The sequence below is a fragment of the Vigna unguiculata genome, chromosome 10 (genome assembly GCF_037176805.1).
Source record: "Vigna unguiculata cultivar grain cowpea cultivar isolate G323 ecotype 2 chromosome 10, ASM3717680v1, whole genome shotgun sequence".
Classification (NCBI taxonomy): Eukaryota; Viridiplantae; Streptophyta; class Magnoliopsida; order Fabales; family Fabaceae; genus Vigna; species Vigna unguiculata.
In genome coordinates this window covers 38,912,548-39,056,726 of record NC_140801.1, presented here as the reverse complement: position 1 = coordinate 39,056,726, position 144,179 = coordinate 38,912,548, and the positions used below count along the sequence as shown (strand labels likewise).

Sequence of the window (144,179 nt, the reverse complement as noted above, 5' to 3'; positions counted from 1 at the left end):
TTCTCCCCGCCGCTGAATCTCGCTATTGCCGGAACCAGATCCGGCGCTCTCGCCGTTCGCTCCGCCTCCGGCGGCGCGGCGGCACCCGAGCGCTACGCCAGCAAGGATTGGATCAGCGGCGTTCGGTTTTACTCGTCTGTGTTCCAGGACCTCATCGCTGGTGGCTTCCTATCGCCGGCGGCGAAGTCGCTCTGCCTTGAGACGCCGACCGGGCGCGACGTCCTCGCGCTGCGCGAGATCGGCGTGACGGACGCCATCGGTATTTCGAAGAAGGCGTCGCCGCCGCTGGTAAAGGCCGGCGATGCTCGCCGGATTCCGTTCGCGAACGGCACGTTCGACTTCGTGTTCGCAGGTGACGGCGCGCTAGAGAGATCGCCGCGGCCGGCGGAGTTTGCGGCGGAAATTGCTCGGACGCTCAAACCCGAAGGGTTTGCCGCGTTCCATGTAAAGGCCAATGATACTTACAGTTTTAATTCATTCGTTGATTTGTTCAATTTTTGTTGCAATGTGGTGAAAATAAACGAGGTAATAGGGTTTGATTCATCGATGTCTCGGGTGAGAGAACTCGTCGTGAAGAAAGAGCGTTATGGAGTTGGTTCTGATTCCAATTCCAATTCCAATTCCAACTCCAATGGAAAATGCTCTGTTCCGGAGTACAAGAAAAAGTTGGTTAGAAACGCTGAGGCGTTAATTGAAGAGGAGCCACTAAAGCCATGGATCACTCTGAAGAGAAACGTGAAGAACATAAGGTACCTTTCTTCAATGGTCGATATAAGCTTTAAGGATAGGTACGCGTACGTTGATGTTGGAGCTAGAAGCTATGGTTCTAGTATTGGGAGTTGGTTTAGGAAACAGTACCCGAAACAGAACAAGACCTTTCATGTGTATGCCATTGAGGCTGACAAAACGTTTCATCAGGAGTATGGTTTGAAAAAGGGGGTTACTCTGTTGCCTTATGCTGCATGGGTTAGGAATGAAAGTTTGGTATTTGAGATTAACCGTGGCCCTGGGGAGAAGGATCAGGGTAAGGGTAGGGGCATGGGGAGGATTCAACCATCGCAGTCTTCGAGTGGTTTTGATGGTGGTGAGGTTGAGAGAATTCCTGGGTTTGATTTTGCTGACTGGTTAAAGAACACGTTTTCAAAGAACGATTTTGTTGTGATGAAGATGGATGTGGAGGGTACGGAGTTCGATTTGATTCCCAGGTTGTTTGAAACTGGGGCCATATGTTTAGTGGATGAGATTTTTCTTGAGTGTCATTACAATAGGTGGCAGAGGTGTTGCCCAGGACAGAGGAGTCCCAAGTATGAGAGAACTTATGATCAGTGCTTGCAGCTCTTCACTTCTCTCAGACAGAGTGGAGTTCTTGTTCATCAATGGTTTTAACTAGTAAAATAGCCCCAAACCCTATATATACGTTCTGTACCATTCTTGTTTTACTGTTAGCTTCTGCATGTTTCTTCTTCATAGTTTTCTTATTTCTTCCCCAGCCAATAGAGAGAGATAGACAAAGACACCGTACTTTAACTTTTAAATTTCATTACATGTAACAGTAGCAAATGAAAATGAAAACCATCCCATTACAACACTTGTATTTGTTACATCTGTCTCTTCTGTTATCTGTGTACATGTAGCACATAATACTTTAAAGTTTAACTATTATTTTATCCCAAAAGAATTTAATGATTATTATTGAACAATTGTTTCACGGGTAATAAAATCTTTGGGGATATTTGTCAAAAGGTTCTGTAAATGCTCTGGGGCTGGGTTTTCCGTGCTTCTAGCAGGAATACTGGACGTTAGAGTTTGAGACCAGTAATAAACATTGCCCCTGGTGATGACTTTTCTGAAATTGCTCGGGAAACACAATTACGAAGAACTGAATCAATTGACAATAAAACCAATCAGACTGAGCTAAAATCTTGCTTTATACTATTATTAATCAACGGGCAAATTTAACGAACTTTAGTTTGTTATTTGGGTTTTTTTTCCATTGTAGGCAATGGCTTTGGTTTATTACGGATATGGACAAGTTTTTTAAAAATTACAGAAGTAGGCAAAACGTGTTGGGGGTGCACGTTTTCATATGAAGAAATTGTGTAGCCCCCATACGTTTTTGTGGTCAAGGTGGTCAGAGAGCGAAATTGTGTGGGAGGTGAACGTTTTTGGTGCCGTAATCGATTACCGTATGTTGTAATCGATTACTGCATGCTGTAATCGTGCAGGGGGTTAACGTTTTTGAAGCAGTAATCGATTACCGTAGTGTGTAATCGATTACGAAATGTGTTGCAGTTTTCTGGGTATTGTGTAATCGATTACGCACGAAGTGTAATCGATTACATGCGTAATTTTTTGAAAAAAAACGTTAACAAACATTTCACTGGATAGGAAAACAATGATGTATAATATAGTTGAATATGAGAGTAAAAAACAGTGATATTAGTGAAAAAAAAGATTACAATCAATTAAAGTACTAACATAATAATATCAATGTCAAAGTGCATTAAAGAAATACAAAGTTTTTGAATGAAAATAAACATTGAAATGCATCTAAGATGGAGGAAATTGGCGCCGCACATAAGCCATGTCTTCCTCAAGTTGTCCAACCCGAGCATCTATACTATCAAATCTTGAACCAACAAAAGCCCGGAGATCGCGGATTTCATGGATAATATCATTAAGCATAGCAGCAGATGCATCCTGGGTAGGCTGAGGCGGTGGAGATGGTGTGCGGTCATCATGAATAGGTGCATCCTGCATATCACGTTTATGAATCCATTCACCATTTTGGTTTTTTACAAAACCAAAGGAATGAATCACTTCAACACCAATTGGACCTGTTCTCCAATTAATCTCCTCAAATGGTTCATCATCTAGAGGAACATTAAACTTAATAAAAATGTCAGTAATATGATTAGCATATGGTAAAGGGGCATGGTCTCTTAATGCCTTTTTCATCCGATATCTAATCAAATGACCCCAGTTAAGCTGCCTTCCGGTCAGCATTGCCCACATTAAGATAATGTCTTCTTCAGTAGCTTGGGCAAGGTTAGTTGATCGGGGCACCAGGCATCGACATAAGATGTAGTGCAGGATACGTGTTTCCACTCTCATTTGCCCTGCCAGTATTCTTCCTCCAATATTTACATTGTCACGACAAATCATCATTTTTGCATTGTGACTTGAATAATCATCTCTCCATTTCTGAACTATGTTTCCCTCAAAACAGACCCCTTGAGTGCCCAATTGAGTGATACGATAAAACATATCTATATCCATCCTAATTTTCACATGCTTAACTTCACTAAGAATAACCCTTTCCTCAGTAATTTGTTAGTTGGAGTAAAATACCCTAACTAATTCCGGATAATAACGTTGACGATTAGTCAAAAAAGGTAATAATCCCAAGTTGTGGAGTATATCATAGCACTCAAAATTTTGCTCAGCAATAAAATCATCAGGATATCTGGGTTCAAGAATATCTCTGGCAGAAAATTTGGAAGTATACCTCTCGTATTGTGCTACGGAAGAGAACAGTCTATGTGGTTGTGAAGGTGCGATTATTTCTTCAGGTTCGTTGACAGCGGGACCACGGCGGCGGCGAGCACCGACTTGAGTCTTGCGTTTCCTTGACGATTCTGCCATTTTAGGGTGTTTTTGGAGATTTGAATCGGTGGGTTTTGTAGAGAATTGAAAATGAGAAAGATTGCAACAAACGGGAGGTGATTTAGTGAAGATATGAAGGCAGAATGATGAAATCACGAAGGAGAGAATGGAGGCGCGGGTGGGGTTTTTGGGATGCAGCGGCGGAGAGAGAAAATGTTGTTTTCATAGTGGAAGACGAGTCGTAATCGATTACAGGGTTTGTGTAATCGATTACGACGTTAAAAATAACATTCCAGGGGCTCCTGAAAGTTGTGTAATCGATTGCAGGGTTTCGGTAATCGATTACGAAGGAAAATAATAAGTTCAGTGGGTCGTGGTAGACTTGTAATCGATTACAGAGTTTATGTAATCGATTACTAATCTAGAAATTTTTTTTGGCAAATTCTCCTGTTAATCGATTACGTGGGGGGTCGTAATCGATTACGAAGGTATTATTTGTGTTCCAGGTTGTCGTGTTACTTGAGTAATCAATTACAGGCTTTGGTAATCGATTACATTGGTATCAGATGTCCAAATATTGGTAATGGTAATCGATTACACTTTCATGGTAATCGATTACCACACACTTTCATGATAACAATTTTTTTTTTAGCCTTTGTAGTCCATTGATAAGAAACTTTAACATATTCCATTAATTAAAGAAAAATAAAATGACAAATAACTTGCACATAACTTCAAATGGAAAGCAAAATTAAAAATAAAAAAACCATTTACGGCAACCATCTGTATCTTCTTCTTCCCCGGTGATCCACAAACCATCCAGAATTGATATCTTGGTATTCTTCGGAAGGTGTTGGTGGTCTGATGTCTCTAGTTTGGACGAAAAGCTCGATATAGGAAGAGATGCGCAGTTTTTTGACAGATTGGTCTACACTTTGTACGTGTGTCCAACGACTGATCATTTGTGAAACATCAAAGTCACATTTGATTTCCGCGGTGTCATGATATAGTCGCCTGTTGCGTATTGTTGAAGGGCGACGATAGTCAATTTGTTTGACAACTCTACGGTCACCACACTCCACTAATTGAGTTACGGTTTGTAATAATTCATTGTAGGTGCAATCATGTATGATGGAGAAGGTTTTTGTGGAATCGGAACGAAACTCAAGACCAAAACCTAATCGACTCTCTATGATACCAGCACCCCTTAAAGGTCCACCAAAATAAATAATAGTTGGTGAAGTTGGGAGAGAGTTTGAGGATGATGATGGGGTGTTTGTAGTTAAAAGAGAAAGGATTTCTTTAGGTGATCTTGTGAAGGTCACGTACAATTCAATCATGGTGTTCAAAGGGAAAGAAGACTTACATTCCAACATTTGAAAAACATGTTCATTTGTCTTTATTTCAAATGCGTCATAGACAATATTTCCTTCAGAAGTCATTACCACACTCCACTAATTGAGTTACGGTTTGTAATAATTCATTATAGGTGCAATCATGTCTGATGGAGAAGGTTTTTGTGGAATCGGAACGAAACTCAAGACCAAAACCTAATCGACTCTCTATGATACCAGCACCCCTTAAAGGTCCACCAAAATAAATAATAGTTGGTGAAGTTGGGAGAGAGTTTGAGGATGATGATGGGGTGTTTGTAGTTAAAAGAGAAAGGATTTCTTTAGGTGATCTTGTGAAGGTCACGTACAATTCAATCATGGTGTTCAAAGGGAAAGAAGACTTACATTCCAACATTTGAAAAACATGTTCATTTGTCTTTATTTCAAATGCGTCATAGACAATATTTCCTTCATAAGTCATTGTGGGTCGTCTGAAGTATAGGTTGTTAATGGTTGTGTGTGACTGGCTTGGAATGGCTGCACAAACTTTTTGCTTCAGCATGTTGTATGTGCAGTTGTATGGAATGCGAACAATCTCCGGAGTCTGACATATGAACTTCACCCCATCCTCACAGAGTTTGATTTCACCGTTTGTGTATAAGGCAGCTATGTAAGAATTGGAGAAATCCTGCGACTTTGTTATGCCAAACATTTCAGGGGAAAATTGTTCCATCTTTGGGTTTTCAATTAAGAAAGAAAAAGAGGAAGGAGATGTCAAGCAATTGATGTGTTGAAAAGTTGAAAGTTTGCATTTGATGTAGTGTGGGGATGTGGTTTTTATAAGCATAGTAGTGGCACAATTATTGAGTGAATGAAGAAAGACAAAATGATAAAGGTTGAATTCATTACATACATAAGCAAATGTGATATTAAAATAATACACATACAAAGTACAATATTGTCCCATAATGTGATAACTTTATTTCACAACAACATTATTCAACGGTGGCTGCCTGTGCCGCATGGTGGCCTTCGTGTCCTTCGTGTCGGTCGTCTCTCAGGTTGTGGGGGAGGAGGGGGTGACTCACTTTCGTCATCAGTATCTTCCACTTCCACAGATTCAGAACCTCCTTCTGACACATTAAATGGAATTTCAGGTCTGTAGTATGGTTGTGAAGATGAGGCACCTCGGTATGCAGATGGTGGAGTTAGTGCTAATGTCCCAAACATTTGTGATGGAACACCCCCGTAGCTGGAAATATGTGGGCCTGCTGAACCACCACAATATTGCGCTGGACCTGATCCAAAGTTTGAAGGTGCTGGAAAAAAACCATATGAACTGGGAACCTGTTGAGATGACGATGGAGGATGCATTTTGTGATCCCAATTCGCAAATCCAGCAGATACATTTTGTGACTGAAGGAGGCCGGAAAAGGGTGTATTCGGACGAAACTGCTGATGTGAAGGCGGATTTTGATATTGCTCCGGCATGTCATACTAAATAAAAAATTAAATTTTATTATTTAAAATCAATTATAATCAAAACTTTAATTAACATGCAGGGAATGAAAAAATGATTCTCACTTCATCATCGGATGATTGCGCATTAGCCGTGATATACCGGATGGTATGATTTATGTACCATTGCATGTAGGGCGAGTTATCACGCAGATGGCCACTTTTGGTGAAAGGTTCGCCCTGAACAGTGGAATTATGGCGATTATTCCATAGCATGATAAAGCGATGGTGATATTGCCTCCAATTAATTTCCCCCCTTCCTCGGAGATCAATTCGGTGAACCTCTCCAGGTTCATTGGGTCGGATGGGATGTTTTGTCGCCAACCAAACTGTCTAACTACCCGGTCAACTTGGTGAAATTCAACCGTCGCAAAACATATAAGAGGAACCAATGCCCGACTAATTGGAGAAACATTTATTATTATCATGCGACTAACATGTGGTTGTCGATATGGCGTCCATAAAAATTGGAAAAATTAGTGTTAATAATTTGAAAAGAAAAAACTAAGGGAATTTCAAGGAACAAAATAGTAGAGCGTGGATTGATAATGAACCTGCTTTGGTTGAATTTGATCAAATTTTTTCCGGAAGCCCACCACAGTTGTTTGGTCATGGAACACAGAACTTGTTTGCAGACACCATCTCACACTTAAGGGGAACGCAAGCCCAGCCACAATCTCGTCCTCCGTGACTGGTTGTATTTCTAGAGAGATGCACGTAAATCTCTCCCACGCCCAACACTGAAGCAATAACATGCATCCACCAATGTTGTCTTGATAGAATTTTGTGCTGTGATCCAGTGCACGATAGAGGCATGCCAATACTGCGGAACCCCAACTAAAATTTGAAATATGCTCCAAATCTGTTAACAATGGCAAAAACATAAAATGCACGAGACTGGCTGATGTATCAGGCATCAACATGCTGCCAATCAAGATGAGGATGTGTGCTCGTGCATACTGTCCAACTGTAGCCAGTGTTGCGTTATCCGGTAATTCTCGGAATCTGCTATTTAGCCATGATAGCTTTATTCGGTTCCCTGTAAGCATATTTTCGGGAGGAATATCCCCCAATAAATCTTGACACAATTGTAGCAGGTTTCCAGAACTTCCACCCGTGACGGGTTCACCATCAATTGGCATCCCCAATTGTGGTGAAACATCTTCCAGGGTAACAGTTGTTTCTCCGAGTGGCATGTGGAAGGTGTGAGTTTCAGTCCTCCACCTTTCACATAATGCTGTTACCATTAGGTGGTTAATCTCCATATTACTCACTTTCAGAACGTGACCAAAACCAGCTGCATCAATTACCATTCTGACCCTAGGGTCAATAAGATCTGTATGTTTTAGTATCCAGATAGAATGGCGTCGTGGTCGGAGGACCCTCTCGTTTCCTTCCCAAATGTGGTTGGTGATGTGATCGTCTTGATGACGCAACACGGACAAGTTTGCTGGGAGGTTGTTGTTCTGAGCCATAATAAACTACGTAAAAGTATATGAAAATATTAACAAAATATCATTTGAACTTAATCACTAACAAAACAAACAAAAAACAAATTATCATAAAATTTTCCGAACCTATTAGGTTGACGGAGGACAAATAAATTTTTGTACGCTGCAGATCCAACTACTACGGGAAGGCAATGAAGTATTCAGTGATGTGAATGTTGCACCTCATATGGATACTTAAACTACCTCACCACACTATTCACTCACATGCCTTACTTCTCATTTTTCTCTCTCTCACGTACTCCACCACTTGTCTAAAAAATAGGACCCTATTTTCCTATACCTTCATGCACACCACCACATGGCTCCCTCTGTTTGCCACTCAAACCTTCTCTTCAATAATAATCACTTTTTCAGAGAATCTCATACTATTTCTCACATTTGCAGGTGGCAGAAACATTTCCAATCAAACCATTATTGTGAATACTATCATGAACAACAAAAAAGGATGCATTATTTTCAATAGTAATGTGTAGAAGCGTGATTTAATTTGAGTGCAGAAGCGTGAATTTGCAATAGTATCATGGCAGGTGCAGCAGTCCAGGAATCACGCCGAATCGGAGAATCAAAAAAGTGTAAGAAGAAAACGTGCTGGTGGGGCACGTTTTCTGAATAGAAAACGTTTGGGGGGGGGGGGGTACGTTTTCTTAAGAGAAAAAGTGTGGGGGGGGGGGGAACGTTTTTAAACTAGAAAACGTGTGGGGGTGCACGTTTTCTAATTTTTTTTTTCTTTTCGCACCCCTACCCCCTCCTTTTGCACACCAACCCACTCCATTTCATTGTAGGCACTAAAACGCTTATATATTCTACCACACTACCATTGTTTCTCTTATCAAAAGTTCTCTGCATACCAAGCTTGACATCTGAAATTTTCTGATCTATTTTTCGATCTAAAAAATTCGGGTGTAAACTTCCATACCAACCTGTTCATAATGAGTTCGTGGAATTATGGAGGATCTTCTTCGTCTAATCCAATCGATGACGAACCTATCATTTCAGACATTGTCGAAGAGTTTACTTCCGATGATTTTGAGGAAGACAATGCAGACAATCAAGAAATTGTCCCGATTCCTCCTATGGATTACAATCCATATGGGGAAGTCCAACTAGAAGAACGCATGCAATTCGATTAAGAGGCAACTGTGTCTGTTATCAAACATTATCACGTCACTAATGGATACAGCTTCAATGTGGTAGAATCAAAACCGTATCTTTATGTTGCACGATGCATCCATTACAACAATGGATGTCAATGGCGTCTGAGGGCTAGTTATAGTAAAATCTGACATCATTGGGAAATCAAGTCCATTGATGGTACACATACGTGTTTCTCTACATTAATGTCACAAGATCACTGCAATCTAGATTCGACCCAAATTGCTTCCATTGTTTTTCATTTGGTCCGCACAAATCCAAGCATTCGCATCAAAAGCTTGGTCGCTGACATCAAAAGTCGTTACGGATACACAGTCACATATAGAAGAGCATGGATTGCGAAGGAGAAAACAATAACAATGGAGTATGGTGATTGGGACCAATCTTATAATGAAGTTCCCAGATGGTTACTAGCTGCCCAACAAACCAATCCTGGGACAATTTTTCAACTTTCCGGTCCTCTAGTTAATATTGATGCTGAGGATGGAACTTCCACATATATTATGGAACGTTGCTTCTAGGCATTTGGACCTTGCATTGAAGGTTTTAAGTATTGTAAACCTGTTGTTCAAGTGGATGGAACCTTTTTAATAGGCAGATATCATGCCACCTTGCTAACTGCAATTGCTCAGGATGGAAATAGAAACATATTTCCTTTGGCATTTGCAATAGTAGAAGGTGAGACAAAGGAGGCATTGATTTGGTTTTTTCAACTACTACGAGAGCATGTAACTCCTCAGCCAAATCTCTGCCTAATTACTAATAGAGGCAAGGAAATTTTGTCAGCCCTACGATCAGAAGAAGTTGACTGGGAATCAGACAATCTTCACTCTGTCTACTGCATACGTCATCTGGGTTCCAACTTCAACAACCGCTTTAAAAATGCCGATCTCAAGAAACAATTCATTAACTTGGGTATGAAGTTTTCCTAACTTTAAATTCCAGTGCACAAAATATTTCCTATACATAATACTTTTTCATTTCATTTTATATTTCTTTTTCACAGCTTATGAAGTCAAACAACCTACCGTGCAAGCAAAACTTTCAGCTATGAGGTCCCAATTCCCACAAGCAGTAGCTTGGATTGATAAAATCCCCTTACATAAGTGGTCTCAGGCTTATGATGGGGGGCGCAGGTACACGCACATGACAACAAACTTGGCGGAGTGCATGAACTCTGTGCTTAAGGGGGCTCGCTCATTACCTATCTGTGCACTTTTGAAAATTACATTTCAAAACATAAATGCTTGGTTTGTTGAACGCGGCTTAAAGGCAGACTCTATGTTAAGAGTTGGACATCAATATCCAGAAGATGTCACAACCTTGCTCCAACAAAATCAACAGAAATCTGCATATTGTCATGTTCAACGCTACGATCGAGATAATTCTGAATTCGAGGTGCAAGAGATATCGAGCCCCCATTACTATCGGCCAAAACTAATCTCATTCACTGTCAGATTAAACGATTGGTGGTGTGATTGTGGTCACTTCCAAGCTAGTCGATTACCCTGTCAACACGTCATAGCTGTTTGTTCTTTTGGTCACATGCCACTTTCAAATTTTATCGATCCAGTTTACACCCTTGATAACATAAATAAGGCTTATCAAGTCCAATTCCACCCCCTGCGAAATGAGGACTATTGGTCAACATATACAGGTCCTAATTTCACTCCAGACCCCCAAACTAGGCGTAAGGCTTCGGGACGACCTACAACGACTAGGATCCATAACGAAATGGATCAACCCCTTACGGATAAGCCAAAAAAATGCTCATATTGTCGCACTGAGGGTCATCATAGGGGACAATGTCCATTTCGCCAATAATTTGTACATTTTTTATTTCAATTAATTTAATTTTCTATGTTTTTTCTTCTTTCTACAATGTCAAAACTAAGACAATTTTCTATGAACATTAATATTTCTTATGCCTTCATCAACTACAAGTTCAAATACTTAATTCTTTTATGGACAAAAAAACTTTATCAAATGAGAACAAATTATTATGCTCGCCTCTGTATCCAATTCTAATTTAACAACTTTGTTTTTTAAAATTTGTACTGTAATCGATTACAATTCACTCGAACAAAATGCATTAACCATGTAATCGATTACAATTCGTCTGTAATTGATTACATTACACCCAGAAAACTGCAACACATGCAGTAATCGATTACAGCCTACGGTAATCGATTACTCAATGAAAAATGTATTGCCCCCCACGATTTCATCTAAAAACGTGCACCCCTCCAACGATTTCCTTTCAATGTCGTTCCCCCCCTTTCAATGTCGTTTCCCCCCCACACGATTTCCTTTGAATAACAAAATTTGACCTGAAAACGTACGGGGGCTACACGATTTCTTCATAACGAAAACGTTCACCCCCAAAACGTTTTGCCTAGTTCTGTAATTTTTAAAAAACTTGCCTATATCCGTAATAAACCAAACTGATTTGCCTAGAAGGGAAAAAAAACCTTGTTATTTGCCAACAGACAGTGGTATATGGTCATTGTTTATTCTGGAGTGATAAGTTGCAGTTTATCAGCTTAGGTAATTCTTTGGCCACAATAGGTGTTTGTACTTAATATTAAGAGGATAATTGTTCTAGTGATGCTACATGGTTTCTTATGTATCAGATATAAGCTGTGTATGGACTGTGTTGTCTAAAACTATGCTTGTTAATGATTAGTAAAGCGAATGCAGGTTATCATTATTAGTGCAGCCATGTGATTATGTTGTACAAGCACGTCATTTAGGTAGAATTTCCAGCGATGTGGTCGTTAAAATGTAGTTTTCTTTAAGTTAGTTCTCTGCATCTATAGAATATGAGTAATGAGCTTGTACATGCAAGGCCACATGCAAAACAGTTTGATATTGATACTTGATTTATAAACGAGTAATGAGCTTGATATTGTTACTTTATTTTTGAACTGTCATTTGTCTGGACACAACTTTCTAAAAAGTGCATGCTTCTATCAATAGTAAGAGACTCCTTGCAAAACAGTACATATTCAGGATCCGAGCTCAAACAATTGACAATAGCAACCGATAGTGTTATTGGAGGTTCCAATGATCCAACAGTTACCGATAATAAAATTACCAATCCTGTTAAAAGATTCAATGCCCCACTTAACAGTAGCAAATGCAGAATATCCAATGCCACTTTTTCTGGATCACTTTTCCTCGTTCAGACAGGTTCTCTCAAGTGTTTTTAACTGTATCATGTGGTGGGGTTCTTGGTTGTTGAGTAAAAAGACTAACTTCGTACTCGAGAAAAGGATCGCATATTGGAGTGGGACATTTTGGCTAATTATTACTGACAACGAAATGGGGACAATAATTCTTTTGATTGTTTGCACCTTTGTTGATTGGCGTCAATATTCCACATGGATACGAACGGCTGCTTTTGTTTTACATAGAGGCAATTTTTTACAGCCATTAATTAGCACCATGAAAATACTATAAATAAAGGATAACATAGGCTTGGCTGAAGTTCTTTAATATGGGTTAGAAGTAGATATAAATATAGAAGTAGATATAAATTATAATGTGGATAAATTGTTCTATAATCCAGAAGATATTCTGTATATTTGGAAGGAAATTATTTGTTTTAAACAGTATTAAAAAAAATAAAAAACTATTATGGTGGACGAAGAAAATGCCTCTCTGATCTCTTTGGTCCTCAGATAAAGTTCCATTTTCCTTGTTTTTCTGCAAAATTTTGAGGCCCAATTTATATCTTGAAAAGACTTTTTCTTCTTGTACCCTCTATTTCTTGGCATATTATACAATTTTAATATGACCATTTTACCTTTTAAAATCTTCGAGAAATTTTCAAGAACAAACTCTTTAGAATTTCGTGAACATGATTTCTAGAATGGGATTTTCGGAGTGAGATTTCTAGAATAGAATTTTCGGAATGAGATTCCCAGAATGTTTTTTTTAAATGCATTACGGAATAAGTTTTGTATTTAAATTTTCAGAACAAGTTTCTGGCATATATCAAATGTTTTTGGGAAAAAGTTCTCTACACATTAAATGTATTTTGAAAAAAACTTTTTGAAATAAACCTTTCGGAGTACATAAAATGTACTTCAGTAAGAACCAAAAGAATTATTTTTCAGCAACTTGTTCTATCTCTATTCTTCTTCTTTTGTACCGTTTTTACTCTCTTTTTCCTCTGTAGGACGATAGTACAGTGACGACAACAATTGTGATGACAGTCGCGGTGTGGTGCAAAGAGGATATTTAGTACTTTCTGTTAGTACAGGGGTGTAGTTAGTAATAATGGAATGTTGGAAACAGTAGCCCTTGAAAATTGATGTTGGTCATAGAAGACATGGAACGCTGTTGAAGTGTTATGTTTCATGTTTGCAGGTATGGTGCACAACGCGACGTGGAATGTGAATGCAACTATCACGATTATACTGTAATCAACTTATAAGTCCTGTAATTAGAAGGTAAGCTTAGTCCTGTAATTTGCCATTCATGATTCCTTAACCAAACATTCAATTAATTTATTTAATTAGAATTTGTGCTGGCCTATGTCAGATTTAGTTCTTTAGTCAACTGTGACCACATTTATTACATCATTAACCATTCTTGCAACACGCTCAATTACAATATGACTCGGTTTCTATAATTATTTTTCCTATATACTTATACGAAAGAAAATAAGAAAAACAGTAGGTAAAATCAATTTAATTTAACGTGTCTTGATTCTCAACACTTGAATTGTTAATTAATATATCTAGGATGAATTTTAAAAGGCATCGGACTATGAACCTTGTCTTTGAAAACGACAAACCAGTAGACTTTTCAACTAAGGATCTCGGATCTCAACCATTAAATTTTTAAATACATATCCAACGGTTTATTTTGATGGCAGGTAAGAAAAGAGAGTTAAGTGAAGTGATCTACTAGCATCAGCTGAACTCATACAGAACAGAACCAACCCAGTTTGTTGCAGCTAAGTTCATTCCTTTGTGTTTAGTTTGCTACTCTGATCATCACTTGTTTGCTGCTGAGATAATGGCATTAGCTGTGGTAGGTGGTGCGCTCCTTTCTGCTTTCATTGACGTTCTTTTTGAAAGGCTAGCTTCTCCTGAGCTTGTTAATTTGATCCGTGGGAAGAAGCCTGACAAGTTGCTTCAAAAGGTGGAGAACCAGCTGATAGTTGTTAGAGTTGTGCTTGCTGATGCTGAGAATCGACAAATCACAGACCCCAATGTCAAAAAGTGGCTAGATGTTCTCAAAGATCTTGTCTACGAGGTTGATGACTTACTTGATGAAGTTTCTACTAAAGCTGCTGCTCAAAAGGAGGTACGCAATTCCTTTTCCCGCCTTTTCAACAAGAAGAAGATTGTTAGTATTAGTAAGTTAGAAGACATTGTTGAAAGATTAGATGATATTTTAAAACAAAAAGAGAGTCTTGATTTGAAGGAGATTCCAGTGGAGAGCAACCAACCATGGAAAGCTCAGCCAACATCTCTGGAAGATGGATATGGTATGTACGGTAGAGATAAAGATAAGGATGCCATAATGAAGATGGTGTTAGAGGATGGCACTGATGGTGAACAAGTTTCTGTGATCCCTATTGTAGGCATGGGTGGGGTTGGGAAAACCACTCTGGCAAGATCTGTGTTCAACGATGACAAATTGAAGCAGCAGATATTTGATTTAAAGGCATGGGTTTGTGTTTCTGATATATTTGATATGGTGAAGGTCACAAAAACTATGATAGAGGAAATTACCAAAAAGCCTTGTAAATTGAGTGATCTAAATGCCCTCCAACTTGAGTTGACCGACAGAATGAAGGGTAAAAGATTCTTGATTGTGTTGGATGATGTTTGGATTGAGGATTGTGATAACTGGTGTAGTCTTACGAAACCATTTCTAAGTGGGATTTCGGGAAGTAAAGTTCTTGTGACGACCCGCAATGAAAATGTAGCGGCTATAGTCCCTTTGCGTACTGTTAAAGTATATCATCTAGACAAATTGTCAAATGAAGATTGTTGGTTGGTGTTTGCAAACCATGCATTTCCTCTCCCAGAAGCCAGTGAGAAAAGAGGAACCCTAGAAAAGATTGGAAAAGAGATTGTTAAAAAGTGTAATGGGTTGCCTTTAGCTGCACAGTCGCTTGGAGGAATGTTGAGAAGAAAGGAGGCTATTAGGGATTGGAATAATGTACTTGAAAGTGACATTTGGGAACTTCCTGAGAGTCAGTGTAAAATTATTCCAGCACTCAGAATTAGTTATCATTATCTCCCTCCACAATTAAAACGGTGTTTCGTTTATTGCTCACTCTACCCCAAAGATTGTCAATTTAAAAAAGATGAACTAATTCAGCTGTGGATGGCTGAAGATCTTGTAAAAGCGGCGAAGAAAGGAAAGACTTTAGAAGAAGTTGGTCAAGAGTATTTTGATGATTTGGTTTCGAGATGCTTTTTCCAATCTACAAGTCGGAGTTGCGGTGATTATTTTGTAATGCACGACCTCATTCATGATCTAGCAACATTCCTTGGTGGGGAATTCTATTTCAGAGCAAATGAACTTGGGAAAGAAACCAAAATCGATAGAAAGACTCGTCATTTGTCATTTACAAGATTCAGTGATCCAGTCTCGGATATTGAAGTTTTTGACACACTAAAATTTCCAAGAACTTTCTTGTTGATCAATTATAAAGACTCTCCATTCAACAATGAAAAGGCACCACGTATTGTAGTCTCGATGCTGAAATACTTGAGAGTTTTATCTTTCTGTGACTTCCGAAGTCTGTTTGCTCTGCCCGACACAATTGGTGAATTGATCCATTTGCGTTATCTAAATCTCTCTAATACCGGTATAATAACTCTGCCAGAGTCATTGTGTAATTTGTGCAATTTACAAACTTTGAAGTTGTTCAGTTGCTTTAATCTGACTAAGTTGCCTAGCGCCATGCAAAATCTTGTAAACTTGCGTCATCTTGAAATTCTTGATACCTCCATAGAAGAGATGCCTAAAAGAATGGGGAAACTAAGTCAATTACAGAAGTTGGATTTCTATATTGCGGGCAAGCATATAGAGAATAGCATCAAAGAATTGGGAGGACTTCCAAATCTCCACGGTTCGTTTTCTATTGAGGAATTGGAGAATGTTACCAAAGGCGAAGAAGCGTTAGAGGCCAGGATAATGGATAAGAAGCATATTACCCATCTATCCTTAGAATGGTCTACAGGTAATGACAATAGCATCTACTCCCAAATTGAATTAGATGTACTCAGCAACTTACAACCTCATCAAGACCTGGAATCGCTTTCAATAAAGGGTTACAAAGGAACCAAATTTCCGAAATGGGTGGGAAATTTGTCCTACCGCTACATGACAAGTATAAGTTTATATAATTGTAAGAACTGTTGCATGCTTCCTTCAATGGGGCAACTACCATCTCTCAAGTTCCTTCGTATTTCAGACATGAATTCGGTGAAGACTATTGATGCAGGATTTTATAAGACGGAAGATTGTTCATCCGTGATACCCTTCCCCTCCCTTGAGTGTCTAGAAATTTTTCGCATGCCTAGTTGGGAGGTGTGGAGTGCCTTTGGTTCAGATGCTTTTCCTGTGCTTCGGGATCTTTATATATTTGATTGCATCAAATTAAAGGGAGATTTACCAAATCATCTTCCTGCTCTGCAAAATCTTCGGATTATAAATTGCGAGCTTCTTGTCTCTTCTGTCCCAAGGGCTCCCACCCTTCGAACATTGAAGATTCGTAACAGCAACAAAGTAACGTTTCATGAGTTTCCTCTTTTGGTGGAGAGTATAGACGTAGAAGGAGGTCCAATGGTGGAGTCCATGATGGAGGCCATCACCAACGTCCAACCTACTTGCCTCCAATCTTTAACATTACAGAATTGTTCCTCAGCCATATCATTTCCAGGTGATCGTCTTCCTGCATCGTTGAAAGCTCTGCTTATGAGTGGTTTAAAGAAACTGAAATTCCCGATACAACACAAACACGAATTATTGGAATCACTATCAATAATGAATAGTTGTGATTCGCTCATGTCTCTTCCATTGGCTACCTTTCCAAATCTCAGTAGTCTTAAAATCAAAGACTGTGAAAATATGAAATCACTTTTGTTGTCAGGGTCAGATTCGTTGAAGAGTCTGAGCTATTTTCAGATTAGCAACTGCCCCAACTTTGTATCATTTCCCGAAGAAGGATTGTCTGCGCCCAATTTGACTCTTTTCCGTGTTTATGGTTGTGAGAAGTTGAAGTCCTTGCCTGAACAGATGAGAACTCTTCTCCCAAAGATGGAATATCTTAACATATCCAACTGCCAACAAATAGAGTCATTCCCTGTAGGGGGTATGCCACCTAACTTGAAAACAGTTGAGATCAGCAATTGTGAGAAACTACTGAGCGGTAAAGCATGGGTATGCACGGACATGGTTACCTCTCTCATTGTGTGGGGTCCATGTGATGGCATCAACTCCTTCCCAAAGGAGGATCTGCTCCCTCCCTCCCTTGTGTCTCTGCATCTATGTGATTTGTCAAGTTTGGAGACGTTGGAGTGCAAGGGCCTTCTCCATCTAACGTCGCTACAAGAATTGCGTATTCAAAATTGTGAAAAGCTGCAGAATATCGCTGGAGAAAGATTGCCTGTCTCTCTAATAAAATTAATCATAGTGGGAAGTCCACTACTGCAAACACGATGCCACAGTAAGGACCGTGAAATTTGGTCTAAGATCTGCCATGTCCGTGGGATAAAGATTGACGGTAGATGGATTTAACTAGCAAGGATGATGAACAGGTAATTCTCCTTCTTTCACTTACTTCATCAACATCTAACCATCAAAAACTATTTTGCCAAAGATACCTTTCATTTCTTCTCTTTCTTCTTTCAAATCTAACTTAATTATTGCATTCAGCTAGTCCCAAATCAGTTAATTGTTCAGTTTCATACTTCACTGGAATTGCAAGTGTAAAGGAAACCTAGCTTTTTTATATATTTTATTTACAGTGCGCATTCATGTCGTTTTAATCTAAAGTAGTCACTGTAGAAATGAATAATGGTCCTTTTTTTTTTTCTAAACAGTTAGTCTGTGTGGTCAATGCCAATATTCTGCTTAGCATTGTGGTGAAATTGAACATGGTTGAAAGGAGTGGCATTTGAAATGCTGAAAATAGACTGTACATGTTGAAAGGACTGAACCTACTGTACGCTAACTCAAATGCACTGAATGAGAAAGAAAGGAAATCTTCCATTCAGGGCTTTTGATGCAAAAGATCAGAGTAGAAGTTATGGTTTCATCAGTCATACATGATTCTACTAAGGGAAGCTTCAGCGCCTATGGATTGAGTTCTGGCATGTAAATTCTATCTTTATCGCCAATTCAAATGACATATTTATTGAAGGTCAAATAAATTTTGGGATGAAACTTCGCTACAATAGTTCATGCTCAGTTTAATCATGGCCATGAATTTCTTTTCTTTTCATACTTTGGAAATGTCATAAATACATAATATTCTGATAATTCTTTTCTTTACTTTTAGCAGGATACAAAATGTAACCAGCAAAATAGTTCAACCTTGTACAATTTTTTGATGGCAGAATAGTAAGCATCAATACGAGTGCTGATTTATAATTTGCCAAAATCCATAATTTGCCCCTTTATTTTCAGGGTTAACAATTAGTATGTATTTGCAGCATTTAGACTAAATCTCACACAAATACTCTTTCTCCTATTTCAATAATGTAAAAAAATACTAACGCGTTTTTATTATTAATTTAAAACTACATTTTATATAAATTTGGATTAAGAAATGTAATTCAGAATTATATAGTTTGAAGTATATTCTAAATTTCACAATTTAAAAAAAATTTAAATGATATGATTTAAAATTCAAAATTTGGATTCAGATTATTTTAGTAATTTGTTCCAAATTACCAAAATAGAACAAATTACCAAAATAGTTCAAATTACCAAAGTAGTAAGTATTATGAAAATAATACTTTCAATTTTATAAAAACAATACATTTATAATGTATTTTTGGATAAATTATGATATAATCCAGAAGATATTCTATATATTTGGAAAGAAACGAATTTTTTTATTTAAGCAACATCTTAAAAAACACTATGAGGGTGGAGGAAGAAAATGCCTCCATGATCTCTTTGGTCCTTAGAAGAAAGTTCCATATGCACCTCTCATTCTTTTTTATGCACAGTCATAAATTATAGGTTAAAATACTTCGTTGGTCCTCGTTTTTGTAGCAAAATCGCAATTTGGTTCTCATATTTTTATTAGTCTCAATTAGGTTCTCATTTTTGTAAATTAGTATCAATTAGGTCCTTTCCGTTAGTAGAGAATTAACACCGTTAAGTAGGTGCCACGTGTGAACTCCTCGTTTTTTTAGTTTTTTTTTAACTTTTTTTTTAATTTTTTAATTTTTTTTAGAACTATTTATGCCACGTGTCAGGTTTGTAGTGTGTCACGTGTCAATGTAATATGGTGACACGTGTCAAATTATTGTATGAATCTCAATTTGGTCCTCATATTTGTTAATTTGATTTGATTTCAGTCCAAGATTTCAGTCCAAGTTTTTTTTTAAAACATTTAATTTCATGTGCTCCAAATTTAGAACAAATTTAATTTTTTTATAAATGTAATGATGATACTTTTATTACAAGTGATTTTTTTTATTACATTAATTTATTTAAAATTTGGGACTTAAATAAAATTTGAGGACCAAATTGAGATTCATACAATAATTTGACACGTGTCACCATATTAGATTGACACGTGGCACATTACAGACGTGACACGTGGCATAAATATTTTTTTTAAAAAATTTAAAAAATTCAAAAAAAAATTCAAAAATTCAAAAAAAAAAATTCAAAAAAATTCAAAAAAATTCAAAAAAATTCAAAAAATTCAAAAAAAGAGGAGCTGACACATGGCACCTACTTAACGGTGTTAATTCTCTACTAACGAAAAGGACCTAATTGATACTAATTTACAAAAATGAGGAGCTAATTGAGACTAATAAAAATACGAGGACCAAATTGAGATTTTGCGACAAAAACGAGGACCAACGAAGTATTTTAACCTAAATTATAATATTCCATTTTATCTTTTACTAAAAAATAATAGGGATTTAGTCTTTTGGTTCCCATTTTTTGTTTAAAAGTGTCAAATTGGTCTTCTAGTTCTTTTAAGTTTCAATTTTGTCTCGATCTTTAAAAAATTGATGCAATTTAATCCTTTTTGTTAAATTTCTTAAAGCGAATCAATGATTTTTTTTTATCAAAATTGGCAATATGATCCTGTTAATTTCATCAATAAAGAAAATTATCATTATTAAAAACTTCAATTTTGATGAAAAGTCTTCTATCCATTTCAATAAATTTAATGAAAAAGACCACATTGCATCAATTTTTAAAAAATTGGGACCAAATTGAAACTTAAAAAAAAAAAAAAACTAAAGGATCAATTTGACACTTTTAGATAAAAATAGGACAAAAAAAATAATTAAACCAAAATAATAAAATCCTAAAATCCTAATTTAACATTGCCTTTCCTTTCCTATGCTGTGAAATGTCCTGCACCTCCCTCCCTCCTACTTCATTTTATCTTTTACACAATTGTTTTAGGAGTAATTGTAAAATTGTAGTTTGCATAACAAAATGACTTTTTCTACTTCTGCTTCTTAACCAACCTTGTTCTCTAGTTGCACATTGTCTTCTCATACTACAATTTCAAACTCCTCAATTTGAACCTCCCCATATCTTCCCGCCACTATATTTAAAAGGGATGACTCTCTTTACATTGCTTACAATGATTGTTGGAAGTCTCACATCGACTAGAGATAAGACAATTTCATAGTACATAAGTGAGGTGCAAACCTCACCTTAAAATCTAGTTCTGTTGGATTGAGTTAGGCTTAAAAACTCCACTTCTAACATAGTATCAGAGTCAGGTTAGAGCCTATCCTAGCGATCTTTCTTGGACATTCTGTTCCATCCCATATCGGGCCGCTAACAGACAACCCTTTAATTTCTAGTTCCACACACGAGATGTATATACTTTGGCGTGAAGGGGTGTGTTGGAAGTCCCACATCAGCTTAAAAACTCCATTTCTAACAATGATGTCAACATCGCTTGAGTGAGAATGACGGTAAGTGTATTGCTTAGGCGAGATGACTTTGGCTTGAGCGAGACTCTTTTGATTTGAGTGACCTGTTGCACAAATTCTTCCATTTCTTCTCTGTTTCTTGATTTCTCTTTTGTTCTTCTTTAGTTCTTTCCTCCTCTATTTTAATTTATTTAAAAAATACACAAAATAGGGATTAAATGATTTCTTTAAGTAAACACTTGGAAGCATGTGATTGAAGCTCATTTTTCCTATATTTAGGAAGAATCAACATGATATAAATACAAATTACAAACAGAAGTGCTAACATTTCATATGAAAATTTCTGATTTTTGGCACTTATCACCATTACAGGTATACTCTAATCAACGTTTGATTTTTGGCACTTATGCATTCTGCGTAAGTTTCTGCATAAGCTTAGTCCTGTAATTGCCATTCATAATTCCTTAAACCAAAGATCCAGTTAATTTATTTAATTAGAATTTGTTCTATTCCTACCTCGGTTCTCACAAATTGTTGTTAGGATTCCTCTTCAATAGCCATCTATCAGCATTACCAAGTGATGGAAAAACTCTGTTTAGCATTTATACTCATCTTTAACTTTATGCTTCAACAATCACTTTATCTCGGACATTTTATGAAAGTGGGTGAACATGACTTGGATTAATAATATATAGGGTTAAGTATGTTTTTAGTCCCTGAACTTTGGTCCAAAATTGGAATTCGTCCCTGGTCGAAACTTTGATAAATTTTGGTCCCTAAACTTTAAAAATGAATGAATATAGTCCTTTTAAACCAACTTTGTTAACTTTTTTTTAGGTTTCGAGCGTATTTCTCAATAAATATTGAGCTGACACCGGCTACCGCAAAGGGTTCAGTTGGTGGGTGTCCAATATTTACTGAGAAATACGCTCGAAACCTAAAAAAAAGTTAACAAAATTGGGTTAAAAGGACTATATTCATTCATTTTTAAAGTTTAGGGACCAAAATTTATCAAAGTTTCGACCAGGGACGAATTCCAATTTTGGACCAAAGTTCAGGGACTAAAAACATACTTAACCCTAATATATATATATATATATATATATATATATATATATATATATTATATTATATTACATTATATTATATTATATTATATTATATTATATTATATTATATTATATTATATTATATTATATTATATTATATTATATTATATTATATTATATTATATTATATCGATGGTCATTATCACAAAAAGTGCAAGTTTACACATATATGACGGTCTGCCATGAAAACTCAAACAAAAAAAAGTCTGAAAACACTTATGATACTAAGGTAAACAGTCACACAGTCCCTTTATATAAAACTGCAGTCCCTGACTTAACTTGACTTTAATATGTGTAACTTGACTTAACTTGACTTAAGTTAAGTCCCTTACTTAACTTGACTTTAATATCAGTACCAAAGATAATATGATCAAATACTACTGGAAGAGTTCAAAATATAAAATCTTGAAAGAAACTAACACAAGCTCCTTCAAAATAGTTACATAACTTCCTGCTCTTTCGTTTCACTTGAAGAAAATGTAACACTCACATTAAGTAACAAAATGATGAATAAAAAAGTTCCAGAAATCAATTGCTAGAAACATAAAGCATACATCTAATGCTTGATTTGGAAAAAGTTCCAGAAAGCATACAACTGATGCAAGTCATAATGTAGTTAAATAAATTTGTATTTATTAGAATTTATCTTTTGATAATTGATTATGTCTACAAGGACCGTGCTGAGCCAAGATGATATCCAAAAGAAAATGGGTACACTATTGATATCACTCAAGGATATCGTGGATGCTTGATTTGAACATGAATTGTGCAAGTTCTGCTTCGATCATATCAGATTTGGTTGCTGCCTTTCACATCTTTAGTCAAACTATGACCACATTTATTACATCATTACCGTTCTTGGAACAGGCTCAATTACAGTAGGACTCTGTTTCCATAATTATTTTTCCTATATACTTATAGGAAAGCAAATAAGAAAAAAGCTTGGTAAAATCAATTTATATACTTTACCCGAAGAAAATTTAGATTAGAAATACTTCTACAAAATGAAAAACTATTTCATTTAACTAGTCTTGATTCTCAACAGCTGAATTTTCAAGAAGCATCCGACCATGAACCTTATCTTTGAAAACTACAAACAAGTAGACTTTTCAACTGAGCATCTTCAATTTCAACCATCAAAACTTTATATACATATCCAACGGTTTATTTTGATGGAAGGTGCGGACGGAGCGTAGAAAGTTGAAATAGAAAGTTGAAATGAAGAGAGTTAAGTGAAGTCTCCTTCCATCGGTTCAACTCATACGGAACTTGCACCCAATTCCTTTCCTTTGCATTTCTTTTTGCTCCTCTGATCATCATTTGTTTTCTGTTGAGATCATGGCATTAGCTGTGGTAGGTGGTGCGCTCCTTTCTGCTTTCTTTGACGTTCTTTTTGACAGGCTGGCATCCCCTCAGGTTCTCAACTTCTTCCGAGGAAAGAAGCCTGACAAGTTGCTTCACAAGATGAAGAACCAGCTGATAGTTGTTAGAGTTGTGCTTGCTGATGCTGAGAAGACACAAATCACAGACTCCACTGTCAAAGAGTGGCTCGATCTTCTCAGAGATCTTGTCTACGAGGTTGATGACTTACTTGATGAAGTTTCTACTAAAGCTGCTATTCAAAAGAAGAAGGTAAGCAATTCTTTTTCTCGCATTTTCAAAAGGAAGAAGATGGTTAGTATTAGTAAGTTGGAAGACATAGTTGAAAGATTAGATGACATTTTAAAACAAAAGGAGAGTCTTGATTTGAAAGATATTCCAGTGGAGAGCTACCAGTCATGGAAAGCTCAGCCAACATCTCTGGAAGATGGATACAGTATGTACGGTAGACATAAAGATAAAGAGGCCATAATGAAGATGGTGTTACAGGATGTCACTGATGATAGTGAACAAGTGTCTGTGATCCCTATTGTAGGCATGGGTGGGGTTGGAAAAACCACTTTGGCAAGATCTGTGTTCAACGATTGCAAATTGAACCAGCAGATATTTAATTCGAAGGCATGGGTTTGTGTTTCTGATATATTTGATATTGTGAAGGTCACAAGAACCATGGTAGAGGAAATTACCCGAAAGCCTTGTAAATTGAGTGATCTAAATGTTCTTCAACTTGAATTGATGGACAAACTGAAAGGTAAAAGATTTTTTATTGTCTTGGATGATGTTTGGATCGAGGATTGTGACAATTGGACAACTCTTACAAAACCATTTGTAAGCGGGATTAGGGGCAGTAAAGTTCTGATTACAACCCGCAATGAAAATGTAGCGGCTGCAGTGCCTTTTCATACTGTTGAAATATATCATCTAAACAAATAGTCAAATGAAGATTGTTGGTTGGTGTTTGCAAACCATGCATTTCCTCTCCAAGAAGCCAGCGAGAGAAGAGGAACCCTAGAAAAGATTGGAAAAGAGATTGTTAAAAAGTGTGATGGGTTGCCTTTAGCTGCCCAGTCACTTGGAGGAATGTTGAGAAGAAAACACGCTGTCAGGGATTGGAATAATGTACTTGAAAGTGACATTTGGGAACTTCCTGGAGGTCAGTGTAAAATTATTCCAGCACTCACAATTAGTTATAATTATCTCCCTCCACATTTAAAATGGTGTTTTCTGTATTGCTCACTGTACCCGAAAGATTATGGATTTCAAGACAATGAACTGATCCAGTTGTGGATGGCTGAAGATCTTGTAAAAGCACCAAAGAAAGGAAAGACTTTAGAAGAAGTTGGTCACGAGTATTTTTATGATTTGGTTTCAAGATCTTTTTTTCAATGTGCAAGTCGATGGACTGGGGATGGGGATGATTGTTTCGTAATGCATGACCTCATGCATGATCTAGCAACATTCATTAGTGGGGAATTCTATCTCAGAGCAGATGAACTCGGAAAAGAAACCAAAATCGATAGAAAGACTCGTCATTTGTCATTTGCAACATTCAGTGATCCGGTCTCCGATATTGAAGTTTTTGACACGGTAAAATTTCCTAGAACTTTCTTGTTGATCAATTATAAAGATTCTCCATTCAACAATGAAAAGGCACCAAGTATTGTAGTTTCGATGCTTAAGTACTTGAGAGTTTTATCGTTTTGTGACTTCGAAGGTGTGTTTGCTCTGCCTGATTCAATTGGTGAATTGATCCATTTGCGTTATCTAAATCTCTCTGGTACAAGTATAGAAACTCTGCCAGAATCATTGTGTATTTTGTGCAATCTACAGACTTTGAACTTGTCTCGTTGCTGGAAGCTGACTAAATTGCCTAGTGACATGCAAAATCTTGTAAACTTGCGTCATCTTGAAATTTATGATACCTCCGTAAGAGAGATGCCTAAAAGAATGGGGAAACTAATTCAATTACAGAGGTTGGATTTCTATATTGTGGGCAAGCATACAGAGAATAGCATCAAAGAACTAGGAGGACTCCCAAATCTCCATTGGTTGCTTTCTATTAAAAGGTTAGAGAATGTTACTAAAGGTGAAGAAGCATTAGAGGCCAGGATAATAGATAAGAAGCACCTTAACAATCTATCGTTGGAATGGTCTTTAGGTATCGACAATAGCATCAACTTCCAAATTGAATTTGATGTACTCAACAAGTTAGAACCTCATCAAGACCTGGAATCGTTGTCAATTAGTTACTATAAAGGAACGAGATTTCCGGAATGGGTGGGGAATATTTGCTACCGCTACATGACAAGTATAAGTTTATATAATTGTAACAACTGTTGCATGCTTCCTTCAATGGGGCAACTACCATCTCTCAAGCGCCTCTGTATTTCAGACATGAATTCGGTGAAGATTATTGATGCAGGTTTTTGTATGAAGGAAGATTGTTCGTCTGTGATACCCTTTCCCTGCCTTAAGAGTCTAGACATTTCTCGCATGTCTCATTGGGAGGTGTGGAGTGCCTTTAGTTCAAAAGCTTTTCCTGTGCTTAAGGATCTTTCTCTATTTGATTGCCCCAAACTAAAGGGAGATTTGCCAAATCACCTTCCCGCTCTCCAAAGACTCAGGATTAGAAATTGTGAGCTTCTTGTCTCTTCTATCCATGGGCCTCCCACCCTTCGAACATTAGAGATACGTAACAGCAACAAAGTAGCGTTTCTTGAGTTTCCTCTTTCGGTGGAACATATATATGTAGAAGGAGGCCCAATGGTGGAGTCCATGATGGAGGCCATCACTAACATCCAACCTACTTGCCTCCGATCTTTAACATTAGAGAATTGTTGGTCAGCCCTATCGTTTCCAGGTGAACGTCTTCCTCCATCGCTGAAAACTCTTGATATGAGAGGTTTAAAGAAACTGAGGTTCCCGATGCAACACAAACATGAATTACTGGAATCACTATCAATAAATAGTTGTGATTCACTCATATCTCTTCCATTGACTACCTTTCCAAATCTCAATAGTCTTAAAATCAAAGACTGTGAAAATATGGAATCACTTCTGGTCTCAGAGTCAGAGTCGTTGCAGTGTCTGAACACTTTTGAGATTGTCCATTGTCCCAACTTTACCTCATTCCCAAGAAAAAGGATTCTCTGCACCCAATTTGACTTGGTTCAAAGTTCATTGTTGTGACAAGTTGAAGTCATTGCCCGATCAGATGGGTACCCTTCTCCCAAAGATGAAATTTCTTTGCATATCTGACTGCCAACAAATTGAGTCATTCCCTGGAGGGGTTATGCCACCTAACTTGAGAGTAGTTTGGAACATGAATTGTGAGAAACTTCTAAGCAGTAAAGCATGGGTATGCATGGACATGGTTACCACTATCAATGTGTCGGGTCCATGTGATGGCATCAACACCTTCCCGGAGGAGGGTTTGCTGCCTCCCTCCCTTAAGACTCTGTGTCTCCTTCACTTCTCAAGTCTGAAGATGTTGGAGTGCAAAGGCTTTCTCCATCTCACGTCCCTTCAAGAATTGTACATTGAAGATTGCGAAAAGTTGGAGAATATCACCGGAGAAAGGCTGCCTATTTCTCTAACAAAATTAAGAATCAACGGATGTTCCTTACTGCAAAAACGATGCCACAAAAAGGACCGCGAAATTTGGCCTAAAATCTGCCATGTCCGTGGGATACAGATTAACGATAGATGGATTTAACTTGCAAGGATGATGAGTAGGTAATTCTCCTTCTTTCACTTTCGTTATCAACCTTAATTATTGCCATGAAAATCTTCTTATCATGAAAATCTATTTTGCCAAAGATATCTTTCTCCTTTCAAATCTAACTTAATTATTGCCTTCACCTAGTCCTAAATTAGTTAATTCTTCAGCTTCATATTGGACTAGAATTGCAAGTGTAAAGGAAACCTGACACTTTTTGTATATATTTTAGTTAGAGTTAGCATTCATGTCATTTTAATTTAAATGTAAATGGTCTTCTATTTTTAACAGTTTGTCTGTGTGGTCGATGCCAAGATTCTGCTTAGTATTGAGGTGAATATGGGATTCAGATCATTTCCACTCAAATTTCATTTGGAGGGGTAAACTGAATTAATGTCATCCATTCATGTTTTTTAAGCACAAGTTTATAATATTTTTATATATAAAATAAATGAAACAAATTAAATTCATGACTAGAAAGGTGGTATTTGTTTTCAGACATGCTAGTTTGGCTTGGAGAAACTGCACCTGTCCATGGATTTAACTTCAACTTTGAATAAAATCTCAACAGCTTGAATTTTAGATGGAAGCCTTTTCATGAGGTACAATGTGGCGGATTAAAAGCTATACAATCCAACAAGAAGGATCTTGGTTTACCTCTGATTATTGTGTTTTTAGTCAGGCATATGTCTCCACGTATGTAAACTGGCCCTTTCAGTGCTTGACATGTCGAAAGTGTTGTTTTTCCTATTATTCATGTGTATTAAGACTGAGATTTGTGTTGAATGCATCTGAAAGCTGTATCCCAGTATGCGGAGGTTCAGTTTCTCATACTGCTTCTTATTCATTTGAAATGCTGAAAATAGACGGTACATGTTGAAAGGACTAAATCTACTGATTAACACTAATGCACTGAATGAGAAAGAAAGGAAATCTTCCATTCAGAGCTTTTGATGCAAGAGATCAAGTAGAACTTGTCGTTTCATCAGTAATATACATGCTTCCACTATTTCCTCATAGATCAAACTCGTATAAGAGAAGCTTCAGCACCTATGGATTGTTTCTGCCATGTAAATTCTATCTTTAACGCCAATTCAAATGACATATTTTTGGAAGTCAAATAAATTTTAGGATGAAACTTCACTACAATAGTTCAAGCACAGTTTAGTCATGGCCATGAATTTCTTTTCTTTTCATACTTTCGAAATGTCATAAATTCACAATATCTCATATTTCTTTATATTTTATTCTTCCTCCCATGTGTAACTTCAATTTTGTAACATATATGGAATTCCTGATTTCAATCTTTCCGTAGAATGCAGTTCATTTTCTATCCTGATTTAGGCAATTTGTCTTTATTCTTCCATATTGTTATTTCTTATCCTCCTTCGATATTCTCCGCTTCATTGTATCTTATTTTCCTTTACATTAGACTTTTGACGCTTAATATGAAAGTGGAGGGGCGGTTTCAACAGAGCTCATGAAGTTCACTCACAAACAAAAATTAAACTTCACTAAGAATCCTTATGTATATATCATATGGATTCTATTAAAGGAAGTCATTTTATTTTGAATGACTAAGTACAAAAGTAGACTTAAACTTCTCATATTCTTTTTTCCCCTCTCAACCCATTTTCTTGTTAGGGTAAACTTAAATTAGGAGTTATTGAGCAGATTTTATGAGTGGTTACATTTGTGATGTTTTAGGAGAGCAAAAGTCAAAAGTTTTATATGTTATGTTTTGGATGTTAATGGTGATTAGTGTTATGTTTTTGTAATAATTGGAGACATTATGGCTTGCAGATGAAAAGCCAAATGTAAGTCCTATAAATTGTAGTGTCTTGCTCATATGAAATACACAAGTGAAGTAAATCATATTTTTCAGAGGTAGAGTGCCTTTGCTAACAAATTGGTATCAAGAGCCAGTTAGCCTGAGTGTCTGAGAGTGAAAAGAAAAGTGTGAGTGATGGCCAACAATATGTCCTTATCTTGGGTGGAGAACGAAGAGGTAACCGAGTTCATATCTCGGGTGGAGACTATGGCAAACCAACTTGGCAAGAATGGGGAGCCGTTGCCTGCAAACCGAGTTGTGGAGAAAATTTTGAGGTCATTGACAATTGACTTCGACAACATTGTGTGTGCTATAGAGGAATCCAAAGACCTCTCAAAGCTCACGGTGGAGGAGCTTGCTAGGTATCTAGAAGCCTATGAACAAAGAAGAAGAAAGACGAAGGAGGACTACCTTGGCCAAGCTCTCCAAGCAAGGACAAATTTCAAGGAGAAAAAGGCGTTTGGAACTCAGAACACTCGGGCAGAGGAGGAAGAGATCACAGAGTCAAAATCGAGGTCCTGGAGGCAGAGGTCGAGGACGTAGTGGTAAAGGTCGAGATGATTACGAAGACGACGCTCCCAGCCTGCAAAATTGGCGAGGCCGAGTTCGAGGTGGAGGCCGAGGAGGTCGGTCAGGCAACAATGGTGAGTGCTACAAGTGCGGCAAGCCCAGTCACTATGCAAATAAGTGTAGATCGGTCAAGTGCTATAATTGTGGTAAGACCGGTCATTTTGCAAAGGATTGCCGGTCTCAAAATAGGAGAAATGAATCAACAAATCTTCTTACAGAAGAGGTTGAAGAACAAGCTGGAATATTGTTGATGGCCAGTAGCGAAGCGAGCTTGGCACATGATGTGAAGAGCTCAACACATGATATGAAGAATTTGGCAAGGGAGGAAACTGATGAGGATGAGATGTTGCTGACAAGGAGCTCAGATGTCGAGCTTGGTCCGCACTCTAGCACAAACACCGAGTTTGGTTTGCGAATCCAAAACAACTCGATCTGGTATCTAGACATTGGAGCTAGTAACCATATGTGTGGAGATGAAAGTATGTTTGACGAGCTCTCCAAAATTGAAGTTGGACATGTGTCATTTGGAGACGCTTCCAAGGTGATGGTAAAAGGACGAGGTATGATATGTTTTTCTCAAAAGAATGGACGAATTGGGACAATTCGGGATGTGTACTACGTACCCGACCTCAAAACCAACATATTGAGTATGGGGCAATTAATGGAAAATGGGTACTCTGTCATCATGAAAGATCGAGTGCTGGAGTTGAGGGATAAACTCGAACACCTTATTACCCGAGTAGAAATGAAACAAAACAGAATGTATAAACTAGAGCTGAGGTGTTTGAAAGTAGACGTCGAGGATGAAGCAATGAAGTGGCATTTTCGATTCGGCCATTTGCACTTTGGAGGGTTGACCGAGCTAGTACGGAAAAAATGGTGCGTGGATTGCCAAACATAGAATTTAAGAAGAATTTCTGTGAAGATTGTGTCCTTGGCAAGCACCAGAGAGCCTTGTTTCCAAAGACAACTGAGTATCAGGTGAAGGAACAACTCGGCCTGGTGCATACAAATGTTTGTGGACCAATTACTCCTGTATCTTTCAGTGGTAAGAGGTACTTTTTAACATTTATTGATGATTTCTCTCGGAAGACATGAGTTTATTTTTTGAAGGAGAAATTTGAAGTATTTGGAGTGTTTAAGAAATTTAAAGTAATGATTGAAAATGAAACGAGCACAAAAATTAAAGTTGTTCGGTCAGATAGAGGAGGTGAATACACATCAGCCGAGTTCATGAGGTATTGTGAGGAGCTTGGCATTAGAAGATTTTTGACAACCTCATACTCACCATAGCAGAATGGAGTTGCTGAAAGGAAGAATCAGACAATTCTCAACATGGTTCGATCAATGTTGAAAGGTAAGAATATGTCAAAAGAATTTTGGGCCAAAGCAGTGCAGTGTGCAGTATATGTGCAGAACAGGTGTCCTCATGCAAAGCTCAATGGACAGACACCACATGAAGCATGGAGTGGAAAGAAACCATGTGTATCTCACTTAAAGGTATTTGGTAGTGTAGCATATGCTCATGTTCCAGCACAACAAAGAACCAAGCTCGAGGACAGGAGTAAGAAACTTGTTTTTATTGGATATGATGAAAAAACAAAGGGCTATAAATTGTTTAATCCAGTAACAAACAAAGTTCTTATGAGTCGAGATGTTGTAATAGATGAGGAGAACGAATGAAACAACTCGGAAGTGACAGTTAAAAGCTTAGCAACCAATAGGAGCTCGAAAACTACCTTTGGAAGCCCGACAAGTGAAAGAAGAAATCTAGAAAATGTATTAGCAAGACAACAGGAGGTCTCTGACGAGGAAGAAGAACAATTGCTGCCCAGAACTCGGAGCCTACAAGACATATAATACAACTAACGAGGTACATGTTGTATGTCTTTTGGCAGAATCAGAAGATGTTAGTTTTGAAGAAGCCGTGGTGGATGAGAAATGGAAGAAGGCAATGGATGAGGAGATTGTTGCTATAGAACGTAACAACACGTGGGAACTATTTGAGTTACCACAAGGAGCTCGACCCATTGGAGTAAAGTGGGTTTTCAAGAAGAAAATGAACGCAGAAGGAGAGATAGAGCGATATAAAGCTCGATTGGTGGCAAAAGACTATAGACAGAGGGAATGAGTTGACTATGCCGAGGTGTTTGAACCTGTTACTAGGATGGAGACTGTTCGTCTACTAATTTTTGTAGCAGCTCAGAACAAATGGCCAATTTTCCAAATGGACGTAAAGTCGACTTTTCTAAATGGTGTGTTAAAGGAAGAGGTCTACATTGAGCAACCACTCGGCTACATGAGGAGAGATGAAGAAAAGAAGGTGTTGAGGCTGAAGAAGGCTCTTTATGGCCTGAAACAAGCTCCAAGGACGTGGAATGACTGAATCCACACTTATTTTGTGGAAAATAAATATGAACAATGTTCGGTTGAACACGCACTATATATAAAGAAGCATGGAGGTAGGATAATGTTTATAGCTCTTTATGTTGATGACCTTGTGTTCATGGGTAATGATGCAGAATTAATCAAGAAGTTCAAAAGAACCATGGAGAAAGAGTTTGAAATGACGGACTTGGGACACATGAGATACTTTCTCGGGCTGGAAGTCAAACAACTTGAGACAAGCATCTTTGTGTCTCAAGAAAGGTATGCCGAGGACATTCTGAGTAAATTCAAGATGGCAAGCTGCAGCGCAGTTTCAACCCCAATGGAACCTGGTACAAAACTTTCAAAGTTTGATGGAGGAGATCACGTAGATGCCAACAAATATAGAAGCTTGGTTGGAAGTCTTCGTTACTTAACAAGTACAAGGCCAGATTTGTTACTAAGCGTTGGAATAGTAAGTCGATACATGGAGGAGCCAAACTACACACATTGGAAAGCACTGAAAAGAATATTGAGGTATGTGCGGGGAACAACATCACTCGGATTATACTACACTAGGTCGGACGATTACTGATTAGTAAGGTACTCAGACAGTGATTGGTGTGGAGATGTAGATAACCGGAAAAGCACATTCGGGTATGTATTCTTCATGAGCAACACGGCGTTTACCTGGCTCTCAAAGAAGCAACCTATAGTGACCTTGTCTACATGCGAAGCTGAGTACGTTGTAGCATCATTGAATGTATGTCATGCAATATGGCTTAGAAATCTTCTAAGCAAACTGGAGATGAAACAAAAAGGAGGGACTACATTTCAAGTAGATAACAAGTCAGCTATTGAGTTGGCAAAAAATCTGATCAACCATGGAAGGAGTAAGCACATTGATGTGAAATTTCATTCCATCCGATAACAGGTGAAGGAAGGTAATGTAGAGATGGTGCACGTGGGAAGCAGAGATCAAATTTGCAAACTTATTTACAAAACCATTGCCAACTGTGTTGTTCAATAACTATAAAAATCTAATCGGAATGAAGGATGGAAGAAGTATTTAAGTTTACGGGGGAGTTTTGTTAGGGTAAACTTAAATTAGGAGTTATTGAGCAGATTTTATGAGTGGTTACATTTGTCATGTTTTAGGAGAGCAAAAGTCAAAAGTTTTATATGTTATGTTTCGGATGTTAATGGTGATTAGTGTTATGTTTTTGTAATAATTGGATACATTATGGCTTGCAGATGAAAAGCCAAATCTAAGTCCTATAAATTGTAGTGTCTTACTCATATGAAATACACAAGTGAAGTAAATCATATTTTTCAGAGATAGAGTGCCTTTGCTAACATTTTTGTCCCGAAGAAATATTTACAAATTTTATGTTTTCTTATTGAAACTGAATTCGATGTTATATATGAAATTTAAAAGTTGTCTTTGACTTCCTGTTTGAATTTTGTTCTTGAATTCTTAGAAGAATAAACACATTCATGATTTATATCTCTTACGAAATTTTCTTCTGCGTGACAGAGTGATTCTTGGAATTAGATTAGGTTGGCCATTTCCTTACGGAATTTCACTACTTCGAAGTTTAATAGACTTGTATGTACGGTATTCATATATTAACGGTTGGAATCATGTTTCATTTCAAGTTTTACATTGATTAGATATAATAAAAAGGAACAATAACAATAATAAAGACCTACAACCTCGTTGTCTTTTAATTAAAAATGGTGTTACAGTTTCGTATATAGACTTCTTCATCATTCGTATGTGCCGAGTCTTCTTATACTTCTTAAGATTTCAAATTAAAAATAGTATCACAGTTTCTTAAACAGATTGCTTTGTAGTCCCAAATCTTGTAATGTCTCTCAAAAAAAATTTCTTTCATTCATGCATTAAGGAATCTCTCAAACATATCCATTAAGATATTTGTAAATGCCATGGTTTGAAATACTGCACTCGATGTGTTGTACTTAAATCAGACCCTTTAAGAAATTTTTATTTGAAGTTTTTAACTCTTCCCAATATAAATCTAAAAGATTACTTGGACTCTCCCAGTTATGTCCTAAAAGAGAACACATTAATAGAGTACCATATGTCAGTGTGGTGGGCCTCATGTATACATGTTTCTTGTACATGTTTCTAATGCACTCAGTGTAGTTATTTGATATTTAAAGAACATTGTAAAGTGATAAATATTGTTCTTTAGTACCCAAGAAGAATAATTCCTCATTTACGAAGGTTCTGAATTAAATTTAAGAGGCTTTTAGGAATGCCAGTTTTGCATCAAATAAAGACAATATCAAGTTTATGTCAAGATATGTTTTCACCTTGAATAGTGCCACGGTAGTTGAAAAACTTCCAAAAACACAATGATAGACTCATCATCTAAAACAACAAAGTATATGACAGTTGATGAGACTATTGAGGAAGCAGTTGGGAGGAAAATTTTCATTTCTAATTTTGATGTAATTCCTTCATTTCAAAAAGCAATTTCATTGTTATATGATAATAATGGAGTTATTACTCAAGCAAAAGAACAAAGATCTTACCAAAGATCCCCACATATTTTTCAAAGATTCCATTTGATTAAGAGAGACGTTAAGTTTGTGTTCCTGCGGAGACAAATAAGAGACATTAGGGACACAAATAACACCTTACCTCAATCCTTGACCTGTCGAGCTAGTTCCTTCTCGGTTTGCACATGCCATCTGCTAGTGTACACGGCTTGGACCCTTAAGGGGTTACTTGCAGAGAAGGTTCTGATGATCAAGTCAGCAAAAGGGCTCTCGAAAAGTCAAATCTTGTATTAGGGAATTAATGAAAGCGTACCTTTTAATTGACGGGGTCCACCTGTATTTATAGAGTTTATTAATTATATCTGCCACCCTTATGGGCTGGGCTGATATTTTGGGCCCTGGATGGGCCTGGGATTTGGCCCAAGCCCTGTATTGGCATTTATTAGTATTTGGGACCTCGTCTGCAATATTCTAAGTTTAGTGTTATCAACCTATTACGTATTATTCTTTGAAGTAGGCGGCCTGGACCGCTATGTGTTTTTGCTTGACTGGTGGCCTGGGCCACTATATGGTTCTGCTTAACTGGTTATATACTTAGTAATTTTATTATGGAGCTATGTGTAGGCGGTCTTGGTCGTGTGGTTGCCTTGGTTCACCTATAGTGAGTTTGGAGTCTGTCTTGCATAAGAGTGCTTTGATGCCGACTTCGTGTGCAAGGGATAGTCCGGCGAGTATGGCTTCGTATTCGGCTTGATTATCGGAGGTCTTGAAGGTGAAGTGGAGAGATTTTTCAATGAGGATTTGGTTTGCGCCTTCTAGGAATATGTCGGCGCCTGCGCCCTTTGGATTAGAGAAATCGTCAACAAAAAGCGTCCATTGGTCCTCCTCATGGGTGTGTTGGAGGTCGTTAACAAATTCAAGCAGGCATTAGGCTTTGATGGGGCCGTGTGCTTCATAATGGATGTTGAATTCAGAGAGCTCCACGACCCAGGATGACATTCGGTCGACAAGGTCGGGCTTTTGAAGGATTTTCTGGATGGGGTAGTCAGTTTTAACAATAATGTTGTGGTTTTGGAAGTAAGGGCGTAGGCGTCTTGCTGCATGCACTAGGGAGAGTGCTAGTTTTTCTACCATCTGGTATCTGGTCTCTTGATCCTGTAGAGTTCGGGTGACGAAGTACACTGGGTGTTGGATGCCAGCAAATTCTTGGACCAAGGCGGCATTGATTGTGTGATCTGTTGCGGTGATGTATACTAATAGTGGTTGGTGTATATCCGGTTTGTGGAGGATAGGTGGGGATGTGAGGGTGGATTTAATATTTTGGAAAACTTTTTTGCAGTCATCGTCCCAAGAGACTTTTGCAGATTTTTTAAGTAGGCGGATAATGGGATGGGTTTGTTCGGCTAATTCCGGATAACAGGCACTAGACTTCTTTGACATTGTTGGGGCTTCGTATTTCAATGATGACAGTGCATTTTTTAGGGTTGGCTTCAATGTCACGCTGTGTGAGCATGAAACCTAAGAATTTGCCACAATTGACGCTGAATATGCACTTTTCAGGATTAAGTCTGAGGTTGTACTATCGTAGTACGGAAAATACGATAGACAAGTCTTGTGCATGCTGCAGGTGACTAGGTGATTTGACAACCATGTCATCAACGTATACTTCGACACACTTGCCAATCAAGTGGCTGAACACCTTGTCCATCAACCTTTGGTAGGTAGTGCCCACACTTTTGAGGCTAAAGGACATGATTTTGTAAACATAGTTGGCGTCGTCAGTGATGAAGGCGGTCTTGTTCATGCCGGTTGCGGCCATTGGAATTTGGTTGTATCTGAAATATGCGTCTAAAAAACTGAGTACTTTGTTATCGGCTGCACCGTCTACTAGCCGATCAATGTTTGGTAAGGGGTGAGCGTATCTAAGGCAAGCTTTGTTAAGGTCCATGTAATCAACGCACATGCGCCATTTCCCATTAGCTTTTTTGACTAAGACAACGTTAGAGAGCCAGGTAGTGTAATGTGCTTCCTCGATAAAGCTGGCGTCAAGTAACTTGTCGTCCTCTACTTTTGCTACGAGCTAGCGTTCTTCCTCCAACTTTCACTTTTTATGCGAGATGTATCTCGCTTCTTTGTAGATTGATAGTTTATGAACTGCTACTTGTGGGTCGACACCGGGTAAGTCTGCGGCTGACAAGGGGAAAAGGTCATCATTGGCGATAAGAGTGGGTGCCAAGATATCACATTGTTCTTGTTGGAGACCGGTACCCAATTTTAGAGTGCGACCATTAGAGAGTTCTAGACTTACAGTTTCTTCAACTGGCTCGATTCGTGCGTCACATCCTACTCTAGGATCCAGGTCGTTGCCAGATAGAACTATGCCAGAGCCGAATGGTCGTTCAATATGGTTGGTTTGTAGGATTGGTAGCTGAGGGTGCAGGGTTGCCATATAGCATTCTCGTACAAGCCGTTGGTCGTCATGGATGGTAATGATGTCGTCGGATGGGGAGGGGAATTTCATGGCTAGGTTTGGTGTTGAGATGACAACTCTTAGAATGTTGGGGGATGGGCGACCTAGAAGGACGTTATACGATGTGGGTGCGTCCACGACAAGGAAACAAATGAGGATGGTTTTGGTTTGAGATCCTTCCCGGAAAACAGTGTGAAGGTCGATGTATCCACAGGTTGAAACCTTTTCCCGGAGAACCTGTAGATGGGTTCGTCATAGGGAACCATGGCAATGGGTGGAAGTTGAAGTTTTTGGTAAGTGGAAGTTCTCGAGTTCAATGGTGACGAACATGGGGTCATCCTATTGGTGGTCGACGCCATGGAAATCGTCACGAGTGAAGGTGATAAGGGGCATTCGCCGTCTGTGGTGAGTGTAGGTGATGTGGTTGATGGATTGGATGTGACGAAGGTGTTTCTTCCTAACTGAGGAGGTGGAGCCACCACTAGCAAAGCCCCCTGATATGGTGTTGATTGTGCCACGTAGGGCGGGATCAACTTGGTTGACGTCAGTGCGGGCAAGTTGTGGGTTCGGGTGGTTGGGTGGATTTGGCCGATTTTTGTGATGAGTACTGCGAGGAGGGGTGACAGTTATCGAACAAGCGTGGATGGGGAGGTCCTTCTCTGCGGACAAAGCGGCAGAAATGGAGCGCTTTGCATTCATTGATGGTGTGGCCATTATTTCTGTGGTAACGACAGTACTTAGTAATGTCAGCATTGGGGGGTTTGAGGTTTTGCGTGGTGGTGGGATGAGATCGACACGGAGCGCTTTGCATTCGTCGGTGGTGTGGCCATTATTTCTGTGGTAACGATAGTACTTAGTCATGTCAGTATTGGGGGGTTTGAGGTTTTGCGTGATGGTGGGATGAGATCGACATGGAGCGCTTCGTCGAGAAGGCGCGACCTAGGGACGCTTAACGGAGCGTATATGGTGAATCATGGTTGTCTAGGCTCTCTAGGTCTAGCGTCAGGTTGTGGAAGTGCTTTGTCTAGGCCGGTGGTTGAGGGGGTGTAGTCAGTGCAGAACTTGGTGTGAAGGTTTTACATCTCTTCCATGCGGATGTAATCTGCAACACGGAGCTTGAGTTCATGCATAGAGGCCGGGAGGTGGAGATATACGTTATTAGCGAAGGGAACCGGTTTGAGGGTTAGAGCCATACATAGCAAGATAATTTCTTGCGTGAGGTTGGGTGTTCGGAGGGTGGCTTTACTGAAATGATCGATGAAGGTGCGCAACGTCTTGTCTCGTTGTCGTCTAACGTTGAAGAGGGATAGTGGTGTGACCTGATGTGGGTGGCTTTCGGCGAAATGTGTGGTAAACAGGTGGGAGAGTGTGTCCAAATAGTCAATGGAGTATAGGGGGACGATGGTGAACCATTCAAGGGCAGAGTCTTTGAGGGTGGTGGGAAAAGCTTTATAGAAAACGACATCGTCGGATGTATAGAGAGCCACATGGGTGATGTATATTTTGAGGTGTTCGTCGGGGTCGGTTTCTCCCGTATAGCGGTCCAGTGTGAAGGGTTACCACTGGGTGGGGAGATGATGAAGGATTATCTTGTTCCTTTTTAAGATTATTGAATATGGTGTGAGTTGATTAAGAAAGCTAAGTGAAATCCCCACTGGACATTAAGATAGCAAGCTATCTAGATGTGAAGGTTCCTTTCACAAAGCTCAAGAGAAGAAGATAATGGATTGATTCAAACAAAAAGGAAATGGAAAGCACATAAACAATAGAAAACCAAGAACAATTAAAGGAAGAAGAAAACATAAAATGGAAAGGAAAGAAATGGTAAAAATGTGAGAAGCACGCCACTACAAGGCTAGGCTAGAAGCCATGACAACCTTGAAGATGAGTGGATGTGTGCCGCCACTTGCTATGCAAGATAAGGCTTAAAAGTATTCACTCCCAAGGGAGGAAACTCTCACAAATGGTTGAGACACAAGAGTGTTTTTACTTCAAAATGTTCAACCCTTTTACATATCTAGGAGCACCCCTTATATAGAAGAGTTTAGAGGCCTCTAAGCAAATAAAAGATACCTAAGGATGTCTCTACAAAACCTAACCCTAGCTTCTAGAAACTAGGTCAAATAAGGTTACAAAAATGAGAGACAAAAGACCTAACTATGGTGTGTGCAAGGCTAATTTCGTTCTAGCACAAAAGGAGACAAAGAATGTGTCTCATATGTCTCCAAAAAGTGGCCAAAGTGTGCTAAAAACAAAGGAGACCAAAGGTACATAGGTACACTTGCTTCATGCCTTTTACTTTATGCTTTATGCCTTTGCTTTACTCTCTCCTCCACATCATTTATGCTCCCCAATCACCATGCGCCACCTAGCATTGCTTTCTTACTCCTAATTAACCTACAAAGTAAATAAACATAGATTAGCATGTTGGCATAAGTCAAGTCAACTGTAGTCAACAAGTCAAACCTAGTCAAAGGTCAACAAGTAAACTAAAGTTGATTCAACTAAGTCAACTTAGGGAATCAAAAATAACAAACACAAATGAAAGGGATGAAAGATTAGTGAACTTCCTTTCTAAACATGCTTAGGCTTCTTAAGCATGTGCCTCCATCCTTGGTTGGGGTCAATCCTTCATCATCAGAGGTGTGTTGGTGATGTTGTCAATGAAAAGGTGGCGGCGTCTGGGTGGTTGTGGTTGTAACGGGTGTGGGGGGGATGGGATGGCGGATGATGGTGGGAAAAGTAGTGGTGAAGTGATGAGGGGGGATATGGGTGGTGGGAAGGGTGGCAATAGGGTTGGTTGCTGCAGGGTGCCTGGGATGGCGGTTGGATGATGGATGTTTGTGCGGTGGGTAGAGATGATGGGTGTTTGTTGAGTGGTGGTGAAGGTGTGCGGGGTGTGGTTATATTCACTTTCTTCCTCGCTGGGTTGGTAGGTCGGGGACTTATGGGCTTTTGGCGATTCCTTGCTCTTCCCTTTCTGGGTAGGGTTAGCCTCAATTTTCCTCCTCAGCCTAGAGTTCTCCTGCCTAAGCGCTTCCATCTCATCAGCATTGCGCTTCTTCAAGTCGAAGAGTTCTTGTTGCATCTTGGCTTGGCCTTCAAGGATGGCGGCCAAGTCTGGGGTTGTGTTTGTAGGCATAGTAAGGCGTGCCTTAAGGTGCTTCACGATTCTAGCTCTACTACGGGTGGAAACTATTCTCGACAATGTTCGGATTGCTGGGTAAATTATTACTTTATGCCCCACGGTGGGTGCCAATTATTCTTGCGGAGACAAATAAGAGACATTAGGGACCCAAATAATGCCTTACCTCAATCCTTGACCTCTCGAGCTGGTTCCTTCTCGGTTTACACATGACATCTGCTAGTGTACACTGCTTGGACCCTTAAGGTGTTACTTGCGGAGAAGGCTCCGACGATCAAGTCAACAAAAGGGCTATCAAAAAGTCAAATCTTGTATTAGGGAATTAATGAAAGCGTACCTCTTAATTGCTAGGGTCCACCTATATTTATAGAGTTTATTAATTATATCTGCCACCCTTATGGATTGGGCTGATATTTGGGCCTTGGATGGCTTGGGATTTGGCCCAAGCCCTGTATTGACGTTTGTCAGTATTTGGGACCTTGTCTGGAATATTGTAAGTTTAGTGTTATCAACCTATTACGCATTATTCTTTGAAGTAGGTGGCTTGGGCCGCTATGTGTTTCTGCTTGACTGGTGGCCTAGGCCGCTATGTGGTTTTGCTTGACTGGTTATATACTTAGTAATTTTATTTGTGGAGCTATGTGTAGGCGGTCTTGGTCGTGTGGTTTTGCCTTGGTTCACCTAGATATAGTACAATTTGAAAAATTTGACCTTGTGTTTGGATAATGAATTTTTGAAATTTTAAGAAATTGTTCATATAAGGAACCAAATTGTTCGAGAAGGTCTTGATAACTCTTGTTTATGTATATGAGATGTCCTCTACTGGTGTATCAGAGATTTCCTCAGCACGTCCCTTGAGAGAGCAAAGGGGATACCTGCAAGTATTTCAATGTTCAAGTCAGTTAGAGCATAATATGCAGGGATAACGAGCATAAGAATGAGTTTTGATAGATCTTATATGTAGCTTGAACTACCTTTACATACTTGTCTGTTATTAATACTTGATTCTTCTATAAGTGCTAATGAATATCTCATTGTAGTTGTTGTAACGTCATGCGCTATCATGGTTATTATAGTTCTTACCTACATCAATTTGACATACCTCTCTTAGGCCAAGATGTACTTGCTTTATGTGATAAATGTTCTTGTTGTTGTACTATGAAGGTTGTCCTGACCAAGATGTGTTAGGACCATCTTGGACTAGATGTATGAGGACTATGTATTAGGACCATCTTAGACTAAATGTATTAGGATCATCTTGGACTAGATGTATCAGAACCCTCTTGGACTAGATGTATCGGGACTATGTATTAGGACCATCTTAGACTAAATGTATCAAGACCATCTTAGACTAAATATATAAGGACCATCTTAGACTAGATGTATCAAGAGCCTTACATAATACATTAGCCCCTTAGGCTCGCAGCAAACAAAGTGTAGCAAGAGTATATATCAGGTCTTACATAATATATCAAGGTTGTCCTAACCGAGATGTATCAGGACCTTTTTGACCTATGTGTATTAGGGACTTTACACAATACAAGATTAAAGTAATATTTTAATTATTTACAATTGAATTATCTTCATTTATTAAATATGTTTTTTAGATGAAGTAATTTAAATATCTTAGATTTCAATTTTCTTTCTAATAATTGACATTATCAATTTTTTTTTATCTTTTATTGTTATTTTACTATTATCCTTTTAAATATTTCAAGTTTTATTTAATAAATTCGAAAAAGAGAAGTACTTAATTTATATTTTGCAAATAAGTGAAAATCTATAAGATTTAAAAAGATTATCAACAAAATGAGTTATTCACAATAAGTTATTCAGAGTATGTTACTTCAATTACAAATAAAAAATATATATCAAAAATATGAAATCACCGAATCTCTTCCATGTAGTTATTATCATAAATTTAATTGCTTTATAGTATTTGGAATTATTTTATTAAAAATCAATATTTTTTATTATTTAAAGTTGTTAACCTTAATTAATAAATAATCATAGTTTCCTTTAACAAATGTGAGTCTTTTGAAAAAATAATATATGAACTTACCCACTTTATTATTTGTATCATTCGGTATACTTGTCAATATGATAACATTTCCCTTCCTTCCTTGTCATTAAATTTCTACACATCCCTCCCTCTTGCTTCATTTTCTTCTTTTACACAAAGTTGAGTAGGAGCAATTGTACTTTGCATAATAAGATGACTTCTTATACTTCCACTCCTTTACTTAACTTGCTCTCGAAATGCACAGTTCTTCACATACTAAACTTCCATTATTGGAAACCTCAAACTCCTCGTTTTGGACCTTCTCATATTGTCCCGACACTACATCCAAACGGGATGCCTCTTTACATTGCTTGAAACTTCCATTCGAGAATATATATATATATATATATATATATATATATATATATATATATATATATATATATATATATATATATATATATTATTTATTCCGAAATCATAGTTTCAAAAGGTATTTATGGATCTAGAATATAGTTTTTTTCGGAAGGAGTGTTCTGAAAAGTATTTTCGGACCCGTAAAGTATCTTCCATTGGATTTTTTTTTTTTTTTATATTGTAAGATGACTGCCCCAAAAGTTATTTTTGGATTCAGAAAAACTTCCAGAATATGAAAAAATTCTATAATAGGTGTTCAAGAAGGTATTTTCAGGATTCAGAAAGAAAACTCGTTCCATTTTTTTTGTTTAAATATTCCAGAATTACTGTTTCAAAAGATATTTTCGGTTTCAAAATATAAAGACTTTACCAAAATGACTGATATGGAAGAGATCTCCGAATACAAAAATACTTTTCAGAACATTCGTTTCAAAATGTATTTTTTTATATCTTTTTGGATTTGAAAATACCTTTCGGAATTCTTAATCCAGAAAATATTAAAAAAAGGTGTAGGAATTTTATTATAATTTTAATAAGGCTTAGATGGGGTGCAGGAAAAAATGCTTTTTCTTCACTTATTTTTGAGTATATTTGTGAGGCCCAATTTATATCTTGAAAATACTTTTTCTTCATGTACCCTCAATTTCTTGGTACATAACACAATTTTTAAATCATCATTTTACTTTTCTAAAAGTTCGATAAATTTTCTAGGACAAACTCTTTAGAATTTTCTTGAACATGATTCTCAGAAAGGGATTTTCGGAATAAGATTTCTGGAATAGAATTTCTGAGATGAGACTGTTAGAATATAACATCATTTTACCTTTTTTTTTTTATTACAATTTTCTGAATAAGCTTTGCAAATGTAGATTTTCAAAACAAGCTTTCTGGAATATATGAAATATGTTTTAGGAAGAAGCTTTTTGAAACATGTGAAATGGTTTGTGTGCATGGTTTATAATGCGTTGGATGATATTTTAAGCATGGAGTTTGCTTAAATATTCCTTGAGTTGTGGTTCAAAATGCCATTTCTTAAGTTGTGACTTAGAATAGAGGGTAAACACGTGGCGATTTCGGGTTGTGGCCTAGTGATACTAGTAACCAGTGTGCGTGAGCGAGTTGTGGCTCGTACGGATGGTCTCCACTTGATTAGGCAATCACAGGTTGTGGCAAATGATATTGCTAAGCTTGTGTCGAGAGTACGAATTGTGGTTCATATATATTGGAAACTCCACCTGACGTTACGGATAGTAGTTCGTAATAGTATAGTCCCGCACATGTATCAACAAGTTATGGCTTATATATTGTGGAACCACGAGTTGTGGCTTATGGCAACAAAGGATATCTTAAGGTCATCATCTAAGGTTGTAAAACATGGAGGAACATGGTGGTGTCCATGTTGTTAGGAATTGGAGAATGGTGGTTCTCCGACAAATGGGTGTGTGTATTCTTTAATTTTGTTATATGTTACACGAGAGCAGACGATGTTTCAGGTGGAGCTGGTAATACTTAAAGTCGAAGAGGGGCTAGCGGGGGAACTCCTTTATGAACTATTTTGGTTTATTCTTTTGTAAACAATATTTTATTATCAGTTTTGGAATTATGTAAACTTTGAGTTGAATTTATGATTTTGAATTTCGAGACATTTAATGAAGTTTGAATTTTCTCGTGTTCGGGAAAAAGTTTATAATAAATGCGGTATTATATTTCAATATTATTTTTATTTTATTTTAATTAGTAATATCCGGCCAAAATGTTATAATGACCCCTCACCACACACGCACAAATGTTAGAGAGTTTCCCAACAATAAAAATACATAGGACCCGATGCCCTAACAATTTCTAAACCAAGAAAAACGCAAAACAACAAAAACATATCCTACAACCGGGGAACGAACTCACTAGCATAGTAATAAACAAAAGATGGTTGTCGACATGGATAACATTGTGCCTTAATTTACATGGATAGCATTGTTTTTTTTTGTAGTTGGGAATTCGGTCATTCGGGAGCCGAATTCCAATCGTTAATGTTTTATTTTTTTTTTCAATTCCATGTCAGAATTTGGTCCCCAGGGATCTGAATTCTGAACTTGGTTTTTTTTTAAATAAATTAGAATTAATATTTTTAAATTTTTTTAATAAAATATATATAAGAGTTATTTTTTGTTTTCTTTTTGTAAAAAATGTTACATTAAAGGTTAAATATATATTTTTTTTAAATAGATGTAGTATTGTGTTTTTAGTTATTTTAGGTATTATTTGAAAGAAAAAATAATTATATTTTTTTCTTTTTGAATTTGTTGATTTAAAAATAGATTTTGTATTGTGTAGTAAGTTTTTTATGTGTAATTTGAAAATATAAACGTCAATTTAATTTATTTTTTTTAATAATTTGTGTAGTATTAATTTTTTTAATAGGAGTAATTGGGTGTTGTGTTTGGAATCTTTCCTTCGTGGACTTTCATTTTATTGGGGGTTCTGTATGTGGGGAGTAATGCTGGAATAAGTGGGGAGTTTTTCTTAATATTATGAACATCACTAACAGTTTTGTTAATATAAAATATGAAACTTGAGTGTTAAGACAAAATGTTCGTTGTCATTGTATCATAGAAAAAAAACTATTTTCATTACCACGAAATTGAAAAGTAGCTTTTTTGGATGGTGTAATGAAAAGATGTCCCTTAAAGTATGTATGAGGTATGTGAGGAGTCTTGTTGGATTAAGTTGAGTTATTCTTATTATTTAGAACATCAGTTGCAGTAATTCAATGGAAAGTATACAAATGGAAAATATAAAACTTGAGAGTCAAGAGAAAAATGGTCGTTATAATCATATGATAGCACAATAATATTTCTAAGACTACTAAACGTTAATTGGATGAGGATAATGGAAAAAGGTCTCATAACTAATGAATGAGGTAGGTAGGGACTAATGATGGATTAAGTGGGGAGTTACGATGGACATTTTGATCTTGAGTTATGAACAACAAAAGTAAATTATTTCCATGACGACCAAATTGAATAGTAGCTTATTTGGATGGTGAACATTACAAATTATCCCATAAGTAATGTAAATGGTATGTGGGGAGCCGTGTTGGATTAAATGGAGAGTTATTGTAAATTTTTTTATTATCGATTGCAGTTACTGAAAATATGAAATAAAAACTGGTACTAATGACCAAAATATCCAACATAACTTTCCACTTAATTGTTCTTCACTCCTTAATTTCGAAGATAGTGTGACTCGAAAATTCTAAAAAACCCCCATGGCCACATTACCCAAAATTTAATGTCATGGTCATGGAAATGAATTTGTACTATGTTAAGGTTAGTGTGAGGATATTATGTTCACAATGAAATTTGATTTTTATATAAAAATTGGGTAATGAAGACCAAAATAGTCATCACAACTCCCCACTTACTACCTCTGTACTCCCCACTTACAAACAATATCAGTATTAGCACAATTTCAAAAAGGTCCACCGTCCACATAACCCAGTAGTGAATGTTGTCATAGTGGCTAAATTTTTTAAGTACATAATGTACCATGTATGAATCATTCCATAAGTGGTGAGTATAAAGTAGAATAATGGAAAGTGGTGATGAATATTTTGGTCTAATGTGTAAATTTCAGCAGGGTGAGAGTAAATTTCTGAATTATGTATCTTTATGAAGTGGTAAAATTATGTATCTTTATTCGCACACTATCCCAATAGCGTTGACAAGTCTTGTCCAAATTGCAAGGTAAGAGTAAATTTCTGAATTAAATATCAACCTTGGCACCTCCCAATAAAGTTGGCAAGTGTTGTCATAATTAGAAGGTGCAAGTGAGACCATTTATTTCAAATATGCGCCAACTTTTACAATGGTGAAAGTAAATTTATGAATGAGCACGTTATCCCAATTGGAGTATCTTTCACCTTTTACAAGAGTGATATAATAAATCATTTTTGGCACCTCCCAATAAAGTTGACAAGTCTTGTCATAATTAAAAGGTGCAAGTGAGGCCAATTATTTGAAATATGCGTCAGCTTTTATAGTGGTCAAAGTAAATTTCTGAGTTGGCACGTTATCCCAATTGAAGTATCAATTACCTTTTAGAAGAGTAATATAATAAATCAGCTTTGGCACCTCCCAATAAAGTTGATAGGTCTTGTCATAATTAGAAGGTGCAACTGAGGCCCTTTATTTCAAAGATGCGCCAACTTTTATAGTGGTGAGAGTAAATATGTTTCTTGGCACGCTATCCAGGTGAAGATAGTCAGTTCTATTTAAGGTTGTGGTTCCTTAGTTTGAAAGTTGTGGAGTGCTCTGCTATAATAAGTAAAAATGGTTTTATTTGAGGAGTTGAATGCATATAATTCCTTTAATGCTGCTATTGATTTTGAAGATGGAAGGTTCTCCCTATGTAGACTTCCAAATGGGGTTACTCTTAACCATATGATAAGAAGTCATTTGATGGGACCATCTGAGCCCCCACTAAGCCATTTGTGGTACCATGTCCCTCCTGAATTTGTTGCGGAAGGCATTGATGAGTTCTTTTTTGTAAGGAATGACGAAGATCTTCAACATGTCATTCAGTGACACTCAATGATGGTCCCTACGGTGACAATATTTTTTTATGTCAACTTCATGAAAGTTGAGAAGTGTGACAACTTTGTACATATTTAGTTTTTTTTTTTGTATGTTGTAATATTGGTCTTTAAGATCATTGAACTTGTTGAGTTTATCTAAAGAAATTGTCGTTCGCTATTTAGCAATGAAGCATTTGCAATTATTAAGTTTTTCCATTGCTGATCTTCGAAATTGTGTTAAACACGGTAAACTCTTACAAACACATAAACACGACCTATTTCATATGTAATAAAATATTAAACTACATCTTTGTCCTTTTAATCACCATAGTGGTGTCCAGTTCCACACCGTGGTTGACGCCTGTTTCTAGTGGGGTTCCTCCTACGCAATTCAGGTCTAGGTTCTTCTACGTGTGAAGGTTGTGGTTCATGTTCCTCCTAAGGTTGATGATCATCATGCGCAACAGATGATGATGCTTCTGCATATGGATTGTGGACGTAGTAAACTGAGTCTTCTCGAGGTTGATCCAATCCTTCTAAGAAATTTGGACTTTGAGGATATGTACGCAACCACGATTGTGCAGAAGGTGGTGTTTCATCATAAGTTGCAAACATACTTCGTATGCCTAGTTCTGAATTTGAAGAAATTGAATTCTTGCTCCATCCATACTTGGTGGTGGAGGTGGAGTGTTGAAGTCATGCTTAGCTTGTCGTGGTGGAGGGACATTTGCCGATGTTGATGCACAATGCATTCTAGGATCATTTAACATTTGTGGAACTGACAAATACAAAAATGAGTTTGAAATGTACCATGACATGTATTCCATTGTGTGTTGAAGTGGCCCAAGCATCGATAATCCATTCAACGTTAGGTCACGCCGGTTATTCCAAACCTCTATCCATTGCGCATGTCTAGTAACCCAATTCTCATCTTGTCTCCCCCTCACACTACAAGAAATATGTTTATTATCTACGTCAATATTTCGTAGGTAATGTTCCTTTTTCGTAGGTAATTTCAATTTATCTACGAATTACCTACGAAGTAAATTTCGTAGGTATTTCGCTGTTAGGTAACTTTATCTACGAAAATGTACTTCGTAGGTAACTTACCTACGACCATTATCTACGAAATTTAAGCGTCCATAATTATCTACAAAAATATTCGTCGAAAAATGTGTCATCCGGTATTCAAATTACCTACGAAATATTTCGTAGGTAACTTACATACAAAATGCTTCGTAGGTAACTTACATACGAAATGTTTCGTAGGTAACTTACCTACAAAAAATTTCGTAGATAACTCAAATATAAACAAAATAAAAAAAAACATTCTAAAATCCCTTCATATATATATATATATATATATATATATATATATATATTGAGAGTGAATAATTTTATAAATACTTTAAGAAAATAAATTGATTTATTTACTTTCAACACTAAAAAAAAATTAAAGGTCACATATACATCATTTTATAAATATTTTCAACAGCAGAAGCACTCAATTCCCTCCACATCTAAAGAGGTTCATTACCACTACAAGAAATAGTTAAATAAGCTAAATGAAATAGGAAAAAATTACTTTGTTCCATTGAACATGTGCTTGGAAGGTGTGTGCCAATGACAATGAATCAATTTGTTGTAAGTTCCACTCATGTTAAGTTGTTTTGCATTCCGTTTTCATTGCACCCACCTGTCAAATCATTAAACACAAATATCAAGTTCAACATGCATACAAGAATGTACTTAGTGACATTTTTTGGTGTGGTGATGTGAATGTGAAAAGAACATGGTGGAGAAAAAGAATGTAGAGGATGATAGGAAATATTTAAAATATTTCCTCGTCAAATCATATAATATCTCCCTATTTATATATTACAAAACATCATGGTATACAAAGTGCTAGATGGATGAGTTCCGATAAGACAACATATTATAACTACAATCATATTGTGCCAAATTGGTGCACAAAGTGTCTAATCTATCTAAACAGAGAACTCACACTCTTAATAGTTTCTAAAAGATGAAAGAATGCTAAAAACTTGTCTTACTACTGCCAAAAACAAGGAATACAAAAATTCACTTATACAAACTTAAGAAATGCATGTTAAACTAAGTAAAAACTAGGAATTGCATTAAACAAAAAAAAAACTAGAAAGTAACAATCAAGACAAGTTCTAAATGCTAAAGGATTAACAAAAGTTGAACTAGCTACTAAGAATCACTAGAAAATTAAAAATTTGACAGCAAAAAAGTTTTGTAATAGAAAAGATTGAGAGAAAGAGATAGAAAGATCAAATTAGGATGGAGCATGTGGTTGTGATGGACTTTTGCTGTGAAAACTGAAACTTGTGCAACTTCACAGTAGTAGAGTTAAACTTCCTTGCACAACAGACGTGCAAATGCTAGAAAGATTTTACCATGTTGAAGTAAAGATTGCATGTTAAACACTCTAGAATTACTCAAAAAGGCTATAAATCTATAACTGCACTAAACTAGAGAATTAAATTATAATGCAACTATCTAGACATGTTTTAAATGTTAAAACATTATTGAAAACTATGTTGGTTACTAAATACAACAATGGAATCAAAATCTGCTTATGAAAACCATAAAAATGCACTAAAACTAGCAAAACTAAAATGGTAGTAGTGAATACCAGCCATCATTAACATAATAAAGGAGATCACATAAAGGCAAAACACACTTCCATTACACCAACCATACTACGTGTCTAATGATAATCTAATTGACAGAAGCTTCGGTGTATAACGAACACCACTAAGGAAACAACTTGGAATTCACTATGAGTTTTATGTTCCTCCACTTGTTGTTAGGCTAAGCAAATGAAATAACCGATAAACAAAAAAGTCATTTTCCAATCATAATGCATGGCATAAGTCACCATTATCTAAACTAAGATGCTAAGATTAAGATTGGAAAAGTGAAGGATTGAATAAAATTGTCCAAAAACATGCAAAGTATAAATCCCTAAACCAATGACTTTCCTGGAAAAAAAAAACCCCAATTTCTTCTTTTTGAAAAAAAAAAAACCCAATTTGCAAACCTCGTTCGCAAAGTCGTAAGTTGGTTCCATCTTTGCTTTCCTCACGATAAATGACGTTCGAACACTCGCGAGCTGGTTCGAGATAGAGAGCGTCGAAGACGAACCGCAATCAATGTTGGGTGAGCATGAGTGTCAGCCTGGGACAAACCTCAGTCGTGCTGCTTTCGTTCACATAGTCGCACAAAAAAGCCCTAAACTTGTGCTCGAACAATTGCACATTCGTTCCTCAGCCGAACCTCATCACAATGAATGTCGAAAGTCGTGAATGTCCGGGCATAGAGCCTTTGATGAACAATTTTTGGGTGGCCTCAGATGAATAGGTGTTGGGTGAGCTGTTAGGATGAACGTGAGTAGTGAATAGGGTTAACGAGCTTGAGTTAATTTTGAAAATAGTGAGGAATGAATGAGATTAAACATCATTTGTGTGAGAGGATGAGTGAGCGACCATGAATTGTTTCAGGACGTAACTTAATAATCTAAATACATTATATTTTTAATAAAAATATATAAATTATATAATATTACATACGAAATTATCTTGTAGATAACATTGTTTTAAATAATTTTTATTTTTTTTAATGATATTTATTTCCTATGCTAAATTTCGTACATAATATTTCGTATGAAAGGTTTATGTTATGGTTACCTACGAAAATGTTGTAGATAATGTATTTTATCGTTACCTAGGAAACTTTCGTAAATAATGTATTTTATTTTCGTAGATAAAATGAAATTATGTATGAATCATATTTCGTAGATAAATTTTCGTAGAGAATAACCATTTTTCTTGTAGTGTCATGTCTAATTTATGTACATGATCAAGGTTATTGGGTTGTTCAGGGATCTCTTGTGCCACTCAACAATGGTAAAACAAATTAAAGTTGTGCATGACGTCTATATTGCTTGGTCCCGATATGCTTCAACATCAATAATAGAGCCAAAACCCTCATAAGGAACCCAAATAAACTACAACAATAATTGAAAATGTTAGTCATTCATTTAGAACCATTTATAGATATAGAAATGGTAAATGTTACCTGATTTTGTTGCATGTGATCTATCCTTGCCCGATATTTGACTAAATCATTGTGGGGGACATTTCTGTAGTTCAGGACTCGATCGCCACTCCATTGGCAAACTAACGGAAAAGTTGGTGGAACTCTCGAAATGGGTGCAATAAAGGGTATCCGAAACCATGCCCATGATTGTAACAATGAAGCACATCCACCCATAGTCCTGGCATGTCCATCTATTGTTATGCACATCTCCCTATACAAGACAGCCAAACACGCTGAACCCCAACTATATCTCTTGCTTCTTCGAAGATTAGTCAAATAGTTCAAGTACATTAAATGTACTTTATTCCCAGTCTTATCGTGCATTAAAACCCCTTCAATAAGTCCTAATATATAAGCTCTAGCATGTGCATGAATGACCTCAATACTGGAATTGTCATCTATAGGCAACAAATTATCCCTTAACCATTTTAGTTTGATCATAGAACCGACAATCAATTCTCCCTTAACCGGTGTTATACCTAATAAGGTATCACACATCTCGTCCCAATCCAACATAGTTGGACCAATGATAGGGGGTCCATCGACAGGAAGCCCCAACTAAAGTGAGACATCTTGCAAGGTTATAGTGCATTCTCCAGTTGGAAAATGAAATGTGTGTGTTTCAGGCCTACACCTTTCTACCAAGGCAGTCATTAAACCATGGTCAACCTTTAAATGTCGCAATTTAGCCACACCGCCAAACCCTGCTTCTTGTATTATAGGCACAATAGTTGGATGAGGTTCAGGCATGGAGTGACAGTAAGACGACACAATGCTCCCTTCCGTATCCTAAACAAAGAAGTAAAAGATGTGATTACATAAAAAATTAGGTGTGTTAATAAGAAATGAAATTGACATACCCGTGAAGAAATGTATGCAGCCCTATGCTCTTATTGTCTCCATAGCAACATTTTTTCACTCTTTGTAGGTTTCTATTTATAGTAAGAATTGAGAACAATACCATTAAACATTTATAGACAATGCAAGACTTCATGAGGGAAAACTTAGCCGTTGGATTACTCAAAGGAATGACATCCCTTAGATTGAGGTTGGTGCATTGTCATGTCAATGGTCATTAATGTGAATCTAACAATCTGTCATGTGCAAAGACCTTTTTAGACTTAATCTTACATGTTATTTGCACAACATGATGGTGACTAAAGCTTGTATGAAGGTGACTACACGGTGCACACACCTTTTCAGAATTCGGGTTCAAAGATCAAAAAATTCGTGAATACCAATAAATTTTATTCATGTGAAGATAAATTAACCAGACAATAGTTACTCAGTTGTAAAAAAGGGTGGAGAATGAAGTAAAGTGAATGTCTTTGACAATTTTATTTGTGGTCTTAATGATGGGATAAATATTTTTGTCTGTTTAATTTTTTGGAATAGAGGACCCAAAATTTGAACATGCAAAAGTTTTATTTGGATGACATTGAACATGAAGGTTGAAAATTATGTGGGGAGTCATCCGTAAGTGGGGAGTCAACCATTAATATTTGGGGAGTGAAGTTGAAAATTATGTTCCAAGGTTGCAGCTTTTTAAAAAATTCAATAATCGAATTGTGATCACGCAATGCAGTCAATTACTCAAATTTTGTCTTCCAAATTCCATGACCAAAACACTGAATATTGACCATCGTGGGTCTTTGTGGCTATTTAAAATTATCAAAATTCGCAAGTCATTTGTAAATGGGGAGTGAACCATTAATATGTGGGGAGTGAAATTGGAAATTATGTTCTGAGGCTGCAAATTTTTAAAAATAAATAAAAATGGTATTACGATCACACAATTCAGTCAGTTACATAAATTTTCTATCCTACAATTTCCATTCACTAATAGAGGTTCTTGTCTTACTCAAAAATTGTCAAAATCTTCAACTAATCCATACATGGGGAGTCAAGCATTAATATGTGGGGAATAGTGTTATAGATTCTGGACTGCATCTTTTTAAAAATTTAAAATATCGTATTGTCATCACACAATGTAGTGTTTGACACACATTTTCCTTCATACAATTTCCATAACCTAAAAACTGAATATCTACCATCAAATGTGTTTCTAGTGCTTCAAAATTGTCAAAATCTTCAACTTATTCGTAAGTGGGGAGTAAATAATTAATATGTGGGAAGTACCATTGTAAATTCTGAACTGCACGTGCATATTTAAAAAAATTTAAATATGGTATTGTGATCACACAATTCTGTCTCTTAAACAAATTTTCCATCATACAATTTCTGTTATCTGTCGTGGGTGCTTGTCTTACTTAACAATTGTCAAAATCATCAAGTCATCCGTAGGTGGGGAGTACTATGTGGGGAGCAGTGTTCCATATTATGAATTGCACTTGTAGGTGGTTAAAAAATTAAAATATCGTTTTGTGATCACACAATGTAGTCACTGACACATATTTTCCTTCATACAATTTCCCTAACCTAAACACTAAATATCCACCATCAAACGTGCTTATGGTGCTTCAAATTTTTCAAAATCCTCAACTCATCCGTAAGTGGGGAATACAAAATTATTATGTGGGGAGTACTGTTGTAAATTGTAGATTGCACGTGCATATTTAAAAAAAAAAATAAGGTGAACTTTTGATGGTGACATTTAATTTTTTCTTTTTTTAAAGTACTGCAACCGATGACCAAAATATCCAACATAACTCCCCATTTCTACCATCACAACTCCCCACATAAGTCATAATTAACTTAGGAGACTTTTTTTCATGGACACCATGCAAAAAAGACGCTATTAAATTTAGTGGCAATGGAAATTGATTTTTCTTATATGATGTCCACACTAAACATTTGGTGATGACATTTAATTTTTTCTTTTCTTTTTAAGTACTGTAATTGATGACCATAATAATCAATATAACTCCCCACTTTTACCATCACAACTCCCCACATACGTCATAAGTAACTTAGGAGACTTCTTTTCATGGCCACCATCCAAAGAAGATGTTATTACTGCAATCGAAAATGATATTTATTAAATTTTGAATTAAAAATTACAGACCACATGGGCTCGGTGTAAAAAATGAGTCTATTTTTAATGTCTATATATCATTTTCGGTTATTTATGTGAACAAAAATTAACTAGACAATAGGTGCTTAGTAGTAAAAAAGGGTGGAGAATGAAGTAAAGCGAATGATTATGTCAATTTTATTTGTGGTGTTAATGATGGAATAAATATATTATTTAAACTCAATTCTATAGTGTTTTATTCAATTAAACCAATGACATAAATTTCAGATACGACAACAAATATTAATCCATACATAATGTCATCGAAAAACAGGTACTTAGAACTTAAAAAAGAGTTCAAGTAAACACAAATACTTTGTTACATTGCACACACTAAAGTCGTTAATGGAAATTAAGTACTAATCATAAAGATTACTAAACACACTATTCAGACTTCCCTAAACACATAAAGAACTAAGCTTTAGTCATCGACATTATTGCTTGCAGCTGAGTTTATTGCATCCATGTTGTCACTTTCAGGAGGATGTAAGGTCACTGAAAGTTTCATTAGGAGATCATGTGGGAGTGGAAGGAAGAAGGCAACCATGTCGCGAACATCATCATCCGTGAGGAGCTTAATTGTTTCATACTGGTCCCAGTGTCTTAACACGGGCTTGTGAAACCATACATCTTTGACTCTTCTTCCCTGACTGCAGCAACGATAGCTTGCAATTTCTTCTTTCAACATCTGTAAATTCATAGTAGTAGACACATAAAAAGCACAATTAATGCGACCTTCATAGTTAACAGCAACAAGAAAACTATTGTGAATGTTATTCTCGTGATGGATCACCATCCTTGTTTTGGTAATAAGCAGCTATGGTTATGAACTGAACGACCTAATAATTTATAAGCGGATTGGTTACTTCATAGTCAAAAAAAAAATCTTGACCCCTACATTAAAGTGGGTTCACGTGACAAAGTAAAGTGAGATAAAGCCTGATTGACATTCATCGTGCAGTGTGTATATTAACTATGCATGTGATGTTGGTATCACGTGATGACATTGACTAAAGCCTACCACTCATCAGGTCCAGTGCTTTTAATTTTAACCTGACATATCACATGCCAAATAATTAAAGCTGCAACACATAGGGAAAATCACTACATCACAAACCACTATGAAAAAAATCCAAGGTTGTTCTGCAAAGTGGATCTAAATCTTGTGCGTTCGATTAGTCTACTTTGAATCTAAACCATTAGCATAAACAAACAAAAATTGTCATTGTTGTAACCCACACTTAGCCATTCAGGCTATAAATAATGCCCTTCATCAATTCATTCATCAATCTAATCAAGTCAATGCGAACTCCTACCCCCCAATGACATCTACACCATTCACTGTGTTGGTGTACTTCAATGGCAACATCTATGTTGAAGATAACTATTCCGATAAATTCATTAGCTCCAATACTGCATGGGTGACCATAACAAATACCATACGCTGTCCCAACTTAAGCAGGCAATCCTCAAGGAATTCAATTGTGCAACATTGGACGACTATGAAGTAGACTTACGTTACAAGTTACCAATCTTCATATCGGGCGACATTACACACTACCGATCTTGTACGATGTGTGGAGATGACGATGTTGAGTCCATTTTTATCATGGGAATGACAAAAGCATGTCATCTTCCAGTTGAGATAATGGCATTTATTACAGCAAGGCAAAACAACGCAATCCCTGACGAAGTTTATTTTGATTTTTCTAATAACTTCAACATGTCTCTTAACTTAGATTGAGGTTTATATTTTCTTATTTGAAGTATGTATTTTTAATTATGATGTTCTTCTTCATCAAATGTTTATGCAGCTTTTAATTTCAATGAATTTGAACTTACAAAATGGGGGTAAGGAAATGCTAATCTCTTATAAAATGTAGTCAAGTCACATGCTAATATTAGAGGTCATGCCAGTCACATGGGTTCATAATAATTTGTGCCCCTCATATGGGTACATAAGAAGTCGTGTCAATCACATGAGTACATAAAAGTTCGTGCCACTTACATGATAACATTAACTATCGTGCAAGTCACATGTTCACATAATAGGAAGTGACATGATAACTTTAATTTTGGTATAAAAGACTACCCTCACTTTCTAAACTCACAATCTTAATCGTGCAATTTCTCTTCGCTCTGAAAAATCATCGAAAGTCAGATTCAACCACAACCTCGGATGGAAGGGTCAATCTTTGTCTGTGTATATGACAATGGAGAAATCGCTAGTGATGCTCAAACTGGTGTCTACTTTGCATCTGCAAAGATAATCATGATCCGCATCCATAGAGGTTTCGGCTTGTCCAAACTTATTCGCATAATAATGGACAAGGCAAATAGAGATCCAAGGGATGGAGTTCCACTTATTCACTTCAAATTTTCGACTAAAGTTTGTGGCCAACATGTGACATACACAACCACTCAGATCCAAGATGACGACGACTTAAACAACGCTTTCGACATGATACAGGCCACCCCAACTATTACATCTATTGAACTCTGCACCACCTACAACTCAAGTACGAAACCTTCTGAAAATATTTATTTAACACATTTTGATGCACATCATCCACATCCAAACACCGAACCGCAACAAGAACTATTTGACCTTAACACTACCTACCTAGGGGATTGGGGAAATGATATACAGTCATATACCGAACTACTAATCGGTCTGTCTACCTCAAATATTTTTCAAACTCCCGCACATCACAACACCCAAAGTTTCTCTCCTCCAACTATCGTAGAATTTGAAAACCTAGGTCTACCTACAGCATCCTTAGACGCGTTTAGCGAAGATGAGGACAATATACTTTTTGATCAACATGATGACCATGACCAAACCCTAGATGTCCACCTCATACAAGAACAACACCCTCACCCCCACCCTTAGACACATGTCTCTTATAACCCACCACAACACTTCCAATTATATGAAGAATACAACCAAACCCCATACCAGGAATTCCCAAACGCTTATGACCACCACACAATGTTGCATGACAACTTTGAGCACGATGTTGGTACACTGACCCAAGGAATGAGGTTTCGAACAAAGGAACAACTTCTAGATGCTTTAAATAGGTATCACATAACAAACCATTGCACCTACAAAACCACACACTCAAACACAACAAGGTTGAGGGTGCAATGTGTGCAACACGTGTCCTTGGAAATGTCAGGCAATATTACATACAAGGGACCAAGTGTGGGAAATTTGAAAGGTTGAAGGTGTGCACACATGTGCAACACAACTCATAACACAAGACCACAGGCACTTGGGCTCAAGAATAATATCTCAACATGTAAGACAAATGGTGGAGTCAGACCCATCCACACCAATTGCAACAATAATTTCTTCCATCCAGACCTCTATGGGATATAACACAACCTACAGAAAGGCATGGTTGGCGAAACAACAAGCAATTGAAGATGTGTACGGAAACTGGGAACAGTCTTACAACCGATTGTCGTGCCTACTACAAGCCATGCAAACTTATCTGTCTAGGTTTGTATACAAGTTGAAAACCAGTCCAATTACAAATGGGGAGGAGGTCCTAGAAAACCAACAACACTTTCGAAAAGTGTTCTGGACATTCAAACCATGAATTGATGGCTTCCCATTTTGCAAACCAATAATGCAAGTGGATGGAACCTTCCTTTACGGAAGGTATAGGGGCACCCTTCTAGTAGCTATTGCACAAGATGGGAGAAATAACATTTTCCCCATTGCATTTGCTATAGTAGAGGGTGAAACCACTGAAGCTTGGTTTTGTTTCCTTAAAAACCTAAGGACACAAGTTACGCCTCAACAAAATTTATGCTTAATGTTAGACCGCCACAATTCAATCAGTGCAACATTCAATAGACCCAGTAGTGGCTGGACTGAAGGGAACTGCGTGCAGGTGTTTTGTATTTGACACATTGCACAAAATTTTACAAAAAGATTCAAGAGTACAACTTTGAAAAAGGACCTCGTCAATATAGGTAGGTTATTACATGTAAATTTCTCTTTTTCATTTTTTTGGCTGTTAATTTTTCACACCCATTATTAGAAAATAAAATCTTCTTATAATTATATTTGTAGCATATGCATTGACGGAGCCACACTGTAACTACTACTACAACATCATTAGAGAAGACAACCCAGAAGCAGCAGCTTGGGTAGACCAAATTCCAAGAGAGCAGTGGTGTCTTGCATATGATCAAGAAAGAAGGTGGGGTCACGTAACAACGAATCTGACTGAAGCAATAAATTTTGTCCTGAAGAAGACAAGAAATTTGCCAATTTCATCCATAGTATTGGCCACGTACACCAAGTGCAACACATACTTCACAAAAAGAGGTAAGCAAATAACTGCAATGGTCAGTGTTGGTCATGTGTACTCTGAATATGCGACCAACTTCCTACAAGATGCGGACTCCAAGTCAAACACGCATCACGTCGTTGAATTTGATAGAAATACCACAAGATTTAAAGTGGAAGAGATGGTCAATCCTAGAGAAGTACGTCTTGCAAGAAAATTTGTAGTCAGATTAGATGAAAGGTGGTGCGATTGTGGAAAGTTTCAAAAAATACATCTACCATGTTCACATGTTATTGCAGCTTGCAAGCATGCACATCACGACTTCAGCATGTACATAAGTCCCCATTATAGGCTGGATGTCATCATGAAAGTATATAACAATTTATTTGGCGAGTTAAGACATGAAGAATATTGGCCACCATACCAAGGGCCACAGGTTTGGCCTCATCCTGCCACAAAAAGGAGCGAGAGGGGTCGTCTTAAATCAAGTAGAATTAGGACTGAGATGGACATTAAGGAAGGAAGACAATAAAAAAAGTGTTCCTATTGTAGAACTGAAGGATACACAAGAAATCATTGTCCTAATAACCCTGCACTTAGATGATCCACATCAAATCACTTAGTTTATGTTGTACTTTTAATTGTGTTCAATAAATTTGTACTTGATTCAATTCAATGGTACATCTTTTCTTATTATCTTTTATTGTTACTTATTTTACATAAACCAAAAACAAATAACAAAATTATTTAAAATACAATAATGAAATGCTTTTAAATTATTTTAGTTATCTCCATCATTTTTAAAATATTTTTTACAAATTTTCAAAGTTTATAATATACATTTTTTTTAAATTATTAAAAATTAAAAGATAACTGTAATTTCAATATTTATAAACATCTATTAAAAATAATTAATATTACAAAAATTATAAAAAAAATTAAATTGATTTTTATATTTTTAAATTGCACATAAAATAACTTACTACACAATATAAAATCTATATTTAAATCAACAAATTCAAAAATAAAATAATATTATTTATTATTTTTTTCTTTCAAATAATACCTAAAATAACTAAAAACATAATACTAGATCTATTTTAAAAAAAATATATTTAACCTCTAATGTAACATTTTTTACAAAAAGAAAATAAAAAATAATTTTTATATCTATTTTATTAAAAAATTTAAAAAACATTAATTCTAATTTATTTATAGAAAAACAAAAATAAAAATAAAAAACTAAGTTCAGAATTCAACTGGTAGAAAACCGAATTCTCAACTAAAAATGAAAACCGTGTTATCCACATAAATTTAAAGTACAATATGCTATTTAAGTAAAAAAAGTTGTGAACGGTACTTTTTGAACAAAAAAATCGCAAACCGCAAGCCCAACAATACTATTTGCTACAATCGCTTCTGTAGCATTGTCAACTACTCCCATACGATCAGTCACTCAAGCTTTTTGTGTGTGAAGAAGGAGCTTCTCTCTCTTCTATCTCTTTGCCAAAGTTTCATTCTTCACTCTCTCTGATGAAAAACTCTTCCTCCACCTTTAATAAACTCACACAAGTGCCACACTCCTTTCCATCTTAATAAAAATAATTTTTAAATAAAAAAAATTTTTAAATAAAAATAAAATGACACATAAGCCATGTTAAAATTGTATCATATTTGTATGTCGAAATATATTTTCGTAAAAATATAAAACAGATGTAGACATAAAAAGAATCCATTTTTATATATAAGTAAAATATATTACATTATTAAATTTTGTAAGCTTCAATTTGATTTGATTCTTTATTTTGTTTTCTATTAATATTATTTCTATTGATATTATTAACAATTAATAATATTAAGTATTAATTTTTTATTATGTAATCATTTAATCATATTATTTATAGTTTTTTTAATATTTGAGTTTGTATGAAAAAAATGAAGAGACAATTTTTTTTAATATTATATCTAACGGTTCATGTTGAGGGTAGTTTGCTCACGGAGCCTGCAATTTAAAGTGAAGAGAGTTGACTGAAATTCCTTATTCTTTTCTGATCACATCTGCCAAAAACCAACGCAGTTTCACCCAACCAATTGGTATCCGTTCCGTCAATTACTTGTTTGCTGTTGAAATCATGGCATTAGCCGTTGTAGGTGGTGCACTCCTTTCTGCTTTTATTGACGTTCTTTTTGACAAACTAGCTTCCCCTCAGTTTGTCAACTTCATCCGTGGAAAGAAGTCTGACAAGTTGCTTCAAAAGATGAAGAGCCAGCTGCTAGTGGTTAAAGTTGTGCTTGCTGATGCTGAAAAGAGACAAATCACAGATTCCAATGTCAAAGAGTGGCTCGATCTTCTCAATGATATTGTCTATGAGGTTGATGATTTACTTGATGAAGCTTCTACTAAAGCTGCTACTCAAAAGGAGGTAAGCAATTCTTTTTCTCTCATTTTCAAAAGGAAGAAGATTGTTAGTATTAGGAAATTGGAAGACATACTTGAACGATTAGATGAGATTTTAAAACAAAAGCAGAGTCTTGATTTGAGGGATATTCCGGTGGATAACAACCAGCCATGGAGATCTCAGCCATCATCTCTGGAAGATGGATATGCTTTGTACGGTAGAGATAAAGATAAGGAGGCCATAATGAAGATGGTGTTAGAGGATAGCAGTGATGGTGAACAAGTGTCTGTGATCCCTATTGTAGGCATGGGTGGGGTTGGGAAAACCACTTTGGCAAGATCTGTGTTCAACGATGGCAAATTGAAGCAGCAGATATTTGATTTAAAGGCATGGGTTTGTGTTTCTGATATATTCGATATAGTGAAGGCCACAAAAACTATGATAGAGGAAATTACCAAAAAACCTTGTAAATTGAGTGATCTAAATGCCCTCCAACTTGACCTGATGGACAAACTGAAAGGTAAAAGATTCTTGATTGTCTTGGATGATGTTTGGATTGAGGATTTTGATAATTGGAGTAGTCTTACGAAACCATTTCTAAGTGGGATTAGAGGAAGTAAAGTTCTCGTGACAACCCGCAATAAAAGTGTAGCGGTTGGAGTTCCTTTTAAAACTGTTAAAGTATATCATCTAAACCAATTATCAAATGAAGATTGTTGGTTGGTGTTTGCAAACCATGCATTTCCTCACCCAGAAGCCAGTGAGAAAAGAGGAACCCTAGAAAAGATTGGAAAAGAGATTGTTAAAAAGTGTAATGGGTTGCCTTTAGCTGCACAGTCGCTTGGAGGAATGTTGAGATTAAAGCAGTCTATTAGGGATTGGAATAATGTACTTGAAAGTGACATTTGGGAACTTCACGAAGGTCAGTGTAAAATTATTCCAGCACTTCAAATTAGTTACCATTATCTTCCTCCACAATTAAAACGGTGTTTTGTTTATTGCTCACTATATCCCAAGGATTATGAATTTAAAAAAGATGAGCTGATCCAGCTGTGGATGGCTGAAGATCTTGTAAAAGCACCAAAGAGAGGAAAAACTTTAGAAGAAGTTGGTGACGAGTATTTTGATGATTTGGTTTCCAGATCGTTTTTCCAATCTTTAAGACATTCGACTTGGGGTGACTGTTTTGTAATGCATGACCTCATGCATGATCTGGCAACATTTATTGGTGGCGAATTCTATTTCAGATCAGATGAACTTGGAAAAGAAACCAAAATAGATAGAAAAACTCGTCATTTGTCATTTACAAGATTCATTGATCCAGTCTCTGATATTGAAGGTTTTGACATGGTAAAATTCCCAAGAACTTTCTTGGTGATCAATTATAAAGATTCTCCATTCAACGATGAAAAGGCATCCCATATTGTAGTGTCGATGCTTAAGTACTTGAGAGTTCTATCGTTTTGTAGCTTCCAAAGTCTGTTTCTTCTGCCTGATTCAATTGGTGAATTGATCCATTTGCGTTATCTAAATCTCTCTTATACAAGTATAAAAACTCTGCCGGAGTCATTGTGTAATTTGTGCAATCTACAAACTTTGAAGTTGTCGAATTGCATTAAGCTGACTAAGTTGCCTAGTGGCATGCAAAATCTTGTAAACTTGCGTCATCTTGAAATTTTGCATACGCCCATAAAAGAGATGCCTAAAAGAATGGGGAAACTAAATCAATTACAGAGGTTGGATACGTATATTGTGGGCAAGCATATAGAGAATAGCATCAAAGAATTGGGAGGACTTCCAAATCTCCATGGTTCGTTTTCTATTGAGAAACTAGAGAATGTTACGAAAGGCGAAGAAGCATTAGAAGCCCGGGTAATGGAGAAGAAGCATATTAACCATCTATCCTTAGAATGGTCTACAGGTAACGACAATAGCATCAACTTCCAAATTGAATTAGATGTACTCAGCAAATTACAACCTCACCAAGACTTGGAATCTCTATTTATAAGGGGCTATAAAGGAACCAGATTTCCGGAATGGGTGGGGAATTTTTCCTACCAAAATCTAACGTATTTGTATTTCCATAATTGTAAAAACTGTTGCATGCTTCCTTCACTTGGGCAGCTCCCATCTCTCAAGTTTCTCCGTATTTCATACATGAAATCGGTGAAGACTATTGATGCAGGCTTTTATAAGAATGAAAATTATTCATCTGTGACGCCCTTTCCCTCCCTTGAATGGCTACACATTTTTGATATGCCTTGTTGGGAGGTGTGGAATTCCTCTGTTTTAGAGGCTTTTCCTGTGCTTAAGGATCTTCATATTCAGAACTGCCCCAACCTAAGGGGAGATTTGCCAAAACACCTTCCTTCTCTGCAAACACTCTTAGTTACAAATTGCGAGCTTCTTGTCTCTTCTGTGCCAAGAGCTCCAACCCTTCGAACATTAGAGATACGTGACAGCAACACAGTAGTGTTTCATGAGTTTCCTCTTTTGGTGGAAAGTATAGAAGTAGAAGGAGGGCCAATGGTGGAGTCTATGATGGAGGCCATCACTAACATCCAACCTACTTGCCTCCAATCTTTAACATTACAGAATTGTTTGTCGGCAATATCGTTTCCAAGTGATCGTCTTCCTGCATCGCTGAAAACTCTAGATATTTGTGGTTTAAAGAAACTTAAATTCCCAATGCAACACAAACACGAATTATTAGAATCACTGTCAATAAAGAATAGTTGTGATTCAGTCATGTCTCTTCCATTGGCTACCTTCCCAAATCTCAGTACTCTTGAAATCAAAGACTGTGAAAATATGAAATCACTTTTAGTCTCAGGGTCAGAGTCATTGAAGAGTCTGAATTATTTTCATATTAGCTACTGTCCCAACTTTGTGTCATTCCCCAGAGAAGGATTGTCTGCTCCCAATTTGACTATGTGACAAGTTGAAGTCGTTGCCCAATCAGATGGTAACTCTTCTTCCAAAGATGGAATATCTTAACATATCCAACTGTCATCAAATTGAGTCATTCCCTGGAGGTGGTATGCCACCTAACTTGGGAACGATTGAGATCAGTAATTGTGAGAAACTACTGAGCAGTAAAACATGGGTATGTATGGACATGGTTACCTCTCTCAAAGTGCAGGGTCCTTGTGATGGCATCAACACCTTCCCGGAGGAGGGTTTGCTGCCTCCCTACCTTACGTCTCTGTGTCTCTATAACTTGTCTAGTTTGGAGACGTTTGACTGTAAGGGCATTCTCCATCTCATGTCGCTACGAGCATTGTACATTGAAAGCTGTAAAAAGCTAGAAAATATTGCAGGAGAAACGATGCCTGTGTCTATAATAAAATTAAGCATAGAGGGATGTCCCTTACTGCAAAAACGATGCCACAAGAAGGACCGTGAAATTTGGCCTAAACTCTGCCATATCGATGGCATAAAGATTGCCGGTAGATGGATTTAATGAGCAAGGATAATGTGCAGGTAATTCTCCTTCTTTCACTTAAGCCATCAACCTCTATCCATGAAAAACTATTTTGCCACATATATCTTTCATTTCTTCTCTTTTTCCTTTCAATACTTGACCGGAATTGCAAGTTTAAACGAAAACTAACTTGTATATATTTTATTTAGAGTGAGCATTTGTGTCATTTTAATTTGAACTTAGTTACTGTATAAGTGACTACTGGTATTTTTCTTATTCTTAGCAGTTTGTCTGTGTAGTCTGTGCCAAAATTCTGCTTAGTATTGTGGTGAATATGGGAGACAGATATTTTCAACTGAAATTTCATTGGAGAGGGTAAATTGAATTAATGTAATACATTCTTGTTTTTTAAACTGAAGCTTCTTGAGATCAAGATTAAATTCATGACTCTAGAAAGCTGTTATTTGTTTTTCAGATAAGCCAGAGTAGCTAAGGGAAACCGCACCTGTCTATGGATTTAAATACAACTTTGAATAAGATCTCAACAGCTTTTGGAAGCCTTTTGATGGGGTACAATGTGGCGGATGAGCATCTTGTTTTATGACATTTTATTGATTTTTCAGTCAGGCTTGCCTCCAGGTTTCTAAACTGGCCCTTTAACTGCTAGCCATTTCAATTTCTCTGCTAGACATATCTGAAGTTTTGATTTTCCCATTACTCTGTGTTGAAGGAAATTGTAATATGCTTCCCTCTATTAGATCATCACATTTGTGTTTGATGGACTGATGGATTTGGGTTGAATGCATCTGAAAGCTATATCCCGGAGGTTGAATTTGTCATACTGCTTGTTATGCATTTGACATGCTGAAATAGACTGTACATGTTGAAAGGAGTGAATCCCATCTCATAACTACTGGTCTGCACTCACACCATTGCACTGAATGAGAAAGAACTTGGAAGAAAGGAAATCTTCCATTCAAAACTTTTGATGCAAAAGATCAGAGTAGAGCTTCAACACCTATGGATTGAGTTCTGAAAAGTAAATTCCATCTATACAATTTTAGTGGCAATTCAAATCACATATACTTATGGAAGTCAAATAAATTTCAGGGTACAATAGTTTAAGCTCAGTTTAATCATGGCCATTAATTATTTTTTTCTTTTCATACTTTTGAAGTGTCATAAATTCATAATATTCTCATATTTCTTTTCTTGTTAGGATCCAAACTTGTAACTATCTAAACATTTCAACTTTGTACATATTTATGACAGAAAAACAGTAAGCATCAAGTAATGTGCTGATTTAATATTTGCCAAAAACCATAATTGGCCAAAAGGGGTAATAATTAGTATATATTTTATTTGTATTTGCATCATGTAGACTAAATCTCACACATATGGAATGTGTTCATCCTACTTGAATTGAGAAATACGTGAGCTGCTTTGGTGTTTTAACCCATTCTTTTCATAGTTGAATACAATCTAGCTACTGCAATAAAACAGGTCAACTCTGCATATTATTGTGTTGTATGAAACTGTAATATAGTTCCCTTTAGGTTGGTCATCGCTTTTGTTTTTGATTGAAGGATGAATTTGTGACAGCTTTATACAGCATGTTGAGATCGAATTTCCCATACTTCCTTAATCTCTGCTACTGTATATTTGAAGTTTTACTTATTTGATGATTTTTGTGTTGTAGCAAACTGCATGTTGTGACCATTCCTAATGTGCATGGCGACTGAATACACTTTGTTATTTGGTAAAGCCTTGACATTAGTGTTCTAAAATTGATTAAATTGAAAGAAAGGCAAACACCAATATCTTATTAGAGGTGTCAAACTTTAACGAAGTTGACTGATAAACAAACATTAAACTTTCATACGACAAGCTTGGCTGTCGTACCTTTGCAGTTCTGGTTTCATTGGTGTAGAGCGAGTTATTCTGGAAAGTTATTTTGGATATAGACAAGAGTTAGGAAGGCTTCTAGGAATGCATTCTTGGGTGCTAAACTCGACGACAAAGACTCAGTCTTACAAAATTTTCCTTCAAGTGACTCTTTTAAGGAAGACACTAAACCAAGTATCTATCTATATATACTTGGTCATTTTCAGCAAGGACATTCCAGGCCGCAGCTTTTGTCATACGTTGATGGCAAGTATTACTGAAATGAGGAAATATTTACAAGTTTCTTTGTTGGATGAAGAAAACAACCTATGGTGAAAGTTAAGTCTGAAATCGTTATCTCTACTTTAAAATATTTGATGTTATATTTTACAGAAAAAAATGTGAATCTAAAGTAACTAGAATCAATACTTGCGCTGCCTAGATCTATTTATTTGTTTGCACCATCATTCCTATGGTATTTAATACTCGTGAAAAACTAATAAATTTGTTTTATCCTATATTTGAACTTAGGTCCTTTTGTTCGTGTTACTCAAATTTTGCCATTTTAAGGTCCAATTATTTATGCCCCAATGTTTAAGGGCATGTCTTAAATCAGTTGGGCCTAGGGTCGGCTCATGGGGTGTCCAAAACTCCTAGAGAAGCCTAACTCACTCATTCTTCTGTTTTCTAGAAACGAACCAGCTCCTCCTTCCTCTCCTTTCCCTCAACTGAGCTTTGCTAGGGTTTTGAATCCCATTTATCTTCAAGTCAGCTTAAACCCACTTTTTCGCTCACGTAAGTTATTTTTCAGCTCTTACTCTTTTTCCTCGGCTGGATTCTTCTTGTGGTTCCATTTAGGGTTCATCGTTGTAACCCGTCCTTGTTCTGATGTTAGTGCTTTCAACTTGAGAAGTTGTCCTTGGAGCTGTGGTGCCATTCTGCTAGCTTAAACCCCCTCACAATAGCTCTTGATAAGGTAAGAGAAGCTAGGGTTTACTATTTCTTGCAGTTTTTTGCTTGCTCTGGTTTTGTTTCGTGAGTTTGATTCTTGGTTGCTATTATAATTGCTTGGGAACTGTTAAAAATATTGTTTGGTTTCGAATGAATGCCTGTTGCACGCGTGAACAGTGGAGGAACCTAGTATTTTCGCCCACGCGAGCCAGTCTCGCCTAAGTAAGAGTACCAGAAGTTCCTCCCTGGAACTTGCGCAAGTTGTTGCTCAGGTAACGAGCTCCTGTTTTAAGCGAGAGTCCATCTCGCTCAGGCGAGGAGGTCTCACCTAAGCAAGAGAACATGAAGGCCATTGTTCCCACTTTTTGACCTCTCGCTTAGGCGAGAGGAGCTCGCCTGAGTGAGAGAACCCTTTCGCCTGAGTGAGACCTTTCAGCTTGAGCGAGAATTTGGCGAGAATGTGCCAAAGTCTTGTTTTCTTCCCTGTTCTTGGATGTTTGCCACATGTTTGGTTTGATTACTATGTTAAAACATGAAATAAGCGATTTTGCATGTATTGAATGGTTTATGGGTTGAAATTGATGAGTTTGGCATGATCTTTGCATGTAACATGAATGTGATGGTTGGTTATAAATGTTGATATGGAATTGGTATGTATAATGTCTTTATGTTGGTTGGAGAAACATGATTTTGGTGTGATCAGGACGTAATTCCATGAATCTCTAGGTGAGATCTCATGGTGGTACCTCATTGGTCAGGACGTAATTCCATGAGGGTTTCGTGGTGGTGCCTCATTGGTCAGGACGTAATTCCTGACACTTGTTAGTGGGAGTTCATGGTGGTGCCTCATGCTTAGGACGTAATTCCACGAAGTTCGTGGTGGTGCCTTATTATATAATTTAGTAAGGATTCAAGTAAGGATTGCATCCTGACACTCTAAAGAGTCAATGAGTCTCACGTAGAGCGTACTAACTCAAGTGGTGCGAGTAGCAGGAGGCCCTAATCTTTGGCAGGATAATGACCTTAGATGTTTGAAGGCTAACCTTGTGAGTGGTAGGGTGAAACCCATTGGCAATTGGCTCTTTAGAGTAGTAGAGGCCACCACAAGTGCAAGCATATGGTGAATCCGACTAATTATATGTTTCCGGATAATCGTGTCTTGAGTCGTAGTGTCTTGTTTGCGAGTCTTCACATGCTTGGTTGATGTATGTATCTTTTTCTATAAAATTGTATGAAATAGTACAATAAATCGTTTTTCTACCCTAACTCACCCTTTCTGCTTGTTTGTATGTGCTATGTGTGGTTTTTCTTCTTTTGTGATGATCATCAATTTATTGATGTGAGCAGATGCGAGAACTTCCCGTGGTAATCAGGGTGATTATTGGGCAGTATCTTTGAGTTTCCTTCTTGGGTTGTAGTCTTGTATTATTTCTATAACCGCTGCTTAGTTCGTCCTGGGTCAAATCCCGCCTATCTTTGAGTTTCCTTTTTGGGTTGTAGTCTTGTATTATTTTGCTTTTGGAGCACTTATTCTAATACTGTTAAACTTCTTTCTTTGTCTTGATATTGACATTGTGGTGTGCCTTAATTTTTCTTCTAAGTACTCTTGGATAATTGTAAGGGGTAACGTTTATACCCCATGACTTTACCTTTTATTATGCATCATAATGATTCATTTAATTACATTATTATTTAAATAGAACGTTACAACCATTATGAATATATAAAACCTTTGGTAATTTATGATAATTATGAAACCGTAGGGAACTTCTGATTTACTAGGATTACTCACAACAATTGGTAATTTGTCAACAATGCTGGTTTTAATTGGGAAAATATAAATTTTGGGAAATTTACTTAGTGGGGTTAAAATCTCCATAATTAAATAAAACTCCTGATAAAACCATTTTTTGTTGTAACGGACCGATTTTATTGCATTTTATCTAATTTTTTTTGTAGCGGAGAACAAATGGTCGTGGAAGGTATATTAGCAATTGCAATTAAAATATATTGAGGTGTCATTAAATTTTTTTTGTCTTATATCTCATTAAAATTAATCAAAAATTGTTAAACGTTTCTCAAATGTTACTTTGTAAACAAATGGTACAAAAAGTTTTGCTATAAATTTGATGAAAGAGGAGAATGTTAAAAGTGAAAAAGATATAAAAGAAGAATAAAAAAAAATGAATAACTTTTAGAGAAGTTTCATGTCTAAGAGGAGAAAGTTGATGAAAAACTTTCTACATCAAAAATCCAAAATCACTACCATGAAAACAAAAAAAAAAAAGATATTTATAGATAAAAATATATAATAAAAAATGTCAGTCTTCTAGGAATGCATTCTTGGGTGCTAAACTCGACGACAAAGACTCAGTCTTACAAAAGTTTCCTTCAAGCGACTCTTTTAAGGAAGACACTAAACCAAGTATCTATTGTTGGAAAAAACTCACACACACTAAAAGAATATGCAATGTAACTCACTGTGATATTTTTCATTGATGGAGAATGAGCTATTATATAGCCAATTACAAATCAAATATTAACAAATCAAACTAAATCTTAATCTAATCTTATCTTATCTAATATGCCATATTATCAAACTAAATCTTAAATACTCTAACTAACTAAAATAACAACTAACTTAAATCTAATTCACCAAATATAAAATACCCTATCACTTTGCTAAATAAAAACAACTCCATAATCTAAATATTATCTAACAAAATTAAAGATTATCCAACAAAACTCCCCTTTAATCTTAATTTTTTTTCTTCTCTCATCCCGAACAATCTTCTATCTCCATAACTGACTTGCTTTTCTCTTTAACCAACTTGATCTTCTCTTTGTCCGACTTGATCTTCTCTTTGACCGACTTCATCTTCTCTTTGACTGACTTCATCTTAACCTTGGCTAACTTACCCTTTACTGGGTTCTTTATTATCTTTGTGATTGCCTTGCCATTAACCAAGTTCCTCTGAATGGGCCGAGCTCTCTTTAAGAGATCGGAAAATTTCCACTCCTTCACACCAAACTTATCATCTATTCCAAGTCGCCACTTCTCATCTTGCACCTCCAGTACAACTCTCAGATCCTTCTCAACACACAACTGCTCTTGCAAACTTAACACATCTTGTTCAAGATCTGAGTTATCCACAATCCACGAGCTATCCGAGCTACCTATGTTCCCTGCTAAGCTTTCTGAGATGTTCACTTGCTCCCCCAAATGATATAGGCACTCCACTTGCTCCACCAACTTAATCAAGCTATCCGGACTTTCCACCGAGCTAACTAAGTTGGCCTCATGCTCCATCAAGCTCTCCACATGCTCCATCGAGCTGTTTGAGATTTCCACACTCTTTGTTAAGCTTTCCGAGCTATCTGCACGTCTTGACGACCTCTCAATGCTACTGGACTGATTTATGACACTCAACCTTCTTGCTGACTTCTCCACTTGTTTGTGCTTATCCCTCGAGCTACATCCCATCATCAACAACATTGCTTCTTCTTCAACCTCTTTGACAAGATTGGTTGTCTCTTCTCTTTCATTTTCAAATCGCAATGCTTTAATTTGCTTACCGGACTCTTTCTCCATCACACCGTTCCGAACATATCCCGCACCGCTTTCATTGTCCACACGTTTCAAACACCTTTTCTACAGGATGCTCAACTCCAATTTGTACATCCAATTTTTTTTTCTTTTCTACCCGGGCTGCTAGCCGACCGTGCTTCTCCTTCAAGTACAGTACCTGGTTCTTTATTAAAATCGAGTTTCCTTTCTCCACTATCTGACCTATGCTTAAAAGAAAGTGTTGATCAAATACCTTATTGCCCATTTCACTACTACGTTAACACTACACTGCATTGAGTCATTGTCACAAGCTACCAACACTTGAATCCATACCATAGCATTAGAGTTTTGATAGTAGTGCGCTCTTATTTATGCTTTCCTTCAGGTTATATTCGAGAAGGTAGATTCTCCTCAAAATCTCAATTCAAGAAAGCTTTATCATAAGCTGTTGACCAAGTTGGAAACAAAGTTGCACTCCATCCATTCTTTGAATGATGATGCAAAGCAAAAGCAATTCACACATCCACATGTCAAAGATGTTATCCTTGATGCAGAGGTAATTGTCCATGTTTTTTCTCATTTATAATCCAGTGCTATTGTTGTGGTCACAACTATTTTAGGCTTTATCTTTGGCACAATTGGATTAGTATTCACTATCTGTCAACTTTAATAAATTTTCATTAATTATTTCTTCTATTTTTGTTTGCATAAGCAAAAAAAAACTATTATACTTATAGTTTGTGTTTTGTATAACTGTATTCAATCAGCAATGGATTTAGTCATGGTAATCTTTCATTCACTTCTTAGGTGTAGTGTGATTTTCACTATACATATTATTATACAAATCGAAGTCTTAAACATGGAATAGACTTTTTACTTTTTGGTATATGAAAATATTTTCAAGTGATATATGATCATGTTTGTGTGGACAAACATAATCCAAGCATACCTTTCTACTTGACAACAAAATGATTCAATCAAAGTGTTCATTCAATGGTAAATGAAATTGGTTAAATTAGTGGTCCTACATCCCAACACATTCAATGAATGTAATGTCCTTCTTTAATTTCACCCTCTAATTTCAGGTTTGACCAGCATAAAAAATCTTTTGCCAAGGAGTGACAACATTAACGGTGTGATTAATTTATAGGATGAAATGAAGATGCAATAGCATCCAACAAAATTCCTCTGCACTCTGGTGGGGTGAGTAAGAGGGTACAATTAGGTATGAGCACAACAAAAGAACCACAACCACAACCACATTGGTTTACGACACACACAAACCCCACATTGGTTTAAAACTTGCTAATGATTTGAAAGTAAGTATAGTTTCATGATGGTATCGGCATTTTATTATTCTCTTTTAATTTTTTTATTGTTTTGTTGATAATTTTATAGCTATTTTTTTTGTAGACATGGTTATTGACGTCGATTAATGGCTTTGTTTTTCTATTTGAATTCATTTTAGAATGGACCCAAACTTAATTTTTTACCATATAGGGACTTGCTGTTATAACTTCATATGATGATTGCAGGTATAAATTACTATTAATGACTGAGATGATACATAATCATCATTGTGGTTATAATTGTTTTGTTGATGCTCTTGATAATATTATAACCTTACTTTCCAAATAAAACCAAGTCTTACGGTTGGAAGTTGTTGCATATGATTTTTTTCAAATTTTTGTACTCTCAGACTTTCTTCTCTTGGTTTAGAAATCCTTTGTGCTATAATGGTCATGATATCTTTAATCTATATCAAGAATTGTGATTCTGATGCATTATGAAATTTATTTGTAGAACGGGGTTGGTGGAGAAGAATTAATACAAAATATGATAAATTTGGAAGTGATTTCTTTGTCAAGATTTCTTAATTAGCTTCTAACATTTTTGTAAGGTTTTATTTGACTTGACCAATATTGCAACCGTTTTTGGAAATGGAGTATCAACATGTATTATGAATATTGGTGCTCACATGACATCATTTATATTGATTGAGATAAATGAAACTTATTTTATATTGTATTCTATTAGTTATTCATCGAGATGAATAAAAATTATTTCATCGATTAATAGTTAGAGGCTTTTTATTTTGTATTCTATTAGATATTTCCTATAAACTTTTACCTCCCCCTTTTTCCACAATTAGTGAATTTAGTATGTATAAAAAAAAATTAGCTTGGATAACAACTAGGTTGAACTAAAACTGTGTATGTGTGTTATACATTTTTTATGTGAAATTGTTCCTTTATTTGAGTATTTGGTATGTTAGAATAGGAAATTCCCTTAAGTGCTCCATGTTATTGAATGTCAAAGGCAACTTCTTTTTTCATCTCTTTTCTTGTTAACATCTATTTGAGTATGTACTACAATACTATATGTATTCATCACTCAATTACTTTCTATTAACTATTATCTTTCTTCTTTCATCTTTTTATGTACTCACAGGTGCACATGTATTAAGGGGATTATATTTAAATACCGAAGATTTCACAATCTTATATGTTCTATCTATTCTAAGGTGATGATGATGATGGACGAGCAAATTTACATTTACTGGTAGAACATCTAATCATGCAATGAGCGTGAAGTACTATAAGAGATATTTGGCACTGTTGGGTGGCCACAAAAGCAAAGGCTTTGTATCTTCATTTTCTGTGGTCGTTTCATGTTTCATAATTATTCTACGACACAATATGTACACATATGTTTTGTGGATGCTGTGGAAATTATCCTTGCTCTGAAAGGTTCTCTTAGACTATAAATTTACACTAATACATCAGTTTGTGTTGATGATTCTAGCCAATTTTACTTGCTTGGATTTACCCACTCAAGAGACATTATATTGTGGTGGTTGTTTTACATAAAAGAATTGGATACGTTTCTAATAATTAACACATATTTCACTCATGTTGGTTTGCATTTTTGTCTAGAAAAATTTGAAATAAAAATTAAAAATAAGTAGATCAAGTTATTTTCCTCATGTTTCATATTAAAAAATAAGTAATGCTTTTTATTTTTATTTCCAATGTCTATAACCAAAATATAAACACAATATGGAAAAAAAAATTATCCAAGTATATCAGAATACAAAAGGCATTAATATGACATTTGAATATGTAATTTGATTAGGTTTCATGGGCTACCCCTCATCCTGAACTTTTGAGTGTCTTCTGTGTTTGACTTTGATGAAGGTCTTTCATATTTTCCTCTTAATTAAACTTTTTATATTGTGCTTAGTTATATAGAGGGTAATATTTTGATGTGATCGTTGCACTTGTATTACAATGTACTGTTTTTATGAGACTTTAGTACTACTACAACTGTTGAAGACGGTGAGAATGGGGACACTAAAGAGCAAAACATATAAATTCCTAAAAATCACGCTTGAGTTTGTTAAAGAAATGTACCCCTTAATAATTTGTATTTTCTAATATACCAGCTGTCTAACATATTTGCTATTATAATACTATTATACTTACTATTATTTTTGTTATGATTATTTGAATCAATAAAATATTTTATTTTAAATTATTCATTCACTTATGACTCAACAAATTTTGAATTAATATTTATTACATTTTATTACTTTCAGTTACAAGGCCAAATTCAATTTGCCTGTATACACACTTTATTTTAATTATAAAGTTTAATCATGCAACAATATTGTTCTACTGCATATCATTACTCAATTGTTATGTCAATTACATAATTTAAGACAAAAAAAATCGTGTGTATGCAACAATAATTAGTTATCATAGTGTCAATGTCTATTTTGATAACAATGTCTTTATGTATTTTGTTTAACAATTTTAATTTTAACCTCCAATTCATGTTACTGTAACTTTTTTTACTATGGATTACGTTTCAGAATATTACATTTTATTCACATACACATGTTACTTTTGTTTAAAATATTTGAAGTTTAATTTCATTTTTCCTTTGATTTCATATGATCAATAAATTTTCGATATTTGTCCTCTGTGTTTTAAGCTACTTATACAAACTTATACTTTTATTAATAAATTTTAACATCAACTTTGTATTGCATTTATTTTGTACAAGATCCATAGGGTACATTATGTCTACATTTTAGTTTTAACGATTTATATACATTTTATTCGAATATAATATATATCTCAAAAGTTTAATTATAAATTTTAATCATACAATAATATTCTTTTACTACACATCACTAATTAATGGTTATATCAATTTTACAATTTAACACACAAAAAATATATACCTAAATACATGATGGGGAAAACAACAACACAAACAATATATCAGAGAATGCAGCGGATATAATTTCCTCTAACTTGCAAGAATCTATGAGGAGCAATAATCAAAGAGCAGCAATAATAAATCACCAAAGGCACAAATAAAGGCACCAAGATTTTTAACGTGGAAAACCGCTCAAATCAAGGGTAAAAACCACGAGTCGTCCAAGCTAAATAAATAGCTCCACTATGATCAACAAGAGTACAAAAGAGTCTCAATCAATAGCACAAATTAGTGCCAACACCCAACCAAATAACAAAGCAATAAAGCTTTCAAAATAAAGAAGAACAAGAGAGGAAAACCTATAATATCACTGTTGCAGCACGAAATTAATATCTCCCAACACAGACCTTGTATCAATGATCCGACCGGTCAGAATGAAGAGCAATAACCTGTTGTAAAAATTTCAGCCCGATCCAACGGTGAACGAATCTGCAGTGTCGAATTTACGGTGACAGCTCTGTGAAAAACGTGAACAAAATTTTCCCTCTACCTCTACCTCTATGTGTTAGGGCTTTCAGTGTGTTCTGACTCTATTGTTCTGCCTCTCTATTTATTTTATAGCCCCCTCTCCACTAGGTTAAGTGAGACATGGGCTTCTCAAGTTTTTGGCCTTTTCTCCACATAGGAAGGGAGCCTAATACCCACTAAAGCATGAACTGAGGCGCTTCATTGTGCCACTGAGGGTCAGAGAGTTTCCTGTCTTGGTCGAGCAGGCCAAGAGTGTGGAGCAGCTGGAGATGGGACCTAGCAGGGTCAGTAGATCCCAGAAGACCAGTGCTGAGGACAGACAGCAGAAGAAGCCCTATAGTCGACCGTCATCATCCTCACAGAAGTTGCAGTGCTATAATTATGGAGGAGAGCACCTGAGGAGAGATTGTACTCAGTTGGCGGGCAGTGGGGGAAATAGTGCTAGCACTCGCAAGTGCTATGCTTGTGATCAGCCGGGGCACTTTATTAACAGGTGTCCTAATAAGAAGACTACTACGGAACGTGGACTTGGCCCATGCAAATACCTTCCGATTCTGGGAACACCACTCTATGTCGTTCGCAATCAATGACAGTGTGATTATTTACAACCAGTCCATTCCCAGTATCACATCCAGTCCCTCCAAAGGCAAGCATATTAGGTTCACCTTGAATCGTCTGCCCTCTACCTCCATCAAGCATCCAACACAGGTAGAATTAGTTGAAACCTGCCCAGATGTTGGTTTTGAGACTATTAACTTGCATCCCAGATCACGAGTCGACAATCCCAGCTTCTTCACGCATTCATGAGATATGAAGGAGTGCAAAGCTCCTGAATCAAACAACACTAATACCCGGTTACCCAACAACAAGCAAAAGTCAAGTATAAGGCTACCTGACTGAGTGGCCTCCGTGTTGGTCAAAGCAAAGACTCGACCTACTGCTCTAGGCCTATCTGACGAAGATGGTGGATCACAAGCATAGCACTTGCGAGTATTTGCATGGGCCAAGTCCACTTTCCGTAGTAGTCTTCTTATTAGGACATTTGTTAGCAAAGTACCTCAGCTGATTACAAGCATAGCACTAGCGTGTGCTAGCACTACTACCTCCGTTACCTGCCGGCTAAATGCAATCTCTCCTCAGGTGCTCTCCTCCATAGTTATAGCACTGCAACTTCTGTGAAGATGATGGCGGTCGGCAATAGGGCTTCTTCTGCTGCCTGCCCTCAACACTGGTCTTTTGGAACCTACTGACCCTGTTGGGTCCTATCTCTAACTGCTCCACACTCTTGGCCTGCTCGACCAAGATAGGAAACTCCCTGACTCCCAATGGTACGATAAACCGCCTCAGTTCATGCTTCAGGCCTCCCTCGAATTTCCTGCAATGCCATTCCTCAATAACTGTTTGTGAGTAGAACCTCACCAAATACTCGAACCGTTCCACGTAAGCCTGCACTAACATGTTCCCCTGTTGCAGGGTGAGAAACTCAGCTTCGCGCTCATGTTTAGGGCTATCGGGGAAGTACTTCTCAAGGAATCTCTTCCTGAAATTGACCCAATTTACATCCTCCTCACGGGTCTGCATCTGCTACTGCATCCCTATCCACTAGTACTTCGCCTCTGTTACTAACAGAAATGTGGCAAATGTGAGTTTTTGAGCCTCAATACACTCTATTACCCTGAAGATCTTCTCACATTCCTGTAGCCACGTATCTGCTTCATCTAGGGTGGCCTTGCCAATGAACTTCGCCGGCTTATGAAGCATGAAATCCTCCATTGTCATTGGTCTGACTGGTGGGATCATCGCCCTTGGCTGCGCTGCAACAGGCTGCATCGCGTCCACCATCCTATGGATTGCATTCGCAATCTCATCCGCCCCAACATTATTTTGCGTCTCCGATTAGCCATTGCCTATGCACGCCACATAATTCAGTTGTTCACATTAACCAGCTCAGATTATAACTAAAACAAACAATCATTAACACTCAACATCATAACATAGATTCACACAGAAACGCAGTAAGCTCACTCCCGAAGTCCTCCAAAATCTTAAAACATTTGCTCTGATACCAAATGTAACATCCCTACTAGAATTTACTTGATTAAAATAAATAAATAAATTCAAACGTCGTACTTTATTACGCCCAAAATGCGGGAAAAATTTAAAGCATTATTAATCGTGCCATAATTTAAATAAAGCTGAATAGTAATTTTATTACAAGTTCCAAAATCCGACAAAACAATGGAAATCATAAGAAAATCCCTAGCTCAAAAAAAATCCCCAAGATAGCCCTCTCTCCGTCTCAGGTGTTAGTAGCATCACTTGTACCATCAACTGCTCCCTGTAAAGAATTACACGATCATCGCCAAGCACAAACATGAAAGGGTGAGCTTAAAAGAATATAAGAAATATATCAATTAAATAATAACAAATAATATAAATACACCCAATGATATTATCATGGCTAGACCATGGTCAAATCCTTAATACCCTCAAGGCTTTTCAACCTTTAATTCAACCACAAAGTTAGCCATGGACTCAAGATTTATGATGCTCACACGAACCTGCCCGCTCGTGGTCTTGCCTCTACGAACCTCCCTGCTCGTAGTCCTACTCTACGGACCTGTCCGCCCGTAGTCTAACACATGTGATCCACCAGCTACGTACCTCCCCGCATGCAGCATCTCTCAACTTGGAGCACGAAACATACGAACCTACATCGCTCGTATCCCCATAGGAGAGTAATTGGGTATGAACCTCCTCGCTCATACCATCACATGTAACGACCATCCATGAACCTACCCGTTCATGGCACAACATCTCTTGATCCACGTTCACATCAATGTATACCACTCACACAAAGCACACTAAACTTGCTTGGGCTAGAAGACTTAGCTTGAGCGACCAGGCTTGTCTCGCGTAAGCTAATCCTTCTCACCTGAGCGAGTGTGCTTCAGTAGCGCACTTGCAAAATAAGTTGTTTATGTGTCTGGAGTTATGAAATAATTTGAGGATATGTGGCAAGGTATAGGGATGAATTGGACTAAAATTATGGTTTATTATAAGTGCTAAAAACAGTGGCTGGTGCGCTACTGATATAGCGTCTGGTGGCACAGGAGCGGTTGCCAGGCAATAGGAGCAGCAACAATGTCCCTCCAACGTGTGGCGCCTGGCAGCAAGGTCTGATTTGCCAAGCGATAGACCCTGAAACAGTGGGTCTGGGAGAGGCCAGGCGCCTAGCGGCAATGGTGCTCCATCAGGCGGCCTGCACAGGATTTTCGCCTAGCGGTGCTTAGGTAGCGCCAAGCGATAGCGTTGTAAGCAGTGGTTGCATTTATGTTTTGTATGCAGTGATGCGAGACTTGGATCAGGAGATGTTGTGCCATGAGCGGGTAGGTTCATAGATGGTGGTGAACACGTGATGATATGAGTGTGGAGCTTCATATCCTGATACTCTCGTGTGGGGATACAAGAGGGTAAGTTCGTATATTCCGTGCTCACACTTGAGAGATGCTGCGAGCGGGAAGGTTCGTAGTTGGTGGATCACGTGTGTTGGACTACGGGCGGGTAGGTTCGAAGAGTTGGACTACGAGCGGGGAAGTTCGTAGAGCAAGACTATGAGGGGGAGGTTCGTAGAGAAAGGACCACGAGAGGGCAGGTTCGTGTGAGCATCATATATCTTGAGTCCATGGTCAACTATTTGTGTGAATTGAAGAATGAAAAGGCTTGGGGTATTAAGGTCTTGGCCAAGAACTAACTAGGATAAATTAGTTGGGTACTTTTGATATTATTTATGTGTTAATTTATTATGAGCCCACCCTTTATGTTTTTGTTTGACGATGATCGTGTGACTTGTCACATGGGAGCAGATGCTTTTCTAGGTGATGTTGTTGATGCATAGCGACGAGAGAGGGCTAGCTTGGGGGACTTTGAGTTAGGAATTTTATTTTGTTTTCTACTATTTTGTCAGATTTTGGAACTTTTAATAAAATTATTACTTTAGTTTTGTTTAAATTATGGCGCATTGAAAGATATTTTAAATTTTCCCGCATTTGGAAATAATAAAATTATGACGTTAAATTTTCAATTTCTTATTTATTTATTTTAGTTAAGTAATTTCTAGTATGGACGTTACAATATTTGGTCCAAAGCAACCTGGAAATAACATAAATGTATATCTCAATCCACTAATTGAAGACTTGAAGTTGTTGTGGGTTGATGGGGTTGAAGTATTTGATGTTGTTGCTTCTGAAACTTTCATGATGCATGCAATGTTATTTTTCACCATTAATGACTTTCCAGCTTACACTAATTTGTCGGGATACAGTGTCAAGGGTCATAAAGCATGTCTTATATGGGAAGAAAAGACTACATCTCATCAGTTGAAAAATGGAAGGAAGATTGTGTATCTGCGCCATCGAAGGTTTTTACAAGCTGATCACCCTTATCGAAGGTTAAAGAAAGCATTCAATGGACATCAAGAGAATGATGAAGCACCAATTCTATTAACTGACCTTCAAATTCATGAAAAAGTTAATAAATTACATCATGTGTTTGGGAAAACATCCAAGAAGTGTCAAGGTACCTCAAGGAGACTTGTCAAATATTCATAATTTAGTGTCCATGCAAGACTTGAAGCTTGTTGGCCTAAAGTCTCACGATTGCCACATCTTAATGCAACAATTGTTACTTGTAGCTATTCGTGGAATTTTACCCAAAAATGTTAAAGAAACCATAACGCATTTGTGTGCGTTCTTCTCTTCAATTTGTAGCAAAGCCATTGATCCTTTAAGGTTAGATGAACTTCAAGCGGAAGTTGTTATTATCTTATGTCAGCTAGAGATGTTTTCCCTCCATCATTTTTTGACATCATAGTACATTTACTTGCTCATTTGGTGAGAGAAATCAAGTTTTGTGGACCAGTATACTTAAGATGTATGTATCCCATTGAACGTTACATGAAGATTTTGAAAGGGTATGTGAAAAATCAATATCGTCCAGAAGCTTCAATGATCGAAAGGTATAACGCTGAAGAAAGTGTCGAGTTTTGTTTAGATTACATGGCAAAAGCAAATTCGATAGGATTTCCCCAAAGATCATGGTTGAACAGGTGTTCTATAAGTAACAACATCTGAGCTATGAGTGTGGTTAGTAAAGATCGCGAAGAGTTGTTGCAAGCACACCGATACATATTGAACAACACAGATGAGGTAATGTCTTTTAGTCATTATATATAATTATTTCATATATTTATCTATTTACTTATATCAAATCAATTTTATGTTTAGGTATCTGTCTGGTGTCACTGAAACTATGGGGCTGAATGATTTATATGGGTTTGTAGACCCCCAACTCACTCATGAAGGTAACAAGTTTGATGAAACCCAAGCATATGTGACCAAAATGCTTTCAACGCAAAAAATAAATTTATTTTGTCCCGTATGCTGCTGGGTAAGTCATTTTTGTTAACTTCTGAATATAATCTGTCATTTTAATGCATAACAACGAATTTATTTTCTTCTCAGGCGTCATTGGCTTGTGGTTTCCCTAAGGGAGAACCTTGCAGTGTGGTTTTGCTCTTTGCACTGCTCTCCCCCCAACCATCTTAGACAAGTGATACATTGGTAAGAACCTCAATGTTAATCTTATGAATATGACATGTTATATAAAAGTATCCTAACTTTTTCCCTTTATCATAGTTCATTTGTTGGACATAACATGTTGTTACGGAGATCAACGACTAAGGCAAAATGTCTTGAATGGTGTTCCCTCCAGGTTTGATATTTCTATCCATATATTTATAATTGTTTGATTTGATAATCTTCCTTAATTAAATGCAATGTTGTTGATATAATGTAGTGTAATAGACAAATCAACTCATATGGGTGTGGTTACTATATAATGCAATGAATGACAACCATTGTGCGTGCTCAGATTACAACTAATTGGGAAATGGTAATGTTCCTGCAAAGAACAAATAAGATCGATTAGGCACAAGTGTCACCTTACCACATAGTTTGTTATCTCCTCGGTTGACCTCTTCCCATTTGGCATATATCGGCTTGGACCCGGAAGGGGTTACCTGGAGGAGGGACTTCGAAGCTTAAGTCAGCGAAAGCTCTCAAAAAGTCAAATCAGGTGATTAATGAAGTAATGAATGCGTACCTTTAATTCTTGGGGTCCATGTATATTTATAGATTATTAATTATGTTTGCTCATTCCATGGGTTGAGCCCTGGTTTGGGCCATAGGTGGGCCTAGGCCTTGGCCCAGGCCCTTAGTTTCGACTATTGTGGGCTTACTAGATTTCAGGGGTGCTTTGGTTTCGTTGAGTATCTTAGGGTGGTCGGTATAGGCCGATTACCCCCTTTGGCAACTTGTGCCACTATTGCTCATATGCTGTCCTAAGCTGGTTATTTCTTTTAGCGTCTTAGGTTACCGGTTCAGGCCGGTTAGGCTTAGGTCAGCCCAGGCCAGTTACCTGAATAACTTCGCGTGTAAATATGGTGATCGTTTATTATTATTACTTGGCTGAATTGGCTAGGTGTGGTACATATAAAAATAATAAAAATTAGAAAAAAAAAATTTAAAATCTATTTGAAAGTTAAATTTTCTCAAAATGAAATACACCATTTAAATAAAATTACTTAATAAAAAAACAAATAATTAAGATTGTTATAAGAAAGAGTGTATTTTGTGGACATTAAACAAGTTAAACATGAGTTAAGAAAGATAATAAAAACTTGTGTGACAATAGTAAGAAAAGAGATTTTTTCAAATAAAATGAAACTAAGGACATGATAAAATAGAAAAATAAGTTTGTTAAATTATATAATAAATTATATAAGAATTTTAATAATTTAAAACAAAGACAAAAATGAGAACAAAGACATTGAAAAAAATGAAAATAGAGAACATGATATATACACTACTAGATATATGACTTTTAATAACATTTAAAAAATATTGCTAAAGCCTAAAAAAATGTTACTATTTGCAAAGGTAACATTTATACACATGTTGTGTATATTACATGTTACAAAAAGGCTTTAACAACATTTTTATGTATATTTAGCCTTATTTTAAAAATGTTACCAATTAGTGTCTTTACTAACATTAGAAAAATGTTGTAAATTTAGTTTTTTTTTAACACTTGGAAAATGTTACCAATACATTTTCTAGCAATTAAAAAAATGTTACCTATATATTTTCTAACATTTCAATAAATGTTACTAATAATCTTGTTTTGTAACAATTAAAAAATGTTACAAATTGTCTTTTTGTAACATTTTAAAATTATTACTAATTTATCTACTTGCTACACACAAGGAAAATTCAGCAATCTAACCTACTTTGCTATTTATTTTTTATAAAATTATGTTAAAACATAAAAATACTAGTAATGTATCGTATTTCTCAAAAGCAAAACAAGAGCAACCATGTAATCTAAAACCTCATGTCAAACCATGTGAAGTTGAGCCTCAAGTTCACAAGTGCCAAAACAGAACAATTTAAGAAAAACAGATGGTCAACTAACTTTATTAAGGTACATTTTAAATCCTAAACAAATTATCCTTTCAAGTTTGTTTACTTTCACTGTTCCAACCTTTTCAGACACCAACCACTTGCAATTTGCATCAAATGTCTCCTTTTTTGTAGTGATATACTATTGTATAGGGGAGATATGAAGGAAAACGAGGCAAAGCTCCCAATGGCGTGTTGAAAGCCCTCTCCAATGCTTTATAAATATTCTCTGCATGCCTAAACTTTCATCTTCAACCTATCCACCTAAAAAGTTTGAGAATTCAGCTCATGTTGATGTGTGTATTTATCCAATAGTTTAATGTTTCACATGTTGATTGGAAAATTGTCACTCTATTATTGAAATTGTATTGTTATAATCAACCAGAGAAAATTGAAGTCTGCATCCCATTTATCCATGCATTTGATTTGAGGGTATATAACATATTCTACATTAAATTCAGATCTTGAAGTGGGAATTCATCTTTTGTTAAAGGAAATGCTCTAGTTTTGTCTATTATGTTCTCGAATATTCATGCTTAAATAAGTCAAAAGTACAAGAAAGAAACACCAAACATATATTTTCTATTATGTCTACTATGTCCATACATCAAAGGTGAGGACCAGTAACCCCATACAAACCATTTGGCTTGCCTGGTGATAAATTTCTACCCAGAAAAGGACTAGAAGCGTATATGTTGACAAAGAAAGCAATATAGAAGCGTATATGTTGACAAAGAAAGCAATATAGGCAGATCCAATGGTACCAAAATCAACACCTATGGAATAAGCAACAAATCTGCATCAACATACCAGTATATTATTTAAAAACAGATCCAATACAGGCAGATCCCTTTTTCTTTCTCATTTTTTATTAATGATGTGGATAGTGAGTATATTAGTCAAATCAAACCCAGCCACCCATAATCTACCAACAGAGTATGAATTCAGAACTTGACAAGAGTAACTTAAGTGACCCCTAATAATGGACTCCGGTAATAGAACTGGATTAGAGTATGGAAATAAAACAGTGTACATTGACACAAAAATCTCTATTTCTTGATCTGTATCAATGAAATACAAGTTCTGAGGCAAAATTGAAGATACAACGATAGTGCCTAACATAAAGTTCAATCTTCCAAAACTAATAATTAAAAATTTAATTCTCCTAGAAGACCATTCACTACATCTAATCCAAACAAAAACATAGAAATAAGAGATGTTATTTCACAATCAGTTTCATCAATTCACATTCATCTGGTTCCAGCTACATCCATCCTAGCATTAATTTTAGTTACCTGTTCTCCTCGGAGTGAGGGTGAATGGATTTAAACTTCCCGGGCACAGTGAGTGCAGCCCAGAAACAAAGCAGCAGTCCAACAAACAGCTCAATCACCACCTGCATTATTCCAAACTAAAATAAAAATTAGATACATTACATGAAATTAAACCCTAGCTGTAGCGTTAATCAAATTACATTATATGGAGGCCCTGAAAACTCCTCCTCTGTAATCTTCAACAGACCCCTGTCTGGAATAAAAATCAGATCCAATTTCAGATCCACGAGCCCTAACGCTCAAACACATAATAAAAAGTAAAACAATCGTAAGAATCGGTCGTAGAATACAGTAGTGGATAGTTGAATAAGCGGCGTAAACCAGAACACAGAACACCTTCACAGGATTTTCTATCATCGGCCACAAACGCTAATTTTATACTTAATCAACACCTATTGACTAAACTCCAAAATATTGGACACAAAACAAAAAGCAATAAAATCAATTTATACAAACAAACTTAAACAACAAGAAAGTCCCTTGAAATGCAAGTTTGAAATTGAGAAGAAGAGAAGCCTCACACACGATCTCTAACAGCGACACTAACGGTGATGACTGGAGGTGTTAGCGACTATCGACGCTAACGTCGGTTTTGGTGATGCGTTGCGACAGCCACAAACGAGACGTGCAGAGAGGGTGTTCTAAAGATTCCAAAGTGGCGGAGAGGACGGAAAAGTGTTCCGAAGATGGTGAATCAGCAAGGAAAAAAAAATGGTTTTACGAATTTTAGTTACTAGAAAATCAACATTTAAATTTTGAGAATAAAGATAAAAAAAAAAATCAATTTTTTTATATTACAATAATAAAAATTAAAAGTTAGTTTCTATTTTAATTATTTTTATCGATTAAAATTTAGTTTATAAAATAAATAAAAATGACTAAAAAATAATTTTTAATTTACTTCTTAACAATGCATGCATTATTATTATTTTATATTTAATTAATTTCTGATAATATTAATATTATACCGTATATTTATTTATTTACAGTAACATTTTTAAAATATGTTGCAATATTAAGACATATATAATAACATTTTTAACATTTTTAGTAAATGTGATTACGCAAATGTTAGTAAAAACAGAAAAAAACGTAATAATGACATTTTTATAAAGTGTTACAATATTAATATTAATATTCTTTAGAGTAACAATTTTAAGAAAATGTAACTATATTACAGTAATAGTAACATTTTTAATAAATGTAATTAGTTAAATGTTATTTACTACTAAATGCAGTGATATATATATATATATATATATATATATATATATATATATATATATATATATATATATATATATATATATATATATATATATATTAGCAAATATCATTTGCTCTTATTCTCACCTAGTTAACGAACTTTCCGTCAAAATCATAATAAATTTGAACAGCATGAACAAATTTATTTACCATCACCATATTGAAACCCTAATAGCTATTAAAATATTTTATGAAATCTAAGAAGTTGCTTCATTTTATGAAAATACCTATAATTCTTTACTTTCACTCTTTTTTATTTTCATATAATAGTAAGTATAATATGAAATATAATTAAAAATGAAATGAAGAGTAACTATAATTGAAAAAAAATCGATATTTTATTGAACTTGAAAATCGGACTATTAAAAAGGGAAGAAAGTATTAAATAATTTTCCATTAATAATCATTTAGTGCTTTACATTATCAATCAATTATTATCTTAACATTGGCGTTTAAATTATACAAGAATTACATAACATATTAATTAATTAATTTTAGTTTCATTGAAAATATGTCATATGAAAATACATTTTAAAAATAATTTAAAATACATAATTATATTTAGCACCATTTACATAATTTATGTAAAGTAATATTGACATGTATAAACTAATATAAATACAAAAGATTATAGAACATTAGAACATTATGAAGAAAAGATGTATGAAAAGTAAAAGAAGCACAAACATTTATTTAATTATTGAGGTACAATACCATATATATCAAGAAAATTAAAGTATAGAATTAAAGTTGATAAGAAAAAAAATTGAAGATAAATCAAGGACACTTAGGTTTTCCTTCCTTATTTTTCCAGTTGTTATAACATGGACATTCTTCCTTATTACCAAATGTTCCTGATGGAACACACAAACACTTGTCACAACACAAGTTACAGTAGAACAAACATGCTTGCCTAGCATTAGCCTTTGAACAACGATAGTCACATGCTCTAGGACACTCTGAAATAAAACATGTAACCAATTACGATAGTATACATGAATTTAAATTAAAAAAAAAAAACAATACAGAATACAAATGTTTAACAAACACCATTAAAATTATTCAAATTTTATAGAAAAACTTAAAATTTAATTTAGCCAGATATTTTTCAAAGATTGAACTAAAATTAATACCTTGAACTGTAAGAGATCCTTCACCACCACCCTAAACATGCAAAAGAAAAAAAGAATTAGAATTGAAGAATGCAATTGAAACTACGATATACTTAGCGTCTTAAGCTTTTTCAAATGAATCTAAATAAATAAGAAGAAATGTAAATAGTAAAGATGTAAGGAAAATGTGTAGGAGAGAAGAGACTCACATAAACAAGTTGAGTTACAAAAGCCATGACAAAGATGAGAAGAAATGCACACACAAACTTAGTCATGACTATTACTTTCTCTATAATGTTTCTTGTTTTTGGAATGCAACAAAGATTGAATGTGTAAAAGCTCTGGAAGTGAAGGATTTATATATAGATAAAAAAAATCGCTGAGTAATTCAATTTGATTTAAGAGTTATGATTTCTTTCCATTTGAGAGTTATCGGTATATGTAAGTAAGTGTTTATGATTGTTATTTGCAATAATTTGTATCTTTGATATATTAATAAAGAATCATAATTTATTCTTGTCATTTATAGTTTAGAATCATCTCATTTAAGGATGAGTTTAATTTTACTACATCAACCCCAACTCCACTTAAAACAAATTCAACTAAATATTTTGATCAAACTTTGAAAGACTAATAAAATAATTTGGATTGGCACCTGAATAAAAAAAAAACCTTTATGTAAAACTAAGTATTTTTTTTTAATTTAGAAACAATTACATATAATTTTCCATTTATGTAACATCCCATTTTAATAGTTTAATACTACTAAATAAAACATTTGATTAAGTATATTAAGAAGATAGATAAACCAATGTATATCATAAATTAGTACAATCTTACAAGATAAGACTATAGTAATATTACTTATATACATTCTCAAGCTACTATACTAGTATCCTATCACAACACTATACATAACATGATCTAAAGTCATTCATCGTCCAGAAAACTAAGTCTTTAACATCAAGAGGTGCCTCTACACCTGTATCTCCATCTTCTCACACCAATAAGGTGATCATTGCAAAAGAAAAATACAACACATACAAACAAGAAACAAAAGAGGGTAAACTAGTTTATAAATTAAATAATCATATAATAGTTAAACTTATAACATCATAACATAGCATATTTCAAACATTCAAAAATATACCAAACGTACAATTACAGACTCTTTAGACTCAATTATGTAGATCTATACATTATTAAGACTCAATTACATGTTTTCATTATTTAAGTGTATTTTCACTTTTAATTCTAAGATTTATAAATAAAAAATTTAATAATAGATTTAAATAGGTCGATTTTTAATTATATAATTTATCGATGTTTAAAAAGTAATATATTCAAATAAGTTGCTCGTCCTTAAAACGTTTTTTAGGCTAAACATGCCCTTATTTAGTGGGATTTTGATGGTCTAATATATTTGTACTTAGAATGGGTAATAAATATTCGTGTATTAAATTATAAAATAATAATAAAAAATAATTACAAAGAAACACGTCAATATTAAAAAGATATATCGAGGGCAAAATTATAAATGGTTCCTGGAATTTTTTAAATTAAATGGAACATATATAAAAAATGTTAAAATTAATGAAAATTTAATTCAGAATTTTTACTTTTTTTATGAAATATAACCTTTAATATTAATAAATAATAAAATATTAAATCAAGTATAATAAAAATAAAATAATTATTAAAACATTTTTATTTTCTCTCCCATTATCTTGCTTTAATTTTTCATTTATTTTCTTTTATTCTTGAAGAAAAAAGATAACTTTTTTTTCTGACTTGATAGTGAAATATTAGTTTAATAAATAACATTATTTTTTATCTCATAAGTCTTTTGCATATTATCTTTTATGAATATAAAAGAAAAAGTAATGTATTATGTGCTTTTTCAAAACCAAGTTTTAATTGTGACCGATTAGGATAAAATATTTTTTTAGTCTTAAATAGTATTTTTAAAACCAAAGGTATAATGTGAAATTAAATGTAAAATGAACTTTTTTTACGACAATATGGTTAGTGTTATTGAAAAATAAATAACTGAAAATTTTAGTTCATAAAATAACATATTTCAAACATTCATAAAAATATTAAACGTATAATTATAGCCTCTTTAGACTCAATTATCCATATCTATGCATTGACTCAGATATAAGAAGTTGTGCACTTGTATAAAAAGTGGATTACGGTAAAGGCCCTTGCTACACTTGGTTATACTAATATGAATCAATTTCTTATGGACAGGGTAAGTTCTTATGACATCGTCAGATTAGGGATTTGACACTCTATATGAGTTTGTAAACCTAGTGGAGTATATGATAGATTCTGACCAGTAGATATCCCTAGCCAATGCATAACAATCTACTAGTGAGGACTGCACTTCTTCCTTATAAGTCAAGACTGAAAAGAAGCATGTAATTCAACCTTAACCATTTCATTCCACTGATTCACTTTTATACCTATAACCTCGTCACTTCTCCATAAAACATGATTCCACACCAAGTTCCTCATACCAAATAATCATACATAGCTCTTTCATCATATTCTTGCATAATCTTCATTCATTACATTCAATTACAATCTCAAACATATACAAACACAAAGTATATCAAAATGGTGAAAATCATTTATCTAACCATAGACTTCAAAAAAATGATCCCACTAGTTAAACTGAAGAATCATGTGTCTAGGATCAATTGTCAAAATTTCAGCTCGATCCGACGATTAACAAAGCGGGAATGTTAATTTTATCAAGAGGACGCATACCAAAAAAACAAGGTGGCGTCCGACGTTGGAAAAGTGGCACCCAACGCTCAGCCCCTAGAACCCACTTACTTCTAGCGCCTAGCTGTCCAAAAGTGATGTTCGGCGATGCCAAGTCAATGTGGTAGAGGACTATCCCAAGGTTCCATAGAAGAAGAACTTGAAGATGAACCTTTACAATTTAAAGGATGAAAATCTTTTGAGGTGGGGGGAATGTAAGATCGGAGAAATTTAAATAATTAAATAAATAATTATTTAATAAATGCGGGTAGTAGAAGCCTTTATGGAATTTAATGTTAATTGTTGTGATGTGAAAAAGTACTAGCTCAAATGGTTGAGAGTATTTAAATGTGTGAGAGGACTTGGGTTCAAGTCCTATGTATGCTATTTGTGTGTTGTTTGAATTATTTTAATTTTAATGATTTGCATGATTATGTTGAGTGATAACATAATTATAGAATTATAGAAATTGTCATAAACATGATTTGGTTGAATTGGTTGTGCACTTGTCTTGTGATACCATGGTTGTGTTATCAAACCTTGCTGAGAACGAAATTGTTTTCTTTATTTTTGCTAATGTAATTGTGAGTTGAATGTGAAAGGGTGGAGAAACCTTAGAGACATTGGGCAGCCAAGGGAGTTGGGAAAAACAACCATAATGGTTTATGAAAGGTAATAATATACATTAAAAAGGCCATTTTTCGTTTTATTTCTGAAACCTAGAGTGGGAAGGGAGCACGAATTGTGAGTGGAAAGGTGAATTTAGGATTTGAGAGCAAAGCTATATTTTGATTGGGAAAGCAAAGGAGGGTTCTTAGATATCACAAAGCCAAGGTTAGGCAACCATTTGAAGCAAAGATTTCCAGGTAATGGGAGCTATTTTCGTGTATTAGGTTATGTGCATGATTAAAGTTCTATTCTCAAAATTTTATGCTTGCTTGCCATGAATTCCAGTGCCTATGTGTTATGAATGGGAAAGATTATTAATTTGATGTTATTAAACAATACTTTATACCCTGGATGAGTATAATAGAGGTATTATTTGGGTTTATGATTATGTTATGTCCAATCTCAAAATTGTGGTTAAATTGGGTCTAAATAAGGTCCATACGAATTGTGCATGGTTTTTAGGTTTTTTAGAATGATTAATTGTGGTTTGGGTATGGTTTTCTAGTGTTTTGGTGTGTAAACAGAGGAGACGTCTGATATTTTCGCTCAGGCGAGTGAGGCTCACCTAGGCAAAAATAGCAGAGACTAAAATTCTGGTTTTGTTCGAGCATCTCGCTCAGGCGAGGCGAGAGTATCTCGCCTAAGCGAGAAATCGAGAGGCTTGGAGGTTGGGCTCGAGGGTCTCGCTCAGGCGAGTAGCCCATGGTTTGAGCGATAGAGTACCTTGCTCAAGCGAGAAGTACTCGTCTAAGCGAGAAATCACAATTGATGAGTGTGTGTTCTGTTGTCTCGCCGCCTAGGTGAGAAGTGTTGGTGTTAAGCGAAAGGAGATCTCGCCCAAGCGAGATGAGCTCGCCTAAGTGAGACTTCGCAAGTAAGCCATGGTAGCACGCTCGCTCAGGCGAGAAAGCTTAGCCTAAGCGAGACAGGCCTGGTCGCTTAAGCTAAAGCTTCTAGCCCAAGCGAGTTTAGTGCAGTTGGTATGTATTGTTTGTACGCATTGATGAGAACGTGGATCAAGAGATGTTGTGCCATGAGCGAGTAGGTTCATGGATGGTGGTTGACATGTGATGGTATGAGCGGGGAGGTTCATACTCAATTACTCTCTTGAGGGGATACGAGCGAGGTAGGTTCGTATGTTCCGTGCTCACAGTTGAGAGATGGTGCGTGTGGGGAGGTACGTTGCTAGTGGATCACATGTGTTGGACTACGAACGGGTAGGTCCGTAGAGTAGGACTACGAGCGGGGAGGTTCGTAGAGGCAGGTCCACGAGCGGGCAGGTTCGTGGGAGCATCATGAATTCTAAGTCCATGGATAACTTTGTTGTTAAATTGGAGGTTTAAAAGCCTTGGGGGTATTAAGGATGTGACCATGGTTTAACTATGAGAATATAATTGGGTGTATTTATATTATTTAATTGATATGTTTCTTATATTCTTTTGAGCTCACTCTTTCTGTTTGTGCTTGACGATGATCGTGTAATTCTTTACACGGGAGCAGTTGATGATATAGGTGATGCTGCTAACACCTGAGGCGAAGAGAGGGCTAGCTTAGGGATTTTGAGCTAGGGATTTTCTTATGATTTTCATTGTCTTGTCGGATTTTGGAACTTGTAATAAAGTTACTATTTATCGTTATTTAAATTATGGCACGATTAATAATGTTTTAAAGTTTCCCGCATTTTAGGAATAATAAAGTACAATATTTGAATTTATCTATTCTTATTTATTTTATTGATTCATTTTAATCAAGTAATTTCCAGTAAGGATGTTACATTTGGTATCACAGCAAATGTTTTAAGATTTTGGGGAACTTGGGGAGTGAGCTTAATGCGTTTGTGTGTGAATCTATGTTATGATATTGAGTGATAATGATTGTCTATTTTGGTTATAATCTGAGCTGGTTAATGTGAACAACTAAATTATGTGGCGTGCACTGGCAATGGCGAACGCAATCCATAGGATGGTGGACGCGATGCAGCCTGTTGCAGCACAGTCGAGGGTGATGATTCCACCAGTCAGACCAGTGACAATGGAGGATCTTCCGGGTGATCGAGTGCACTAAGGCCCAAAAGCTTACCTTTGCCACCTTTTTGCTGGTGACAGATGCAAAGTATTGGTGGATGGGAATGCAGCAACAAATACAGACCCGTAGGGAGGAGAAGAATTGGGAAAACTTCAAGAAAAGGTTTCTGGAAAAGTATTTCCCCGACAGCGCTAAACATGAGCGCGAAGCTAAGTTCCTTACCCTGCAGTAGGGGACTATGTCAATGCAGGCATATGTGGAGTGATTTGAGTATTTGGCGAGGTTTTACTCGCAGGTTGTAACGGAGGAGTGGCGTTGCAGGAAATTTGAAGGCTACCCAACAAATCTCCCCCTCACAACTATGTGGAGATAACCGCCAAACCGGTGATCTCACAACAAACTTCAAACTTCCCTCTTGGCAATGCTTTAGTCATCATATCAGCACCATTATCATCTGTATGAACCTTTTCCAACTCCAACAACTTAGCATCCAAAGCATCACGTATCCAATGATACCTCATATCAATATGTTTGGATCTAGAATGAAAAAGTTGGATTCTTACCAAGATGGATAACACTTTGGCTATCAACGAACAATGAATAGTTATCTTGCCTAAAACCAAGCTCCTACAAGAATTTCTTCAACCATAGCAAATCTTTGCATGCTTCAGTAATAACAATGAACTTTGCCTCTGTAGTAGACAACGCTACACACCTCTGTAGTCTTGATTGCCAAGCCACAGCTTCCCCTGCAAACTTTATCAAATAGCCCGAAGTGGACTTTCTGGAATTAATGTCCCCAGCCATATTTGAGTCTGTGTAACCCATCAAAGTGGGTTTATCACCTCCAAAACAAAGCTTCATATCAACTGTACCATGAAAATACCTCAAAATCCATTTCACAGCATTCCAATGCTCTCTACCTGGGTTTGACAAAAATCGACTAACTATACCAACAACATGTGTAATATCTGGTCTTGTACACACCATTGCATACATCAAACTGCCCACCGCAGATGCATAAGGAACTCTACTCATATTGGTATTCTCAACTTCATTTGAAGGACTCTCTTTAACACTTAGTTTAAAATGAGTAGCATGAGGAGTACTCACAGGTTTAGCATTTTCCATCTGGAATCTCTATAACACCTTCCTAATGTATTGCTCTTGTGATAGATAAATCTTCTTTTCTCTCCTATCACGTGAGATATGTATGCCAAGAATCCTTTTAGCAGCTCCAAAGTTTTTCATGGCAAAAGACTCGCCAAGTGTCTTCTTTAACCTATCAATTCTGGAAATATCTTTCCCAACAATAAGCATGTCAATGAACATATAATAACAGGATAATAAAGTCATCATTTGAAAAACTTTTAATAAAGACATAATGATCAGAAGTAGTCTTCTTGTAACCTTGCTCACACATAAAAGACTCAAACTTCTTATACCACTGCCTTGGAGCCTGCTTCAAATCGTATAGACTCTTACTTAGCCTACACACATAATCTTCCTTGCCTTTAATAAGAAAACCATCAGGTTGCTTCATGTATATCTCTTCCTCCAAATTACCATGAAGGAAAGCTGTCTTCACATCCATCTACTCAACCTCCAAATCAAGAGTAACAGCTAAACTTAACACAGTTCTGATGGATGACATTTTCACCACATGTGAGAAAATCTCATTGAAATCAACACCCTTTTTTCTGTCTGAAACCTTTCACCACTAATTTGGCCTTGTACCTTGGAAGCGTAGAATTTGAATCTTGTTTCACCCCGAAAATCCACCTAGTTTCCAATGCCCTTTTGCCCTTATGCAATTTCACCAAGTCGTAAGTGTGATTATCATGCAAAGATTTCATCTCATCTTGCATTGCATCCATCCACTGTTTCTTCTCTTCACTATCCAAAGCCTCTTCAAAACACTCAGGTTCTCCACCGGTAGTGAAGGTTATGTACTCATCACAAGAATACCTAATAGAAGGTTGTTTCTGTCTATTAGACCTCATAAGTTGGAGTTGAGATGGTTCAGGTACATCACCAAGATCATCATCATCATCATGTTCCTCTTGAGCATCATCAATTGGAACCTCTACTCCACTTCCAACTTGTTGATCGTCATCATCATCATGTTCCTCTTGAGCATCATCAATTGGAACCTCTACTCCACTTCTAACTTGTTGATCATCAACATCACCATGTTGCTCATTGTCTTGAGCTTCTGTTTCAACATTCTCCAGATTGTGAGCGGGCAACCTCATCGGATTACCATCGGTGAGATTACTATCTTTCTCGGGTGTGGTCTTCTCCACCTTATAAATGTCTTCAATGGTTTGGTCTTCCATGAATTGTACATCACGATTTCTGACAAGCTTCTTCTCAATAGGATCATAAAACCTGTAGCCAAATTCATCCTCACCATAGCCAATAAAGATGCATTGCCTTGTCTTTTTATCTAACTTGGATCTTTCATCCTTAGGAACATGAACAAATGCCCTGCAACCAAAGACACGCAAATGATCATAGCTAACATTCTTACCAAACCAAATTTTGTCTGGCACCTCAGTATTCAAAGCAACTGCGAGACTAAGATTAATAACTTGCACAACTGCAAGCAATGCCTCTCCCCAAAAGTGCTTAGGCAACTTTGCTTCCAAAAGCATACATGTAACCCTTTCAACCAAGGTCTTATTCATCCTCTCTGCTAGACCATTCAACTGAGGAGTTTTAGGAGGAGTCTTCTCGTTCTAATACCATGCTGCTTGCAATAAACATCAAAAGGTCCACGGTACTCACCACCATTATCACTACGAATGCATTTAAGCTTCTTGCTTGATTGCCTCTCAACCATAGCATGAAATTCCTTGAACTTTTCAAGTACTTGATCTTTCCGTTGAAGAGCATAGACCCATAGCTTCCTAGAACAATCATCAATAAAAGTAACAAAGTAAAGTGCACCACTAAATGACTTTACCTTTAATGGGCCACGTCAGAATGCACCAATTCAAGCAATTCTGACTTCCTTGAGGGAGGATGCTTCTTAAAAGATACTCTGGTTTGTTTATCAGCCATGCAATGAGAACATTTCTCCAATTCTGCATTTCTCAATCCCATAAGCACATCCTTTTTATCTAAGTAGTTAAGCCCTTTCTCACTTATATGACCAAGCCTCCAGTGCCACAAAGATGCCTCCATATACATAGCATTCACACTGTCTTTAACCAAAGCTTTAGTCCAGTACAATTTAGATTGTTTCTCCCCTCTGGCCATAACCAAGTTACCTTTAGTGAGCTTCCATTTACTAGAACCAAAGTGATTGTCATAACCACAATCATCAAGCAACTGCACAAAGATTAAATTAAAACGGACATCCGGAGCATGTTTGACTCCTTTAAGCAACAACTGCACTCCCATGTTGGTTTGCAGGAAAACATCACCAACACCAATCACTTTAGACTCACCATCATTACCCATCTTCAACACTCCAAAATCACAAGAAGTGTAAGATGTGAAGAACTCCTTCCTAGGTGTAACATGCAGTGTAGCACCACTATCAATAATCCACATGCTCTCATCAGATACAAGATTCACAGACTCAAAGTCACGAATAAGAACAAGATCACCATCTGTAACAGTAGTGACACGATCATCATCATGGTCATTCTCTCTCTACTTGTGTAACATCCCTGGCTACCCCTCCTCGGGCCCCAAAGGCTGTCAGGTTACTACAGCCCAATGCACCCCAACCCATCACCCTTCTCTGTCCATTCATACTGGGTGGGTTGTTGCCAGTGGGAATCGAACCCCTAACCTGACCTTTAACACCTTTGGCTCACCAGCAGATGACTTTATCACACTAAAAACTTAATCTTCAAGTGGATATTCATTAATATCTTCATCAAACACCTATGATCTTCATGCACATGACTTTATCAATTCTTTGCTTCAAGCTTGCTTTTGCCAACAATTATTGGTCCACTTCTGGTGATAAAATGTTTCTTTGAAATCTCATTTATGACCATGTCCACTATCACTATCACAACCATGAAAATATAAATCAAATGTTTTTGAATTCACTTATGGGAATGAAGTAGAACCAATTGGACAAGTTTCATAATTTTTTTTATCAAAAACTCATTGTTTTGTTCAGCCGTAATATAAATCAAATATTGTTGCATTCACTTCTGGGAATGGAGCAAAACAAATTAGGTGGATCTCATGATTTTTCATCAAAAGCTTCATTGTTTTGTTCAGTCATACAAAGGCATGAAATAAATTCAGAATATTTGTGAAATGTCTTTTCACAATATTGTTGTCATTGAGTAAATTAGTTGCTCAAATGCTTTATTTCTTTCTTTAATGGTATCACCAAGACCTATTGCATCTAAATGTATTTCAACATTTAATATCGAATATAAGTAATTCTTCCTTGTACTATCAAGGGTCACAAATTCAAATTTTGCATCGTTTGGCATGTTTAGAACTAGCACATAAAATAATAATAATAATAATCATTATCATAATAAAAAGAATAATAATAAGACGAAGATAAAAATTGATAAAGCCAAACAATTCTTATCACAAGAATAAGAATATAAGATATAATTGTAAATTAAGAAAGGATTAGAAGAAGCTTGGATTGAAACACGCAAAGCACTGTCATTAGAGAGAGAAAGCTTCCACTAGCACTTAGTTGGTTGGAGCATGGTTCTGATAACATGTTATAAAATAAAGCTAATAATAGAGTAAAGAAGAAAAGGAATAATAGAGAATGAGAGAATGTGGAGCAACTTTATTGTGTGTCTTATTATTGATATGAAGAATCCTATTTATAGATACAACATGTAACCCACAAATGATACAAATCAAATAGTTAATACAAAATATTTACATAAAGAGTAATGAATCATATGAGTATCAATCATAAGAGTGACTGGATAAAATCAATGGACGACCATCAATTCATAAAAATCTGCACATTTTCATACACATACCAAACCATATTTTTCTTAGAGTTATTTAATTATCATGTTAAGTTTTGAACTTGATAATAAAGCCTTCATTCATTGAATGTTTAAAATTTGATTATCATGTTAAGTCTCAAACTTACCTTATAATTAAAGTTTCTACATATTTTGAAATCACCAATTATCATGTCAAATCTTGAACTTATTTGATAATTAAACATTGTGTTCATCTAAACTTTTAAATAAAATTTAATTATCATGTTAAGTTTGATGATCAAATAATATATAGATGTATTCGTGCATTAGTTTAAGCCGAATTTATTCATTTGTGCATTATTGGACTAATTTCATCATGCGTTATCTGGTTTCAGATCATACATTTGGATTTGTGCATTGTTTGTGTAAACAGGTTTGGAGGGAGTTAGTTAGACACAAAACAACATGTTGCACAGGTGTCTGGTGGATTTTTTCACGACTTGTAAATTTGGCTTAAAAAATATGGGTTTCAAAACAGCTGTGTTCCATAGGTGCCTGGTGAATTTGTTACCAAAGGTGAAGAAGCATTAGAAGCCAGGATAATGGATAAGAAGCATATTAAGCATCTATTCTTAGAATGGTCTATAGGTAACGACAATTGCATCGATTTCCAAATTGAATTAGATGTACTCAGCAAATTACAACCTCACCGAGACCTGCAAACGATGTCAATAAGTGGTTATAAAGGGACAAGATTTCCAGTATGGGTGGGGAATATTTTCTACCGCTACATGACAAGTATAAGTTTAGATAATTGTAACAACTGTTGCATGCTTCCTTCAATGGGGCAACTACCATCTCTCAAGTTCCTCTATATTTCAGACATGAATTCGGTGAAGACTATTGAGGCAGAATTTTATAAGTCAGAAGGTTGTTCATCTTTGATACCCTTTCCCTCCCTTGAGCTTCTAGAGATTTTTCGCATGCCAAGTTGGGAGGTGTGGAGTGCCTTTGCTTCAGAAGCTTTTCCTGTGCTTAAGTATCTTTCTATATTTGATTGTCCCAAACTAAAGGGAGATTTGCCAAATGACCTTCCGGCTTTGCAAAGACTCAGAATTAAAAATTGCGAGCTTCTTGTCTCTTCTTTCCCAGGGGCTCCCACCCTTCGAACATTAGAGATACGTAACAGCAACAAAGTAGCGTTTCATGAGTTTCCTCATTTGGTGGAAATTATAGAGGTAGAAGGAGGCCCAATGGTGGAGTCCATGATGGAGGCCATTACTAACATCCAACCTAGTTTCCTCCAATCTTTAACATTACAGAATTGTTCTTCTGTCATTTCGTTTCCAGGTGATCGTCTTTCTCCTTCACTGAAAACTCTGCTCAGGAGTGATTTAAAGAAACTGAAATTCCCGATGCAACACAAACACGAATTGATTGAATCACTATCAATAAAGAATAGTTGCGAGACGCTCACGTCTCTTCCATTGTTTACCTTTCCAAATCTCAAAAGCCTTAAAATCACATACTGTGAAAATATGGAATCAATTTTGATCTTAGGGTCAGAGTCGTTGAAGAGTCTGAATTCTTTTGAGATTGGCCACTGCTCCAACTTTGTATCATTCCCGAGAGAAGGGTTGTCTGCGCCCAATTTGACTCGTTTCATTGTTTATGACTGTGAGAAGTTGAAGTCGTTACCGGATCAGATGGAAACTCTTCTCCCAAAGATGGAATATCTTAAGATATCCAACTGCCAACAAATTGAGTCATTCCCTGGAGGGGGTATGCCGCCTAACTTGAAAACACTTTCGATCAGCAATTGTGAGAAACTAATGAGCAGTAAAGCATGGATTTGCTGCAACATGATTACGTCTCTCAATGTGGGGGGTCCATGTGATGGCATCAAATCCTTCCCAGAGGAGGATATGCTGCTTCCCTCCCTCACGTATCTGCATCTATGTGAGTTCTCTAGTCTGGAGACGTTGGAGTGTAAGGGCCTTCTCCATTTCAGGTCGCTACAAGAATTGTACATTAAAAATTGTAAAAGGCTGGAGAATATTGTGGGAGAAAGGCTCCCTGTCTCTCTGACAAAATTAATAATAGATGAATGTCCCTTGCTGCAAAAACGATGCCACAGAAAAGACCGACAAATTTGGCCTAAAATCTGCCATGTGCGTGGGATAAGCATTGACGGTAGATGGATTTAACAAGCAAGTATGATGAACAGGTAATTCTCCTTCTTTCTCTTACACCATCAACCTCTAACCATCAAAAAACTATTTCTGTCTGTGTTATCTTTCATTTCCTGTATTTCTCCTTTCGAATTTAACTTTAACTATTCTTGAATTAGTTAATTGTTCAATTTCATACTTGACTGGAATTGCAAGAGTAAAGGAAACCAAACATTTTCTATATATTTTATTTACAGTGAGCATTCATGTCACTTTAATTTAAACGTAGTCACTGCAGAGGTGAGTAATGGTCTCTTTTTTTCTCAACAGTTTGTCTGGTTGCTCATGCCGAGGTTCTGCTTAGTATTGAGGTGAATATGGAAGACAGATCATTTCCAGCGAAATTTCATTTGGAGGGGTAAATCGAATTAATGTCATCCATTCATGTTTTTTAAACACAAATTTAAAACATTTTTATATAAAATAAATCAAACAGCTGGTTGATGTCAAAATTAAATTCATGACTGAAAGCTGGAGAAACTGCACCTGTCCATGGATTTAAATTTATCTTTGGATAAGATCTCAACAGCTTGAATTTTAGTTGGAAGCTTTTTCATGGGGTACAATGTGGCGGATGAAAAGCTATACAAACCTCTTATTGTTGATTTTTCAGTCAGGCATGCTTGCACGTATGTAAACTGGCCCTTTAACTGCTAGCCATTGCAAATGCTCTAATAGACATATCTGAAGTTTTGTTTTTCCACTTATTCTTGTGTTGTAGGAAATCGTAATATACTTCCCTTTCGCGGGTCATAACTACTGGTCTGCTGCACTCACACCAATGCAATGAATGAGAAAGAACCGGAAGAAAGGATATCTTTCATTCAAAGCTTTTGATGCAAGAGATCAGAGTAGAGGTTGTGGTTTCATTAGTGGTAAATGGTTCCACTGTATCCTCAGAGATCAAACTTGAGTAAGAGAAGCTTCAACACCTATGGATTGAGTTCTGGCAAGGAAATTCTGTCGCTAGAATTTTAATGCCAATTCAAATCACATTTATTTGTGGAAGTTAAATAAATTTCACAGGTTGAAACTTCACTACAATAGTTAAAGCTCAGTTTAATCATTACCATAAATTTCTTTTCTTTTTCTACTACTTTTGAAATGTCATAATACTAGTCTTTCTACCCGAGCAACGCACGGGTTTTTTTAAATATAATATTTTTGATAATAGCAAGTGGTTTTGGGATATTTAATAACCTATATGATTATAATATAATGTCTTTAAAAAAATAACAATAAAAGAAGACTAAATTACATACCTATAATGTCTTTTTTGTTAATCAACTTCATAACTTTCTTTTGTACACAACTTTTATTACTTCTTAATTCAGCGTTTGTTTTAGCATACTGTTCCTTGTAAGCCTTGGATTTTAGGCAATAGATCCTGCATTGCAGAACAAAACATAAATAATTTCATCTATATTTATACAAACTTGCAAATTAAAACAAAATTATAAATTACATACCTATAATGTCTTCTTTGTCAAAGAGTTTCAAAAATTTCTTTGTACACAACGTTTTTAGTTGTGTTTGTGACATTTCCATCTTCATCCAATATAAATATTTTCAATCCTCTCTTGGTTTTCACTCTAGAAATAGCAACATATAGTTGGCCATGTGTGAATACAGGTTGTGGAAGATAAAGGCCCACTCTAGAAAGTGTTTGTCCTTGACTTTTGTTAATCGTCATTGCAAAGCACTAGGAAATCGGGAATTGTCTTCTTTGAAATTTGAAAGGCAATCCTGAATCAGATGGCACTAAATCCATTCTTGGTATAAAAATCCTGTCACCAATGTTTTTTCCGGTAATAACATTTGCAGAGATTACACTTTTTCCCAAATGGTTGACTTGCAATATTGTGCCATTGCAAAGACCTTTTGCTTGATCAATATTTCTCAAGAGCATAATTGGCACACCTGTTTTGAGCTTGAGTTTATGATTTGGTATCCCTGAACATTTGATATCATTTAAAAATTCAGATGTAAACGATTCAGATTGAACTTCATCTTGTTCATCAGATTGGCAAGGTGTATCTGAACTTAAATAAGTCACCTCTTCACCACCTAATAAAGACAACATGAAATCATTTACTTGCTCTACAGAATCATTAGTTGGGCAAAAGATTGCTCCATCATCAAAATAATTAGGCTTCATCATGTTAACCACAAATTGAGGATAGACAAATTCAACCAATGACAATAAAGGTAAATCTGTATTTATAATCAGCAGCTCTTCTGGAATTTCAACCATGCACTCACCGTTCTCATTTACATCCATTTGTCCATCTCCAATCTTCAATATCCAATCAGCAAATTCTTTGATATCATTGGCTGTTTGATTGTTTGTTGTAGTACTAAATCTCATGTTCTTGGACAGTTTTAGCACTTTACAACAATTCCATAACTCTGAATAGTTGATTGCTTATTTGATGATATCAAACCTAGATCCTTTCTTGATAACGAGTAGAATTTGTCTGAAGTCACCTCCCAAGACAACTTCTTTGCCACCAAATGGTTTGTCATTATTGGCATCATCAACATTTCGCATAATATCTCTTAGTGTTCTATCAAATGCCTCAAAGCACATTCTATTCATCATTGGTGCTTCATCCTAGATAATTAAATTGGTTGCCATCAGAAGTTTAGCACGGAGACTACCTTGTGCTATGTTGCAAGTTGATTCATCATTAATTAACAGTGGGATGTAGAAGGTAGAGTGTGCTGTTTCTCCACCAGGAAGTAGTAAAGAAGCAATTCCACTTGATGCTACGTTCAAAACAATCATGCCCTTACTTCTTAGAGCAGCTGACAATGTCTTCCACATAAAAGTTTTCCCTGTACCACCATAGCCATATAAAAAGAAGAATCCTCCCTTCTTTGAAACAACTGCTGTCATGATATCCTGATATACATGAATTTGTTCATCATTGAGTGCTTTAAACAAAATGTCATGTTCTTTTGCCATCTCTTCTTTATTGTATTGCAGCTCATCAACAATAAATCTATTATTGAATGTATCTAGATCTGAAATATCAAGTTGAGGTAATGAAGGATAATCTTTCAAACATCTACCATTTGACATTAGCATTTCCTGTATTTGAATGAGACATATTTTTTGTAATTCAGCAGTCTCAATTTCAAGACCTGCATGAACAAAATAATGCAATTAAAAGTTATATTTATATTGAATTAAATAAATCACAATATAAATTACCTGGTAAGTTCATCTCCTTTCTTTTTTGGTACAAAATTCCATCATATAAGATACTCCATGTAGAATTCCAAACTATATCTGGTTTAGAAATTGTATTCATGGACAACAAAGTAACAAATAATCTTCTAAGTTGATACCCAGAAGCAAATTCACTTGCTTCTTTTATTGCATCAATATATTCTTTATCGTCAGCCAACAATCCCAAAGCATAGCAAGCTTCTTAGTATGTTTCATAAAGTTTCCCATCAATGGTCTTAATGTTTTCATAATCAATACAACCTTTTTGAATGGTGAGTAATATCCTCAAATAATAAAGTTCTCCAAAGCCCGGAGGAATATAAGTAAGTCTACCAATGTTGTAGCCTTTCTTCCTTGGTTTCCATTCTTTTTCTTTAGCAAACCACACAAATTTGCTTGGAAATTCAGAATAAGTCAATTCTTTTCCTTGTGTATAAACTTTGTAAGCCTCAAACCAAGCTAGAAACTGATTGGGACCGTAACATACCTATATAATGAGATTGTAGCAACACCAATTGGGAATGGAGGAACAAGATTTTCAAAACTCACCAACTGCCCAAACATTCCTTACCAAAATCCTAGATCACTTATTTATCCCCAAATATCTAATTACCACACCTGTACAGTACATGTAACACACCCTAATACAAACTGTGCCACCTGTACAATGCTCAGTTAATTATTTAAACGGCGTTATAGAAAAGGACCAAATAAAACACGAATTGCAAAAATGAGGACCATTTTAAACATTCAATAAAAATGAAGACCATTTTAAACATTCTGTCAAAATGAGGACCATCCGCAACAAACACTACGAAAATGAGGACCAAAAAGGTATTTAAGCCTATTAAATATTTATAAAATATTTTTTATTATTATTTATTAGGCTTAAATAGTCATTTGATCATACTTTTGGATCAGTTTTCTCAGTTTGGTCCTACTTTTGAATTTTTGTTTAATTGGGTCCTAAATTTTGAAAATGTGTTTCAATTAACTCCTTTCACCTAACTCCGTCAAAATTATTAACGGGAATTAGGTCGAAGGACTTAATTGAAACACATTTTCCAAATTTAAGACCCAATTGAACAAAAATTCAAAAGTATGACTAAATTGAAAGAACTGATCCAAAATTAGGACCAAATAACTATTTAAGCCTATTTATTATTGTTGTTGTATTATTTGTAATTGTTAAAAAAAAGTAATAAAAATTTTCCTATCCTATATTTGAACTTAGGTCCTTTTGTTCGTGTTACTCAAATTGTGCCATTGTAGGAGTATATAAAACCTTTGGTAATTTATGATAATCATGAAACCGTAGGAAAGTTCCGATTTACTAGGATTACTCACAACAGTTGATAATTTGTCAACAATGCTGGTTTTAATCGGGAAATTACAAATTTTGGGTGATGTACTTGGTGGGAGTTAAAACCTTCAAAGTTAAATAAAACGACTGATAAAACCAATTTTTGTTGTAACCGACCGATTTTATTGGATTTTATCTAATTTTTGTTGTAGCGGAGAACAAATGGTCGTGGAAGGTATACTAGCAATTGCAATAAAAATATATTGAGGTGTCATTAATTTTTTTTGTCTTGTATCTCATTAAAATTATAAAAATTTATTAAGTGTTTATCAAATATTATATTGTAAACAAACTTTGGATGATTAAAGTTGCAAAACTACAAGTATTCAAAGCTCATATCAAAACAAAAAGTTTTGCAATAAATTTGATGAAAGAGGAGAATAATAAAAATGAAAAAGATATAAAAGAAGAATAAAAAAAATAATAACTTTTAAAGAAGTTTCATGTCCAAGAGGAGAATGTTGATAAAACTTTCTCCATCAAAGATCCAAAATCATTAGCATGAAAACAAAAAAAGAGATTTATAGAAAAAAATATATAAAAAAAAATATCAAATTAAATGAAATGTAACGTCATACAAGAAAGAGAAAGATAATTGCAAACAGAAAATAACGAGGAAATTAAGTACTAAAGAAAGGGTACTCAAATTCAAAATTTAAAATTCAAATAAACATGTAAGTAGTAAGACAATGTGAAATCTTGATAATATTTATGTAATATATTTTTATTTAAATTAGTTTAGACCATAAGAAAGTATATTTTTTAATATATATAAAGATAAAAACGTGTTTCTTTATTATTTAGATTGAAGAAAATTGGAATCGAGATATTGTTACCATTTACTACTTTTAGTAGCATATTTTTTATTTATATTTATTTAAAATATTACAATACATAAATTTCACCCATATTATACTAACATTTTTCTTATATGAATGTTACTACAAATGATATAACATAATATTGTGACATTTTATATAAATATTATAGTATAAATAAAATTAAGGTAATATATAGTATCCTTTTCTTTAGATAACCTCTTTTTTTAAAAAAAAAAAATATTGTTAATTTTTCTATGAACTCATTTTTACGTTTTCTTATAAAGTATATTTGATCACAACTGTTACGTAAAATCAGTACAAATAAAATAAATACTTTACTAGAAAAAAATACCAATTTTCTGTTTTTTTCACGAATTGTTTTTATTAAAAGATATCTATAAATTTTTACAGGAATTAAAAATACATAATTTATAAGTTTCTTATTTAATTTTATAATTAAATTTGAAAACACATATTTAAATTTATACATTCCCCATATATATAAACTTTATTGAATTTTAAAAGTAAACTTTAAAATCACATTTATTTCTAAACCAAGTTTTTCTTTTATCATGTTTTAAAAATAAATATTTTTCTTAATGTATTCTTTTTATTAATGTCTGAAGGTAAATTAAAACTTTTGGGTTGATTTCAATTGAAACTTTTAGGTTTGATTACAATTAATAGGTTAGTGTTATGTTCTCGTATCTTAGAGAAACTAGGAACAAATTTCTTTTTCTACTCGTCATGTCAGTAGGTGATTTTTTGACTGCTTCTCTTTTCAAAGAAGACAAAATGTAAGGAGAACTTTCTCAATATAGGTAAACTTAAGAACACTAAAGCCAAAATAGTTTTCTTCCTTGACAAGAGGAGTTATTAATTTATTTATAGAAAAGGAAAATTATACATGTTCTCCATTTCTCCCAAAGTCAAGAATCCTCCAGTTATAAAAAATATCTAGTAACCTTATCCTAACTCTCTATCGAGAAACTCAGCCCAAATTCTGCTCGGCCCAAATCTTGCTCGGATTCCTTGTTTAGCCCAGATCCTACTCGGATTCCTTGTTCGGCTCAGATCCTGCTCGACCCAAATCCTGCTCAAATTCCTTTTTCGGCCCAAATCTTGCTCGGCTTCCTTGTTTAGCAAGATCCTGCTCGACCCAAATCCTGCTCGGATTCCTTGTTTGACGTAGATCCTACACGAATTCCTTGCTCGTCACCTCGGCCCATGACAAATATTTAATGAAACTTGTCGTTTTATGACAAATATTTATCTGGTTGGAATCAAAATGAGCATGTTAAGGTTGGCCATTCCTTGGATGGTATAGTTAGTAAAACAAAATCTCTTAGTGACACAAAATCTTCATTCACTTCCTCAAACAAGCATAATATTAACCGTTGTGCAAGAACATCAACCACGGTACTCTACAATTCTGACTCTGCCACACTCTACAACGATTCCAACCACTCTACACCGGTATTTGGATTCTGGTTCATTCAACTACAACCGTCAATCTTTCTATGTCTTTAATTGTGATTTTGTTGCACTCTTGCTAATCCTCTCCTATAAATTACTAATTATGGGTGGATAAAATATCAAATTTAAAATCCATTTTATTAGATATAGATTTCAATATGATCTACATATTTTATGGATTGGATATTCATTCTCTAAATCCAGATTTCCAAATATAGATAATCCAAAAAATCCAATTCAAATTTTTAGTTGGGTTAGGCTAAAGGTTGAGATGGACTAATCCAAATTTGGTTGTATTCGACAGAGTCGGTCTTGTACAAAATTTGGTTGTATTCGACTGAATTCAGTTAAGTAGGCCCCGGTTGAAATTTGGCTCAGTCGGCCATTGACCAAATTTAGTTGTATTCGGCCGGGTCGACCCTGACCCAAATTTGACAGCATTGACTAAGTCGGCCCCGAATGAATATGTTGTATTCGGCCGAGTCGACCCTGACCCAAATTTGACAACATTGACTAAGTCGGCCCCGAATGAATATTTGTCGTATGTAGTCGAGTTAGCCCCGACCAACTGAAATTTGGACTTATTTGGTCAAGTTGATCCCGACCAAAATTTGTTCGAATTTGGCCGAATTCAACCAAGTCGACCCTGACGAAAATTCAGCTGAGTCGGCCACGACCAAAAGTCAGTCGAGTCAGTCCATGCTGAAATTCGGCCTAGTTGGCCTCGACCAAAATTCTGCCAAATTCGATCTTGTTAGCCCTAAGGATACAAATTTTAGAAAATTCAATTTAATTTTTTTTATATAGATTATATTTTGGATTTTGAACTTGATCTAAATATTTGGATCTGGATTCTAAAAAAATCAAAACTAATTTTGCTAAAAAAATGAATTTGGATCGAAGATCTAATTAAATTATTTGCATCTAAAATTGATGTAGACTGGATCATAAAATTTAATTCATGACCACCCCTACCGGTCAGGGTTTTCTCTTTTACCGTTAACTAGTTTGTAGAAAATTTTTTCCATGTGTATTAAAGTGTTACTTACAATATAATGATGGTGCACACACAGCACCTACGTACATCCACAGTCAACACTTCAAATTACAGTAGCAGGGTTTTATGGACTTAGTCCATCTTCCCCTCAAAACTAAGATAATGATTTTGTGTTGTATTCTGCCAATATTATTTCTAGGTGCAACTAGCAGAGTTTAGGCTATAAAAGTTAGCCTACCTTAATTTAGTTTTTGTTAACCTGCAAAATCTGTTTTCGATTCTTAAGCCAAATATGTTATTGGGCTGATGTGCTTTCTTGTTGAACTTCCGGAGGAGAGACTTATTGTGGTTGACAAATTGTCTTCTATATTTTCTTTTAACTTTTAACAATGTATTTAGCTTTTGTACTTATTGAGTGATTAACTTATATAGTTGCAGAATAATCTGTATAACATTTCATAACATGAATAGCATTGAATAATTTCATGTTTGCTTCCAATTGATGCTTTTTTTGTTTTTTTATGTATGATCAATCCCTTACCCTTATACAAGCATGCGAACATTCTTCTCTGTAATTGACGGAGATGAGTTTTAAGTTGTTTATGTATGACTTTTAAAGTTACTCTTTTATTTAATAAAGAGAATAGCTCTGGTAGTCTTAATATTTGTTATAAGTTACCTTTTTTTTTCATTTGGTATTATTCTACTAGCTAGTATTCAAGATAGTTTTCTTAAAATAATATAAATAACTAGAAATCATGTCAACCAATATATACATCTATGATTACTTAGCTATAAAATGGGAGAGAAAAAAACATTCTAATAAAAAATAGGATAAAAAGATTGATACATAGAAATAATATCAAATTCAAGGAATCCAATTTGGCAAAACCCTCCACAAAAGGACTTTAAAATAGAAGGAAGCAAGCGAGAGATAAATGGAGACAATGAAATCAAAATAGATTATAAGAAAGTAAAAATAATAAATCATTCTCTTTCTCCTAACCAAATTTATAATTTACTATTTTTTTTAACTAATTAAATGTTATTTTTAATACCAATAAAAGTTAATAGACACTAATAATAATTTAATTAAAATTTGTTCTCAAATATAATAATTAGTACTAAAAGAATTTTGAAGTCCTTATTTTTAAATATAATTTTATAATTAATTTAATAAATATATTAGTACTAAAAAAATTGAAGCCTATTTTTTAAGATATTTTTATCATTAATTTAATTAAGAAATATCTACTTAAAAACTTAAAAAACAAACTACTAGTGATATTATGCAAACACTCTGATCTAAATTGCTTACACATGTCCCATTTTTTGGTTTTATTGTCTTTTTTACCCGTGTTGAAGTTGGTTTGTCCTATTTAATGGTTTTGTTTCCTTTTTCTAGCCCACGAACTCAATTCATATTTTACGCCCATACTCCTCAAGCTCTTCATTCTAATTGATGGGTTGTCCCATTTAATGCTCAATGCTTTTCTGTGATTAATTGATTGATTGACATATATATGTTTTTATAGAATGGAAGATTATGAATTCATCTGTTGTGTTTCTCCATTTCAAATCGTCATTATGGTTTCTGTTTCCGGTGCTCTCTATGTGTTGAGTCTATTTTTCTTTGTTTTAGGTAAATTTGTTTTTCATTTTGTTCTTATATTTTCGAGTATCTTTCCGAAATTTAAATTTGATTGTCTTCTTCTTACTTTTTTTTTTCTTTTTAGTTTTGAATCAGTTTGTTTGTATTGTTCATTCTTTTGGTTTTGTGTTATTATTTCTCATAATCCTTTTGTTTACTAAATTTTTCTTTATTTCAGTTTCATTTTTTCTTACCTTTTGTATGTTCTTTATAAAGTTTGTTGTTCGGTTGTCGATTTATTTTGTTATATTTTGTCTTAGGTTTATTCGAAGTAAAAATTTTCGTTTGTTTTTATTTGTTCAATGAAAGTATATATTTTTTGGTTTATTTATTTGTTACTTTTTTTTTTAAAATACAAGAATAATATGTTTGTTGTTTATTAGATACTGAAGCAAAAAATCGTGTAATCAAGGAAGAAGAGGTGAGATTGGAGAAAAAATGTCTTGAATGAAAACAAAAGGTAGCATTTTAACGTTTAGGTTTTGTTTGGGTTCTGTAAAATGTTTTACTGTTTTTTTTATGAAGAAAGTTATTTTAAATTGATCGTGTCACTCTCATATCTCTATATATGAAACAACAATGGTGAAAGGTTTGCTCAACAAGCTCGACTCTTGCTCCCTCCCTCTTCGTCGTTGGAAAATGGCAACACCACTAACTCCACCGCTTCAACATCCATGAGTACCAGGTCTACCTCTCTTTTCCTTCCTCACCGTTATCGATATTATTACAATTTACAAATCACTTTGGAGCTTCACCTGTTCCCAAAGATGGCAATCACAAAATTTGTTCTTAAGAAATGATGCCTTATAATTTTACCATGTTTATTGATTTTATAGGAAGGTGGTCCAATTGGCTTGATTAAAAATGGAGACATAATCAACATTGACACCCAAAAAAGGAGAATTTATGTTTTGGTATCAGATGAAGAGATGGAGGCACGCAAAAGTAAATATTGGACTAGGCCTCCCTATAAAGCTAGCCAAGGAGCTCTGTTCAAGGTTTGTGGCTTGAAACTCTTGGAAGGAAAAAAACAATCTATATGTGTTAGTTTATATGATTCATGTTGAGTTGTAGATTCATTTATTCATTAATTATTTTTATGATTGACAGTTGGTTGTAGATATAAATTATCGTGTTTCATTTAAACATTGAAGCTACTATTTTTTTACCCGTGGTGATTTCTTGACACATTGATTTAGTGTAATGTTATAAATTGGCTCTTTGGATTAATGTGTTTTGATTACAACATTATGTTATCTTGATTATTTTGGTAGCCTTGATTATTTCTTGATTGTACCTTTATGATTAGCATAGCTTTCCATTTAGCGTTTGATGTCTTTCACAATCAGAAGAAAGTGTTGATCAAATACCTTATTGCCCATTTCACTTCTACATTAACCCTACACTGCATTGAGTCATTGGCACAAGCTACCAACACTTGAATCCATACCATAGCATTAGAATTTTGATGGTAGTGCGCTCTTATTTATGCTTTCCTTCAGGTTGTATTTTGATGGTTATGTTCATGCTAGTGAGATCTTTGGATTCAGATAGTGCTATTACTTTAGGCTGCCATGTTCTATTTAAACTCGTCAATATTTTGATGTTGAGTTCTTCCTTGTCAAAGGATTTGCCAAGAGCTAGGAGGTGATTTACTATATGTGTAAATATTTTTTGAACATCACATATGCTTTCTCCAGCCTTCATTATGAACATTTCATACTCTTGAATGAGAGTGTTCTTCCTTTACCTCTTGACTTCATCCATGCCCTCATGGGTTACTTTCAAGACATCCCACATTTCCTTAGTTGGTTCACCCACAGATACCTTGTAAAATTCATCCAAAGTTAGTGCAAAAGATATAATGTTCTTGGCTCTAACATCATAGTGTGCTCTCTTATTTTCATCAGAAGTCCATTGTGAGAACTCTTTGGGGACAATTTTGTCTTTCACAGTTTTAACTGGTTGAAAATGTCCATTTACCACAGCATCCCATACCCCTTTGTCCACTAATTCAAGAAAGATTTTCATTCAAATTTTTCAAAAAGGATAGTTTTTACCAGCAAACAAAGGTGGTCTATTGATGGATGCCCCTTCAACAAAGGTTTGAGATATATTAGACATATTCAGGGTCTTTCTAATCGATTAGAGTGTGATTAACCAGCATCGGTACCAATTGTTAAAATAGATATGTTTTAACAGTACTTTTAATAATGTATTATTTTAACATAATAAAATCAATATTAAAATATTTTTATTTAATTTTAATTAATTTATTATATAAAAATACTCATAATTTATTATTTATCTTTTGCTATTATTATTATTATTATAATAAGCCAAAACACATGCGCACACGACAATACATGTGTGTTCGCATTTTATAATTTTTATAAAAATTTGTGTTAAAATCAATAAAGAATATATAATTAATTTTTAAAATAGTTATTAAATGTAAAATTAAAAAAATAAAATATGTACACAAAAGAAGTTTTTAAATTAAGAGTAAAACTGAAAAAAAAAAAACAAAATGTGAAAATAAAAGAGAATATCTCTTTATATATTTTTATAGATTATTATTATTATTATTATTATTATTATTTTTAATATCGGTACTGATATTAATAGTATTAGTATTTTTTTTTACGATGAACTAAGCATGAGTATCTGAAAATTAGACCAATAAATACATAAAACTTGAACAAATAAGTAAGTAGAATAATAATTTCAAATCATTTCTACATTAGTAACAAAATATATAATTTACTGTTTATATATATATATATATATATATATATATATATATATATAAAAGTATTAAACATCTAAAATCTAATATTATCTACGCTAAAAAAGTTTATTATAATTATTAATAACATATTTATTCTAAATATGAGTATATGTATTTTATTTTAATATAATACACTAAAACAAATTCTAAAATAATAATTAATTTTAGTTACAAAAATGTTATTAGTTACTGTATGGACGAAATTAAATACTTATTTATAAAATAAAAAATTATTAGTTATTAATATAATTATTATTATGAATAAAAAAAAATATAATTAATTCTTTTTGTATTATACTTTTTTAAGTATTATACTTATATTTATATATAATTATAATACTTGAATATAATTAATAATTAAATTAATATTTTAAATAAAATAATAATTATATTAATTTATTAATATAAATTAAAAAAAAAATGTACACACGATTCTAAAGCTAGTTAGTACTTAAAAAAGTACGTTTCTGTTTAAGGTCTAATACGAGTGTTTATATTGTTTATCCGTGAGTCGATCCTGAATATGGATATTTAATTTGTCTAGCCATTACGAGTTTTTTTTGGCCTGAAAAGACTACGATGTCACCGGTTTTCAATGTATCTTAAACACAAAACATACCGAGCAAGAATTGTTTGTGATTTTGGATTACGCTGAATTCTCAAATTTCTCTCGATCCAAATATATTTGCAAATTTCGATCAAATTGTGCATTGGAAGAAATAACCTAGGGCAAATGAATTAATAGTACTTAACTCAATCATGCGAGTATTTAATTTGGCATAATTAGGGATGGTAACGGGTCGGGATTTCGCTATCCCATACCCATCCCCGCATAAAAAATTCATCCCCATACCCAAACCCAACGGGTATCAAACTTTTTTCCCATCCCCACCGGATAACGAGTATAATCTCGTACCCATACCCGTACCCGTGTTCTAACTACTTCAATATTAATTTTTATAAAAGAAAAAAAATTACGGTAAAGAAAACATAATATTATGAAATATTCAATATTAGGAGGATTTTCTTCGATGTCAAATACCTTAAAATAAATTATAATTGTTTACATTTTATATTAGAATACCAAATAAAATTTCATATGAACCAAAACATTTATTAAATTTGCAAACTACAACATTGATGAACTTAGTTGATAAAATTAAAAAATATTTCAAAAAAATATAAAAGGAAAACAAATATTCAAATTAAAATATATTTTAAATGTTTGTTTACTTCAATTTTTTAAATTTTAATGAATCTCTTTTTTATACACTAATAAAAGTTATAATATATCACTTGATCAAAATGACACAAAGAACAAATAATAAACATAATAATAAAAGGAAAACAAATATTCAAATTAAAATATATTTTAAATGTTTGTTTACTTCAATTTTTTAAATTATAATAAATCTCTTTTTTATACACTAATAAAAGTTATAATACATCACTTGATCAAAATGACACAAAGAACAAATAATAAACATAATAATAAAATTTTGACATAGATTTTGTATCTTTTGAACTTCAATATATGTTGGATAGTGAGAAAAAAATATTCATAGCAATTACATTAAATTTTTATATTGTAGTAAATAAAAGTTATTTATACAATTAAAGTGAAAAAAATTACAGTATGATTAATAGTGAGTTATAAAATAACAAATAATTAGATAGAATATATCGAAATATTATTCTACATGATGAAAATAAACAATAAATAAAAATATTAAAAAACTAACAAATGTGTGTTTTAGAAATAATTTGAGAGACTATCGAAAGAAATCGCACAAAGGAAATCAAATGTATAATTAAGGTATGATAAAATGAAAAATACCTTAGAGAACTAATTATTAAATTACGTTTGAATGGTTAAAATTAAATAGAAATATCATTAGTGACCAAAAAATTTGTCATTAAATTACAAATAAATTAGTAATTAAATTGGTCACTAAATCAAGTATCGATTCGATCATTGAGTCAGTCACTAATTTAGTCATTGATTCAGACAATAAATCAACTACTACCACCAATGACGAAAAATAGTGTCTGATATGGGTTACTAACTAAATCAGTCACCATTTCATGTTTTTCTTGTAGTGAATTATCATATACTATTCCTAAATATCATTATATATATATATATATATATATATATATATAATTTTAACCACTTCAAACAGAATTTAAAGTGAAAAAATTACATTATGATTAATAATGAGTTATAAAATAAAAAATAATTAGATAGAATATATCGAAATATTATTCTACGTGATAAAAATAAAAACAATAAATAAAAATATTAAAAAACTAACAAATGTGTGTTTTAGAAATAATTTGAGAGACTATCGAAAAAAATCCCACAAAGGAAATCACATGTATAACTAAGGTATGATAAGACAAAAAATATCTTAGAGAACTAAGAAAACTTTTCAAATATCAACATATATACTTAATGGTTGAAAAATAACGAAAATTATTTTAATGAAACAAAAGAGTTCTTCAAATTAAACAAAAATTAATAATAATAATAATAAGTAAAGAATTTTTTTTATATTACCTTAAATTGAGAGTATAAACATTCTCATGTGAAAGGAAAATTTATAATAAATAAAAATATTAAAAAATAATATAAATATTCAAATGTGAGGCATAATATTTTTTTTATTAACATACATCATTTTAACATAATTACATAAAGGTTATGATAAGATAAAAAATATATTGGAGATGAGAATGAGTTTCATGACAAATGAAATAATTAAAAGAAAAAAAAAAAAATATATATATATATATATATATATATATATATATATAAGTTACTTGATTAATTGTGAATATTTTAATAATTTAAACGAGAATGGAGATATGGCGGGGACGGGTATTATGACGGGTATATGTACATCCCAATACCCATCCCCATACCCAACTGAAAAAGTCGGGGATTCCCCATACCCATACCCATACCCAGTCAATGCGGGGATTCCCCGTCAAAACGGGGACGGGTTCGGGCAATACCCACGGGGACGGGTTTATTTGCCATCTCTAGGCATAATATTTGATTTATTATGTGAGCGAATATGCTCTGTGCACACTCAAGACAAACGTTGCAAACCCTCATAAGCCAATCAATTCTTGCATATGAACATTACGGATGAAAGCCAGAGTTCTGAATTTACTATATATTGTGTCAATTCTTAGATTTCGCTCAATTACAACGAATTTGACTCCTGTTTCGTAATTTTTACTTTTCATGCACACTGAAAAAGATAAAAAAGTAAATATATTGAATTCTTTAATTAACTAAAATCAACTAATACACTTAAAGTCTTTGAAAAAAATTAAAACTGGTAATTTATTTCAGGGTCTCAATCTCAACCATTGCGGTTTTAATTAATATATCAATCTGAACAATTGCAAAACTGACACATTTCCACAGATTCCGCGTTCAAAATGCATTGAAACATGAACTTTGTCTTTTAAAAAACTAAACCCACCACCACTGAGTTTTTCGGGCACGCATCTTCAATAACCATCGTCGGATCTTTTACTTGTTGGGTTCCCAACATTACTAATATATCATATATCTAACGGTTCATTTTGAAGGTATGTTCCTGACAGAGCTGTGCAAGTTAAAGTGAAGAGAGTTCACTGAAATTCCTTTTTCTTTTCAGATAATCTGCCAATAACCAACGCAGTTTCTCCCGAAACAGTTTCGTTCCGTTCTCACGATCACTTGTTTGTTGTTGAGATCATGGCATTAGCTGTGGTAGGTGGTGCACTCCTTTCTGCTTTCATTGACGTTCTTTTTGACAGACTAGCTTCCCCCGAGTTCGTCAACTTCATCCGTGGAAAGAAGCCTGAAAAATTGCTTCAAAAGATGAAGAGCCAGCTGCTTGTGGTTAAAGTTGTGCTTGCTGATGCTGAGAAGAGACAGATCTCAAACTCCGATGTCAAAGACTGGCTCGATCTTCTCAGAGATCTTGTCTACGAGGTTGATGACTTACTTGATGAAGTTTCTACCAAAGCTGCCACTCAAAAGGAGGTAAGCAATTCCTTTTCTCGTCTTTTCATAAAGAAGAAGATTGTTAGTATTAGTAAGTTGGAAGAGATGGTTGAAAAGTTAGATGATCTTCTAAAACAAAAGGAGTGTCTTGATTTGAAAGATATTCCAGTGGAGTGCTATCAGCCATGGAAAGCTCATCAAACATCTTTAGAAGATGGTTATGGTATGTACGGTAGAGATAAAGATAAGGAGGCCATATTGAAAATGGTGTTAGAGGATAGCACTGATGGTGAACCGGTGTCCGTGATCCCTATTGTAGGCATGGGTGGGGTTGGAAAAACCACTTTGGCAAGATCTGTGTTCAACGATGATAAATTGAAGCAGGAGATATTTGATTTAAAGGCATGGGTTTGTGTTTCTGATTTATTTGATATTGTGAAGGTCACAAGAACTATGATAGAGGAAATTACCCGAAAGGCTTGTAAATTGAGTGATCTAAATGCCCTTCAACTTGAGTTGACAGAGAAACTGAAAGGTAAAAGATTCTTGATTGTCTTGGATGATGTTTGGATCGAGGATTGTGACAATTGGAGTTGTCTTACAAAACCATTTCTAAGCGGGTCCAAGGGCAGTAAAGTTGTGGTCACAACCCGCAATGAAAATGTAGCGGCTGCAGTGCCTTTTCATAGAGTTGAAGTATATCGTCTAAATAAATTGTCAAATGAAGATTGTTGGTTGGTGTTTGCAAACCATGCATTTCCTCCCTCAGAAGCCTGCGAGGATAGAGAAACTATAGAAAAGATCGGAAAGGAGATTGTTAAAAAGTGTAATGGGTTGCCTTTAGCTGCACAGTCACTTGGAGGAATGTTGAGAAGAAAAAACGCTGTTAGGGATTGGAATAACGTACTTGAAAGTGACATTTGGGAACTTCCTGAAAGTCAGTGTAAAATTATTCCAGCACTCAGGATTAGTTATCATTATCTCCCTCCACATTTAAAACGGTGTTTTGTTTATTGCTCACTGTACCCCAAAGATTATGCCTTCGATAAAGATGAACTGATCCAGCTATGGATGGCTGAAGATCTTGTAAAAGCACCAAAGAAAGGAAAGACTTTAGAAGAAGTTGGTCATGAGTATTTTTATGATTTGGTTTCAAGATCTTTTTTTCAATGTGCAAGTGGATCGAATGGGGATGATTGTTTCGTAATGCATGACCTCATGCATGATCTAGCAACATTCATTGGCGGGGAATTCTATTTCAGAGCAGATGAAATTGGGAAGGAAACCAAAATCAATAGAAAGACTCGTCACTTGTCATTTACAAGATTTAGTGAACCAGTATCGGATATTGAAGGTTTTGACACAGTAAAATTTACCAGAACTTTCTTGGTGATCAATTATAAAGATTCTCCATTCAACAACGAAAAGGCACCATATTCTGTAGTGTCGATGCTTAAGTACTTGAGAGTTTTATCGTTTTGTGGCTTCAAAAGTCTGTTTGTTCTGCCTGATTCAATTGGTGAATTGATTCATTTGCGTTATCTAAATTTATCTCATACAAGTATAGAAACTTTGCCGGATTCATTATGTAGTTTGTGCAATCTACAAACTTTGAAGTTGGTTTATTGCCCAAAGCTGATTCAGTTGCCTATTGCCATGCAAAATCTTGTAAACTTGCGTCATCTGGAAATTCATCAATCTCCCATAAAAGAGATGCCTAAAAGAATGGGGAAATTAAATCAATTACAGAAGTTGGATTTGTATATTGTGGGTAAGCGTAAAGAGAATAGCATCAAAGAACTGGGAGGACTTCCAAATCTCTGTGGTTCGTTTTGTATTAAGGCACTGGAAAATGTTACGAAAGGCGAAGAAGCAATAGAAGCCAGTATAATGGACAAGAAGCATATTAACCATCTATCCTTAAAATGGTCTATAGGTAACGACAATAGCATCGACTTCCAAATTGAATTAGATGTACTCGGCAAATTACAACCTCACCAAGACCTGCAAACGCTGTCAATAAGTGGTTATAAAGGGACCGGATTTCCAGAATGGGTGGGGAATTTTTGCTACCGCTACATGACAAGTATAAGTTTATATAATTGTAACAACTGTTGCATGCTTCCTTCAATGGGGCAACTACCATCTCTCAAGTTCCTCTATATTTCAGACATGAATTCGGTGAAGACTATTGATGCAGGATTTTACAAGACCGAAGATTGTTCATCTGCTATACCCTTTCCCTCCCTTGAATCTCTACACATTTTTCGCATGCCTAGTTGGGAGGTGTGGACTGCATTTGCTTCAGAAGCTTTTCCTGTGCTGAAGGATATTTTTATATTTGATTGCCCCAAACTAAGGGGAGCTTTTCCAAATCACCTTCCCGCTCTGCAAAGACTTATCATTAGAAATTGCGAGCTTCTTGTTTCTTCTGTCCCAAGGGCTCCCAGCCTTCGAACAATAGAGATATGTAACACCAACAAAGTAACGTTTCATGAGTTTCCTCTTTTGGTGAAATTTATAGACGTAGAAGGAGGACCAACGGTGGAGTCCATGATGGAGGCCATGACTAATAGCCAACCTACTTGCCTCAAATATTTAACATTACGAAAGTGTTCGTCAGCCATATCTTTTCCAGGTGATCGTCTTCCTGCATCGCTGAAAGCTCTTGATGTCCGTGATTTAAACAAATTGAAATTCCCGATGCAACACAAGCACGAATTACTGGAATCACTAAAAATAAAGAATAGTTGTGATTCGCTCATGTCTCTTCCATTGGCTATATTTCCAAGTCTGACTCATCTTGATATCAGAAGCTGTGAAAATATGGAATCAGTTTTGGTCTCAGGGTCAGAGTCGTTGAAGAGTTTGAAGTCTTTGATGATTCAACACTGTCCCAGCTTTGTATCATTCCTGGGAGAGGGATTGTCTGCGCCCAATTTGAGTGGTTTCAGTGTTTTTGATTGTGAGAAGTTGAAGTCGTTGCCCAATCAGATGGGAAGTCTTCTCCCAAATCTGGAATATCTTAACATATCCAACTGCCAACTAATAGAGTCATTCCCTGAAGGGGGTATGCCACCTAACATAACAGTTTGGATCGAAAATTGTGAGAAACTACTAAGCAGTAAAGCATGGGTATGCATGGACATGGTTACCTCTCTCGGTGTGTGTGGTCCATGTGATGGCATCAACTCCTTCCCGGAGGAGGCTTTGCTGCCTCCCTCTCTTACGTCTCTAAGTCTCCATAACTTCACAAGTCTGGAGACGTTGGACTGCAAGGGCTTTCTTCATCTCACGTCGCTACGAGAATTGGACATTCAAAATTGTGAAAAGTTAAAGAATATTGGTGGAGAAAGTCTTCCTGTCTCTCTAATGAAATTAAGCATCAACGGATGTCCCTTACTCCAAGAACGATGCCATAAGAAGGACTGTGAAATTTGGCCTAAAATCTGCCATGTTCGTGTGCTAGAAATTGAGGGTAGATAGATCTAACCATGAAAAACTATTTTTTCAATATTGTTTTTCATTTCATGTCTTTTTCCTTTCAAATTTAAGTCAATTACTGCATTCAACTAATTTTAAATTAGTTAATTTTTGATTCGATAGTTGACTGGAATTGCAAGCCTAAATGAAATCTAACGTTTTTTTTTTTTTTTTTATATATATTTTATTTACAGTGAGCATTCTTCTCATTTTAATTTAAAGGTACTTATTGCAGAAGTGATCACTGTTCTTTTTCTTATTCTTACCTGTTTGTTTGTGTAATCGGTACCAAGATTCTGCTTAGAATTGTGATTTATATGGGAAACAGATAATTTCTACTTAAATTTCATTTCAGAGAGTTAATTGAATTAACGTAATACGTACATGAAAAATGTTACCGGTAACATTTCTTTTTTCAAATATCAGATATACTTATATTCTTAATGACTTTTAATGACAATTTTACCTATTAATAGTGTATTCATAAAAACCTTATTAAAAACCTTTAGTCGTATATTTTTTCAATACAAATGCAACACTTTTAAAAAGTTGTAAAAAAATTTTAGTAATATTTTTTTAATAAATATGTATAGTATAGAAGTGTTACGAAAGTCTTTTGTAACTATTTTTTCAATAGAAAATAACATTTTAAAAGTACTACTATTAAATATTTGCAGTAACTAATTTAAATATTTTGTGACATTCAAATATCATTGATCTTTTATTTTAAAGTGAAATCAAATATTTTTTAATAAACTAAAATTATGTCAATACTGATTTCTATTGTAACTTAAACTAAAAACATAAAGGCTTAAATACTTTTTTTGTCCTCATTTTCGTAGTGTTTGTTGCGGATGGTCCTCATTTTCACAGAATGTTTAAAATGGTCCTTATTTTTACCGAATGTTTAGAATGGTCCTCATTTTCGCAATTCGTATTTTATTTGGTCCTTTTTCTATAACGCCGTTTAAATCATTAACGGAACATTGTACAGTTGGCACGGTTTGTATTAAGGTGTGTTACGTGTACTGTACAGGTGGTTAATTAATGTTAATTTTTCAATTTAGGGGAAATTTTGCAATTAGGGAAATTTATTTATCTTCGTCTTTCTTGAGTTCATATTTGCAGAGGAAGCAGCTAATACTTGCCATTTCATCATTGGAATGCAGTTGCACTCTTCATTTCAATTTTCTAGTTAATCATCATCAACGAGGTAAGTGGGTTCAGGGTTTTCTGGGTTGTGTTTGCTCGTGGGTTAGGGTTTCCGTAATTCTATTTTTGGGTTTATTTGTCTTTCGATTGTTGTGATGTTCTGCATGGTTTCTAAATTACTTCCATGATTTTGTGTAGTTTGTGTATGTAGGTGGGGTTCAGTGGGGTATTATTTTAGTTGATTTGTTTGTCGGTTGTCGATGTTGGTGTAATGGTTCCCATTATTTTATTTGTAATTGATTGTAGCGTGGTCCCCCATTGCGTTAAAGTAGGCTTAATAATACATCTTTTTTATCTGTTTAATTTACTTTAGGGCAATGAGTGATGATAGGTTCAATGTTATTGTCCACCACGGTGGTGAAGTAGAGGCCCATGAAGAGGCAGCTGAAGTAGAGATTGGGGATGCCAGTGGTATGAATAGTGATGTTGAAGTGGAAGGTGAAATTGAAGTGGACATCATTTTCCAACTCATTAATCTGCCTCATTTGTGTCATGATGATGACATCCTTTTCATCAACACCACCATTTGAAAAAGTTGCAGCCCACATTATTAGAACCACCACTATGTAAATCAATAAACCAAAAATTAAAACCAATTTATTATTAACACAAAAATAAAAATAGATTGCACCCAAAATTTTCTACCAATATTCTTTGGAGTTCTTGCCATCCTCAAAGCAGCCATCTCTCTGCAACTACAAATCGGGGTTAATTCGTTTCTCGTTGAACCACTAATAGTGCATGAAGTGATACGGTTGCCTCCAACGATTACAACCAGAGGTAAAGGAAGAAGATTGGGACCGTAACATACCTATATAATGGGATTGCAGGAAGAAAAAGATTGCAGCAATACCAATTGGGAATGGAGGAACATTCCCTACCAAAACCCTAGCTCACTTATTTATCCCCAAATATCTAATTAAGCCACCTATACATAAAGATGGCAAATAAACCCGTCCCCGTGGGTATTGCCCGAACCCGTCCCCATTTTGACAGGGAATCCCCGCATTGACTAGGTGTGGGTATGGGTATGGGGAATCCCCAACTTTTTCAGTTGGGTATGGGGATGGGTATGGGGATGGACATATCCCCGCCATAATACCCGTCCCCGCCATATCTACATTCTCGTTTAAATTATTAAAATATTCACAATTAATTAAGTAACTCTCTCTCTCTCTCTCTCTCTCTATATATATATATATATATATATATATATATATAATTTCTTTTAATTATTTGGTTTGTCATGAAACTTATTCGTATCTCCAATATATTTTTTATCTTATCATAACCTTTATGTAATTATGTTAGAATGATGTATGTTAATTAAAAAATATTATGCTCACATTTGAATATTTCTATTATTTTTTAATATTTTTATTTATTATATATTTTCCTTTCACATGAGAATGTTTATACTCATAATTTAAGGTAATATAAAAAAAATTCTTTACTTATTATTATTATTATTATTATTATTATTATTAATTTTTGTTTAATTTGAATAACTCTTTTGTTTCATTAAAATAATTTTCGTTATTTTTCAACCATTGAGTATATATATTGATATTTGAAAAGTTTCCTTAGTGCTCTAAGATATTTTTTATCTTATCATGCCTTAATTATACATTTGATTTCCTTTGTGCGATTTCTTTCGATAGTCTCTCAAATTATTTCTAAAATACACATTTGTTAGTTTTTTAATATTTTTATTTATTGTTTATTATTTTCATTATGTAGAATAATATTTCGATATATTCTATCTAATTTTTTTTATTTTATAACTCATTATTAATCATACTGTAATTTTTTCACTTTAAATTATGTTTGAAGTGATTAAAATTATATATATATATATATATATATATATGTATACATATATATATATATATATATATATATATATATATACATACATATATATATATATGTATACATATATATATATATATATGTATAATATATATATATATGTATACATATATATATATATGTATGTATGTATATATATATATATATATGTATATATATATATATATGTATATATATATATATATACATATATATATACATATATATATATATATATATATAATGATATTTAGGAATAGTATATGATATTTCACTACAAGAAAAACATGAAATAGTCACTAATTTAGTCATTAACCCATATCAGTCACTATTTTTCGTCATTGGTGATAGTAGTTGATTTATTGTCTGAATTAGTGATTAAATTAGTGACCGATTCAATGATCGAATCGGTACTTGATTTAGTGACCAATTTAATTACTAATTTATTTGTAATTTGATGACAAATTTTTTGGTCACTAATATATTTCTATTTAATTTTAACGACTTCAAACATAATTTAATAATTAGTTCTCTAAGGTATTTTTCATCTTATCATACCTTAATTATACATTTGATTTCCTTTGTGCGATTTCTTTCAATAGTCTCTCAAATTATTTCTAAAACACACAGTTGTTAGTTTTTTAATATTTTTATTTATTGTTTATTTTCATCAAGTAGAATAATATTTGATATATTCTATCTAATTATTTGTTATTTTATAAGTCATTATTAATCATACTGTAATCTTTTCACTTTAATTGTATAAATAACTTTTATTTAGGTTAAAATATCTTTTTGGTCTCAATTTTCATCTAGTTTTTTCAAATAAGTCCTATTTTTGGTTTTGTGTTCAAATAGGTCCCAATTTTTGTCAATTTTGTTCAATTGGGTCCTTTTTTGCTAACACCGTTTAAATCATTAACGGCCATGAACAGTGACTGCCACGTGTCACTTCGTGGTTTTTTTGAATTTTTTTATTTTTTTTAATTTTTTTTTAAATTTAATTTTTTTTAAATGTACACGTGTCAACCCAGGAGTGTACCGCGTGTCACTTTGTGGTTTTTTTTTTGTTTTTTTTGAATTTTTTTTTGAATTTTTTTTGAATTTGTTTTTAAATTTTTAAATGTCCACGTGTCAAAGTCAATGTTCTAAATTCAATTTGGTCCCTATATTTGTTATTTTTGTTCAATTAGGTCCCAATTTTTGTTAACATTAACCAATTTGGTCCCTCTCCAAATTAAAACCAAATTTAATTTTTATATTAAAATTCACATTTTTTATTAAATATTTTTATATAATATATTAAAATTCACATCATTATAACTTTGATATAAAAATTAAATTTGGTCACATCTTTGATAGGGACCAAATTGGTTAATGTTAACAAAAATTGGGACCTAATTGAACAAAAATAACAAATATAGGGACCAAATTAAATATAGAATATTGACTTTGACACGTGACACATTACTGGGTTGACATGTGGACATTTAAAACAAATTCAAAAAAATTCAAAAAAATAAAAAATAAAATATTCAAAAAAAATCACGAAGTGACACGTGGCACGCTCTTGGGTTGACACGTGCATATTTAAAAAAAATTAAAAAAATTTTAAAAAGATTTTAAAAAAATTAAAAAAAATATATAAAAAAATAAAAATAAAAATAAAAATAAATTCAAAAAAATCACGAAGTGACACGTGGCAGTCAGTGTTCATGGCCGTTAATGATTTAAACGGTGTTACCAAAAAAGGACCCAATTGAACAAAATTGACGAAAATCGGGACCTATTTGAACACAACCAAAATTAGGACTTATTTGAAAAAACTTGACGAAAATTGGGACCAAAAATGTATTTTAACCTTTTATTTACTACAATATAAAAATTTAATGTAATTGCTATGAATATTTTCTTGTCACTATCCAACATATATTGAAGTTCAAAAGATAAAAAATCTATGTCAAAATTTTATTATTATATTTATTATTTGTTTCTTGTATCATTTTGATCAAGTGACGTATTATAACTTTTATTAGTGTATAAAAAAGATATTCATTAGAATTTAAATAATTGAAGTAAACAAACATTTAAAATATATTTTAATTTGAATATTTGTTTTCCTTTTATATTTTTTTGAAATATTTTTTAATTTTATCAACTAAGTTCATCAATGTTGTAGTTTACAAATTTAATAAATGTTTTGGTTCTTATAAAATTTTATTTGGTATTTTAATCTAAAATGTAGACAATTATAATTTATTTTAAAGTATTTGATATGGAAGAAACAATCATGCTCCTAATATTGAATATTTAATAATGTTATGTTTTTTTTACTGTAATTTTTTTTTCTTTTATAAAAATTAATATTGAAGTAGTTAGAACACGGGTACGGGTATGGGTACGAGATTATACCCGTTATCCGGTGGGGATGGAGATGAGACAAAAGTTTGATACCCGTTGGGTTTGGGTACGGGGATGGGGATGATTTTTTTATGCGGGGATGGATATGGGATAGCGAAACCCGTCCCCGCCCCGTTGCCATCCCTACCTGTACAGTACACGTAATATAGCCTAATACAAATCGTACCACATGTACAATGCTCCGTTAATGATTTAAACGTCGTTACAGAAAAGGACCAAATAAAGTACGAATTGCGAAAATGAGGACCATTCTAAACATTCGGTAAAAATGAGGACCATTTTAAACATTCTGTGAAAATAAGGACCATTCGCAACAAACACTACGAAAATGAGGACCAAAAAGGTATTTAAGCCAAACATAAAAAACTAAAGTTTTCAAAGTGCACTCAAAATTAAGAATTATTATATGTTTACATCATCGTTCTCTTGATCGATCATCAATATCATTCTAAAGTGATAAATATTTTTATTTTATTATTCTTATTTTATTTTTTAAAAGGCAACAAATTAAATATTTATTTGTTTTTACAAAGTCGAGATGTACTCGTACATGTGTCTACATGTTGACTTCCCCTAACATTATTTTTCTTTATGGCTGATACTTCTTCAGTTAACCTCTTTCGGTATGTCTTCTTCATGCGTTCTTGCTAGTCCTCTACCGAGGAGTATATATATTCATAATAATATATACTAATTGTTAACTCTGAAAAATAAAGGGGCAAATTATGGATTATGGAAAATCATAAATCAGAACACTATTTGATGCTTTCTATTCTGCTATAAAAAATTGTACAAGGTTGAACTGTTTAGGTAGTTACAAGATTGCATCCTGATTAAGTAGAGAAAAGAAATATGAGAGTATTGTGAATTTATGACATTTCGAATGTATGAAAAAAAAGAAATTCATGGCTATCATTAGACTGAGCTATTGTAGTGAAGTTTCATCCTAAAATTTATTTGACTTCCAAAAATATGTCATTTGAATTGGCGTTAAAGATAGAATTTACATGGCAGAAACAATCCATGCTCTTATACGAGTTTGATCTGAGTTGAAATACTGGAACCATGTGTGACTGATGAAACCACAACTTCTACTCCGATCTTTTGCATCAAAAGCTCTGAATGGAAGATTTCCTTTCTTTCTCATTCAGTGCATTAGTGTTGGTGATAAGTGGATTCACTCCTTTCAACATGTACAGTCTATTTTCAGCATTTCAAATGCATAAGAAACAGTATGAGAAATTCAACCTCCGCATACTGGGATACACCTTTCAGATGCATCTAACCCAAATCCATCAGTTAATCAAACACAAAAGTGATGACTTGCTAAAGGGAACTATATTACAATTTCCTAATATACAAGAATAATGGAAAAAAAAAAACTTCCGACATGGAGGCATATGCCTGACTGAAAAATCAATAACAAAGATCCTTCTAGTTGGTTTGTATAGCTTTCAATCCGCCACATTGTACCTCATGAAAAGGCTTCCATCTAAAATTCAAGCTGTTGAGATTTTATTCAAAGTTGAATTTAAATCCATGAACATGTGCAGTTTCTCCAAGCCAATCTAGCATGCTGAAAAACAAATACCACCTTTCTAGTCATGAATTTAATTTTGACCTCAACCAGCGGTTTCATTTGTCTTATATAAAACTATTATAAACTTGTGTTCAAAAAACATGACCGGATGACATTAATTCAATTTACCCCTCCAAATTAAATTTCACTGGAAATGATCTGTCTCACATTATTCACCACACAGACAAACTGTTAAGAAAAAAAAAAAAGACCACTATTCACTACTACAATGACTACGTTTAAATTAAGATAACGTGAATGCGCACCGTGAATAAAATATATAGAAAATGTAAGGTTTCCTTTACGCTAATGCAATATATTCTTTGAAAGGAGAAAGATATGAAATTAAGTTATAGGTTGATGACGTAAGTGAAAGAAGGAGAATTACCTGCTCATCATCCTTGTTCATTGAATCCATCTATCGTCAATCTTTATCCCACGGACATGGCAGATTTTAGGCCAAATTTCACGGTCCTTCTTATGACATCGTGCTTGCAGTAAGGGACATCCGTGTATGCTTAATTTTTTTAGGGAGAGAGGCAGATTGTGGCCCGCGATATTCTTCAACTTTTGACAATTTTGAATGTCCAATTGTCGTAGCGATGTGAGATGAAGAAAACCCTTGCACTCCAATGTCTCCAGACTTGTGAAGTTATAGAGACTTAGAGACGTAAGAGAGGGAGGCAGAAAAGCCTCCTCCGGGAAGGAGTTGATGCCATCACATGGACCACACACACTGAGAGAGGTATCCATGTCCATGCATACCCATGCTTTACTGCTTAGTAGTTTCTCACAATTTTCGATCTCAACTGTTCTCAAGTTAAGTGGCATACCCCCTCCAGGGAATGACTCGATTTGTTGGCAGTTGGATATGTGAAGATATTCCATCTTTGGGAGAAGACTTCCCATCTTATCGGGCAACGACTTCAACTTCTCACAGTTACTAACCCTGAAACTAGTCAAATTGGGCGCAGACAATCCCTCTCCCGGGAATGATACAAAGTTGGGACAGTGTTCAATCTCCAAAGACTTCAAACTTTTCAACGACTCTGACCCTGAGACCAAAAGTGATTCCATATTTTCACAGCTTGTGAGACGAAGCATACTAAGATTTGGAAAGTTAACCAGTGGAGCAGACGTGAGCGAATCACAACTATTATTTATTGTAAGAAATTCCAGTAATTCGTGTTTGTGTTGAGTAGGGAATTTCAGTTTCTTTAAACCACCGATATAAAGAGTTTTCAGCGATGCAGGAAGACAATCACCTGGAAATGATATGGCTGACGAACAATTCTTTAGTGTTAAATATTGGAGGCAAGTAGGTTGGATGTTAGTGATGGCCTCCATCATTGACTCCACCACTGGGCCTCCTTCTACGTCCACACTTACCACCGAAAGAGGAAACTCATGAAACACTACTTTGTTGTTGCTAAGTATCTCTAATGTTCGAAGGGTGGGAGCCCTTGGGACAAAAGAGACCAGAAGCTCGCAATTTTTAATCTGGAGATATAGCAGAGCAGGTAGGTTTTTTGGCAAATCTCCCCTTAGGTTGGGGCAGTCATTAATATAAAGAGACTCAAGCACAGGAAAAGCTTCTGAATCAAAGAAATTCCACACCTCCAAACAAGGCATATAACTAATTTGTAGGAATTCAAGGGAGGGAAAGAGCGTCACAGATGAACCATCTACGTTCTTATGAAAGCCTTCCTCAATAGTCTTTACGGAATTCATGCGTGAAATATGGAGAGACTTGAGAGATGGTAGTTGCCCCATTGAAGGAAGTATGCAACAGTTCTTACAACTATGTAAACTTACACTTGTCATGTAGCCGTAGGAAAAATTCCCTACCCAATCTGGAAATCTGGCTCCTTTATAACCCGCTATTAACAACGATTCCAGGTCTTGGTGAGGTTTTAACTTGCTGAGTACATCTAATTCAGTTTCGAAGTTGATGTTATTATCATTACCTACAGACCATTCCAAGGATAGAGCGTAAATATGTTTTTTATCCATTATGCTGGCTTCTATTGCTTCTTCGCCTTTCGTAACATTTTCCAGTGCCTTAATAGAAAACCGACCACTTAGATTTGGAAGTCCTCCTAATTCTTTGATGCTATTCTCTATATGCTTGCCCACAATATAGAAATCCAACTTCTGTAATTTATTTAGTTTTCCCATTCTTTTAGGCATCTCTTTTATGGGAGTTTCGAGAATTTCAAGATAACACAAGTTTACAAGATTTTGCAAGTCACTAGGAAACTTAGTCAACTCTCGGCAAAAAGACAACTTCAAAGTCTGTAGATTCCACAAATTACACAATGACTCCGGCAGAGTTTTTATACTTGTAAACGATAGATTTAGATAACGCAAATGGATCAATTCACCAATTGAATCAGGCAGAGCAAACAGACCTTGGAAGGAAGAGAAGGACAAAACTCTCAAGTACTTAAGCATCGACACTACAATACGTGGTGCCTTTTCATTGTTGAATAGAGAATCTTTATATTTGAACAGCAAAAAAGTTCTTGGAAATTTTACTATGTCAAAAACTTCAATATCCGAGACTGGATCACTGAATCTAGTAAATGACAAATGACGAGCTTTTCTATCGATTTTTGTTTTCTTTCCAAGTTCATCGGCTCTGAAATAGAATTCCCCTCCAAGGAATGCTGCTAGATCATGCATCAGGTCATGCATTACAAAAAAACTACCCCGATTCCAACTGTATGAATGTTGAAAAAGAGATCTCAAAACCAAATCATCAAAATACTCGTGACCAACTTCTTCTAAAGTCTTTCCTTTGTTTGGTGCTATTACAAGATCTTCTGCCATCCACAACTGGATCAGTTCATCCTTTTCAAATTCATAATCTTTGGGGTACAGTGAGCAATAAACAAAACACCGTTTTAAATGTGGAGGGAGATAATGATAACTAATTCTAAGTGCTGGAATAATTCTACATTGACCTTCAGGAAGTTTCCAAATGTCACTTTCGAGTACATTATTCCAATCCCTAACGGTGTGTTTTCTTCTCAACATTCCTCCAAGTGACTGTGCAGCTAAAGGCAACCCATTGCACTTTTTAACAATCTCCTTTCCAATCTTTTCTAGAGTTCCTCTACTTCCACTGTCTACTGAGAGAGGAAATGCATGGTTTGCAAACACCAACCAACAGTCTTCAGTTGACAATTTGTTTAGACGATATACTTCAACAGTATGAAAAGACACTGCAGCCGCTACATTTTCATTGCGAGTTGTGACCAGAACTTTACTGCCCCTAATCCCGCTTAGAAATGGTTTTGTAAGACAACTCCAATTGTCACAATCCTCGATCCAAACATCATCCAAGACAATCAAGAATCTTTTACCTTTCAGTTTCTCTGTCAACTCAAGTTGAAGGGCATTTAGATCACTCAATTTACAAGCCTTTCGGGTAATTTCCTCTATCATAGTTCTTGTGACCTTCACAATATCAAATAAATCAGAAACACAAACCCATGCCTTTAAATCAAATATCTCCTGCTTCAATTTGTCATCGTTGAACACAGATCTTGCCAAAGTGGTTTTTCCAACCCCACCCATGCCTACAATAGGGATCACAGACACCGGTTCACCATCAGTGCTATCCTCTAACACCATTTTCATTATGGCCTCCTTATCTTTATCTCTACCGTACATACCATAACCATCTTCCAAAGATGTTTGATGAGCTTTCCATGGCTGATAGCACTCCACTGGAATATCTTTCAAATCGAGACTCTCCTTTTGTTTTAAAATGTCATCTAATCTTTCAACTATGTCTTGGATCTTACTAATACTAACAATCTTCTTCTTGTTGAAAAGGCGGGAAAAGGAATTGCGTACCTCCTTTTGAGCAGCAGCTTTAGTAGAAACTTCATCAAGTAAGTCATCAACCTCGTAGACAAGATCTTTGAGAACATCTAGCCACTTTTTGACATTGGGGTCTGTGATTTGTCGGTTCTCAGCATCAGCAAGCACAACTCTAACAACTATCAGCTGGTTCTCCACCTTTTGAAGCAACTTGTCAGGCTTCTTCCCACGGATCAAATTGACAAGCTCAGGAGAAGCTAGCCTGTCAAAAAGAACGTCAATGAAAGCAGAAAGGAGCGCACCACCTACCACAGCTAATGCCATTATCTCAACAGCAACGAGTGACGATCAGAGTAGCAAATAAAACACAGAGATGAAATTGGCTGCGACACTTCACTTTACTTAACGCTCTTCACTTCAACTTTCTACGCTCCGTCCGTACCTGCAATCAAAATAAACCGTTGGATATTTAATTAAAATTTTGATGGTTGAGATTCAAGATGCTTAGTTGAGAAGTCTACTGCTTTTGCGGTTTTCAAAGACAAGGTTCATAGTCCGATGCCTTTTAAAATTCATCATGGGTATATTAATTAAAAATTCAATTGTTGAGAATCAAGACTTGTTAAATGAAATACTAGTTTTCATTTTACTTGTAATCTAGATTTTCTTTAAGCATATAAGAAAAATAATTATAAAAACAGAGCAAAATTCTAACCTGTTGCAAATATGGTTAATGATGTAATGTAGAACACGCGGTCGTTGTTGACTAAATATGTGAAAGGCTGCAATTAAATCTGGTATGAGTAACACAGAACTGGCATAATTCAAGTTCAAATCAATAGTGTGCTCATTTGCTTTTTGATATCATCTTGGGTCCGCAAGGTCCTGTATAATGTTTAATTAATATATATAAAAGATAAATAATTTGCTGATAAAAAAAAAACACAAAATGAATCAAAAGATAAATAGTAATGAATAAAAAAATATTTAATTACATTATAACTTGCATAAGTTGTATGCTTCGTGAGACTTTTTAACAATATGGATTAGAGTAGGTTTATCGTTTATAGAAATTAATTTAAAGGACTGCATTTGGCTATAAAAATGCTTTATACAGTTTAAATGAAGAGTTATCTATTTATTTATCGAACTAGTATCACTATAAGAAAATTTTTAAATAGTGACAACATTTTAACTCACTAAAAACTTTGGCTCTATGTCAAGTGATATAGTGTTCAATAGTACAGATTGATCTAGCTCTTGCTCTCAAAACAACTTCTCAACTCCAAAATCTCAAACCTGAAAGATCTTTTATGTCTTGAACAACCAATTAGTGTATGATATACCAACTCACCTTCCATAAACTTCCCCCTACATCTTATAGGTTCTTACCAAAATATAAAGATAGTCTTAGATCTTCAACTTAAACATGTTAGTTATCACTTCACCTCACCTTATTCCTTTCTTGAAACATCATTCCACTGAGTTGATCACACACGACTTCTGACCTACTGCCACACATTAGTACCCTTAGCCACTTAGTCACAAATACCCTGACCTACTGCCACACATTAGTACCCTTAGCCACTCTTAGTCACAAATACCCTTATAATGTCTTACTTCCTTTACTGACTATGACCAAAGATAACAAAGTTCAGAACCAAGTTATTCCACTTCCAACTAAAACTTTAACCATTGGAACCACCAGATTCACTCTCTCACTCTATCTCCATCTCTAATCCACTAACTTGTAACCATCTCTCCAAAGAAACTTTAGAACCACATCTTTTCGCAACTTGAAATCACTTGTTTAATCATTTAAGCAAGATGAACACGGTGGTATTTTGTATTTTTTTATTTTATTTTTGACAGCTTCATCTTTTATTATGTATGACACTTTAGAGAAAGAAAAAATGAAGTATTCACTTGTAAAATAAATAACAGAGGTAATAGTAGTAGATTAATTAAAATGAAGGTGCATACTGAATAGATAATTTTGAAAAGAGTAAAAGAAGAGAGACTTTGTAGTTCCTCTGATTCCATCACCTTTCCCGCATATGAAAGTAGCCCCAGACTCTATCTTTCTACCTTTGAATTCATGAATACTCTATGTATACAACCGCATATGTTGTCATTACTCCATATCTACAAAATCAAAGTTTTAATGGAAGAACAATTATTTAATGACATTGATAGTACAACAACAACAACCTTGCAAGGTTTTATATTAATCAAAGATAAAAAAAAATACATTACCATAAATGCATCATCAGCCAAGACAACAAAAAGGGAGAGTGAGGCATTAACCTGGAACCACTCTCCATTCGTTAGCTGAACTTCTAAGCCACTTAACATCTGATTCAATATCGTAAGGAAGTAATGTTCTTATTATAACATTCAGTTATAGCAACATGGATTTGGAACAGTACAGGTAAAAACAACATTTATCTCCAACACAGTGTTGGTTAGCATATTTTCATAGAAAACGCCTTTGCAAATGGCAGTGGATTTCCATTGCTTTCACTGTAAGCTCTACATTGGATGCTACACCATTTACCAATCACTAAATTCATAAATTTGTGAGTATATAAACTAAAATCAAGTTTCCCAAAAAATTAGGACTAAACACACCCTTAAAAACAATTATTAATTTGTATTTTCGCGTCAGCACTTAAAATCTATGTTTTCTCTATTCCACATTGTAACATCCCTGAGGAATATTACTTTTAAATAAATATAAATGAATAAATAAAATAAAATAAAACACAATAATATTAATAAAACCTCATTTATAATCACATATTCCCACGGGAAAATTAAAATCATAAAATCGTATAAAATTCAAGGATAACAATTATTACAACCCATAAAATGATTAAATACAACTGTTTGAAAACAAGAAAATATTCGATTAATAAAGTCTTCAAATCCCCATACAGTCCTGCTCTCTGTACTCATGCATCTCCTAGCTCACCTGTCAAATTATCTGCTCCCGGATAACAAGTTATCCGATCATCGCCACACACAAACAGATAGGGTGAGCTATGCACACACACACACACACACACATATATATATATATATATATATATATATATATATATATATGTATATGAAATAAATATGACACCCATCCAAAGAATTAAATCATACATAAATATTCAATTATTTCAAATTACCCAACCCTGATCTCATAGTCTTTCATGAGTCATATGCATGAAACTAGATCTTGGGACTTTACTGTGCTCCCGCGAAACTAACTCATTCGTGGTCCAATCCTACGAGCCTATCTCGCTCGTAGTCCTGCCCTACAGACTCCTCGTTTGTAGAAAAACCATCCAAGTCTTCCTCGCTCGGACCCGGACACGCACGCAATCACCATACTATGGACTCTTCGTCCAATAGCAGCCAACGGGAACAAAACTATTCTTTGCCCATCGTGCGTCCGACGCATGTAATCACCATACTAAGGACTCCTCGCCTTTTAGTAGCCGACGGGAACTAACCAGTTCCATGCCCATCATGCGTCCCACCACTGAGAACATCCCAGACCCCTATTGGACTTAGTCCATCAAGCCCAAACACTAAGCTAAGTGAACTTAGTCATTCAAGTCCACTAATCACAACAACAACTAATTTCACAGCAACCAAACCGCCTAACGCCGCCTAGACGCCGCTAGGCGAAAACTGGAAGCAAACCGCCCGGCGGCCAGATCCCTACCGCCAAGCGCCACTAGCCAAACAGGAGCCACTCAGGATACAATCATGTTATCATCAATTACACGAAAACAGTACACCACTCACGATCATCACATATGATGTTCATCTCCAAAAATAAGCTGAACCCAAGAATCCTAATTTCAGGTGCAGTTCATGATGCCACAAGAAGGACCGTGAAATTTGGCCTATTTTTTTCAATGTTGTTTTTCATTTCATGTCTTTTTCATTTCAAATTTAAGTCAATTTACTAAATTCAACTAATTTTAAATTAGTTAAATTTTCAGTTCGATATTAGACGGTAATTGCAAGCCTAAATGAAATCTAACTTCTTTTATATATTTTATTTACAGTGAGCATTCTTGTCATTTTAATTTAAAGGTAATTATTGCAGATGTGATTACTGGTCTTTTTCTTATGTTTACCTGTTTCTGTGTAGTCGGTACAAGATTCTGCTTAGAATTGTGATTTATATGGGGAACAGATCATTTCCACTGATATATACTTATATTATTAATGACTTTTAATGACACAGATATATACTTATATTATTAATGACTTTTAATGACAATTTTACCTATTAATAGTAGTGTACTCATAAAAACGTTATTAAAAACCTTTAGTTCTATTTTTTCAATACAAATGCAACATTTTAAAAAAGTTGTAAAAAAATTTTAGTAATATTTTTTTAATAAAAATGTATACAATTTTATTAGATTGTAAAATCTGGGGGGAGGAGAAAAGAAAAAGAAACATGTATTGCTAAGATTGGAGTGGCAGGGATAGGACGTCTTCCCAAATCCACATGATTTTTCATTGAAAAGTTACTCTCACTTATGTTACTATATGTCCTCATCTCTACATTTTTCTCTCATTCCACTTCCACATCCTTATAAAATAACCTCATGATACTGGACTACTTCATTCAGCCATGCTTACAACAATTTTAATTCCAACCCCCTTATCTCACTTTATATATATATATATATATATATATATATATATATATATATATTATCAATTTAATCCCTAATTCATAAAAACTCTGTTTGGGTTCTTCCATATATATTTAAAGTTAGAATTCAAAGAATCTCAATAATCACTAATGTTTTGGTGTTACATGGTCTAAACCACCTTCCCGTACCCAATATTGAACACAGTTACACTTCTCAATTCATTCATAGAAGCTACCAAACAATATTAGTGTTTAATTAATCAATATTTTAAACAGTTTGAAAACAGGTTCTTAATATAGATGTGAGTTGTATAGCTCTTAACACTAATACATTGGCATTTAATTTTCAATCTTGATCCAAAATCATTTTAGAAATAACTAAAGAATATATCAATGATAAAAATAAATGATACTTGACTGTTTGCCACACATCCTCCCAACACTGCTCAACCAAAGCTCGTATAAGAGGTGGACAGTTTGATTGAATAACTATCCTTGAAATCGGAATCACAACACCACATAACGGAAATATTAGGCAAGAAGAACCATAGAGGATGACAAAGTGTGATTCAAGACCTTGAGCAAGCATTTGAGTTGAGAAATGCAAAGGCCATAAATAATAATTAGAATGAAGATAATACAGGACATATACATAAATAATCTGGCAATAGATAATGGAGTGATAAATTTCACAGTACCAAATCATGGGACTTTCTTTTGCTTGTGAAAAATATGGAGGAATTCCTGTAGAATCCACTTGATGGAAAGGAAAATTTGGAGAAGATACAGTTATTGCTAATCTGGATTCAGGTAAATCCTACACAAAAAAAGTCAATGGCTCCTGCCAACCAAACACCAATTTGCACTCCAATTCATACTAGTTTAGTTTACACATATTTCAACAACACATATGCACAATTTAGCCTACCAAGATTTGAACCCGTGACCTTCCACTCACAAGGCCAAAGCACTACCACTATGCCAATTCCCATTCGATGATATACACAATCAACATAAGTTTACATTTCAAATTCCACACTCTTACATATTATTAAAAATAAATCATAAAACAATCAACACATAATTGGCATACATAGGACTCGAACCCAAGTCCTCTCATACAATCAAAGTACTCTCAACCACTTGAACTAGTACTTTTTCACACCACATTAAACAACAATTAATGCCATAAAGGCGCCTTTTACCCGCATTTATTAATTAACTAATTATTTAATTAATTAATTTTCACGGGTCTTATAATTCCCCCACCTTTAAAAGTTTTCGTCCTCGAAAATAGAATTTACCAGCAAAGAGATAAGGATAAGACTTCCTCATAAGATCCTCCATCTCCCAAGTCATCTCTTAGGTTGCCTCGTCCCAAAGAACCTTCACAGTCCGAATCTCCTTCCCTCTGAGCTGTTTGACTTGAGAATCTAGAATACTCACCGGTCTAACTCCAAGAGTCAGGTTCTCACGCACCTGAACATCATCCTGCTCCAGCACATGAGTAGGATCCGCCATGTACTTCCTCAACTGTGATACGTGGAAAACATTGTGCAGGTTTCCCAAGTGAGGTGGCAATGCAATCTCGTATGCCACCGGTCGAATTCGCCTCGTAATCTAATATGGACCAATGAATCGAGGGGTCAACTTCCTCGACTTCAATGCCCTCCTAATACCTGCTGTAGGTGTAACTCTGAGGAATACGTGGTCTCCCGCCTCAAACTCGAGTGGCCTCCTCCTCTTATCTGCGTAGGATTTCTGTCGACTCTGAGTTGCACGCATCCGTTCCTGTATTACCCTTACCTTCTCAGTGGTCTGTTGTAAGAACTCTGGACCAAGTACCACAGCCTCCCCATCTTGCTGCCAACACAAAGGTGTTCGACATCTCCTGCCATACAAGGCCTCGTAAGGTGCCATCCCAATGCTAGAATGATAGTTGTTATTATAAGTGAACTCCACTAGTGGTAGCACATCACTCCACGTCCCGAGATGATCCAGAACATACGTTCTCAATAAATCCTCCAGCGACTGTATGGTTCTCTCAGACTGGCCATCCGTCTGAGGATGGTATGCCGAGCTCATTCTCAACTGAGTGCCCAAAGTATTCTGCAACGACTGCCAGAACCTCAAGGTAAACCTCAGATCTCTATCCGATATGATACTCTCAGGCACACCATGTAATCGGACTATTTCCCTGACGTACAACTCTGCCAGTTTATCTAGAGACATCTTCTGATTAATGGGTAGAAAGTGAGCGCACTTCGTCAATCTATCCACTATTACCCATATAGAATCATGCCCCCTCACTGACCTCGGTAGATGAGTAACAAAATCCATGGAAATGTTGTCTCATTTCCACTGAGGAATCTCAAGAGGCTCCAATGTACCACTTGGCCTCTAATGCTCTATTTTCGCTTTCTGACACACTAGACAAGATGCCACATAATCTGCCATATCAGTTTTCATACCAGTCCACCAGAAAGTCGCCTTCAAGTCCTTGTACATCTTAGTCATACCTGGGTGTATGCTAAGATGACTCTTATGCCCTTCATCCAAGAGCATTTTCCTCAATACCCGACTGCTGGGTATACACACCCTCTCTCTGAATCGCAAGATGCCATCTCTTCCCATCCTGAAGTCTTTTCTCTTCTCTATGCCCAACTCACTAATGATATGCTGCAATTCCTGATCCTTACCCTGTTCCACCCAAACATCATCCAAGAACTCATTAGTAATCCTCAACATGCTGCACCATATGTGATCTGTCTCCACATCCAATCCCAGATTCATATCTCGGAGCTTCTCGATCAACTCCAACTCCTTAATCATCATGGCCGACACATGAGATTTCTTCCTGCTCAGAGCGTCTGCTACGACATTAGCCTTACCAGGATGGTATGACAACTCAAAGTCATAGTCCTTCAGGTATTCCATCCAGCGCCTCTGCCTCATATTCAATTCCTTCTGATCAAACAAGTATTTCAAGCTCTTGTGATCACTGAATACCTGAAACTATGCCCCATACAAGTAGTGCCTCCATGTTTTGAGAGCAAAAACCACCGCCGCCAATTCTAAATCGTGTGTAGGATAGTTTTTCTCATGCACCTTCAGCTGACGAGATGCATAAGCAATAGGCCGTTTCTCCTGCATCAATACACAACCTAGACCCTGGTATGAAGCATCACAGTATACCTCAAACGTCTTGGCGATGTCAGGAATAGCTAATATGGGTGCAGTGGTCAATCTCTTCTTCATATCCTCAAAACAGACCTCACACTCGTCTGTCCAAGAGAAAGGTTGCTCCTTTCTAGTGAGTTGAGTTAAGGGACTCACCATCTTGGAGAACCCCTACACAAACCGCCTATAATAACCTACCAGGCCCAAGAAGCTCCTCACCTCAGTCACAGTCTGTGGCCTTTCCCACTTCACCATTATTTCAATCTTCGCTGGATCCACCGCTATACCTTGGGCTGAGATTACATGGCCCAAGAACTGTACCTCCTCCAGCCAAAACTCACACTTTGACAGCTTCCCATACAGTTTATGCTCTTTGAGAATTCCCAGCACTACTCTTAGATGATCTGCATGTACATCCCGACTTTCAGAGTATATTAGTATGTCGTCAATGAACACGACAACAAACTAATCCAGGTACGGTCGAAATATCTTGTTCATGTAGTCCATGAAAATAGCAGGAGCATTTGTCACCCCGAACGACATCACTACATACTCGTAATGGCCGTATCGTGACCTGAACGCCGTCTTCTGCACATCCTCCGGTTTGACTAAGATCTGATGGTATCCAGACCTCAAGTCAATCTTAGAGAACACTGCGGCTCCCCTCAGCTGATCCAACAGATCATCTATCCTCGACAGCGGATACTTATTCTTTATGGTCAGCTTATTCAACTGACGGTAATCCACACATAACCTTGAACTGCTGTCCTTCTTCTTTACTAGGAGTAGCGGTGCTCCCCAGGGTGACGCGCTTGGCCGGATGAACTTCTTCTCAAGCAAATCTTCAATTTGCTTCTTAAACTCAGCCAACTCCGCTAGTGTCATTCTATAGGGTGCCATGGATACTGGGCCAGCTCCAGGGATGAGATCAATGGAGAAATCCACATCCCTACTCGGTGGCAACTCGGGTATTTCATTTGGAAACACGTCGGCATACTCCTCCACGACTGGAATCACACTGATCTTCTCGGCGGTACTATTCTTCTCTACATGAGCCACTATCATAAAGCAGATGGCTCCGACTTCTACTTCGTTTATCACCCTCTGAGCCGAGATTAGCTCCAACCCTTCATGTTCTGGGAATACCAAATTGCGCCGTCCACAATCGATTATGACGTGATTGTTAGATAGCCAATCCATCCCCAAGATTACATCCAGTCACTCCAAAGGGAAGCACACCAAGTTCACCTTGAATCTGCAACCTGCCACTTCCATTGAACACCCGACGTAGACTAAACTGGTAGCCACTTGACCTGAGGAGGGAGTTGAAACAAGCAACTCACATCCCAAATCACGTGTCACCAAATTCAATCTCCCCACACACGCATTAGAAACAAAAGAATGGGTTGCCCCGGAATCAAACAACACCAATACTAAATTACCAAATAATACACAAGGTTCAAGGATGAGATTACCCGACTGTGTAGCCTTGGTAGTGGTCAGGGCAAAGACTCTGCCCGCTGCCCTAGCTCGCTCTGCCGGCGATGCGGCTGGTTTCTTCGTGCTAAGACTTTTCTTCTCTGGACAATTGTTGGCGAAGTGTCCAGGTTTGTCGCATATAAAACACTTGCGACGGTCGCCTGACCCTCATACTCCACCTGCAAGATGTGGACAATTCCTCTTCAGATGGGGTCCGCCACACTAGTAGCAAGTGGGATTCATGAGATGTCTATGGCCGACTGTACGGCTTTTTCATCTGCCTGGCCTCCGCGACATTCTTCTGATGTCGGCTCACAATAGGACTAGGGCCCTTCTCAAGATTCTCAGCACTCTTAGCCTGCTCCACCAAGATGGGAAATCTCATCTCTCTCAGAGGGGTTACCACCCTCTTTAGCTCAAGTCTAAGACCTCGCTCAAACTTTAAACACTTCCACTCTTTCGTGATGTTCTGTGAGGAATACCTCGCCAAGTGCTCGAATCTATTCACATACTCCTGCACTGTCATGTCTCCCTGCTGCAATGCTAGGAATTCAGCCTCTCTGTCCTGTCTCGCCATATCTGGAAAGTACTTCTCCAGGAAACGAGCTCTAAAGTTGGCCTAAGACACTGGTTGTTCACTATTCTCCATCTGTTGTTGCATGCCTGCCCACCAGTATTCAGCATCCCCATTCAGCAGGTACGCAGCGAACAACAGTTTCTGTTCATCTTCGACGTTCATCACTTTGAAGATTTTCTCACACTTGCGGAGCCATGCATCCGCTTCAACGGGGTAGGCCTTGCTAGTGAACTCAGCTGGCTTGTGGCGCAAGAAGTCCTCCACAGTCGGCACCCTGACTGGTGCAATCGCCGTCCTAGGCTGCGCTGCTACGGGTGGCTGCATCGCATCCACCATCCGGTGAATCGCCTCAGCGATGTCATCAGCACCACTACTCCTCCTCCTCCGGTTAGCAGCCATAGCCTGGATACGCCACATTACAACTGTTAAAAATCAGTCGCTTAGTCAAACAAAACCACACACTTTTTCACATTTAACACACAACATACCACAGACAAGCATATTGATAAGCTCACTCCCCACTAACCGCAAAATATTTTCAAAATATTTTCAAAACTTTTGCTCTAATACCAATTGTAACATCCCTAAGGGATATTACTGATATTTACTAAATAAAATTCGAAATACAATAAGTGTCGCATTTAATATGAACTATTTCCCAAAACACGGGAATTTTAAAACTTTAATATATATATAAAGTCATAAAAACCAGAAGTCCATAATTCATAAAACTGAAATAAAAGTCAATGGCTCCTGCCAGGTTTACATAATATTCTCAAAGATAAATTAATAAACATATAACATATGTATCTACAAAGTATCCCATGCTAGCCCTCGCTCTAAGTCTAAGCATCTCCTGGCCCACCAGTCACATCATCTGCTCCCGAATAACAAGTTATCTGATCATCGCCACACACACACAGAAAGGGTGAGCTATGCACAACATATATAAACAAAACATGGATATAAATATGTTTCCCAACCCAAAATAACATAACTAAATTCATAATTTCCAAATCACCCAACCATGACCTCATTGTCCTTCATGAGTCATATGCATGAATTAGGTCTTGGAACTTCCCTGTGCTCCCACGAAACTAACTCATTCGTGGTCCAACCCTATGAGCCTATCCCGCTCATAGTCCTGCCCTACAGACTCCTCGTCTGTAGTAAAACATCCAAGTCTCAAACTTGGACCCTGGCACGCACGTAATCACCATACTATGGACTCCTCGCCCAATAGTAGCCGACGAGAACATAACAGTTCCTTGCCCATCGTGCGCCCGACACATGCAATCACCATACTAAGGACTCCTCGCCCATTAGTAGCCGACGGGAACTCAACCAGTTCCATGCCCATCATGTGTCCAACCACCAAGCACATCCCAAATCCCTATTGGACTTAGTCCTTCAAGCCCAACATCACACCACATGCATATACAATCTATCCTTATGATAAACAGCCAAAACACACACTCACAAGCACATGGAACATAGTAACTCGCATAAACTCGCTTAAGCTAGGGACCTCTCGCCCAAGCTAAGCCTTCAGCCTCGCTTAGGCTAACTCACCTCGCCTGGGCGAGCTTAAAACAACAACAACATGAAGTTATCTCGCTTAGGCGAGATCATCTCTCGCCCAAACACCCATTCCAATCTCGCCTGGGCTAAAATACACGTAAAACACCACACATGACCAAGACATCTCGCTGAGGCGAGGTCATCTCGCCTGAGCGAGACTCGAGTTCGCTCAAAACCCATAAACTCCTCGCCTGGACGAGAAGTCGCACTCAACATGCGCAACTTCAACACCATCTCGCTTAAGCGAACATCTCTCGCTTGAGCGAGAGTACGTGTCGCTCAAACCCAATCCTCGTCTGGACGAGAATTGCAGGTCCCTACGCTGATTATGCACGCAACAACAGCAGCTAAACACCAATTTGCACTCCAATTCATACCAGTTTAGTTTACACATATTTCAATAACACATATGCACAATTTAGACCACATTTGGTTCCCAAAACGCTTAGCACACACAGTTACACCATATCCAATGCATAATTCCATGATATTCATACATTTGGGTCAAAACTCCAATATACCAGCACCAAACCCACAAACCCCAAAATTCATCTCATTTTCAACACGAAATTCATCACACAAAAATTAGTACACTCAACAAGTATGACCTATAACACGCAATTTCGGGTTCAGCTCCCCTAACCTGGAATTCATGATCACAATTGAAAAGGTAGAAGCCTTGATTCGAAATCCCCCTCTTGGTCCAGCCCTTGCACCCTCAGAACTCCACTCAATCTCTCAAATTCGTGCTTCTCTCTATAGTAGTCCGCCACAATGCCCAAAACCCTTCCCTTTACCTAAATTTTGGCTTTTATATTTTAATAAAAATAAAGGTTACGTTCTGTCTACCAAGGTTTGAACCCGTGACCTTCCACTCACAAGGCCAAAACACTACCATTATGCTAATTCCCATTCAATGATATACACAATCAACATAAGTTTACATTTCAAATTCCACACTCTTACATATTATTAAAAATAAATCATAAAACAATCAACACATAATTGGCATACATAGGACTCGAACCCAAGTCCTCTCATACAATCAAAGTACTCTCAACCACTTGAAATAGTACTTTTCCACGCCACATTAAATTACAATTAATGTCATAAAGGCGCCTTCTACCTGCATTTATTAATTAATTAATTTTCCCGGGTCTTACACATACCCGTCCTTCCACTTCTGTTAGCCTTGTCATCACTAACTCTTCTAGAAAATGTGTTGGCACAAGCAAGCTTGAAGCAAAGAATTCATAATGACATGTGCATGAAGATCATAGGTGTTTGATGAAGATTGATGAACATCCACTTGAAGATTAAGTTTTAGTGTGTTAAATATGAAAATAACATGTTAAATGTAATGTGTTAGTGTTATATCTTGTTAATAGGCTATATGACATAGGTTAGATATCTTGTGTGCCTTAGTGTGTCTCTTTTAATCTGTTAAAATAAGTTAAAAGGTTTATTGTATATAGTTTCTGGTATGAATGCATTCAGTTAATTGAATTATTTTTCAATCGAATGATTTCACTTAAGTCAAGTCAAATTAGCTGGTTGTACGGAAAATTCAATCGATTGTTTTCACTTAAGCCATACTATATAAGTTGTGTTTTCACGAGTAGAGGTGCAAATATGAGTTTTTGTGCATGAAACTTTGTCATTCTTCTTTGAAAAGCTCTCTCTCTCTCTACAATACAGAGCTGCAACTCGTATTTTGAAGATCTTGGTTGATTGTGGTTGATCTTGGAGGCATTTTGGCTTGTGAGTAGCTTGAAGAACACATGTATGGTTGGCTAGGGACAGCCACCATTAGGTTTGGATGTTCTTGTGTCACTGGTTGGTTTGTCTGATGCAATTTTACGTCTGTAACTGTAATTCTTGCAGGGTGTGTGTCTAGATTTTTGTGTGAGTCAAAAATCTTGTGAGTTTCTTTGTTGAAAAGTGTAATCTTGGTGTGTGATTTGTAAGACTTTTGAATATAGTGGAAACAAGGCTCAAGTTGTCTTGGTAAACTGGATGTAGCTTTGTGATTGAGTGAACCAGTATAAAAACAACTATGCATTTCTCTTTCCCTCATCTCACTCACTTTGAAACTCTTTAAAAACTCAAGAAAACCAAGCAATTCGATCTTTGGTGTGATTTAATACGTTCTTGTGTAATATGAGGTTGTATACTTGTTAAAAACATTGATTGGAACAAGTCTTGTATGTAAAAGATTGTTCATTGAGTTGAATTTGCGAATTCTGCATTCTGCATAAATATCCAGTATTTTAGCCGATTGATTTGTTTTTTTAATCGACTGTTTT

General features: G+C 35.4%; 10 protein-coding genes and 5 pseudogenes across 18 annotated transcripts in view; 8 read left to right on the top strand and 7 right to left on the bottom strand.

The window, feature by feature from the left end:
• The window catches only part of LOC114166918 (uncharacterized), a 2,022-nt gene extending 434 nt beyond the window's left edge, over positions 1 to 1,588 (top strand). The window contains exon 1 of the mRNA XM_028051804.2: positions 1 to 1,588. This exon is cut by the window's left edge and continues 434 nt beyond it. Coding sequence (XP_027907605.2) covers positions 1 to 1,386 — 1,386 coding nt within the window. The 3' untranslated portion in view covers positions 1,387 to 1,588.
• Positions 1,589 to 9,480: 7,892 nt separating this feature from the next.
• On the top strand, positions 9,481 to 10,945 carry LOC146882563 (uncharacterized). The gene is made up of 3 exons (XM_085667453.1): positions 9,481 to 9,631; positions 9,716 to 10,036; positions 10,128 to 10,945. The coding sequence occupies exons 1-3, from the start codon at positions 9,481 to 9,483 to the stop codon at positions 10,943 to 10,945; spliced, it is 1,290 nt and encodes a 429-aa protein (XP_085523579.1).
• Positions 10,946 to 13,995: 3,050 nt separating this feature from the next.
• Positions 13,996 to 18,593, top strand: LOC114167403 (putative disease resistance RPP13-like protein 1). Its single transcript, XM_028052492.2, has 2 exons — positions 13,996 to 17,913; positions 18,199 to 18,593. The coding sequence occupies exon 1, from the start codon at positions 14,150 to 14,152 to the stop codon at positions 17,891 to 17,893; it is 3,744 nt and encodes a 1,247-aa protein (XP_027908293.2). The 5' UTR covers positions 13,996 to 14,149; the 3' UTR covers positions 17,894 to 17,913; positions 18,199 to 18,593.
• Positions 18,594 to 23,448: 4,855 nt separating this feature from the next.
• Positions 23,449 to 28,783, top strand: LOC146882562 (putative disease resistance RPP13-like protein 1; annotated as a pseudogene). Its single transcript, XR_014985110.1, has 2 exons — positions 23,449 to 27,464; positions 27,739 to 28,783. The product of XR_014985110.1 is annotated as a putative disease resistance RPP13-like protein 1 (transcript).
• A 19,194-nt stretch (positions 28,784 to 47,977) lies between these two features.
• On the bottom strand, positions 47,978 to 52,229 carry LOC146882561 (serine/threonine-protein phosphatase 7 long form homolog; annotated as a pseudogene).
• A 5,560-nt stretch (positions 52,230 to 57,789) lies between these two features.
• On the top strand, positions 57,790 to 59,424 carry LOC146882560 (uncharacterized; annotated as a pseudogene).
• A 1,349-nt stretch (positions 59,425 to 60,773) lies between these two features.
• Positions 60,774 to 67,066, top strand: LOC114167101 (putative disease resistance RPP13-like protein 1; annotated as a pseudogene). Its single transcript, XR_014985253.1, has 4 exons — positions 60,774 to 64,702; positions 64,930 to 65,018; positions 65,119 to 65,282; positions 65,374 to 67,066. The product of XR_014985253.1 is annotated as a putative disease resistance RPP13-like protein 1 (transcript).
• Positions 67,067 to 76,403: 9,337 nt separating this feature from the next.
• On the bottom strand, positions 76,404 to 77,382 carry LOC146882559 (uncharacterized). Its single transcript, XM_085667452.1, has 2 exons — positions 76,967 to 77,382; positions 76,404 to 76,827 (listed from the first exon to the last, which is right to left on the bottom strand). Exons 1-2 carry the CDS (start codon positions 77,380 to 77,382, stop codon positions 76,404 to 76,406), a joined length of 840 nt encoding a protein of 279 aa, XP_085523578.1.
• Positions 77,383 to 83,209: 5,827 nt separating this feature from the next.
• Positions 83,210 to 85,350, bottom strand: LOC114166488 (membrane magnesium transporter-like). Of its 4 annotated transcripts, XM_085667936.1 has the most exons (6): positions 84,949 to 85,350; positions 84,796 to 84,848; positions 84,617 to 84,732; positions 84,070 to 84,117; positions 83,961 to 84,037; positions 83,210 to 83,585 (listed from the first exon to the last, which is right to left on the bottom strand). In XM_085667936.1, exons 1-6 carry the CDS (start codon positions 85,010 to 85,012, stop codon positions 83,578 to 83,580), a joined length of 366 nt encoding a protein of 121 aa, XP_085524062.1. In that variant the 5' UTR covers positions 85,013 to 85,350; the 3' UTR covers positions 83,210 to 83,577. The 4 variants fall into 4 exon arrangements, 3 of the variants coding, with proteins under 3 accessions (XP_085524062.1, XP_085524060.1, XP_085524061.1); XM_085667934.1 differs by having other exon boundaries at positions 83,961 to 84,117; XM_085667935.1 differs by having other exon boundaries at positions 83,961 to 84,117; positions 84,617 to 84,717.
• Positions 85,351 to 86,698: 1,348 nt separating this feature from the next.
• On the bottom strand, positions 86,699 to 87,308 carry LOC114165752 (peamaclein-like). Its single transcript, XM_028050322.2, has 3 exons — positions 87,243 to 87,308; positions 87,055 to 87,085; positions 86,699 to 86,880 (listed from the first exon to the last, which is right to left on the bottom strand). The coding sequence occupies exons 1-3, from the start codon at positions 87,306 to 87,308 to the stop codon at positions 86,699 to 86,701; spliced, it is 279 nt and encodes a 92-aa protein (XP_027906123.2).
• Positions 87,309 to 98,007: 10,699 nt separating this feature from the next.
• LOC146882558 (putative disease resistance protein At3g14460) lies at positions 98,008 to 100,858 on the top strand. 4 transcript variants are annotated; one of them, XR_014985256.1, is made up of 3 exons: positions 98,008 to 99,663; positions 99,938 to 99,978; positions 100,389 to 100,858. XR_014985256.1 is itself a non-coding variant. In XM_085667933.1 (2 exons), exon 1 carries the CDS (start codon positions 98,039 to 98,041, stop codon positions 99,641 to 99,643), a length of 1,605 nt encoding a protein of 534 aa, XP_085524059.1. In that variant the 5' UTR covers positions 98,008 to 98,038; the 3' UTR covers positions 99,644 to 99,663; positions 100,389 to 100,858. The 4 variants fall into 4 exon arrangements, 1 of the variants encoding a protein (XP_085524059.1); XR_014985254.1 differs by having other exon boundaries at positions 99,938 to 100,025; XR_014985255.1 differs by having other exon boundaries at positions 99,938 to 100,296.
• A 511-nt stretch (positions 100,859 to 101,369) lies between these two features.
• On the bottom strand, positions 101,370 to 102,269 carry LOC146882557 (uncharacterized). Its single transcript, XM_085667451.1, has 2 exons — positions 102,155 to 102,269; positions 101,370 to 102,055 (listed from the first exon to the last, which is right to left on the bottom strand). The coding sequence occupies exons 1-2, from the start codon at positions 102,267 to 102,269 to the stop codon at positions 101,370 to 101,372; spliced, it is 801 nt and encodes a 266-aa protein (XP_085523577.1).
• A 12-nt stretch (positions 102,270 to 102,281) lies between these two features.
• LOC146882556 (uncharacterized) lies at positions 102,282 to 102,984 on the bottom strand. The gene is made up of 2 exons (XM_085667450.1): positions 102,885 to 102,984; positions 102,282 to 102,814 (listed from the first exon to the last, which is right to left on the bottom strand). Exons 1-2 carry the CDS (start codon positions 102,982 to 102,984, stop codon positions 102,282 to 102,284), a joined length of 633 nt encoding a protein of 210 aa, XP_085523576.1.
• Positions 102,985 to 115,443: 12,459 nt separating this feature from the next.
• Positions 115,444 to 119,380, top strand: LOC114167029 (putative disease resistance RPP13-like protein 1; annotated as a pseudogene).
• A 6,438-nt stretch (positions 119,381 to 125,818) lies between these two features.
• Positions 125,819 to 130,758, bottom strand: LOC114167030 (putative disease resistance RPP13-like protein 1). Its single transcript, XM_028051940.2, has 2 exons — positions 126,942 to 130,758; positions 125,819 to 126,550 (listed from the first exon to the last, which is right to left on the bottom strand). Exon 1 carries the CDS (start codon positions 130,706 to 130,708, stop codon positions 126,959 to 126,961), a length of 3,750 nt encoding a protein of 1,249 aa, XP_027907741.2. The 5' UTR covers positions 130,709 to 130,758; the 3' UTR covers positions 125,819 to 126,550; positions 126,942 to 126,958.
• Between the last annotated feature and the right edge of the window lie 13,421 nt (positions 130,759 to 144,179).

Coding starts and splice junctions, on each gene's coding strand:
- LOC146882559 (XM_085667452.1), bottom strand. CDS start 77,382: ATGCAGACCCGTGAGGAGGATGTAAATTGGGTCAATTTCAGGAAGAGA. Junction 76,828..76,966: donor TCATCTTCACAGAAGTTGCA/GTGCTATAACTA, acceptor CCTAATAAGAAG/ACTACTACGGAAAGTGGACT.
- LOC146882563 (XM_085667453.1), top strand. CDS start 9,481: ATGGAGTATGGTGATTGGGACCAATCTTATAATGAAGTTCCCAGATGG. Junction 9,632..9,715: donor TTCCACATATATTATGGAAC/GTTGCTTCTAGG, acceptor CCTTTTTAATAG/GCAGATATCATGCCACCTTG. Junction 10,037..10,127: donor GAAACAATTCATTAACTTGG/GTATGAAGTTTT, acceptor TCTTTTTCACAG/CTTATGAAGTCAAACAACCT.
- LOC114167030 (XM_028051940.2), bottom strand. CDS start 130,708: ATGGCATTAGCTGTGGTAGGTGGTGCGCTCCTTTCTGCTTTCATTGAC.
- LOC146882558 (XM_085667933.1), top strand. CDS start 98,039: ATGGATAAGAAGCATATTAAGCATCTATTCTTAGAATGGTCTATAGGT.
- LOC114166488 (XM_085667934.1), bottom strand. CDS start 85,012: ATGATAGAAAATCCTGTGAAGGTGTTCTGTGTTCTGGTTTACGCCGCT. Junction 84,849..84,948: donor CGCTTATTCAACTATCCACT/ACTGTATTCTAC, acceptor TTTTTATTCCAG/ACAGGGGTCTGTTGAAGATT. Junction 84,733..84,795: donor TTTCAGGGCCTCCATATAAT/GTAATTTGATTA, acceptor TTTTTATTTTAG/TTTGGAATAATGCAGGTGGT.
- LOC114165752 (XM_028050322.2), bottom strand. CDS start 87,308: ATGACTAAGTTTGTGTGTGCATTTCTTCTCATCTTTGTCATGGCTTTT. Junction 87,086..87,242: donor TTGTAACTCAACTTGTTTAT/GTGAGTCTCTTC, acceptor TTGCATGTTTAG/GGTGGTGGTGAAGGATCTCT. Junction 86,881..87,054: donor AGGATCTCTTACAGTTCAAG/GTATTAATTTTA, acceptor GTTTTATTTCAG/AGTGTCCTAGAGCATGTGAC.
- LOC146882556 (XM_085667450.1), bottom strand. CDS start 102,984: ATGAATACAATTTCTAAACCAGATATAGTTTGGAATTCTACATGGAGT. Junction 102,815..102,884: donor AAAGGAGATGAACTTACCAG/GTAATTTATATT, acceptor TTGTTCATGCAG/GTCTTGAAATTGAGACTGCT.
- LOC114167403 (XM_028052492.2), top strand. CDS start 14,150: ATGGCATTAGCTGTGGTAGGTGGTGCGCTCCTTTCTGCTTTCATTGAC.
- LOC146882557 (XM_085667451.1), bottom strand. CDS start 102,269: ATGATGAATAGAATGTGCTTTGAGGCATTTGATAGAACACTAAGAGAT. Junction 102,056..102,154: donor CAAAGAAGTTGTCTTGGGAG/GTGACTTCAGAC, acceptor ATTGTTGTAAAG/TGCTAAAACTGTCCAAGAAC.